Here is a 114,189-nt window from a genome sequence, read left to right as displayed (position 1 = left end):
TTTGATGCATTAATAACTGTGAAAATTGATTTTTAAGATGAAAAATCTTGATGATATCTCTATAATAATGTCTAATAGTATTTATTATGTATTTTTTAATGTAATTTACGCCAGGGATTATTTTTGTTAATCGTTCCACGTTTTCCAATCCACCTATTGGGAAAAACTTCGTTCAAATAAACGTACAAAATGCTGTTAAGCTCCATCTTGTTGGTATTAAATAGATCGATCTATCTCATTTGAATTATTAACACCAGGAAAAATTCTTTGTAATGTAGGCACTAAGAAGTTAATCAAAAAATCTGGATAAACCTAAACGTTCACTTTTTTAGTATATCGAGTGTGATTCTCACACATCCAGTGAGAATTTTTCCTGTTCAAATATCTACAGTTTTGTTTGTTAACCGTTTCGTTTAAATGAAACGTCGTTTTATCAGAAAAAACTGCAAATCTGCGTTCGTTATGTCCATCATTAATTCACAGAATTTTTATCAGAATCATCTTCACTTAACTCCTGAACCAGCTCTACTTTGTAAAGGTGGTATTTCTCTTAATGCAAGGGAGTTATATTTTTAATTTCTTCAGTTCTGTAGTAAAATATACTTTAGAAATAATCAGGCATTTTCGTATCTGCTAAACATCAGGAAGAGATCTTTGAAGATACTAAAATATTAGTCAAAAAGCCAAATAAACAATTGATGTGAATCTAGTAGGCTTCTGTCATTTAGGTACTTGAAGTTACCAAAAGATGTCAGTGTAATATTTTGACGCTTATTAAATTTAATCATGGCTCATTTGTTCGAGACTCAAAGAATAGCCATTTCAGATCGGTTGTGGTAATAAAACAAGAACTCAAAAGGTTTATGAAATGTCTAATAATAAATACCCCGGTCAACACGTTTCGCAGTCTGCAGTTATTAAAATTGAAAAAAAAGTTTCGTAAAACTGGATATGTAAAAAATATTACAAAACTGATGTAAACTTCTTTCTTGGATGGCTAGAATAAATTCAAAAAATGACTTTTTTGAAAATGATCTTTATTTTTATTGTGTTTACATCTGTCTGGCGTAAGTCTCGAACAGTGTTACCAACATAACTTTTCAAAATTCCCTTTCTAGAGCGCGAAATTTGATTTGAAATATAAAAATGCTTACACTAAATAGAAATATTTAATTTAATGAGGAATGAAGACAAATCGAGAATTTTGAGAGTTTTGTATAAAGAAAAATTTCTTTACAAAGTTCAGTTGGTTCAGGAGTTAAATGATTATGTTCCTGATAAGAATTCTGTGAATTGATGATGGACAGATGCAGTTTTTTTTATTGAAACGACGTTTCATTTAAATATTGGAGTAGAGAAAACCCTCACTGGATGTGTTAAGATCAAACTCAATATCCCAAAAAACTTGACGTTTGGGCTGCTATCATTAACAATAAAATTAAAGGCCCTTATTTTTTTAGTTAATGGTGAGGTTTACCTAGATTTTTTTATCAACTTCTTAGTGTCTACAATCGATCTATTTTCCACTTACAGTTAGAAATTATTTTAGAGTAGATATTTTAAAAGCTGCACAAAGAACGTAATGATCGATAAAATAAACTTCCATTGTGACTTCTATAAGGTAGAATCTCTTAGAATGCTCTTCCAAGTTCAAAAAAATAACCTCCGTAGACTCCAGAAGTGTTAGTGCCCACTTCGCACGTTTATTATAGATTTTATTTGATAAGTTGTAGACTAACCAACTAAATTTTTCTGCATATCAAATTTTTCCTTATGTAAGTAACATAAATTATCACAATTTATGATAATTTTCTTCAGAATGACTCTTTATGGCGAACGGATCTAGAAATGTGTATAAAATTGATTTTATATTAAACTTGAACATATAGACGAAAGTGTATACAATAATCAATTTTCGTCATATATTAGAGCTACAGCTACAGCCACATTGAGGCGAAAACCGTCGTCCTCTACAGGGAAGTTCATCGGCTGTTGGTGATGAATATCTGGTAAAAATTTGGAACCAAAGGGTGGGTTCCCGTTTGTTTAACTCCAACTATAAACAGAATTTTGAGCAGTGGAATTTTCCAAATGACATAAAAACTCCACAAGGAAAAGACAAACGATGTGGATTATGTTCAAAATCTAACCTCTACTTACTAAGTTATATAATCAAAATCTCAATGTTCATATTATTTTTTCAGTAATTCAAACTTTTCCTTCAATTTTTCATACTGATTTTCGTTCGTGCTCTCCGACTGTATATGCCGCAAATTGCTCGTAACGAATCCTATTCTGATATAATTTTTCCAATAACGTTCAATTTTCGTTCAATATGGGTTTTCCAGCTAGCTCGTATACTCACTTTAAAAACAGATAAGTTAATAACGGAAAAAAATCAATAGTAATGCTGAATGGGGTGATTCGGAACTGCCGGAAAATCAGCGAGCAGGTCACAACGATTTTTTATATTCCATTGAAAATTTTTCAGGTTTCTTTCTTTAGTCATTATGAAAAAGTGGATTCTATACTAAATACACATAAATTTTGTATAATTGGGCTTATTCTCAATTTTGAAAAAACGACCATAACAAAAATAAACATCAATATACTTTTAAATGCGCTTGAAGCGTTCATTCCAATTGAGGTATAGTTTTACCAAGGTCTCGACAAAGGGGGGATCATTATTATTAGGACGAGTCCTCCCCCAAAGACATGGTAAGTTAATTACTTTGTACTATACTACAGCATAATGACGAATTTTACACAATTTTTACTTTAAACCTCAATTCCTTTCGATTCCAATCGACTTTGAAACAAAAAAACAAGTTAAATCATGTTTAGGAGGGGGGGCATGACCCCCATGACTCTCCCCTGGATCCGCGCTTGAGTTTTACCAATATCAATTGCAGATTATAAAAACCCTTGCCGACAATTTCGTTTGATCTACCATAGGCGTAGATATCTCATTTTATAAATTTTTTATTTTTATAAATATAAATAGACGAGTAAAATGTACCTGCCTGTAAGGAGGTTTGGTTTAAACAGGGTACCAGACGTGAACTGACCCCTTTTTGTACCCCATTCGATTTTTTTTCTGGTAAACGAAAAAGGATGCGTTGTCCATAACGATAACTGACTGTGGTGGAATGTTAGGTAAAAGCTATTTTGCATTAAACCACTTTTCAAATAATTCTCCTATCATATCTTCATAATAATCAGCTGCACAGTTTTTTTAGCAGATATTAATAAAGCATCTTTGCTTCCAGCGTTTTCCTCTGGTCAACCCAACCGAAATTTACTACATCATGATTGTCGAACCATGTTTCATCTAGATAAATCTTGTGTTTATTAGTCTTTTACCTGACGCAAATAATGTTCAAAGGATTTCTTTCCTTTCAAAAAGACTAAAATGTGGGATGGCTTTAATTACCAGAAATCTTCATCTTCTATATCAACTGCTCTCAGGTGTTGTGCTCTGGAGTTCCTTAGTGTTCAAACCTGCACGCCGCATTATCTGCTAGGTCTAGCGTGTTCAGGTGTTAGTTGAGGCGACAGTGCCTTCATAGAACTCCTATTTGTATTCGTAGATCGTTCCTACTTAGGTTGATACGATCAGCAGATCTAGTCTGGTTATAGTTTGTGGTCATGGTTATGGATTTTATGATATTGGAGCTCACAGCTCCAATGGTAGTTTAACTATGGAACAAGATGATGATCTTTTATTTGTGATAGCTCCTATCTAGATCAAACTGAACACATTTTTTATTTGCATAGATTTTTGCCCGAAAAATTATTGATTCGCTGCCCAGGTTTTCAGAGTCTTCTTCAGAAAATGTGGTTTGTTCTAATGCGACTCAACAAGGTCTATTTTGAACATCGAAATTGTTTCATAATTATTCTGATACCAAGAACTAGTTTCCACATTTTAGTTTGATTATTACTAAAAGAGTTTTTTCAGCTTTTTTTTTAAACTTACTTATCCTTCTCGTTTCTATGTATGTGAACCATTTTAAAAAATTCATTTTGTCTTGTATTTGATTTTATTGCAAGAATTTATCAATTTTGTATGTTATTTTATTATTAATACACTTTATGTATAGTAGAATCATCAAAAAATATTGTAATGAAAATAAGTAGATGAATTACTATAAATTTCAGTTATAACCGAAATTACTGCTTGTATAAAATACTATTAACTGAGTGTTTGGGTTTCAATATCAATGATAATACGAGGTCTGGCTATTAAATAACGAGACTGCGAGCCTAGAGGGCGCCCTAAACAGTTAGTTTCCGTCACTATTATAGTATTTGTGTAGTAGCTCGTTAAATTAAAAAAAAACTCCGACTGAGTGCTATAAATTGTATCAAGAGTCCTATTGGGACAATTCTCTATCTGGTTCGAGTGTTTTTGAGTGGTGTAGTGAGGTCCGAGAGAGCTCTGAAGATGACCAGCGCCCATGTCGTCCTTCAACTCCGAAAACAGTGACCAAAATCAACAAAATTGTGCGTGCAGATCGTCGAATGAGGATCCGGATGATTCTTACGTCAAAGGGTCTGCTCAGATTTCTTTGAAAGATTAGAAAAAATATCTGCTTTGGAAGGGACCCGATTTGAGTCGATAGAAGCGGTAAAGCAAAAAAAGACATAACTTGTAAAGGCTTCAGAAAAGAAAACTTCCAGCACTGCTATCTATGGAAAAAACGTATGGAAAGTTGTGTTGCGAGGAGAAGGGAGTTTATTGAAGGAGAACATTCGAATGTATCGTGATTTAATAGCCAGACCTCGTATATAGTTACTACCTCTCTAACATGCGTTAAACAACATTAATTATTAATAAATTACGCAATAAAACACCCATTTGCGTTAATACTCAAATTGTTATTGAAATTATAGTATAGCAAACATTAAATTTTGAGAAATTGATATTCGATTCGATCATTATTTCCACGATGTTTAATCCAAACCGAACACAGATTATAATCCGTTTAAAAGATTATAATGCAATACCCTAAAAGAAAAATCTCAAATTACCATTATGCACTTATATTAAAGTTATGAGCTGGACTAACTGCGCTTATTATTAATAAACTTAAAGGTTAATAATTGTTCGATAGGCACCGCACGATTCAGCGTGAAATGTCACCAAATGTCAACCCTAAAAGCACTAAGAGAGCTGAAAAGCTGCCGCTACCAGCGTTCACGCTTCACGCTAACATGATATCAAATTTACTCTATAGTCGAGTAGCTAACAATGTTTTTCTGATTTTAGGGATACATATATATTGAAAAAAATGTAAGCTAAATTATATACAAGGGCTCCAACAAAACAATAATTCAAGACAAACTAATTTTTTATCAAATATCAGGATAAACTAATTTACCAATTCGTGTAATCTGGGGTAATATTTTTTTTTTGAAAGGTGATACCACAAATCGCTGTGCTTTTAACTCTTCATTTCTTGAATAAGTTTGAAACTAAACACACTTTTAACTAGTCACTGGTTCTTATTTCATTAATATTTTTGGTACTTTATTCACAAAAATCACAATCTGTTTTGTTTATTGTTTCAATTGATAAAAAGTTATATGGAAGGTTTTACACTGCGAAGTCTGACTATTAAATAACAAGACTGGTTACGAAAAAGGGTTTTATTATAAAAATTATTCTACATTCGAATGCTTCACTTCACCTTTCCATACGTTTTTCCATTCATCGAAGCAGTGCTGGAAGTCTTCTTTGGTGCTCTGTCGTTTTTTGCTTCGCCGCTTCCCAACCACTCAAATCAGGTCTCTTTCTAAGCAGATCTTTTTTTAACTTTTCAAGGAAATCTCAGTAGATCTGTTGACGCGAGAGCTTTTGGTCAAGAGTAGGATTTTTTGGCATCAACTTCGCACAGACTTTTGTCTGAAAATTTTTGTTAACCGTTTCTTTATCAGCGCTTACAGCCTCGGCAATCATCCGGATGCTCATTCGACGATCTGCACGCACACTTTGGTTAATTTTGGTCAACCTGGGCGCAGGTCATCTTCAGCCAGATCTCGTATTAGTCCATTTAAATTACTTTGCTACTGCACACCTACATCTCAGGTGCCATCCAACTTCTAATAGTGTGTTCTCCACTTTTTATAATACTAAACATCCCTTCACAGTACCTGACTGGAGACTTTTTTTAATATAGTAGTTTTCACCAAAAAATGACAATAAAATTTTTCCATTAGTTCTTAAACAAGCTAAGTTGCGGTGATTACGAGAGTTGCTACTTAAGTTTTGAGATAAACAAAAACAAATATTTACAATTGGATACTGCTTTATTTTTTTTTCAAAATATTCCCCATTAAGATCACTAACTGTCGAAGTATTTTTTCAATTTCGATTGAGGCACTTCCAAAAAACGTGATTGGAACGCATCCACCGCTTCTTTAGGTGTGAACGTTCACCTCGTAATTCATTTTCATTAAGAAGAAATCATTGGGTGCCAAATGAGGGCTCTATAGTGGATGTCCCTTCAATTCGATTATGTGACTGTTCAAAAGTACCATTCAGAATTGATCTTCTACGCTGCTCTAATGGACCTAACCTAAAAAGTTGACCATTTCCTTCGAAATGCTTCTTGCGCGAACAAATTTTGTTGGACTTGGTTCATCTTAAAAGATCCAAACAGGAGATTAGTTTCTAGTTCATATGCATAGATCCATAATTGAATTTTTTCAGTATTTCTTTGCACCAATCGACACTAGTTCTTTTTTGAGCGAACAAATATTTTTTGCAGCCAAATTTTGCGAGTGGAACTTATGCCCAAATATACCTCAATCTCACTGTATGTCATATGACGATCTTGCAATATCAGTTTACGTATAGCATCGATGTTTTCTGGCACAACAGTCGATTTTGAAAAACCAGCCAAACACGGTGGCTGTTGGTTTAATCAAGGGAATGTGTGATTTCTTCTTCTGCTAACCTAAATCTTCAACTACAATGTGTTGACCTATTTTTCATATTAATTTATGTTTTATGAGAATTATGCTAATTTATTTTCATTTATAGGAAAAATCTAGTTTCTTCTCCACCTTGACTGGTACAAATGTACGTTGTAGGGCTAGGAATATGCCATACTATAAACTAATCCTCAAATTTGTTATTAACGGTACATTTTATCAAATTCAATTTAATATTACTCAAAATAATCATATTTATTATATGCATAAGCGACATAATGTGGTGTTTGATCCTGCTTGAAATTTAATTTAATATAGTTGCACCTTCAAATTCGATTATACTACAAGGGGTGTCTCATACGTAATGTAGGTTTACATAAATGGAAATTTAAACAAGCCTAGCTTGTTAAGATTAGTCTTTAATTTCAATCCAAAGTAGCTTTTCCATGGGGCCAGATAACAAAAGTGTCATCAATGTATTATAGCCAACAACTCGGTTTAAATTGCTTATAAAATCCAATCACCTTTCAAATTTCTGATTAGAATGAGTATTATCAATGCGATATCCTTTTGACTGGAGGTTTCTCATTACACCAGTAGTATGCATTAAGTTAAACATAAAAGTAGCATCGTCCATAAAAAAAATACATTTTAAACAATTTGGATTGAGGACTATCCTTTCTTGTAATCCACTCTAACCGGTAAATCATCTGGCAAGGCTTGTCTGTAATGATAAGGGTGTAGCTGTTGCTCTTTAACTAAGCAATTGGACTGCTAGGAAAAATTGGCCTCCTCGATCTCCAGAGTTAAATCTTCGAGATTTCTGTTTATGGCGTAACCTTAAATCATCATTCTACACAACTTCCATAGTTTATACCAACGATTTGGAGAATCATATTTAAATAGCGTGTGATAACATAAAAATTACACCTCAAATCTTTGATGTACAATATATTAATACTAAAGATCAGTTAGCTGATATATTTACAAAACCTGTTAATAAATATGTACTCAAGACATTAATTTTAAAGTTAGGATTAGTAATACAAAAAGTTTCGATTGAGGGAGGCTGTTGAAATGTCAATCAGAGTCTTTTTATGTTCTATGATCGTTGTCATAATTTCTATGGTTAGAATGAGGTTAACTTCACTTTCTTCGTTTGTCTTTAAGCAGTATAACATGTATGTGAGTTGCTCTTCAAATTTTTGTAATTTCAAGGCAGTGGAAGTTTTTATTATATTATATTTCATTACTTAATTATACAAACTTTCAAGAGCAACTTACATACATGTTATACTGATCATAGACAAATGAACAAAGTGAAGTACACCTTAATCTAACCATAGAGATTATGACAACGATCATAGAAAATAAAAAAATAGAAAATAAAAAGATTCTGATTAACATTTCAGCAATTTCCAGCATTTATTATGAATCGTATTACATTTTGCATCTTTACTCAATTTATTAAAAAAAAATTATAAATTATAGTGTTTTTTTTTAATATGTAATAAAGTGAGAATTGCTAATTTGACCCCCGTATAATGTAACAGAAATATTGAAAAAATTCCCGTGGTTAGTCCTTTGTAAGTGGACGAAATTGACAGAATTTCAAGTTCCAAGCTCCACTGAAATTTGACAATCTCAATTTCAGTCATCACTTTTTAGGGTGCTATGTCGGAAAGGGGTGGTTAATAAAATTATGTCATACGATCAATCGCTTCCTGAATTTTGTCGCATCAATTTAAAAGTGCCTTGTATAATTATATACTGTATTATTTGCTTGAGAACAACAACCGTACGCTCTCTTAAAGGTGTTAATTTCTCATGAAAACCTCCATCCCTTATCATATCTGTCATTGAATCTCCCTACAATGCATCGACGCACATCGTAAGTCTTTACTAATGAGGTGCTTATATTCTCGTTCTCAGGGTTAGTTGTCCTAACCACGTACTGTCTTGCCCGGATTCAAACCCTTAGATTGAGATAAACCATGAACTGTGATGCGATTCGAATTTTGAAAAGCGCCACTGATTATACATTTTCTACGAGTGCCAATTATCTCCATTTAAGAACCAATTTTCGTGGTTTAGAGTTAAAACTTTTAATTTATTTAACCTCAACGTGCCCTTTGTTTTAAAACAAACAAAATAGATAAAAATAACTTGACAAAATTTGGATTGAGGTAAAAATTGGCAGAGACGTTGAAAACGTCATTATAAATGAAATGTCGAAAATTCCCTTTCGATCTTACTTCTGTAATAGCTATTTGTATGCAAAGGACTGAAAGTGCTATTTTACTGGACGAGTCTGAAAATTGCGAGACGAGCGAAGCGAGGCGAGCAACAGTCGCGTAGTATTTCAGCCGCGGCGTACACAACATTTTTTATACGACGCGTAAGATCCAAAACTTTTTCAAATACACTGAGGAAAGAAAATAAATAATAGAGAATAATAAACATTTTATTTATTGAACAATCTAATGTACTTAATGATATTTGCAATGTCAATATTGATTTTTCAATTATTTGCAAAAAGTAATAATGATTGTACCTCCAGGACAATTATTAATATTTATTAGTGACGCCACTTCATAAAGAGCTCGTACTGTTTTTCGTACCTTGCACGATATTTATCCGGCAACTCTTCATCACTGATATTTTCTTTTTCATCATCATTCATTGTTATTCATTAATTTAGTGAAAACTTCGGATAAAACAAATAATTTCAGAAAATTAAAAATTTGAGGTTATGCAAAATCATCGAAGTGAAACTGTCAACTGTCAACATTGAAGAGTTAAAGTTGTCTATTCCAGAGCGTCCCGAAAGTGTTTTGCAGTACGGAACTGTCACTTTCACTACATGGAACACTCAAAACGCAACTTTCGGTATGTAAATCAATACAAAACGAACAAATTCCAGCTGGCGTCGTCTAAAATTTTTATTCAAGGTTAAAAGTATAAAATTAAGGTTTTTTCCAATTTTCTCGAAAATGGTGAGTATTATCGTGAAAATAGGTTTGATAAAAGTTATAGATCATACAATTCTCTACAAAAATGGTCCAGTGATTTTTTTACGACTCACCATTCTTGAGATATCGCGGTTTTAATCATTAGAAAATTCATATTTTACATAATATGCACTAAAATGCAAGTCATCGGACGTTCAATATAAATTAAACTAAAAAAACTATTGGATTGTTTTACTTACATGGTTATATTAATCACACGAAAAATATTGAAGTTGCAGAACAACGTAATCGGAGTACAAAAACATCTTCATTTTTTGATATAGTTTTTAATCGATCTACGAAACTTCCAACAAACCAACAACAATTTCTTGCAAATACCCTCGTTTCATTTCAATGTTATGTGAAGAATATACAGCTGCTGGTACTCCAATAAAACAAGCTCATAATGATGCTAATGTCCTTGTAATTGAAACAGCAATAGAACAAAGGAAAATTTCAAATACAACTGTCGTTGTTGGGGAAGATGTTGATGTTACTGCTTATACTTCACGGCGAACCTTACGAAATGACCAAACGAGAAGAAATAATAATGTCCAAAGTTAAATGTGGCTTCTCCAGATGTCAATGGTATGACTACGAAACGAATTGCGTACCAACAGCAGATGAAAATCAGAAACAGCAACCCGTCGATAATCAACCACTGCCGATGAACTTTCCTGCAGAGGACGACCAAGTTTTAGGACGGTTTTCGCCCCAATGTAACTTCGCATCTGAGGCGAACTCGGTGTTTATCTGCCTATTAAGTAGGTCTACTCTAAGTAGGATTATGTTGGAAAATTCGTCTGCCGTGGTAGTATTGGTAAAACAAGTTTCTGGTCAACTCCGGATCGCCTATAAGTCGAATTGCTCTTTTCTGTATTTAGTATTGAGCAAATTTGCATCAATAGTAATATTTGATTAATATGATTATACAAAATGTGAATGCGAAATCATATTTTGATAATGTCCAACATTTTCACCTATTTTTTGAAATAATTTATATCAAAAGAGACGTCTGACGAGACGGGCAAGGTATCTTCTTGCAGTAATATAATAATTGATTAGTTAAATACATAAAAAACAAAACTAGGAGCAGTTTCAAAATAGCTATTTATTAAATAATAGTTATTTGTATGCCAAGGACTGAAAGTGCTACTTTGTTGGACGAGTCTGAAAACAGACTCATCGAGAATATTGACCATAAAATAGAATTTTTCCAGATTTAAAATTTTTTTGAAAAATAAGCGACCACTACGTTTTCCGTTGGGTTTTTCTCCTTTTTCTGGCGACACCACTTCATAAAGAGCTCGTACTTTCTTAAATTAAAAATTTAAGGTTATGCAAAATCATCGAAGTGAAACTGTCAACTGTCAACGTTGAAGTGGCAAGAGTCACATTTAAGGAAGTTAAAGTTGTCTACTCCCGAAAGTGTTTTGCAGTACGGAACTGTAGTACTCAAAACGCAACTTTCGGTATGTAAATGAATACAGAACGAACAACTTTCAGATGGCGTCGTCTAAAAACATATTTTGTTTATAACTTTATAAGTTAGTGCTACCAATAAAGGATGGTATATGGAATATTTACACGGGGATATCGGAAATTTTCACGTTGTTTCAAATTATCCATCCACTCCTAGACTCGTTAATTTGAAAAATCTTTTTGGTCCACTTATTTTTCTTTTTAGAACTAATAAACAACTTAACGATACGATTTGATTCGAATTGAAAGTTTTCGTTGTCAGAAGATAATTCAACCGATCTATATATATAAGCAACAATTGAAATCAAAACTTGTTTCCTTTAATACACCGCATATTGTCGCTAAATGGCCAATTTACCCTGAATATATGTCCCGATCAGTGTACAATACAACTAAGGGTGGAGTTTCCATCCAGAGGTTAATAAGCGCAGAGGAAAATCCCCGCTATTGGTCCGACGTTATTTGTCCCACCCTCGTATCCATGACTACGTAATCTCCAGGTTTAACGTACCTTAATAGGGTTGATTTCGGGGATGAAATGAATGTTAAGGGACTAAATTGAATAAGGGCGAGAAGGATGTTGATAGGAATTGGTTGATATTGGATTATAGATTTACAGAAAACGGAGACGTACTTAGATTTTGGATGTGGAGGTATTTCTTCGACAAGTACGTGATCTGATAATAAAAACAGCCTCATTTCAAACATAAATTAGAATAAAATAATCAGTAAAACGATCATTTTCCAACGTACACAGTGTAAAAACCAGGGATAAATATGAGAAAAACGATCTCAATTACAAAAATATTTCAGAGCACTCTGTATATTTACCACGGATCATTAAAGCTGACAACTTTTAACGCGCCATCTATAATTAGTAAGCTGCACATTTGGTGATGAAAGTAATTGTTGATGACATTGATCAAAACAAGCTTTCAAACAAGCATGATAACTTTTGAAACAGAAATCAATTAATAGATTTTTTACCTCAATTAAACGGTTTCGAGTTATAAAAAGAAAACGACTGATTGCTTATTGTTAACAAATCTCTGTTGAAAAGAGCTCTTTGAAGTCTAGATGAACTGGATAAGATTTGAGTTGAAGTTGATTGAATAGTATATTCAATGCTGATTTGAACTTTTATCAATTAAAACTCAATTACAAACTTATTTTAGTGTAAATTGTACAGTCCTAAAGCGTAACTCTCTTCATAGGAGATACTTAGAGATTTTTACTACTGGATCGAAAAATGCCATCACTTGAAGAAACAACAAAACAATAATTTTTTGGGAGCACACCAAAAGATGACTGGTTTCAAGCTTTTAAGGGTGGGTTGTAACACAATAAGTCAACTCCTGGTTTTCCGTGATGAATCGTCTTGATTTTGTGTCTCGTTTCATATGAAAACAGTTTAAAATAATAGTCTTCTTCGAGGCATATTGATTTTTATATTACATTTTTCTTAATAACATTAATACCATTTGTAAATTTTTTCTTCTTTCTTCCATAATAGTTCTAACGCCTAGTTCTTCTCCGATGTTTTTCCTCATCAAGGTTCCAGGCTGTCATTCCAGCTCTTTCGTTGTCGACCTCTACTCCGTGCTGGAGATTTATCCTTTGTCATTCGACTCATGTTTGTTCCATTGTGATACCCATTCGATAATAGTAGCTACGTCTACGTTTTTGCTTCTTTCTTAATCTAATAGTTTTTCTCAAGATCCACGTGTGAATTTTCATTTCTGTAGTTCCCAAAAGTCGTTCCGTTTATGATGTTTTTGGTCTTATTTCTGATGTATAGTTCATTATAGGTCTAATGTCTAAAGACATTCCACTCTGATTACTGATTATGTCAAGTTTGTAAACGATAAGTAAAGTCAAATTTTGATATATTTTTGTTAAAAATATCCCCTTTCTAAAGTTTTGCTTTGACTAAATGGATTAGGGGAGACCGGGGATGGTTGACTAACTGAAGTTCATATATCTCTGATGTTTAACTTGATTTAACAAAAAACAACTATTCAGATACTTAACATAATAGTTTATAAACTATAAATTTATCATTATAATACTTATTTAGTTGATTTTCTAAGCCCCTGACGCTCAACTTATCCTATATCTGGGGTAAATTGACTATAAGCATAGGGTATGTAGATCTAGGCAATGATTAGTATAAATATAGATAATTAGTATAAAATAAAACATTAAAATTTACTCAATGATAGAAACTTTTTATTAAATTATAAGGACCCTTAAATTTGAGATGCATTCTCCCTTAAGAAAGAACTTTAATGAAGTTAACAGCCTTTTTGTAAACTATTAAAAAAATTAACAATAAGTAAGAATAATTTTTCCACTTTCTGTTCCAATACTCACAATTACACTCCCTGACGCGCGTTTCGATAACCAAGTAATCGTCTTCAGAGACTGAAGGTAAACTGAGTCTCTGAAGACGATAACTTGGTTATCGAAACGCGCGTCAGACAGTGTAATTGTGAGTGTTGGTGTTGTATGAATATCACCAACGCTTCCAGAAATTCCAACTCAACCATAAATAAACTTTATATAGGAATAATAAATAGGATTCCGTGCATTCAATGCGAATTGCTTCATCGTCGTCGCTTATATCTGAAAGATCAACGTTGTTCATAGTTTTCTTCCCATTCCCCTTTCCTTCACCTTTGCCCTTGCCTGTTTCCTTGCTTTTTCCTTTTGTTTCGAATGCGTGAATCGAACGCGCTTGGTTCGAGCGCACAAATTATATAGGAGGGTCCATCGAGCGCACATTTGTATCTTCAACCCCTGTGTTTAGCTTGGAATGTTTATTATCATGAATAAAAGAAGAAAAATCATAAAAGAGTAACGATACTTTCTCATCAATGCAATTATAGTCATAGTCTCCTAACTTAACCTAACGTAACCTAACCTAACCTAATCTAACCTAACCTAACCTAACTTAACCTGGCCTAACCTAACCTAACTATTTTTAAATTAAAAGGTGTTTTTGTGGAAATTAATTATTTTGAACAAAAAATATATCTATTATTGGAAAAAATAATTTTTTCTATCTATTTTTGTTCAATATTTAATAATGGATCTAAATGCTCTTGATTTTAAGTCTTTTCTGTTTTAAAATTAGTTTTAGATTAGAAGATAAAAGACAAATCGAAATGTCAAATTTAATCTTTTAAAAATTATTGAAAAAACTAATTTTAAAACAGAAGAGACATAAAATCGAGAACATTTAGTTGCATTAAATGAAAATATAGCTATGTGTCTAAATGCTCTTGAATTTAGGTCCCAACCTAACTATTTTTTTGAAAATACGCATTTTTTTAATTAATTTGTGGAAAAAATGCATCCATTATTAGAAAAAATAATTTTTTCTATAAATTTTTATTCAATATTTATATAATGCATCTAAATACTCTTGATTTTAAGTCGGACAGACGAGAACAATATTTTTTTAGAAAAAGAAGAAGAGGAGAAAAAACGCGCGGTACTACGAGCGAAAAAAGAACGCAGCCGCCTCCGTTGCTCGATAATCGATCGTCAATCGATTTTATTTCCGATACGGAATCCGATTATTTGTTTAACCGGAATTTATGCAATCGGATGATTCGTTGGGGATGGAGATCGCTTCCGGTGATAGGAGAGCTCCTTCCGGTAGATTGGTAGGCAGCGACGACGATTTTTGATTTTTTTTTGATTGTTTTGAATTATTTCGAGGTAAATAATTAACAATATTTTGTATTTAATTTCTGTTCTGTTAATTTCCGGTTCCGTTTTTAAAATAATGACGTGATTGAATGAAAATAAATCGAAATTCTGTCAAAGTGACAGAATAATCAATGTAGACAAAATTTTATGGAAAAACTCGTGGAAAAATCGATTTTTTTTTCGATTTAAGAGTACAAGAGAACACAGAAAATCTGTTTTGAAATTTTTCAGATACAAGAAAGTACATTCGAAAAATCGTGATCTTTCTGTCGAAATTTGGTAAAAAAAGAAAAATAAATTGAAAAAGGAGAAGATTTAAAGAAAAACGAACATTCGAGTCAAATATAAGCGTTATTAGAAGCACATTGAATTGAATTTCGATAAATGTTTAAAAATATAAAAAGAAGAATTAAAAAAGAATAACAATGACATTTAAATGTGAAACTATTCTTGGAAAAAGAAGAAGTAGATTGGATTAACTTGAATAAAAAAGAAAAAGAACATCAAATCTGAAAATGTTAAATGTTAGTTTTTAAATGGACAATCTAGATTTGAAAATAATGACATTTAAATGTCAAAATATTGCTATAAAAAGAAGTAGACGGGAGTAAATTGAATAAAAAAGAAGAAAAATATCGAGCTTTAAATGGAAATTGTTTTTTCTATTATGAATAAAATAATAAATATTATCTTGTTGTAGATAATATTCATTATTATTAAAAATGTAGATACCTTTCGTTTTTGGAAATCATTAGTGGCCAAAAAAAGTCCTTTATAGACCAATGTGGCCAAAAAAGGTCCTTTATAGACCAATGTGTCCACAAATGGTACAAAAGAATATATTTAATGTATTAAAAAAATACTGCAACCCTTAGTTCTGTACAATTCTCACCGCTATTTATCTATTAAGCGTTTTGGTTTGATTTTCTAATTTTTAATCACTTAAACTGACCACAAATTGTACTGCTACCCTATTTCTACTTATTTATTATTGAATTGAAGTAACATTTTAAGAAAATTTGCGAATATAATTTTCGAGTTGCAAATACTCTTATTGGAGACAATGAACGAAACCGAACGTAATTAACTTAGAAACACAATTATCCGTTAATCAATCTCTGCTGATACCAAATCAACCCTTGTTAACTAACCTCGCCACTTCACAGACGTTATCAAAACTTACTTCCTCCGTTTAAGGGTTGAAATGACATAGTAGGCGGAACTTGGGTAAATCGAGCAAGCGTTGGCGGGTTTTAAACATCAGATAGTGATTGTTTGCTAACAATTGAACAACTTAATCTTCTGAACCACTAAATCTGATCCTGACCATAAAATAATGGCCGATTTGCATTTAAACGATACGAATTTAGGACAAAATCGAACTTCGTTTCTTATAGAAGATATCCTGTACAGACAAAAATCGGAACAGGAACAAAATATTGACGGTGTCGATCGGGAAAAAGTATTTCAGTATGCGAAAGCTCTGGATAAACGGGTGGTGTCGCCGGAAAAAAGTGGTTATAGTTATTTTCAATCGAATGTTGTGCCGGGTGGTATGATGCAAAGTTATACCCAACCAGAAACCGGATACATACAAGTTATGGGAGCGTTAGGAGCTTATCTCGGTCCTCCTTATAAAAATATGACGGATCCTTATTTTCTAACACAAGGTATGTAAAATATTTTCGTAGTTCTTGGATTTCCCGCGGTCGAAGGATTATTGTTTTATTGAGAAACGTATTTGATGCTCATGTTGCTAAATTGGACTATTTTTTATTAAACAACACCACCGTAAAATTGTTAGGGCTTGTTGTGGACAATTCCTTCAAATCGAAAAGTTACGAATTGTCGCCTTATATAAAAAATTTAGTTCCTCCTGCTTTGCGCCGAGATCAGTTTTCAAAGAACTGAACTTATCCACCTCCTTAACAGTCTATTATGCCCTTATTGAGTCGCATCTCCGATATGCCCTTCAATTCTGGGGTACTCAATTTGAACGAAACCTTCAAACTACAAAAAAGAACTGTTAGATAATTACTCGGACTAAACAGCAAGAACTTCTTTAAAAAAATTAAAAATTCTGACTTTGCCTAATTAGCAAGCACAGTTCTCCAATTTCAGAAACATCGTTGCACTTAGGAACGCGGAGCTACTTCACGTCCAGAATTAGTTAAGGGCTCGATATTTTACAATGCGAAAAATGCACAATCATTGCCAATTGAACAATTTAACGTTTGATCACAGAACACAGTTGATTTAAAAAACTTCTGGTCTCGCACAAATTAAAAGCGATTCGAAACATGGTGTTCGCTCCGAACTATTCCACTAGCGCTGCACAAGGGTTTCGTCCGCTGAACGCGTTCATTTTTTATGAAACACTGACTATATTAAAAATAGATTTTTATTTGAAATGATGCCAAATTATACTAAATGAGTATTAATATGATTACTCGGGACTAAACGGCAGGGCTCACTGCAGGGAGTTTATTAAAAGATTAAAAATTCTGATTCTTCGTTCCTTATTCAACTTTGAATCCATTTGTCTAATTCGTAATTTCAGAAAGATTGTTAAACTTAGGAACGCGGAGCATGACCTTTACCTACCAATTCCACGTTCAGTATTAGTTAAGGGCTCCATACTTTACAATGCAAAAATTGCACAATCATTTGCCAATTGAAATCAAATCGATATCATCTTTTCCCGCATTCCGCAATAATTTGAGGGCATATTTACTGGAAAATGCCTTCTACTCTGCATACGATTTCTATTTTAATAATAATATTTACTTATAATTTTGTTACTCATTGTGTTTTTCTTTTGTATATTGAAATTTGACTGTATTTGTATCTTTATTTAGTTATTTTTATGCTTCTTTTTTTAGTGTTTACAAGCTTTTGTCTACAAATTGTGACAATTTTTTGACAATAAATTATTTCTCTCTCTCTCTCTCTCTCTCTCTCTCTCTCTCTCTAGGGGCTCGATATTTTACAATACGAAAAAAATGCACAATCATTTGCCAACTGAAATCAAATCGATATAATCTTTTCCCGCATTTTACAATAATTAGAGGGCATTAATTGTGGATTTGTACCTTTATTTTGTTATTTGTATGTATGTTTTTAAGTTTTCACAAGCTTTTGTCTACAAATTGTGACAATTTTTTGACAATAAATTATTTCTCTCTGTCTCTCTTTCTCTAGGGGCTCAATATATTACAATGCGAAAAAAATGTACAATCATTTGCCAACTGAAATCAAATCGATATAATCTTTTCCCGCATTTTGCAATAATTTGAGGGCATTAATTGTGGATTTGTACCTTTATTTAATTATTTGTATGTATGTTTTTAAGTTTTCACAAGCTTTTGTCTACAAATTGTAACAATTTTTTGACAATAAATTATTTCTCTCTCTCTCTCTCTCTCTCTCTCTCTCTAGGGGCTCGATATTTTACAATACGAAAAAAATGCACAATCATTTGCCAACTGAAATCAAATCGATATAATCTTTTCCCGCATTTTACAATAATTAGAGGGCATTAATTGTGGATTTGTACCTTTATTTTGTTATTTGTATGTATGTTTTTAAGTTTTCACAAGCTTTTGTCTACAAATTGTGACAATTTTTTGACAATAAATTATTTCTCTCTGTCTCTCTTTCTCTAGGGGCTCAATATATTACAATGCGAAAAAAATGCACAATCATTTGCCAACTGAAATCAAATCGATATAATCTTTTCCCGCATTTTGCAATAATTTGAGGGCATTAATTGTGGATTTGTACCTTTATTTAATTATTTGTATGTATGTTTTTAAGTTTTCACAAGCTTTTGTCTACAAATTGTAACAATTTTTTGACAATAAATCATTTCTGTTTTTCTATAAGTATATTTGTTTCGAATAGGCCATTTTTTTCTTACAAAATGATGTTTTCTGTTTCTGCTATCCTCCAGGCAAGGAAAACAGAAGTTGTTGAAAAAAACACTTTTTTTCTAAATTATGTCTCAACATAGACAAACAAAAAACATATCTCGAACTAGAGAATCGAATCTTCATCTCAAGACAATATTTCTTATTCCCGTTATCTGATAAAATAGTTTTCAAAATGCATTTCGGAGAATAAACATTTTTTTTGTGGTTCCAGGAATATCAGTATAACAAAAGTAAACTTTGTTTTTTGTTAAGAAATCGTCTGTATCTGGTATTAACACCTTCCGAAGTTGTTAGCGAGATCTGATAAATTCTGTTTTAGATCTTCATCATTATAAATCTCTAATGGAATAATTTAATTCAGCTTGATTAATTAAACGCGGAGTATTTTCTTGAAAATATAATTTGTCCGAATCAATAGAAATAGATTTAACATTAACATCAATTCCATTATCATCTTATTTAATTTTTGACTGATATTACCAGAGCAAATTAGAAATGGAGGATCTTTCGATTATAAAATTGGTTTGGTAGGTTACAGATGGAATATTAAAAAAATTGTTATACAACTTTTCATTATAATTTCGTTTTACGCTTAGGATAATTCCAGTAACTTTAAGACTCTAATGGAAAGGAATTTTATTGAATAAAACATTGAAATTATATAGAAAATTAAGCCTGACTTAAACTCTCACAAAAAAAACAAGAATAAATAATTTTGATTAATTAAAAAATATAATTATAACTTTTTAAAAAAACTAAGACTTGCCATCTCTCCCAGGGTATTCGGGAATGTTCTGGGAGAGACAGCTTGTGCTTATTTTGCCTTTCCCTTTACCTTTCAAGTCTTTTAACTCCAGTCCATCTTCGAATTTACGTTTTTTCCTTTGAACTTTCATAATGTACGCGGAAGGCATGAAATTACCTTCAGCATTACAACAACCAATTACCGTCCTTGAGTGAACTATTTCTGTTGAAGTTAGGTTAGGTTAGAAGTTAGGTTAGGTGAGGTTAGGTTAGGTTGACATAGTTATAGCTTTGATAACTTTTTCGGCCACAACATGACCTGGTCGATTATTCAATTGCAACCAGGATTCGTCTATTTCCCCATTGAAATACCGGAATTTCTTTTCAAAAACACTCGCAACCAATCACAGCCCGCCGTCTCTGATATCATATTAAATATGTGTTTAATTCCTAATTACTCAGCATACTTGAATGTAACGATTGTTAAATCATTGATAGTCAAAGCAAAACCTCGTGACTGCATGTCTTTTATATGCTTGCTCAGTATTTTTTCGACGTCTGCACCAAAGGTTGGTGATGGTCCTTTTTAATCTTCTTTCTTTTCGTGAAATATTCTAAATTGAAGAGGCCCTATAAACTATCATCCAACCATTTCGTATTTCTTCCACGGCATTCTTCAAATCGTCTTCACTTCTGGCACCTCGACTAGCAGTCTAGAAGTTTAAAGTCAATCAAAATTACAAGATTTTATATCTATAAATAATCGCGATCTCTCCTTATTGTCCAAGTGAGATAGACATATTAAGAAATTAGAGTAATTTCTAAAATTTGTAGGTAATTTTGAGGTTAGAACACCGTGCAAATCTTCCACTTCACAAAGAAATCATATGAACAGACAAAACTTCGGAAATATTTATCTGATCAGTTAATATGTTAACTCTTTTACTGAAATCGAACGTTTGATTAAAAAACAAAGTCAAATTACTCACTTTTCCATTATTTTTACAAAAAAAAATTCACCAACTTATTTGATTGCAGGTATTCCTTTCCATCATGCTTTATTTGGAAGTTCGGCCAGCGAAATATCCTTAAACGCTCTCAAGCATTGTCGAAGAAGGAAAGCCCGCACGGTGTTTAGTGATCCTCAGCTAACAGGTGAGTTTCTTGACAACACATATACAGTGTGACTCATTTTAATTGAAAGTATTTATTTCAATATTGAAGAGATACTATAATCTTGAGATCTAGTTTCCCCGCCATCTAGCAATTCTGTTTGTTATATTACTGTTTTCTGTAGGTTTTTTAAATATCAAGGGAGGTTGTTGAGAAGTGATGACAGCAACCCCAACTCCATTTGGAGTTTTGGATGCATCAACGTTTATATGGAGAGTTTCGAGTAGAAGTTCTGATATATTATGAAGGCTGGCGTATATACAGAGCTACCGTCAGGTTTTGTAAACATCAAGAGAGGTTTAGGAGAAGTGATGACAGCAGCTGGGAATCAGATCTGGACTATACGGTGGATGAGGGAGCGATTCGAACTGTAATTCGTTCGATTTAACCATCGTTGCCATCGACTTGTGAATCGGTGCATTGTTTTGGTGAAACAGTCGATATATGAAGCCATTTCTCCTTGATTTTTGCATTCAAACGATCCAACAACTCTATGTAGTATTCGCTATTGATTGTCTTTCCTTTTTGGACATGAAGAATATTCCATACGCATCCCAAAATACTGAAGCCATAACCTTCCCAAGTGGCTGTTGTGCATTTGAACGCTTCCGATGTGATTCAACGGCTGCAGTTCCCTCAGATGATGATCGTTTGGATTCCTGAGTGAAGTGATGGATCCATTGCCACGTATCGACGCAAAAAGTTTTATTTATCACGTGTAAACATGACCAAACACTACACTGAATCATCGAAACGTTGTTAATTTTGATCGACTGTGAATAAACGCCGCACCCACTTTGAACAAAGCTTTCTCATGATCAATAATTGTAAACACACTAACTTCTGATATATTTACTGCATTAGCTATCTGCCACAATTTCAATTTACGATTAGATTAACCAATTTTTGAACTTTTTTTATGTTTTCTGGAGTAACCACCTCAATTAGATGACCAAAATTATAATGAATTTTTAGACAAAGTGAATGTAGTTATGAAATATGTGGAAAACAATCAAATCTATAGTGGAGGAATATCTTGGACAGAACTAACCTTAAAATGAATGATTTAAGCAAACTTTTGAATTCGAATAATACTTTCAAAGTCAACTGTCAAACTTGAATCAAAGCTACCAACTGACCACCCACGTTGTGGTGTAATTTTTCTAATGTATATAATGTGAATACAAGCCGAAACATAGAAAATAGTATAAAGAAAACCAAAAAACTTGTAACAGAAAGCCATTGCAGCATTCGTTTGGAATTTTCTCGAATGAAAAGCCTTCTGTCACTTGTATTTTAGTATAAATTCTTTGTTTAGGTATTCTCGAACGCATTTTAGCTCTTAGCATTCCATTCTTCAACGACTTTTGGTAATTTTCTGTAGAGGGTTGGTGCCCCTGAACAACATTTTTACTTTGAGAACTGATTGGACGATGCATTATTTGGGCATGTGTAAAGGTGATGTGATATAATAATTTATTTCAATTTTAAGATATTATTTACAATAAACTATAATGAGTTCTTCACACGACATTCTGAGTTTTTTCCTGATCTAAGCAAACTTTTAAATTCAAATTATATTGTCAAAGTCAACTGTCAAACTTGAATCAATACTACCAATCACTTACGCTATTGCTTAATTTCCCTAATGTATAATTTCAACAATTTTTCTATATATAAATAATGTAAATACAAGCCGAAATAGAGAAAATAGTATGAGTAACAGAAAACTTTTCATTCCAGCATTCGTTCCTTCGGCCAATGTTACTTATATTCTAATATAGTTTTCCTTCTTATTCCAATATTCTCGGAACATTTCACAGATAATTCCTTGACTTATTTCTCATTTTAAGGTTTAGAGAAGAGATTTTCGGCACAGAGGTACTTATCGACTCCAGAACGAGTTGAATTGGCTAGTGCGCTAAGTCTAAGCGAAACTCAAGTTAAAACATGGTTTCAAAATCGAAGAATGAAGCACAAAAAACAGTTGAGAAAAGTCCAAGAAGAAAAAGCCACGAATTCGGTGAAAATACCTTTAGAGTCGACAGAAAAATTGGGTAATACTTTAGTGAATTCATCTACAAAATCTACTAAAATCAATTTTAATATGGGGTGACGTCATATTTCAAGAAATGTGACATAAACAGAAAGTATGCGAACAATTTTTCAGAAAAGTCATAATTTTGCTGGACCCTATATACAGGTCACAGCATATTTTACGTCATGTACTCATTTCAGTCTCGAAACACCCTGTATATGTAGCTATAGCTCCGAAATTAAAACAATTCTATTTTATCTAGTTGAAATAAGTTCATTATATTTCCAGGAAAAAAAACAATTAACATGACAATAAAGTAAATACCACCATAATAAATATTACCAACCAAAATTTAGATAATGGAGGTTTAACATAGTTAAGTCACTCTGTATATTAATAGTCAACGACAAAATTGAAGGAGAACATCTTGCGAAAGGGAAACTGGGAATGAGAGAAGCAGCTTTGATAATTTTGTTTCCAAGTGGAAAAGATCTTAGATCTCAGCCGCCATCTTATATCATAATTTAGTTCATTAAGTTGTGAACTTGCCTTAATTGATGTTTAAGATTGGGTACGCTCCCTCAAGAAGCCGAGATTCGATTTTCAGGTTATGGTATCTTTAATAACGAAAAGGAAGTTTAGTATTTCGTTTATGTTCTCATCGATTCCAGAAGAAAAGTTGATAGGAATAAATAAAAACGATAAAATTGATAAAACTATCATGTTTTTAAATAAATTATATCTTTCCAAAGATAATCACTTCGGGTGGTAGTAAATTCGGCCAGATAGCAGGTAGATGACGCAATATTTGTACATGTAAACTCCACCAGATTATAGGGTGAACTAGATATTAAAAAAATATTTACATTAAAAACGAAAAATATGCCATTACCAAATATACCCATCAATTCGATATGTTTACTATTGAAAAACGTTTTTGTTTGACAGCTCGAGTTGTCGTGGTGGTGACTTTTGTTAAAATACGAGCTTTTTTATGAGCGATTGTCAAACTATGCGGTATCCAACGCGAACAAATCTATTTGACAGCTAAATCCTAATTAAATATTGATTGTATGCTAAAGGAATCAGTGCCCAATCTCACGGTATGTCCCTTGGCGATCTAACAATATCAGATTAACAGCATCGATGTTTTCTGCTATTTTGGAACGACCTTCACGAAATTCATTCAGTGCGACCTCGATTTAATAAAGAAAACCAGCGAAATACGTTGGTTCGAGATGTTGCTTCATCACCAAAAGTCGAAACGAGTTAATCGGCACACTATTGTTGGTTTAATCCACGTCGAAAGTCATAGTATTCACATCATTGTTGCCATATCTCAAAACTTAAGTAGCAACCCTGTGATTATTCCAAAAGGTATCGGAAAATAGATATATATCGTAAAAAATTATTTGTCTTAAATTCTACTTTAAACCTTCTATAAGAGAGTTTTTTCTAGAAGCATCGCAGCACATAATTTTTTTAACGACAAACCGCCATATATAGTAATTCAAAGTACATGGAACTGAAAAGAGGTTATTTTGAAAAACAATATATTTTTTTATATTATAACAAATAGTCGAGCATTTTTTAAGTCCGCCCTCGTATGTAACCATTGACCATTATCCATCGTTGACGAAGGTTATTGTGGAATATGGGAAAATCCTCTTCGATATGCTTGTGACAGTCGTTTATAAAACAACGGGAAAACCTTAACGCCAATCTCTGGTTCCTGATTATTCCTTGGGGACGTCATTAAAATTGTATTATAGCCGAGCTTCATCGTATTTCACTATAAAACGCCAATTATTTGGTAATTTGAAGCAAAATCCCGTGTATTTTGCAAAATAGTATATATACAATAACAAGACTTTCAGAAAACATCAAAATTTATAAGATTTTCTTCGAATTTTTTCATAGACGATAAATTTTCCTGGTATTAACGTTCTTCCAACTCAAGCTCCAAATCATTATCGCACCTTATCTCACTATACAAGCAAACAGACAAAGAGGCTTTTATTAGAAAACAACACTCATGCAAGTAAAAAAGAAATAGAAGACAAACCTCACGAAATTACAAAAGAAATAGATGACAGCTCTCACGAAACTATAAAAGAAATAGTGACAGCTCTCATGAAACTACAAAAGAAATAGATGACAGCTCTCATAAAACTACAAAAGAAATAGATGACAGCTCTCATAAAACTACAAAATAAATAGATGACAGCTCTCATAAAACTACAAAATAAATAGATGACAGATCTCATAAAACTACAAAAGAAATAGATGACAGCTCTCAAAAAATTACAAAAGAAATAGATGACAGCTCTCACGAAACTATAAAAGAAATAGTGACAGCTCTCATAAAACTACAAAAGAAATAGATGACAGCTCTCACGAAACTATAAAAGAAATAGTGACAATTTTCATGAAACTATAAAAGAAATAGATGACAGATCTCATAAAACTACAAAAGAAATAGATGATAGCTCTCATAAAACTACAAAAGAAATAGATGACAGCTCTCATAAAACTACAAAATAAATAGATGACAGCTCTCATAAAACTACAAAAGAAATAGATGACAGATCTCATAAAACTACAAAAGAAATAGATGGTAGCTATCAAAAAATTATAAAAGAAATAGATGACAGCTCTCACGAAACTATAAAAGAAATAGTGACAGCTCTCATAAAACTACAAAAGAAATAGATGATAGCTCTCATAAAACTACAAAAGAAATAGATGATAGCTCTCATAAAACTACAAAAGAAATAGATGACAGCTCTCAAAAAATTACAAAAGAAATAGATGACAGCTCTCACGAAACTATAAAAGAAATAGTGACAGCTCTCATAAAACTACAAAAGAAATAGATGATAGCTCTCATAAAACTACAAAAGAAATAGATGACAGCTCTCACGAAACTATAAAAGAAATAGTGACAATTCTCATGAAACTATAAAAGAAATAGATGACAGATCTCATAAAACTACAAAAGAAATAGATGACAGCTCTCATAAAACTACAAAAGAAATAGATGACAGCTCTCACGAAACTACAAAAGAAATAGATGACAGCTCTCACGAAACTACAAAAGAAATAACCTTACAACAATATGTTAGACAGTCGTTTGTAGTAAAGTTTGTAAAGAAATTGAAATTGCACTCATACAAAGTTCAACTTGTTTATGAACTCTCAGGAAATGATTCGGACAGACTCCATAAGGCAAAAACCAAATTTCATCAATAGTGTAGTATTCTCAACGTTTTATTTAAGATGTACAGTAAACCGAATTATTTTTTGCTACTGGACTCGGAAAAATTACCAATGGATTCAAACTAAGTACATCCAGCGACACCAAATAATCAATGTTTAGATAGGAATCGTCAGGAAAAAATTTGTTCCTCGGGAAACCTGAATCCCAGTTTGAAAGAAGGTGGATTGGAAGACGTAGATCAACGAAGTGGCCACCTAGGTCACCTGAACTTGGATTATTCGACTTTCGTTTCGACTAGTTTCGGTTACTTAGGCAGATGTTGGAAACAATTCGACAGTAAACAATAGCTGAAGAAAAAATGTCATTAGATAACGAAATAGCTATTAAATACTTTGGGAAGTTCGAAGTTATCATTTCTTATCTACATCCGAATGCTTCCCTTCAATATACTCCCCTCCCCTCGCCACACACCTTTCCATACGTTTTTCCATTCATCGAAGCTGTGCTGGAAGTCTTCTCCGGTGAGTGCCTTTAGGAGCTCTGCCGTTTTTTGCTTTACCGCTTCCATCGACTCAAATCGGGTCCCTTTCAAAGTAGATCTTTTTTCTAACCTTTAAAGGAAATCTGAAAAGACCCGTTGACGCCAGAGCTTTTGGTCAGGTGTCAGATTTTTTGGCATCAACTTCTCACAGACTTTTGTCATGTATAAAATTTTTCTAATCGTTTCTTTATCGGCGTTTACAGCCTCGGTAATCATCCGGATGCTCATTCGACGATCTGGGTGCTGGTCATCTTCAATTTAACGAGAAATTTGAGATTTCAAACTGATACCTAACGCCCATCTAGGACGCCCTCTAAGCGCGCAGTCTCGTTATTTAATAGCTAGACCTCGTATAATCAACTTTTTTAGAAATTTCAATTGAGATTACACTGATGTCAGTAGCTTCAATTTTCTTATTGTTTAAGCTTGAAATTTTATGTTTTTTAGGAACTAATCAAAACTTAAGGAGCACCTGTCAAGAAAAACAAATACCGATGGGAAGTTCCGGACTATCGTTAACGAATTCAGATTTGAGCGATTGCGAAAGTGACATTGATATAGTGGGAGACGCTAAGCAAATTAACTTTAAAAGAGTTTAATTTCTATTTTTGTTGTATTATTAATTTTTTTATAAATTTCCTTTTTTTTATTAATTTTTGTGATTGTTATATATATTTAGAACGTATTTATAGAGAGTAATTGTGACATGTACATATATTATATTCATGTAATGTTAGTTTTTAATTTGACGTGCAATGTAAAATTCGCATTTTTTAGTTTGAATTACTATTGAAAATATATTTAAAAAGCTCTCTTCGTCTTTCTCATTTCAGAGTATTAGGTTATATACTGACACATAGACGGCGCTACTAGTATTAAATCCATATCAATATCAGTTAGCCTTAACCTTAAAAAAAACTTGACAGTTATCATACTATTGCACCGGGAAAATTAACCGTGAAAAAGTAGATTGTTTAAAGGAGAAATAAATACCGAGGACGCCCCAAAGAGGGCGCCTCAATAAAAGCTATAATTGAAATGGCTGCCACGCAGGCTCACAATACGAGGTCTGGCTATTAAATAACGAGACGTGCGTTGGGTATCTAAATATCTTGTCTATGCACGTCCCAAAAACACGTTTCCGTCACTATTATTAGTATTTGTGCGCTTTAGTGAGGGCCGAGAGAGCACTGAAGATGGCCAGCGCCCAAGTCGCCCTGTGACTGTTTCAACTCCGGAAACAGTGACCAAAATCAACCAAATTGTGCGTACAGATCGTTGAATGAGCATCCGGATGATTACCGAGGCTGTAAACGCCGATAAAGAAACGGTTAGAAAAATTTTAGACAAAAGTTGATGCCAAAAAATCTGACTCCTGACCAAAAGCTCTTGCATCAACGGGACTGCTCAGATTTCCTTCAAAGGTTAGAAAAAAGATCTGCTTTGAAAGGTACCCGATTTGAGCCGATGGAAGCGGTAAAGCAAAATAATAAGGAATTGATGATTCTCAGCAATGTTTAAATCTGTCAATCGTAAAAACTCGCATTGTTTCGTCGATATGTGACAATAGATGAAACATGGCTTTATCCAATTCCGATCGTCAGTCGACCGAGTGGTCTCTACGTAATGAACAGACTCCAAAGCGTGGAAAGATGGAAAAGTCAGTTTTCTAGGTTATAGCTTCAGTATTTTTTTATGTTAATGGTATAATATTCATCGATTATGTTAAAAAGGTAAAAACAATAAACAGCGACTATTACGTATTGTTATTGGAGCGTGTAGAGAACGAAATCGCAGAAATAACGCCCCGATTGGATAAGAAAAAGCTAATTTATCAAAACACGGCATGAATTGGACTCGAACTGCATTTTTTTATAGCTGGAGAGAAATTTTGTGCCGAAACTAAACTTATTTTGAGGCTAAAGAGAAATCGTACTAATAGTATCGAACAGAAGGACTATAAAAGCTAAGTATAATCGATGCACGTTAAGATCTTGAGTTAGATATTGCGGAATATTCTTAAACATTCCATAGTGGCTTTCATCTTCTTCTAATTTCTAAAGTCAGTTTAGTCTTTGGACCAACAACATGCTTTTTGTTCTTTACGTACTCTTTTCTTTGACTCCTTCTTAACTTGTTTAACGCTTTTACAGAATCTTCTCCTAGTTTTCGTTTTGTTTTGATTATGGTTTCCATTTTGTATGTAAAATCAACCAAAGCATCCACTTGCGTTTAAAGTAACTTGAGTTGTACTGAGATTTTTCACGGTTTGGCACTCAACCCGGTTTTGTGCTGGACTTTTCACGTTTCAGTAGAAGTCGTGGAGCTGCCATTGAGAGCGCTGAGTATTCACATCCCAGTGGTGGTCGTTTTTAGGGTCTCCAGCTAACCAAGTAGGAAAACACTAATTTTTAACGAAATTGATATACGCGCATGCGGTAATTTTCTAACACAAGATTCGAGAACCGCAGCCCTTACCGTAGAGCTTTGGCTCTCCGAGAGCTTAGTTTTCACCAAGTGAAAGTGCATGGTTCCCACAGATAATGGTTGTCACAAAATCAGCTGAATCGTTAATTTCTCGCAGCTAACTTTTGGAAATTAATCTGAAAAACAACAGTAGAAGGGGATTTGATTAAATAAAAAATTGTACACAGTATACTGGAATCATTTATTAACAATAACTTAATTATGATATAATTTGGGCTTATCTAGTGGGGGCTGAAGCTTCTTTTCTTGCAGCGTCTTGTAAAAGTTGAGTATCTACTTCGTCTCCAGGTAACTGAACATATCTGACAACGGAACCTCTTATAAAACAATTTTTTACAGAGAGCTGGAATCATAAGTATCACATGAATATTTTAATATTAATTTCTTCAACTTCTTAGACTCCTTTATATTTTTTTTCTTGATAAATCGGGGTCTCTTCTCATTGAAAATTAACCTTTATAAATATTGAGGTTTCGATCTATTTTGTTCACTAAACCTATTCAAAAAAAAGGTTAAAAGATACTATAATCAATTAAAGAATCAAACAAAATAAACATTCCCTTACCATATATACAAGGACTTTCCTAACAACTATTGAATTATTATTACGAAAAAGGACATGATACATTATCCAAATATTTCACTAAACTAAAATCAAGTATTTACCTTCCAATAATTGTGAAGCTATCTACATAGGGCAGACATTTCAATATTTGGAAAATAGATTGAAAAGTCATCAATATGATAAAAACAATAAAACATTAACGAACAATCATGGAATGTCAAAAAACAAAAACAAACAAAAGACAAAAAAGATATTTTTAGAAATGATTCACATATATAGAAACAAGAAAACTGTCAAATATTAAAAAGGACTAAACAATTTTTAATTACTACTTATTTTTGATGAAATATGACAACTAAGGATAAAAAAAGATTTATAGGGATTGAAACAAATATTTATTTTGATATTCATGTAATATTCAAGTTATATTTGGGTAAAGACCAAAGTAGATCAAAACATCAAATTTTCTTCATAAAATCCTAGACGATTCGTCAAGAAAAATATTCTATTATATAATACGTCATTTGGAATTTTTTAATAAAAATGCATATCAAAAAAAATTGTAATTATGTCATTTTACTTAGTACTAACTACCTAATAGCCATACATTAAATTTGGGAGATATTCTTTCTTTTTTTTTATTATTTTTTAAAAGAAATATCCTCACTAAAGTGTCTGCCATTGATGCGCTTATCTTAAAATAAATATAGAATGTTTAGATAATTAGTAACTTGGCCAAAGTATTAGCAGATTTTGAACAGTGAAAGAAACTGCTGGCCTTTTCCAACAATGAATAAGATATGCAATAACAAGAACATAAAAAATAAACAAATAGTAGTACTTTTAACATTGGAGTTATGAAGTTAGAAATCATCAATTACATTTTTCATACAAAAGCGGAATCTGTTTAGAATTGAAAAGAAAAATAAAAAGTTATATTTTTTATGTGAAGATGTGGATAACGAATCTTACCATATGAGGATACTTTTCCGTATCAGTTACATTTATATCAGTTAATTTTATATTTAAATACTGATCCACAGAATGCAACGTCCCACAAATACTAAAACAGAAAAATATTTAAATTTCAACCAAGCATTATTCATAATTTAGTTACCTCAAATCATTTTTAAGTTCGACAACTACATCTTTACCAATTAGAGACTTGAAGAACGAATAAAACAACTGAAAAATAATAATTCGATTATCACGTTTGTTTATTTACCTTTATTTTAAAATATTACCATTTTGTTGGATAAATATACTATACACTAATAAGGTTATGTATGGTCTGTTTCTTAAATAAAAAAAATTCAAACGTTATAGAGGCTAGATCTATGGATTGTAGCTACTCTACCCTCCGGATTTTTTGGAATTGTGCTGTTAACTAAAGTGGTACACATCCATTAAGAAGAGAAAACTAAAGAAATATTATTTAATAAGTGACTTGATACAAAATTAAGCCACTTACAAAAATCAATCTATATATAGCTACATTGATAGTTTACTTTAAACCTCTATGTCTTTTATTCTCTATGGCGTATACTTCAAAAAGTTTTAGGGTATAGACACATGGGAATTATAGAGGCGTCGGAATAGACAGAGCGTAATAGAAACAGCCAATCATTACTTTCCCCTAAAACTATTCCCTATACATTCAGAGAATAAAAGCAGTATTTCCATCCATGATATAGGAAAAAACTATCCAAACATGTTTAATGTCTTTTACGGTTGGTCTATTCTGAAACTTCTATTCCCTCCATGTGATTGCACCCTTATATACACAAAATATTTCCTGTGATCACTGAAAAGCAGGATACATTGTTTGGTGATGTATGAAATTAAACGTTCTGTGGTAGTTCTATGTTGTCCGCCATGTTTACTAAAGGTGAATTATTATTGTCAGATAAATAAATTATATATTGTTATATAGTGCCAGAAAATGGAAGAAACGAAAGTTATATATCATATAGATGATGAAGAAACCCCATATTTAGTGAAAATACCGATTTCCCCGGATAAAGTTACATTAGTGGATTTTAAAAATGTTCTCAACAGGCCTAACTACAAATTTTTCTTTAAATCGATGGATGATGATTTTGGGTAATAAGTTTTTTTATTTATTAGAATATTTTTTATATAATGTTTGGAAAAGTTATATCATGTTTTAAATGGGCGTAAAATATTATAAATCATTACCATATTTATATTAACACCCTTACAAGTATATGTAAACAAATTAATTTGTTAATATATACTATTTATAAGAAGTTTGGTGTTCGAATTGGATACTTTTGAAGTGGTTTTAGAATGTAAACGTATTTATACAGTACCCGCAGATTTCGAAATTTGTATTAAAATAGTATAGAAATATGACAAATTCCACACAATCAGTTCATTGTGCTTCTTTCAAGTTAGTAGTTTTTGAACAGTGAAATGATTTAGATTTTACTATAGTGATTTTTTTATCTGATTTACAACTTTCTCAATGAACAACATGATTTTAAAGTACATACCAGTGCTGTAGTTTCTTTTGGTACCTGTTTTAAAGGACTATTACTCTTATAAAATTTCAATAGCAATTGGATTGATGGACTGCTTCGAACATTTTGGTGTTTCTACAAATTATAGTAGACAATTTCATTAAATCAAAAGTTCCACGTTGAAAAGTCAAATGGAATAAATGAATTATTTGTGTTATTGTACATATTAAGTAATAAAGAATCATGATATGTGAAATTCATATTATAAATTTACAAATACAACCCTCGATTTTTCAGTGGAGAGTATGCCAATAATAATGTAACTTCAAATTTGACTCATTTTGCCATGTGAAACATCAGAGCCCTGTTCTTTGCTTACATTTCACGAGAACCTCACCCTAAAAGTTTAATACCACCTGTATTGAATTTTATTCAAATTACAATGATTTGATTAGACAATATTGATTGATGAGACTTAATTCGTGTTTTTTTAATGCTTTCAGCTTATTGGATGATACTAAACTATTTATTTATCAAAATTAGGTCTCACAGATTCAAAATTATTCAGCTACTCTCACCACCTAAATGAAAAACTGGCTGTGATAGACATACTGATTTTCATCCCTTGCTCAAAGTAGGAGCTAGCTGCTTTAAAGTGGCACTAGGGTAAGAGAGTCGACTCTTAAGTTTAATGGATCGCCGAACCGAGCAGAAGAGGAATCATATGGGGGTTACTACACTCCCCACAAAAATCTGTGGCTTACAAACACCTGGATAGGGTGCTCTGTGTTCCAAATCGAGATTCTCCCATTTTAACCTTGTGAGCAAGGCAGTGCTGAAAGTGCACCTAGGGCTAGATTGAATTTGGGAGAGTAAACAGTTAAAAAATAGTTTTGATTCTGAGGGATGCAATTTTTTTAAAAATAAATGTATGAGGAAAAAAAGGGGAAGAATTAATGAGCTTCAAGTCTATCATATATTTCTTTTATTGAATTCGGTGCACCTTAATGCCTTAAGCTGGTAATATTATAAATTAATATATGGTAATAATTATTCTGTAACAACACCTGACAGGTTAATTCTGTGAGAGATGTACTTTTTTTGATAAATAAATGTCTGAGTTAGATTCAGGGAAAAAATCAATAAGCAGAGTATGTATTTTATTTTTTCATTCTATAAAATGTTTTTAAGTGCGATCATAAATATTTAGATTTTTATATTATTATATAATTAGAAATTTGTAAGTATTAAGTCTCATCAATCGATATTTTTCTATGAATATTATTTTCATTGTAAAATAAGATTTATACATTCGTAATTAAATTTTTAGGGTATTGTAGTAACAAAATTTGACCATGGCCTTGTTTCAACATTTGAATTATTTCTGTGGCCACCAATATCAGCACCATATTCCTTTGTACAACTTGAAGCATCAATTTTTCTTTGTACAATATTGTTAACCATTGTTCATTTTTTTAGTGTCGTTAAAGAAGAAATTATAGAAGATTCTGCAATTCTACCATGTTTTAACGGAAGAGTAGTTAGTTGGGTGAGTTTCAAAATCTATAGTCGTCAATTATTCTATTTCTGTCAAATATTAGGTGTATTTTATAACTTCATCTGTTTCAACTAGTATGCCTCATACCCTTATATTTTGAGACAAGTAGTGGCAAATTTGAGCCTGTTCTAGTTTGTCAATCTGCCACTATTATATCCGTTTAAGTAAAATCGCATTTGCAGTGCCTGTCGTGAAACATAATTTTCTGGTTGAAAAAAGTGTCTATGATCTAGTAACTTTCAAGAGTGTTTACAAGTGGTATCAGTGATTTCAAAAGTGTAGAAGTGTCAGATCAAGATGTCCTATGACCTCAAATATGTATATTGCTATGACTTTGTGAAAAATCTCAGAAGATTTAATATAAAACTGATGACTTAAATCAATCTATAAATGCCTGCTATGAAATATGATCAAGAGCTCAAGGATATTGTTTTCGGGGGCATAGTACAATCAAGTTTAATTCCAAGGGAATTAACTGTTTATAAGTCATTGAGAAGGCAATGACCGCAGATGGAAGGCTTTAAGAAATGCTTACAAAAGGATTTGGCATTGGTATCAATGGATTGCCAGTTAAGGAAAGAGATTAATGCAAGTTCTGTGTTACTTTTTATTTAATTTTCAACCAAATTGAATTATAAATTCAGCCAACTGATTCACCATTTTCCTTATAATACAAGGCATTATACAAGGTAACCAAAGTACAAGGAAAATGTACAAAATTTTTATCTTGTTAAAAGGGGGTGGTATTGCACATTTTTTTCCAAAGTAATTTCGATTCCTTTCATCTTGCTTCTTTATACAGGGTGCGGCAGCATAACTTCCTTTTTTCAAAAGTTAATAAAACTTATTGTATGAATCAGAAAATTTTTATTCGTTTTTTATAATACAGGCACATACATAAAGTTTTGTTTTACTGAGTTTTGAAGATCAAATCAGTTAGGTGACGTCCCCCATTCTCCATACACTGAGTAAACCGATTTCTGGCGTTTGTCATGACTCTTGCCAGCATAGCAGGCGTTATGTTGGCAATTTCTTCCTGGATGTTCGTCTTCAAATCTTGTAGGGTCCTTGGACGGTTCACATACACACGGGATTTCAAAAAACCCCATAGGAAATAATCACAAGGGGTCAAATCGGGAGAGCGGGCTGGCCACTCCAAATCGCCCCTAATTGAGATAAGGCGCTCTGGGAAGTGTTCCCTCAAAACAGCCATCGATGTTCTTGAAGTGTGTGCCGTTGCTCCGTCTTGTTGGAACCAAGTGTCCCCTAAGTCCAACTCATCTAGCCGTGGGAAAAAAAATTCCTGTAACATGTTTACATACCGGTGCGAATTCACTGTCACTGTGACTTCATTTTCCTCAAAGAACCAGGGACCAATAATTCCACGTGAGTAAATTGCACACCACACTGTGACTTTAGGTGAATGCAAAGGCCGTTGATGCAATTGTCGAGGATTGGTATCAGCCCAGTAGCGCATGTTTTGTTTGTTTACGGATCCACACAAATGAAAATGGGCTTCATCACTAAAAAAAACAATAGCGTCCTCAGGAACGACTTCCAGAAAAACCTCACACGCGTTCCTCCGAGAATTGAAGTCACGTTCAGAAAGTTCCTGCACAATTGCCATCTTGTATGGATGAAAATGAAGATCATCATGAAGTATTCTCCTCACAGAACGATCGGAAAGTCCAAGGGCAGACGCATGTTTGCGCGCAGAACGCCGTGGTGATCGCAACACTGAAGTTCTAACTAACTCAATGTTCTCCGGTGATCTAATGGGCCGAGGGACTCCAGTTCTTCGTCTTGTCACACTTGCAGTTTGTCTGAACGTAGTGACCCACGTAACAATTGATTTCCGGTCCGGGACAGGGGCCAAGGGGGCTAAATTAAAGCGATTCCGAAAGGCGCGCTGGGTTGCGATCACAGAACATCCGCTCGAAAAGTAAACCTCAACGGCAAACGCACGCTCCTCACTGTTCCAACGCATGATGGCGACTGAACTGTGCCGGGACAAAACTTTATAGTCCCCCCTCTCGAACGAGACCACTAGCACTCCGTTACGACATCTACCGACTAAATGGCGAACTTTTTAAAAAAGGAAGTTATGCTGCCGCACCCTGTATTTGAAATTCCTATATATAAATAATATGATGAAAATTAACTTTTTTCCTGTTTAGTTGGTATCAGCTGATGGTTCCAATCATTCTGATGGAGGTTCTCAATGTACAGACAGTGTAACACATCAATCAGAAACAAGATTGCCGCCGCCACCAGTAAGCGAATCTGTTTGTACTGACACGGAGAGTATTATAAGTTCAAGACAGGGTAGAAGACACCACAAATACTCTTCACGTATTAACGGACATCTTCCAAGGTAAAGATCTCAACGATTACGAAATTAAGTTTTGGGGCATTGAAACTTGACATTATTTATTCTATTTTCAAACATGGGGGTTTTATAGTTGATGGTAAATATTGTATCTAATTATTCCTCACATATCGACATCAAACATAGCAACAAAAAGGCACTGTGCATCTTGGAAATGACCTTAAGAGAGCCCTTTGGTACATCTATATGTGATTAGGACTGGACTGGCCTAGTAATAAATAGATTCGTTGCTGGGGGTGATTATAATGTAAATCATATCCATTGGGGCTCCAGATTGTGAAATAGCGATGGAAAACAAAAATCTTTCAACTAGCCAGCTGATACATAAACGATATTCCTGGTATAGTTGATTTATATATAACAAGGGGTACCAAAAGGCGACTTACAAATTGTATCATCACAGGAACTGTGGACATATTCTTCAACACAGTAGTCTCAATTATCAGATCTAAACCAGCTGGATAAGTGAAAAGGTTTCGGCAAAACAATATTGAAACTTTACTATGGCCGGCGAATAGTCCTGATATAAATCCCGTTGAAAATTTATGGGGGTGGTTGGTAAAAAAAATTAAAGGAATTTTCGTCCCAGAAATTAATTAGAGCTATGGTTAGCTATATGAAGGTAAGGTTTGGAGAAAAGTATATGGGTTACCTTATTTTTGACACCCTCTACATTGTCAATAAAATATCTAAGTATTTATATTAGAATTGAATTTTAAAAAATTTTTTAAAAATTTAATATTTTTCGAAAGTTGTTCATTAATACCTTTTTAGGGTATATGAAACTGCTTCGATAGTAAGTTCAGATTTAGAAACTACCAGTTTTCAATCGGAAACGACAGGAAGACATACCGCTTTATCAGAATGTTCGAGCGTTAGTAGATTGCAAGTTGCTGGTCGCAAACGACCCCAAAGACGACGTAAACAAAGACTACAGGTTTGTTGAGTTTCAGTAAACATCGTATTTGACACTTCGATATTCTAATCCATATATGTTTCAGGCAATGTCTCGGACAAGTTCTTATTCAAGCATCACAGATTCTACAATGTCTTTAAATATAATTACCGTTACTCTAAACATGGACACAGTCAACTTCTTGGGTATTTCAATTGTTGGTCAAAGTAATAAAGGTGGAGATGGAGGCATATATGTCGGATCCATAATGAAAGGGTATGTATTCATACAACATATTCATTTAAAAAGAAGTCAAGAAAACTGAGACCTAATAAAGTAGAAGCATTTGGAAGGAAAATAAAGCACCAGGAGAAGCATTTGAATGGAAATTGGCTGTCATATCGAAAGTTGCAGCACAATTAGAAATGGAATATCTTGAGGAAACTATTATAAGCAAACTTGACATAAATATTACATTCTTATGTTGTTATGGAGAGGACAGAGATATCTAGAACCCTAAGAAAAGCGAAAGAGATTTTTGTAAACGACAAGTCTATGGAATATTCAGTATGAAAGATGACCAAATGAGTAAAGAGCCCAATCAACCAGAATCCTCTAATCAAAAACCAAGATATTGGATGGGCTATAAATCGATACAATTAAGACAAAATTAATGGCTGTGACGGAAGAGCCCAGGGCTAGAAATGCGGGTCAAAATATTGCAATTGTAGAATATAACATTGAAGTTGTAGATGACCTCGTATATTTTGGAACCTCGATAAATCTGAATAAACGTTAATAAAGAGTTAAAAAGGCTTATAATGCTTACCAATTGATATTTTTGGACTGTCAAATTCTCGAGAAGTACAAAGATCAAACTCTGTAAGACATTAAGATTACCATTTTTATTCTATAGCTTAGAAACCTGAACCCTAATAAAAACGGATGCTATCGACACAAAATTTAAGGGGCTATCCAAAAAAATAACGTCTGAAGATGTAGGTGTTACTTGTACAGAAGATCAGGTAACAGACATAATAATGTTCAAGATGTGACAACAGTATGTCCACAAAAAAGAACTTAAAGGTCATAATAACAGATAGTCCAGGCAGAGGGAGAACAAGGATGACTTGGTCTCTAAAGATGCAACAAACTGGATGTTCATTGCAAGGGACCGGAAAGGATGGTGTTCAAGATTAGAGAAAGTCGAAGCCCTTCTGTATGGCTGTAGCGCTGGTGATGTTGATGTTTTTAGGCTTCAGAATATCAACAATAAGTATAAAAGTGAAATGTAAAATATTAATTTGTGTAGGAATTGATATCATCCTCAATATTAAAAATCTGCTATGTTATTTTCATTTGCGCACAGAAACTATACCAAATTTTAAGAGCACTGATAATATTTGATTTTGTATTTTCCAGGGGAGCAGTAGCTTTAGACGGCAGGATAGAACCTGGTGACATGATATTACAGGTGAATGATGTAAATTTTGAAAATATGTCAAACGATGAAGCTGTTAAAGTATTAAGAGAAGTTGTACAAAAACCCGGGTAAGTTTCTTAAATCAAAACATTTATTATACATCACTTGAATTGGTAACGATCATGTAAAATTATCATCAGTATTTTTTTTAATACTTCTACCACTGGCACTATGACCCTCAAAGAGCCTTGGCATCTTCCACCACATTCCTCCAGTCATCACGATACAAAACTCCACCCCCTCACACCTAGTTCCCATCCTGCCATTGTTTGCATGGTCGTCGGCCCTCGGGCTTCTTTCAGTACGCTTTGTGCACCCCCCGCTCCTCAGGCATACTCTCCAAGTAGCCTAGCCATCTGAGTCTGGCCCTTTTGACTTCAGTCACTAGGCTGAGGTCTTCATAAAGCCAGTAGAGCTTGGTGTTCAGTTTCTGAAGAGGATTTTTTAAAAATTATTATAGCCCTTTTACCCTTAGCCCTATTTGCAGAATGGATTAGACAGATAAAGAACATATTGAGGAGTAATACGTGCTTCGTACAGATTTATAAAAGACTTAACATTAACTGGGATACTGAACACACTATTTACACTTAAACTCACAATTACACTGTCTCTGAAGAAGATAACTTGGTTATCGAAACGCGCGTCAGACATTGTAACTGTGAGTGGTAGTGTAAACAGTGTGTTCAGTATAAATTTCACGGTTTCAAAAATTTAAACTTCATTACCTGGGTGTACATCTTCTTATAATTAGGTGATGATGTTAGTTCTTCTTCTATTTGAAGGTTAAAATCGAAATTTAAACATAAAAATTGTTCGATTATTTCCTCTAAAGATGAAGTTTATGGAACATATATTTCAATTAGTTCCACATTTTTTTTTTCTAGAACAACAATCTTTTAATTTAAGAAAATTTCGATTCTTTAGAATTTGATTTTAGAGACATTATATTAATTTATTTTCTTTTAACTTTATCTTCATTATATTTGAAAAGATGATTTTATTTCACAATATTTGAAAATATAGTGTTTTTTTTTATTTTAGACCGATTAAACTAGTCGTTGCCAAATGTTGGGATCCCAATCCTAAAGGTTACTTCACAATACCACGAACAGAACCTGTCAGACCTATTGATCCGGGTAAGTAACAATAAATAAAATACAATGATTATTCAAATTCCAATGAACTGGTTGAATTTCTGTAAAATAAATCATATACCAATTATATTTGCGTGGTTGTATGTCCTTCAGAACTTTTGGTGACTTGTTTGTCAGGATTCGTAGAATTATTTAGGTTTCCAAATAATTTTTATTAAAGAATTCAATATTTACAAGTCCGGTGCTGCTTTTTGTTTAAATCTAGAAGTGTCTAGAATGTTTTATCTGGTCTTTAAATGAATTTTTCCAATATAATTCCAGTTTACTAGTACGAACATTACAACCTTAAATTATTTACTCCTATAAATTGATTTATTTTCGTAGGTGCTTGGGTGGCGCATACAGCTGCAGTTCGAGGGGATCCGGTGGCGAGACCACCGAGTAGTTCAACTTTATCAAGCTCATCAATAGCTAGCACGATACCTGCCAATGAACGTGAGTGTCTTCTAGGTCCTGGTATGTATGCACTCAACCATGAGGCTTTTTTGACACACTTTTTTTTTCAATTTATTTATTTTATTATTGCTGCATTTTCCATTTCCAATTTGATCATTATTTACAATACTAAACACCACAATCTTGGAGAACGACAAGAAATTAACTTCTTAAACTCAAAGAATCGCCTGGAGGAAAGACTTGTATTTTTTTGTTAATAAATCATCTTGATTTCAGGTCTCTTAAAACTATTCACGTTTCGACTTATTTCAGTCTTCATCAAAATATGATTTGATATACAAGGTCTAATAAATAAGATGTCAAAGAAATAACTTTTACTCTACCAATTAAATCCAAATTTGACTATGATCAATGATCAATTCGGTTTCCGAGCAGTTCACAAAATTATGTGATCACTGACTATTATAAATTCTGATCAAAATAATTGAGTATGCAAAGAAAGAAAATTTTTAAATAAAAAAAAATAATTTAGAGGGTATCAAATAATATCAAAAATGGTGAAGAAAAGATAAAATACAGGTCAAAACTGTTTACAATTATAAAAATAATTTTAGTTCCTAATTAAATCCAAAATTTCTCTTGTAAATCTGTAGCATTCCAAATTTCAAAAGAATCAATTCATTGTGGAGCAAGTCCGAAAATTTCATTATATTTAGAATCTACATTTGAATTTTGCTACGAAAGGTTAATGATTAACTAACCATCCATTCAGGTTCTGAAAAGAACAATTCATGGTGGAGAACCTAAATAGTATAAATTCTGAGATAAAAGAGATAAAATTTTCAAATTAAAAAAAATCACCTAGAGTGTACCAAATAACCCTAAAAATGGCAAAGAAATGGGTAAAATACAGGTGACAACTCCTAAATAAGCTATTTAGTGAACTACAAAAACTCCAGTTTAATTTAATTACTAAAGGCTTCTGAAAGAAACTTTTCACAGTAAAGCTACTCAAAAAATTATCTTATTACTAATTCTGACCAAAACAATGAAGCATACCAAGAAATATAATTTTTAAATGCAAAAAATTTGCTTAGAGAGCGTTTAATAACCACAAAAATGGTAAAATACCGTTTTACAACTACTTACAAGTATCAAATTAATTCTATTTTCTAAATAAGCTAAAAATCTGTGCAACATCACTTGTTATTTTGTCAATTAAATTGAAAAACTTTGGTTGAATTTAACTACTAAAGGTGAATGATTAACTCCACCATCGATTCAGCTTCCGAAGAAACGTTTCACTGTAGAACAAGTCACATTATTATGATATTACTCACTAACCAAAATCATTAAGTACATAAAAAAATAATCCCAAAAATGTAAAGAAAAACTAAACTACTAGTCAAAATTGACAAGAACTACAAAGACGAACCGATTGCTCCATATTAGTTAAACTTCTGAAAGATTCTAGGTTATGTTTTGATTCAATTCAAGAAATTGAATTGAAGAAAGATTGTCGCTCATTGAGTGGAGTAATGAAAAATATTTAGACTTTATTAAAGATTATAAAAAAAGTAAAGTGTTCTGGGATTTGTTCAATACAAATTATAAAAAAAAAATGTTTTATGTGGCCTTGCAGTAAAAAAGAGATTGAACAAGAAAATTAAAAATCTGAGAAACGCATTCGACTGGGAACACAATCGTATCACCAATAAACAAAGCGTTCTGGATCTAATGAAATCAGTAAAAAATGGTTTACCTTGCAGTTTGCAGTTTTCTGATTCTTATTTTCTTTATAGTTTGTCTTTTGTTTTGGCTGCTTTTGTTATTATTTTCCACTCTCTTGGATTCGGGCATTTTACTCACCAGTTTTCTATATTGAGTGCTCTTATATCATTTCAATTAGTTTTCTTCTCATGCTGTGCCCGGATCAGTTGAGCCTTTGTGCTTTTATGTATCTCACTTTCTTACCTTCTTTCTCCTTTCTGTGTTATGTTTGGTCCTGTTATAGTTCGTATATATATATATATATATATATATATATATATATATATATATATATATATATATATATATCGTATATGTGATTACTGGTCTTATTAGGGTTAGTTAATTATTATTAGTAGTTACTGTCCTCTTTTGAATATAAAGTGTAATTAGTTGTAGTAAAATTTCAAAGTTCTCATTTGATATTCTGATAAAGTTTCTCAATAAGGTACCATTATCTGCTCTCAAATTTGTTAGTAAACTAGTCAGTAGGTTGTCCTGGAATAATGTTCTTTTCCATCAACGTTTCTTCCACCATTGTCTACGTGCAAGTCCTGGTACTAAATAAGCTACTGCTAAAGTTGCTTGATCAGCCATAATCTATGGTATCTATCCCCTTTATCGAACTAATAAGTAAACCAAAAGCATTCCAATAATAGCACAATGTTTTGAAAACTATCTAGACACAAAGTAAAATAGATTGAAGCATGCTACATCGGCCGCATGATGTTGGATTTTGTAGCATGTAACATCCTCAATTTGTGGTATGTTGCAATGCATAGTGTTGTCCCAGTGTAAAAGAGCCCTTAGAATCTAGAAGATTTAAATTTTAAAAAATAGTTTTCCCGGCTTAACATTATTTCGAACTTGATTTCATTAAAATATCTGAAAATAACCAGACATTTATATTATAATGTTACAGATATGGAGGAACCATTGTCTGTAAATTCCCCAATGTCTCAAGTGGTTCAAGCGATGCAAAGAGCGGACAGCGGATTAGAAATTCGGGACAGAATGTGGCTCAAAATAACAATTCCTAATGCTTTTATTGGTACTGACATGATAGATTGGTTACTGACACATATTGAAGGTTTTCAAGAAAGAAGAGACGCAAGAAAATACGCTTCGCATTTATTGAAAGCTGGATTTATCAGACATACGGTCAATAAAATTACGTTCTCCGAACAGGTAAGTGTCACGTCAACTTCGATAAAACCTGGAAAAACACTTGACTTACGGGATGATTTAAGATACCAAATATCAGCACATACCAATCTGATTTTAAGTTTTACGTACATGCTCTGTTCTGATGAAATTTTATTTGTTATTTTCATAAATAGATCATTTAAAAAATTACTTGTTATATGTATAACATGGGAGGGAAGTTCTATTATCTCCCTTGAATGAAGTAAACTTCATCCTCGGGAAGACATGTGGCATTTTCCTCCCTTGTTTTACAAATAGCCATTGTTGTCTATCGATGTTGTTAATGTACTCGTTTCTTGTTACAGTGCTATTACATATTTGGCGATCTTTGTTCTGCAATGACCAATCTCAAAATACAGGGTGATACAGATAGCGTGGGACCTTTACCGAACGTTCCTAATTACATGCCATATAGCGGTACATACAATCCATTGGAATATATGCCGATGCCATTTTACAGCGAAAATACAGTGTACGGTTACAATAAGGAGGAATCCGTTTTAAGTGGAAGCGGTAAGTTATTATTTGAATAATTTCTATTGATTTGCGTTGAAATAGATTAAATTATTTATCGATTAATTTTTTTTAATAGATTCTAGTGAAGATGTGGCTTTTCGTCATATTTTTTCTTATTTTCCAATAGTTTTTCGTATTCGAACCGTTTATTAATTAGATTTTATTTGTTGAACTTCGGAAACTTGGAAAATATACTAAACAACCAACCAATAATTATTCACCCATATATTATATATGGGTACTGACACGGAAAAATGGGTTATCTTTTAATTTTAATAGGATACTCCACATGAGAGTTTTTTATTTTTTTCTTGGTCAATTAGAAAATAATTTATACCTCATCATTAATTTCTCGTACAGAAATATGTTATTGACGAATTTTGTTGGAAATTTGATGCTATGCAAAAAAGGTATCTTATATTTTTTCTGTAAATCTCACCATTTGAATGATATTGAAGGCACAGCTCGGTTGAGGGTGATTATGATGTCCTGCCGTTCAGAACTTAAGGTGAAAGGTTAAGTTCTATAGGTTTTTATGTTCACATTTTTTTTTATTATATATTCACAATAATAATCAATTCCAAACCATTTGGACATCCTCAGAACCGGTTGCTGAATTTTACACACTTAGGTTCAATAACAATAATCATACTGGGATGGGTGGAAGTGAGTGGTGGATTTTTGACTAATTTCGTCATCCCCCTTTTTTCAAATTGACAGGTGGCGGCTGTTGATAATAAAATATAGTATATAACAATATAGTTATTTTTCAAGGATTTTTTTTGGCTTGAAAGGACGTTTCTATTATTCCTTCATAAAACAAATTTTCGTCGAACTTCCACTATTTCATATTAAATTCTGATTACCTAACCTAACTTAACCTAACCTAATCATTCGTGTCCAATTGCCACGGACTTCTGAGGTTATTCTTACAATCAAATTATCAATAAATTTTTTGTATAATTCATTCTGAATAAATGAAAATAATATATTGGAATTAAAAATAGTATATATGCCAGATTTAATCTGTGGGTGGTATTTATCCGGTGATAATATTCATCCGTGGAAAGTATTCATCAATGGACTGTATTCGTCCGTGAATTAAAGCCCATTATTGTAACATTGTCGGTTGAAATTAGAGACTTTAATAAAGCTTCATTCGACTCATTTCTTTATCTCGTGTCTTTATGGTAGAAATTAAAGTCACGAATTTTTTAGTGAATGGTGCCAATAGACATTTTGCGTATTGAAATAGATCTGTGAATTTCTCCAAATTGATTATTATGTACATTTATTTATTATTACCTTCTATACCCCTCCTCTATCGCTACATGCGAATCTTCAATCGTTCAAAACAGTGCAGGAAATTTTTTTCTGTTAGTTCTTTTAGATCACAGCTTCAACAGACAAAAATCTTGTTCCTTTTAATGCAGATTTGTCCTTAGAAAAGAGTTAGAAGTCGCATGGTGCAAGATCTGCCGAATAAGGTGGGTGGTCTAACATTGGGATTAATTAAGTTGGAATTACTGGAACCGTTGGTGATATTCATACTGAACACACTGTCTACACTAACACAATTACACTATCTGATACGCGATCAGACAGTGTAATTGTGGATGGTAGTGTGAACCTTGTGTTCAGTATAATATTGAAATGTTGTACTTGACTAGAAACCACTTAATGGAGAGTGTGGAATAAGGTACCAGTTTTCGCATGTTAAAATTAGTCGTACACATTCTTCGACAATTTATATAGATTCAACAATCGCACGAATACTTAGGCGACGATCAAATCAAACAATATTTTCGACTTTTTTTTATATTCTCATCCGTTTTTGACGTGGAAGGGTCACACGAACTTGAATCATCTTCAACATCTTCCCAACCATTTTGAAAACGCTTAAACCACTCAAAAACACGTCGAAACGACAAAAATTCATTGTCATATACTTGTTTGATTAAATTACAAGTTCCGGCCGCAGCTTTCTTAAGTTTCATGTGAAATTTCACTATAATCCTTTGCTGTATTTTTTCGCCGGCAAAACATAAAAGCAGTTTCTATACAAATCAGGGCTACGGCTACACAGGTTTGTCTATAGACAGCTTAGCAGCCTTAGTCTCGTTACTTAATAGCCACGCCTCGTACATAGAGATGGAAGTGTATGGGCGAAGGAAGATTATTGTTATAATGTGAATAAAATATATAAAAAAATAAAATTTTTCAAATCTATTTAGGTTATAGTTGAAATTATTTATGAACAGCTCAAAATTGTAGCATTTTGATTTTTTAGTTATATTATTTAATTCAAAAAAATTAGGATTTTCAGCGATTTTTAATTTTAAGAAATTCATAACAAATGATGGGTTGAAGGAGATACGATAATGAGCAGGGCCGGATTAAGATTTATAAGGCCCGGGGCTAAAATAATGACGGGGCCCCCTTAAGGAATTCGAAAACCCGGAAAAATTCACAAAATAATATCAATACGTTAGATTTGTGGTATCAACACATCAAAAAATACAGAATGATTTCCAAATGATGGGGCCCGGGGCTATAGCCCCCCCCCCCCAAGCCCCTAGCTTAATCCGGCCCTGATAATGATTGTAAGGACTTTTTTTATTCGAAATATTGTAAAGAATATAAACAAAATACTTGTTGGCAAAAAATGCATTTTTTCTGGTTTATTTAATTTTTCGTTGTTTAAACAATAACGTCAAAAGATATCAACACCTGCCGGACTTTTAAAAAAAAAATCGTACTAAAACAATTTTGCGAACTAATGCGCCACTATGCTCTGGTCTATAAGTGATTCAAGTGATTTTTTTTGGTGAATTGTAAAATAGTTGTAGTAGTAGAAAGTACTTGACATCTAGTATAGGTATGTACTTGATTCGTTTAACAAAATATCAGAATATAAAACCTTCTTTTTCAGATGTTCGCTTGATAGAATCTGAATCTTCGTGAGGGTTAAAATAGAGCAGTTAAAAAATCCGTTCGTGCTAAATTAGCTATTAAATAAAGATAGAAATTTACGTAAGTTATGGTTGGTGCTGTGATATTCTTTCGATTTCAGTACTGTACAAGTCGAAAATATGAATATTCGATGTTTGACTGATATTTTTAAGAAAACTTTAGGGTTAAATACTCTCACCGATACCATATATATGTACAGAAGATTTTTAGTTAAAACTTAAAACAAACCGATGGTTTATCATTTATCTAATATCCAAAATGTGATACGGTATTTTTTTTATTGACCATCCCTTTAATACGATCGTCGCCGTCGTCTATACTTAATAAAATATCGTTATGTTTGTGTTATTCGATTCAATTAACAATTTTTTTTTAATATTTTGTTTGAGTTATTCTTTGTTAATAAAATATTTGTATTTCGTTTATTTCTCTTTTATTTATTTATGTACCATCCTGTATTTTTATTTTTTAGCTCAAGAAAATATGTATGTAGGTCTTTTCAATGATCCTGACTGATAAATATTGATGGGTGTAGATTTTAAATTAAGTGAGGTACTCGAACGGTTATTTGAAACAGTTGACTTGTCCACAAAGGTTTCCAACGAATTTTCACAATTAAAAACATGTTTATTGGCATTGAACATGTTTTTTCAATTCAGGGAAGGTATAGTAATCACTGGGAGCCAAGTCTGGGGAGTGCTAGACAGTATTCCATCCGAATCTGTTGACGAGATCAGTCGGACAGTGTGTAGACGCGCGTTGTCTTGATAGAGTCGCACTCCATTTGTGAGCATGCTTTTCCAGGTTTTTTCAACGTTTAACAGTAGCGATTCGCATCAATTGTTGTACCAGTAGACAGGAATTCGCACCACAATAGCACTTTTCCCAAAAGACACTCGCCATCACTTTGCCAGTAGATAGTTTTTGATGTTTTCTCTGACGAGATTGTTCTTTTGTATTGGATCAATGATAACAGAGTCCAAAAATTTCTCAGGTCCCATCTGGCACATATCATATTATAAGCGATGAAAATGTTATGAATTCAGGATCATCTAGCTGAGGTCATTCAATTCTTCGGTCAGAAATCGAAGGCCGGCTATGACGTTATTAGTCATGCGCGTCTCTGCACTCATACACTTTTCTCTATACACCTCACACACTTGAGAAAGAATGTCCACCGCCACCACCATGTTTTTGCACACCTGGCGTAAGAATCAAATGGAAGTTTCATCTTTCACACCTATCAAGACAAGAATGAACGTTGTACACAGCTCGCCTGGTGTCCAAATCTTACCTAAGAGCGTTCCAATCGTTCGCAGTTCCTTGGGAACCGATGTGGACATCATCATCATTTATCTCATCTGCACGTCTTCTTCTACGGTGTGCGTCTTGTCTCCACTACTAAATCTTTTTTGCCCAACGCCCATCCAATTTGGATCAGTTCCATTTTATTTTTTCTCTGTGTAATTCGTATTTTAATCGCTTAGTATTTTGTGAACGTGAGAGGTATGCTTTCGTTTCTTATGTCAACCCAATTCTACGTTTTATCTCATGGGTCTGGTTGTTTTTTCTGATACAGATTTCGTGTCCTAAATATTTATAAGAACTGATTTGCTTTATGAAGGTAATACATTCTGTAGTGTTTGCTTAGCTGCATCAATATTATTGGATAGACAACTAGGTTTAATGATGCTGCTAAACATTAAACTCCTAAATACTAGGTCAATAATTCTTCTAACGAAATAAATAAAAGTTATAAAAGATTATGAAGGTTCATTTTACTACGACACGAAAGGCGTTATTCTGCAACACTACAATTCGAGTACAGTGTGTAAAACAAACCTTAGAAAAAAATTAATAAATTACCTCGACCACCGAACTCTCCCGATATCGCACCCTCGGATTTCCTTTTATCCCGACCGCAGGTCTCGATTTAATGTCATTACTTTCCGGTCTCCCTTATTTAATTTCTTTATTTTGATTATAAAAACTAAACTAACATATAATTTATTTTTTTTATACTTAGTTTGTTTCTCAAATTTGAAGAAACAAATCTCAAAGTGTTGACCGATATTTCTGGGGAATTGCTAGACTACCGATACTACATTATTTAGTGATAATCACCATTAAACGTTCCATAAATCCTATTACCACAAAAAATCGAGATAAGTTAGCTATAAATATCTTAAAATATAATCGTTTCGACGTTACGCGGACATTATTTAGGTAAAAAGTGAGAAAAACAGTCACTTTCTATGTTCTACGCAACTGGAGTTAAATAAAACACCCTGTAACTCAATGAGTAGACATCTAAGTGATTTAAATTTTAATACACCCTATATAAATACGAAAATTATGAAATAAATAAGGCACATTTCAATATAAGAATATATACTACGGGTCAAAAGTTTTTATCCACCCTATAAAAACAATTTTGATATCTACAGGGTGGTACAAAAAGTAGAGTGAGTAGATTGCGTGAAAATAATTCACAAAAAATGACCTCTCGTTTCCGAGTTATAAGATTTTAAAGTTGAAAAATCAAAACTTATATTTGAGTATATTTTCTAAATTATACATTCGAATATTATGAGTTTTTAATGGATGATTAAGTATGTTCTCATAGTGTGTTTGACGGAATAAATAATTCTACACTACTATCTAAAGGCCAGGGGAGGCTAATGCCCAATGGTTACCAATCCGTACAATATGTACAATCGATTTTTTTTTAACAAAAAGGTATTCTTGGTTTAACTCGATAAAATTTATGGTTTGGGAGATTTGTTGATATTTAGATCGCCAAGAAAATCGTTCGCCATAAAGAGACATTCTAAAAAAAATTATCATAAATTGTAATTTTTTATCGAAAATACTCACAGGAGGTATTAAAACACAATTAAACGTTTTTAATTGAACTGCATACTGTCGAACACGACGTTTACTGGTGAAGCTGGTTTCACACGAGACTGTTTTACTAATTCCCATAGAATCCCAAAGAAACAACATAGATTTTGTGTTAATGTGTAGGCAGGAATGATCAAAAATAATTTATTAAGGCCATATTTTTTTGATAATGACCTGAATGGTCAGCGATACTTAGAATTATTTATTATCCGTAATACCTCCTGTAAGTTTTTTCGATGAATAATCACAATTTATGATTATTTTCTTCAGAATGTCTCTTTATGGCGTTCGATTTACTTGGCATGTAAAAAAAATCTACATATCTCGTAAACCATAAATTTTATCGAGTTAAACAAAGAGTACCATTTTTTTTAAAAAATCGATTGAAAAATTCATCTTTAGATTGTACATGTAAAAGTTACGGATTGTTTACCATTGGGCATTAGCCGCCCCTGGCCTTTAGATAGTAGTGTAGTATATAAGTTTTAATTTCGTAACTTCGTTATAACTCAGAAATGAGTAATTTTTTTCATGTCACAGCATTATTTTCACGTCATCTACTCACTCCCGAATTTTTTGCTCTTTCTCATTGCCCATAAGTCCACAACGCGTTGACTTACTGACAACCGCACTCGCCTGTTTTATTATAAATTTTCCTACTAATAAACCTTCTCCCGCGAAAATTAATTCCGGCGAGAAAACTTCCTTGGCGGAAATCTTCATGCATTCCTTGACTATTGAACTATAGAGGGAGCTATAATGAATTGGAATGTATCCAACAATAAATTATTGGATGCATTTGAAAGCATTGAAATTGCTAAATGCTTTAATAGCGTCAAAAGGCCTATTCCTTACAGCCCCATCTATACTTTAGAATTTGAGGATGTTCACTGGAAAAGGTGGGAAATTTTAGTATAAAATAGGTTTCAGTTAACCTTGAGTCTCTGAAGATGATAACTTGGTTATTGAAACGCGCGTCAGGCAGTGTAATCGTGAGTGGTGGTATAAACAGTGTGTTCAGAATGAATATCGACAACGGTTCCAAAAATTCCAACTACAAAAATGAAAATTTCATAGGGAAATAATCGAATAAAGTTTCATCAACACAAGCTTTGGTTTCAATAGTAGTTTTTTTTTTGTCAAAAATCAATGCTCATTAACACCCGAAACTCCTTTTCAAACTACCAAAATCACATTTATACATTTGTCTTTTAAGGCACTGAAAATCATATGGATTTAATAATAGTAACGCCATCTATGTGTCAGCTTACGAACTTTTCATCCCGCCTGCTATATTCTGAGGGTAAGAGGATGATACAGTAATTTCATCAGGGTTAAGTTGCCTTCCAGATCACACATACATATTAACGTACCAGCCAGATCCAGATATGCGGATTTAAAACAGAATCAGTATAACAATGGATAAAACCAATTTAATGAAAATGAGGCAGGGAACGATGCTGTATGGACCGTGAAATTGTAAATTCCGAACGGCATTGAAGCATTAGAGATGTTAATGCATAGATTAATGCTCAAAATTCGCTAGACATTACCAAAAACAAACTAATAAAAGACAATAATGGATTATAGTTGAAACAAGTCAAAGGGGTGTAGGAACAAAGGAAGCTTTTGGCTTAAAAACATTCGAGAATGGATTTCATATCGAGTTTTGCGTATAAAAGTTGACCAGTCTCTATCTCCACCAGGATATAGAGAATATTCAAGACGACGTCTAAAAACCGCAACCGCTGAAGATGAATTTATTGTTTTGATAGTAAAAACATTCGAAGTCATTCGGCGTACAGCTCTTGATTGGCACCAAAAGTTTTCTTCTTATTCCCCGCAGATCAAAAATAATTTGCGACATGAACGTTTTTCTGTACCTGAAGAAGCGGTTGATGCGTTTTAATCACGTGTTTTGGAGGTACCTCAATCGGAATGGAAAAAATGCTTAGACAATTGGTTCGCACGCATGTAATAGTTATTTGTATGCCAAGGACTGAAAGTGCTACTTTTTATTTATTGAACAATATAATGAACTTCATCGCTGATGTTTTCTTTTTCATCGTCATTCATTAATTTAGACAAAACTTCGAATAAAACAAAATAATTTCAGAAAATTAAAAATTTAAGATTATGCAAAATCATCTGAAACTGTCAACATTGAAGTGGCTAGAGTCACGTTTAAGGAAGTTGAAGTTGTGTACTCCAGAACGTCCCGAAAGTGTTTTGCAGTACGCAACTGTCACTTTCACTACATGGAACACTAAAAACGCAACTTTCGGTATTTAAATGAATACAGAACGAACAACTTTCAGATGGCGTCGTCTAAAAAGTGTATTAATGTTAATAGAGAATGTTTTGAAAAATAATAAAGCCGAATTAAATCATGATTATTTGTTTTTATTTGTCTTATCTGAAAAGTTAAGTAGTAACCCTCGTAAGTTATCGAAATTTTACTATCTCGTCTTGTCTAAAATTTACTGCATTTACTAACTAACGATAACATCTTGTTGCTGTTGAAAATTAGTAAAGAAAAAAAAATGTTTGCAGGTGGTTCATCAGGAGGTTCAGAACACTTAAAAGATACTGCAGCTGGTCACAGCAGCGCTTCCGACAGCGACATCACTTCCTTAGGACCTCGTTCTTCGGCCGTACCAAAAACCAGCGGAAACGGAAATGGTAGTTCGAACGGTTCAGAACAGAGCAGCGGAACTCAAGTTTCGACAAATCCACAGTCAAAAGACATTGCCGGTAGTAGACAATCTTTTAAAATTGCCATGGGTAATCCATGTGAAATGTTTGTGGATGTTATGTAGAATGTGACTGATTATTATTTATCTTTTTATTGAGTCGACAGTTTGATTTTCAAAAAAATTACTTTCGAAAATGATTTTTCTTTTTAATCACGTTACTATATTAAAATATTTTATTTTTTTAACGTCTACTCAATAAAATTGATGTACAAAGTTTTTTGCAAATTGGTTATTTCTGATCGTTTTCCAATTTGACATATTTTTGAAATAATTTTCGATATAACTGTTGAAATATTCGAAAATCTAAGAACTCACAGTTTTACTGTCAAGAAGAAGCAAGTTCTAGGTTTAATCTATTCTCCATATATCCAAAAAAACTCTCTATACTTGAAATGAAAATTAGAAGTTAAGTACAGAGTTATTCCACTCGTCTATAGAATGAAATTAATTTGAAACATCTTATCAATAACCACATACAGGATATACAAAAATTCTCTTGTCAAGACCAAACTACAGATAGTTCATAGTAGAATTGTGCGTGGCCGTTGAGCACTTGATGTTTCCTTTGAGAAGCTTTAACCTTTTGATGTCATTAAGTTGCGAGGCTTGTACAAGCGTTTGAACCGCGCTGTAACCCCGATGTTAGTGCTGGGTACTCACAGTTGATGTGGTCTACAGTTTCATCCTCCTCCATGCACCAGCAGAAATCCGGATCGTCCGTGATGCTCATGGTGGTGAGTTGGCGTCTTAGATGTCCATGTCGGGTTAAAAAAACCGCTCCCAGGTCGCATTTCGCGCCTATTTAGTTGGTGTGAGACGCATAAGGTCTAACTATGTGTGCTTTCGCGATATCAACACTTTTAGCTACATCAATGATGAGTTCGCAGATCCCAATCTTACTGGTGAGTCCGTCTGACAAGCCATATTTTGTAGGACTAGCCTAGAGCACACCTTTTCATCTGTTAAGAGTCATATGTCAGCTCTGGTATCTGAGCAGATTGAGCAGAAGCCTGCTCCGGCTAAGCCTTTTCTCCTGGAGCCGTCTGTGTACCAGGCGATTCTATTATTCAGTATAGCAGGCTTGGAGTCACTGATTCACTGCTCCAGCTCAGTGATATGAGGGCCGAGGACGTTAAAACCTTATTTTTTTAGAAGTAGATTCGTTTCTCTCTGTCACACCTTCGTTTTTTTGGGGCTCAAATCGTCCCCTGTCTCAATTTCCTTTCTTATGTGTCGTATCTTAACTCTAACTCTACATAACTTTTAAAAACTTTAAGCAATCAGGAAAATCCTCGAAATCAAAATAATATACATAATTTGCAAAGGGAAAAGTGCAATTGCGATTTTTTTTGTTAGCCTAGACCCATGTGAATTGTACCAAAATGAAAATGCAATTTTTCAAACCGTTTACGTGACTACTACAATACCAACACTCACCATTACAACGTCTTCTAGTCTCCGAAGACGATAACTTGGTTATCGAAACGATTCTCAGACGGTGTGATTGTGAGTGTTAGTATCGATGGTGTTTTAATTGGTTCCAGGATAATGAAATTGTTCCCGAAAAATGGAAGACTTGCCTGGGATTTACGACACTACTACAACAATAAACACTCACCATTACAACGTCTTCTAGTCTCCGAAAACGATAACTTGGTTATCCAAACGATTCTCAGACGGTGTGATTGTGAGTGTTAGTATCGATGGTGTTTTAATTGGTTCCAGGATAGTGAAATTTTTCCCGAAAGATGGAAGACTCACCTGGGTTTTATGGCACGTAGAAATCCTTGCTGTACCTGCAGAATACTTTTAATGCTATTAACGTCATACCATATAAAAAAATTTTATTTTATCTTTTTCACTTTTGTTTATATTATAATTATGGTGGATGGTACAATCATGGATTAAGTGGTAAAACCACATCAAATAAATCTTTTCGTACCATCGAATTTATAATACATATTTAATGTTGCATATTTGTTTTGGTATAATTTATTATGCGTCTGGGGGGTTCGTTTATATTATTTTTTTTTTATTTGCAAAAAACTTGGTATATTGGAACACATTATGTGTTTGCATTTATTTAACACTAGTTAACTTAGGCACAAATTTACATGTCTGCTGCTTTTTATGTAGATTTTACATAACTTTTTTTTCAATTTTTCAATTTTTTTTGTATATTTTAAACATATATATATATATATATTTATAAATTTTATTAAAAAATATTTAAACTGTATATTAAATTTAGTAATTGTATTTTTTTTTGTAAAAAAATGTTTTAGTTAAATGATTTTATTTAAATATTAGGTATTTTTTTTTATAGACCTGTTTGTTCAAGCAAAAGCAATAAATTGCTCAGTCGGTTGTATATCAGGATTAGTTCCTTAAGTTTCTTCTAAATTCTCTTGTTTTTTATCTCACTTTCCATCGTTACTCTACTAGTTCGAATTTTTCAAAAATAACAATAATTATGAGAATATTAAAGACATTCAAATCAATACCGAAGATCAGCAACCAGAAACTTGGACAGTTTAGAGCATAGAAGAAATTTCACCGACCTGATTCTATTTTACCGTTACTACCAAGACAAATGTTTTTCCGAACTGTCCAACATAATCTTACCTGGAGTAGTATCTGCAGAACACTCACAATAACACTCCGACAAACGATTCGATAACTAGACCAAAGGTAAACAGTTTACCTTAAGTCTCTGAAGATTTAACTTGGTTATTGAAACGCTCATCAGACAGTGCTGGTGTAGTGGTAGTGTAAATAGTGTGTTCAGTATGAACATCACCAACGGTTCCAAAAATTCCAACCTAGAATCGTGGTTGTTGGACAGTATGGAGAGATCTTCTTAGCTGTGAGATTTTTGTCAGTTTGAGGTTATGTTAATATTCAGTTTGTGATTTTTATTTGCTTTTGTTATTCAATCAATTTTTTTTCATAAATAGAATGTTTTTTATGAAAAAAGAAAATGTAAATTCAATGAAGAGTTACATAATGAATATCTTTGTTTTAAAAAAACGACTAAAATTAATTATGAAAAAAATTGTATCTTCAAACCAATGCTTCATTACAATGGTGTCTCAGTATTTTGATGTACAGAATTTTTTCAATTCAAATTTTGTAAAAATAATTCTAGTTGAAATATATTAAGAATAAATATTGAAAATAAGAACCTTTTCAAAAATTTGGGACAAACATTGCTTCTAGAAAAATACGGACGATCCGAGACGTATGGTCACCCAAATAAACACCCCAAAAATCAATAATGAATTTAAGAGGATCCTTATAATCAATTTTCAAATGATTTGATGAACAATTTGGGTTTTTTCTAATTTAAATTTGTATTTATTCAAAATTCAATTATTTTATAATTTTATCCGCATGAAGCATGTTAATAATCTACTAAATTTGAATGTTTTTATTTATTTTTTGTTACATCTTGATATAATCAATTCGCATGATTTTTGTTCGCATGGTGAATACGCTTATTACATGTAAAATTTCAAAAAAAAATTAAACAGTTAAGCAGCTGAAATATTCCTGTTAAAAGTACATCAAATTCTTATTATCGTTTAATTCCTAGTTACTCTTATACAAAAAAATTGTAAAGGCTAGGTTAGGTTTATCATTTGTCCAACTTTATTACACTCCAGCACCTAGAACACACCATTGAATATATTCAGACTATGTGCTGTCTTCATATTATATCGTTATTTTGATTCTGTTTTGAAAATTTACTTACTGTGTTCGGTTAACAATTTTCTAATGATTTCTACCTGAAACCTATCATGTAAGTTTCTTAATTGAACAACTCAATTTTTTAATACGAAAAATGTATATCACATGGGGGATATAAGAATTTTAGAAAGACAAAAAAAGTTGGGAATCACTGGTGTAGAACCAGGTCTGTGGATTTGCTGATCCCTATCTTGTCAACGAATGAGCGTCGTCGTTCAGTTTCCTTCCGGTTACCCAACTGGACCTTGCAGCTATCACTCAACATTTCTTGAAGACTTTATTACACTAGAGCATACCATAGATCATCCAGAAAATCCAATAGAACTTCAGGAGCCCTAGATAGGTTTGTACTTCGGTTTTTACCGTTATCTGTACAATACCACCACCCGTTGAATTCGCCCGTAAGAAGGGGTTTGACCATTGAAGTGTATATCCAGTGGAGAATCTTCGGTGAAGAAGCCTATTGAGCATAGTACCACCTTTAAGTACTACCATTATAAATAACAATAGAAAAAATATAAATTTTAATCAAATATATTTTCCATGTAAGTCATAATTTTATCGAGTCATGTCTTTTTTCTTTCCCTTCCTGAATTCTCTGGTTCGGGATTTGTCATTGTAGCCTGTAGATCACTTTTACTAGTACCCCCAGTATTATGTTCTTCTTTAGGCAAACAAGTTGATCTTGACCTATATAGTCTTTCGTTAACTCCAAACATAATTTTTTTATAAAATGTCATCTTTTGTCCAATCCATCGATTTTATTTCCCTTATTAACAACGTGAGCATTAATACCTGCTAAGTTTAACAATATATTAAATAATGTCATGGGCCATGGTACACATGGGAAGTCAGTTACTAGTTCTTTATTGGTAAACCAGTTATCTCCGGTGACATTCCGTCCAGAACCAATAATTGGTGCGTCCAGTTTTTTCACCGTCGAGCTAACACTATTATCAACTTGGAAGGGCCATTAGACTGTTTCCAATGATAGGAGCAAGTTTGTCAATGACTCTTGTCTCATTTCTGGTGTCTTTGTCGTCAAAATGAGCGTGACAGTCATTTGAAAAAGTTCTTCAGTATTTATTCTACTATTTCTATGAGATCCTATGTACAAAAGCTTTCATTTCCTCCAAATTTGTATTTTTGCAATCTCTTTCTCTGCTAAACCATCCTCTTTTGCTACAAATATACTTATTAGTGAAAAACAAACTCCAACATGTCGAAGCGGACTATACAAGCTTCCCTATGCCCTTAACGTCAAGTAAATGACTAACAATGTTATCTGAACGTGTCCTTACGTTTTGAGCACAGATATCTAACCTCTTTCCGAATACAAACTTAGCGTGACATTCTAAATCATCTTGATTTTCTTCTTCTTCACCACTCGACCCTATATTTTCCTTATTCTATTCCTTTCATTATGATATTGCAAAAAATATTATAATCTTCTTCTTCTCTTTCTCATGCCTTCTTCTTTCTGTCGATGCCTTTCTCTCCTTCTACTCTGCCCCGCATTATCTTCTGTAGCAGTAGGCATTTGTCGTTGCGTCTTGGTACTTCGTCGTTGGTGATTTTGTTAGTCCAGGGTATCTTCAGAATGCGTCTATATAGCCTCAAGTTTTTTAATTATTTAAGCTTTCAAGGTCCAAGTTTCCACTTTCTACAGCAGTATTGACCACACATAACATTCCATGAATCCTATTCTGACGTTTAGATTTCATTGAGGAGTACTTGACAAACGCCTTTCGAGCTATTTCAATTCTGATCTTTAACGCATTTTTGCAATGATAGAGGCAAGCGCCGAGATTACCATCTTGCCTCGACGTTCCTCAAAGTTTCTTGGGGTACCATGAGCCATTACTAAATACTGAGCAACTTTATCAAGAAGAATAATTATTCCCAAAAGATTTTTAGAAAATTGATCAAAATCAATTGATAATCGGCGCAGTGAATGAATTAAAAAAAAAAATTAGAGTTGGCGGCGGCTCGCGTAGGTGGAAAATGAGTAAACGCTTTAAAATCACGCGAGCGATAAAAAACTATTATATTTCAGCGAATTTCCATTGTAACCTGATGAAGACATCAAAAATAATTTTCCATTAAGCCGAATACTAAAAATTTTCTTTTCAAATATACGCCTATTTTCTTCAATTTTTTCCAGAGGTTTTCCGGCCTGCAGAACTTCTTGCGCTATCACACCGCTCTTAATTGGAACTCCAAAAACCTAATAAAAAAGTTTCGCGCGGACACGTTATGAGTTTTCCGACGCTTTTGATCACTTCTTACGAGGGTTTTCCCAACGCGCCTGCAAAACTTCTCGCGCTATCACGCCGCTCTTATTTGAGCTTTAAACCGCACATTACAAAAGGTTTCGCTCCCGTGCGTTATGAGGTTTTTCAGATGAGTTTTCCGGCACTTTCGATCACTTGTTACGAGGGTTTTCCCAGCTGCAAAATTTCTCGCGCTATCACGCCGCTCTTATTTGAGCTTTAAACCGCACATTACAAAAAGTTATGAGGTTTTTCAGACAATTTTCCAGCCGACAGTTTACAAGCTGAAATGGCGGGCACCTTATCGACCCTATTTTTTGTATCAATCTCTGAGACTAGTCTAAAAATGACAGTTTTCAAATTATACCTCGTAACTTTTCAACGTGTGTACATGAACTGTGACCGATCGCTCTGAATATTCTTCAGTCTAAATGTAGAAGGTACAGTATGGGAGAAGTCGCTGTTCAATTGTTTTCAACCGATACTAGAACAAGAAGATTCCTGGGGGTCTTGTAAACGCCGCGCGAGCAACGAAGGAGTAAATTCAAACTCGATTCGTTCATATTAAAATCGAAATTTGCATGAAACTAATAATTTTTTTAACGTAAATAAATTAGCTGGATGTTGATAATATTAGTTAATAAAAATGTTTATTTTTAGATGAAACGGATTGGAAATGGTTTTTCCTAATTCAGAAAAACGTTTGAACCCAGCCACCAACAAAAACACTTGTAGATAATAATGTATTCAATTTTTCCTTATTTAATAAATCGGACACGTACGTTCTTCAAACGATAATAAAAATCATTTATCTTATTTCCTATATGGTCTTTCTCGTATATATTTTATCTAAATGTATTTAGACAATTTTGTATTAAATACTATGTTGCTAATTAGTGTTTCATTAATTGCTTCCTCCCCTTAACCTAAGATCTCAAATCGAAAATAAAAATTATGTTTGAGAATTACTGGGTAACGTTCACATTTTTTTTTTTTGGTTCAACAACTTCTCATGATTCAAGGGTATCTATAATATTATCTGCCTCGCATCCCTTTTAATTTTTCTGTTTTTGACCTGAGAATTCTTCTTATTCAACTCATTCCAATCTATTTTGTGATAAATTGTCTTGCGGTTTTTCTCATTTTAGGGGAAGTCCCGAAGAATTGAACTGCTTTTTATATAAAACATAATTTCTTGTTTATAGGTTATACATTTCTGCGATTTTTTTTGTATTTTTAATATAAAGCGCGGGTGAAATTTTCTTGAGATTTAAACCGAGGTGTGGGGAGGATTGATCTGACTATTTTTGGAAAAGGAAAAATCATTTTCAGCTTAATTAATAGTTTTTATAACTCATTTTATAATACAATAATTAATTGGTTGTTAGTACTTCCAGCAACGAAATTGCGAATGGATAAAATATTCCGAAATAAACAAAAATAAAAAAAAGAAAAAATGAGAGAGAGAAACACTTTATTGTCAAAAAATTGTTACAATTTTTAGACAAAAGCTTGTAAAAATTAAAAAAAGAAACATAAAAATAATTAAATAAAGATACAAATCAAATAAAATTTCAATATACAGAAGAAAACAACAACAACAATGAATAACAAAATTAGTCGTTTACAGAGTAGAAGGCACTTTCCAGTAAATATGCCCTTAAATTATTGCAGAATACGGTAAAAGATGATATCGATTTTAATCCAATTGGCAAGTGATTGTGCATTTTTTTCACATTGTAAAATATTGAGCCCTTAACTAATTCTGAACTTGAAGTAGGTTGGTAAAGGTCGTGCTTCGTGTTCCTAACTGCAAAGATCTTTCTGAAATCACGAATTAGACAAACGAAGGGGACTAAACCCTTGTGCAACCCTAGCGGAATAGTTCGTAGCGGACGCGATGTTTCGAAGTTTGTTAAATCAACTGTGTTCTGTGACAAACGTTCAATTGTAGACTTCTTAGATGATTGAATTCGACCAAGGGGATGAGAAAATGATATTCGCGAATTTAATTTTAAAATTATAATGTCCATTTGGCTGTGTGTTTAAAAAAAGGTGTTCCCATCTCTAGGATAAATAGATAGACAACTGAAAAATATTTTTCGGTAAAAAATTTTCGTAACACCATCCGTATTGAAGATAAAGGACGTTGAAGAAAAAAAAAATATTCACAATTTTTACGATTTTGCCGCAACTACTGGCAACATTGTATTTAAATTTTATACGAATATGTTTTGGAAGCTGATACATCCAATGGATTTGTTTTTATATCTGACTCTCATAGAGGGCGCTAGTTACACGATTCGTACCAACATAACTTTTTAAATATTAGATTTATTAAGCGAAATTTCTAGTAACATTTAATTTTACACCAGAAAAATTCCTTGTAACAGAACCTACTTTTGGTCAACTAAATCTGGATATAGATGAGAATATAGTACACTCTGTATCACAATAGTTCCTGGTTGGATGGGATGACAGAAGATGGCGGTTTAGTGGGTAGGCTACGGGAGTTCCACAAATCCATCAGCTCTCCTGGTGGAATCCGTTACTTGGATTCCGCATCTTCTTAAAGAAATATATAAAACAAATTTGAATTTTTTATTCTTTCGGTGTACAATTTTGGCATTCTCTGTAACAATTTTCGACAAATAATCGTCGTCTATTTGGTTCCATTCGTTTTACAAGATATTCCGAACGTGTGAAGTTGAAGTAGGACAGTAGGACAACTTTCCTGTCAAATTTGTTTCACAACTCAATCGGGTTGAGGTCGGGCGACTGTAATGGCCAAATGATCACTTTCAGTACATTATTTCTTGTACAGTCTCGCTAGCTAGCACGTATTACATTTTCCTGCAATAGTTTTTCTTCAAAGTTAACCAGGTCTCTAGTTGCCCTTTCTCGAAAACACCCTCAAACCATCACCAAGCCTCCGTCGTGTTCTTCACTGCCACCTTTCCACGGTCGAAGCAGATTTCTAGATTCAATCATTTAAGCTGCTTTTTCTGGGGACCCGCGAGTCGTCGATCACGTTCACTCATTAATACAATAAGTTTATCTTCAGTGGTTGTGATTTTTCGAGACCGCCTTGAACGTTTTTTATCACTTGAGTTCCTGAAGGATGCATATTTCAATTCGGCGATAAAGGTACGGTTACTTTTGCTTGAATTATGAAGACTTGCGATTAATGTACTTATTTCAACCATTAGTTTTTTAGTATTTTCCATTTTGAAAGTTGCAAGTTTGAAATTGAATGAAAACTTGACAAAATAATGTGTGGGTCGAAAATGTATAAATCTCAACCAGGATTAAACTACAATCATTAACACCGAAGAAATAATTGACAGTTAAAGAATAATAAACAACCGGTACTTGCAAGTATTAACTTGTCCCACTCATGTACAAAATACAATTATGCACTCCAAATATAACATAAATAAATAACGAAGATTATTATTATTTTTAGTTTGTTTCGACCTTGCAAGAAAAATTAGTTGAAGTGTATTATTTTAAAATTTAATAAACTGATGATGGGGTGGGTAACAATTGTTGACCGATAATGTATGTATTAATAGATAAAAATACTTCAACCTCGTTGCAGAACCTTAGCCAAGACATCAGTGACTAACTCTTCTTAGGTAATTTAATTTTTTGTTTTTATTAATTTATTTTTTTTAGTTTCAGTTTTAAGTTACGTCTGAAAGCAATTTTCTGAATCAAATTGCTTTTCATGAGAATAACACAGGTAAGATTCTTGAAACTTGACAATATTTTTCAAATTAGATCACAGGACATAGTTCGGAAACTTGTGTTTCATTCGAAAAGTTACTGATTTAATGTCCCGTCTCGTATGTTATAATTAAATTGTAATTTTTGTTGAATATACTTTACACAATTTTTACATTAACACTACACTCAACGTACTTCTGTTTAATAAACATCGGAAAATTAATTGAAATATATTTTTTTTCAGATAATGGACTGATATCCTTCAAATTTTCTCAAACCTAAGAAAACTTCGGTTAATGGATTATTTACCAATGTATACTGTATTTGTACCTTTTTATAACTGCTTTATATATAGTACTATATTTTAAAAATGTAATTAGTTTATAATTTATTATATTGTATTCAAAATACTTATTAAAATATCAAATTTACTTCAGTTACATCATTACTTAGTGGCAGCTCGTGTTAGGTAATTTGCAATGTTTTCAAAAAAAAACTCATCTGGAATTTTTTCTACCAAAATTGATTTTTTTTCCTATATTTGTACTTTTTGCGGAATATATTTCAAATAATACTGGTTTGGGTGGACCCCCTTCTAAAACAACAAAAATTGTAGATTCTTTGGGGAACCATATTGGTTTTCTAGTCAAATATATTTGGTCCTTGACTCTGCATCTCATTCTACTTCCTCCGAAATACTTAGTTTCCTCCCAAAGATAACCATTTTTCCTCCCATTTTCCAAATTATTTCCAAATTTCCAAAACTGCAGTGGACCTCTGCTATGTTTACCATCTTAAATTAGTATTGTGAAGATCAGTGACTTGTCAGAAGATCTACTTTCAGTTTAAGTCATTTCTGGACATCTAGAGGACCTGCTCAAACTTTTTGTAGTTATGAATATTTTGGATTGTCAAATGCCTGGAGGGTTTCTACATCTACTTAGAAAATTTGCAATGTTTCAAGTTGCAAAAACGCCATGAATAACTTAAAAAAATTTAACTCAAAAACCCGAATCCATTTGGCTAAAAATTGGTGGAGAGGTGGCTTCCCTTTTGTTATAAAAATGGTTTTTGGTATGAGGATTGGATTTTCACGAAAACCATTGCTCAAACTCAAAAACTTTCAGTTTCACCTTTAAGAAGAGGCAACCAATCATACACTATATGTTCTGGTTGTCGAATTTGGGATTGCAGCAAATTTTGAAATTATCCACTCTTTATTAAACTATAAATTCAATCAACTGAAGATGCTTCGCTGGGGTGTTTGAATACCCTGCGAGCTTACTGGAGCAATAAAAATTTATTACATTAGGTAATAGACTGTCTTTGTGCCAAATTTCGTTCAAATCTGTTCGGTAGCTTATTAGCAGGATTTCATTGAAAATTTTTCATTAATAATTTCAAGTATTAAAAAAATTAATAATACACATAAAAGCAAATTTATTCTCAATTAAAAAAAACAAATTCAAAATTTGTAAACGTCTTTTTTAATAATGTACATACCGCCAACATTAAATAATAAAAAAAATTGTGTTACATAAGCTCAGGGATATTTTTTTGCAAAAGAAACTTTGCTAGCTGCACTCCATTTCCTAAAAATAAATTTTTCCTCGCCAAGTCAGTTTCTTCGCGATATTTTATTTTTAAATTCATTTCAGTCGCCCTCATACAATGAAGCTTATTATGAAACTTCACGAACATTTCTAGAAGATTTCCTATATTTCTATGATCCTCATCAATAATTTTAGATATATCGTTATCGATACGTATCAAAGGTATCAGATGCTGGTGCTTCTTTCTAGCTAAAATATAAAAAAGTCATTAGTACATATACAAAACCTTATTTATAGAATATAGGTATTACGAAAAGACTTTTTATTAGATGGCAACACTGTGATATTTATTAACCCCAAAGGTCAAAAAGACCAATATGAACTAAGTTGAACTGACGTGAGGACAAGGTTTATAGAAACCATAAGAATCCATGACTAGATGGAATCTTATCAAACCAATACAGGGTAGTAGCCCACAATATTTGTAATTGCCGATTGCACTAAAAAACAATGTATTCTAACCAACTTACCAATAACGTAATCTTTTCCATAAAAAGATATATATTTGTACTCTTCTTTATCGAAATGTCCAGTATTTTTGTTAACATCCAGTGCAATAGTTTGAGATACTTTTGAATTATATTGTCGAAAAGGTATTGGACTAAAGATTTGGAAGCCTTGAATTGTATTCATTCGAACCTAATAATATGAGTAAAATAAAATAATTTAGTTTCCAATACAGAATAAGAGAAATAAAACAAAGAACTTTGACTGAAGTAACTCTTCCCTAAGGTTAATATTTCTATAAGTAATCTCTATTGAGCAAAAAGTTATGAAACAGGGTTGTTTGATAGTTAACTACCCTATGAATAGTCCCTAACGAGCTGAGTGGTAAGGAACAGGATTTTTTTATATTTAACCACTCTATTAGTCCCTAATGGGCTGCTTGTTTAAAAACAGAGTTTTTTGATAGCTAACTACTCTATAAGTAGTCCCTTATGAGCTGAGTGATGAGAAACAACTTTTTTTTATTAATTAACTACTTTATGAGTAATCCCTAACGAGCTGAAGGATAAAGAACAGAGTTGCTTGATAATTAACCACTCCGTAAGTAATCCCTAATGTGCTGAGTATTAAGAAACAGGGTTTTTGATAGCTAACTACTCTCTGAGCAGTTCCTCATGAGCTGGGTGATAAGGAACAGGCTTTTTTGATAGTTAATTACTTTATAAGTAATCCCTAATGAACTGAGTGATAAGGAACATGGTTTTTTGATATTTAACCACTCTATAAGTAGTCCCTAATAGGCTGAGTGTTAAGGAGCAAGGTTTTTGATAGTTAACTACTACATAAGAGGTCCCTAATGGGCAGAGTGTTAAGAAACGTTTTTTATTAACTACTTTATGAGTAATCCCTAACGAGCTGATTGATAAAGAAACTTGATAGTTTACCACTTTATAAGTATTCCCTAATGGGCTGAGTGTTGAGAAACATTAACTACTCTCTGAGCAGTTCCTTATGAGGCGAGTGATAAGGAACAGGATTTTTTGATAGTTAACTATTCTTCGTGATAATGTGAAAGTCTCCAAGTATAAAAAAATTCGTTTATTGAAAAAATAATCAATGCCGGTACCGAGGTTGACAGATTTAATTAGGAGGTAAAAAGATATTAACTCAAAATTGCTTTATCACATGCTGCTTTCTAAATGTCCTTACTGTTGAAGTTAAGATTATAAATTTCATTATATCAGCTTTAACGAAAAATGTATGATACTGCTAATGGATAAAAACAGATAAAAAATTAATTCTTGCTGTCAAAATAGACATTTTCAACTTAATTTCGATTGATTGATTAAAACTGATGAGTTTTTGTAGAAAAATCAACATTAGGCATGAAGAGGAAAACTATAGGAGGTAAGAACTTGTATCGAAAAGTGATTCTATAACATTGAGTCTTTCTTCGTAGCTAAATTCCATTTTGTCTCAAATTAAATTGGTAAATTAAACACTCCACGCCACAGCTAAACACTGAACAATATATTCTTGCATACAAGATATAAATAATAAAAAATGAATGATAAACTCACCCTATTCAAAAAGTCTATCGAAATATTACAGTAAACGTCCAGAATTAATGTCAGACTTTCCAGACCAATTTTTTTTAGAGCTAAATCTACAGTGGCGAACATAAGTGCTTTGTTTTCTTCAATATATAAAGGTGTGGATACCTCAGGTAACCGTATAGATAACCAAGCAATTTTAACATCATCGTTTTTGTATTTTACCGAATGGGTGGTTACAAATTTTTTTATATCCACATATTTATCGGCGTCTCCTTTGCTTTCATCATTGTATTGATACAATAAAACAAGCATAAGGAATGTCTTTTCTTTTCTGTCCATTATAGTTGAGGCGTACATCGATAAAAATTCCATTGCGAGATGTATTTGGTTATCTTCGATTGGAAGTATTATATTTACTCTTGAATTTTCAGTAACATATGGAACTGATATTAATTCTACATTATTGATGGGTTTGCAGATTTCGAATCTAAAAAAATATATATTTTGTACATATACAATAAGATTCTTATTATAGATATCACACAATCATCACTAATCATCATAAGGTAGGAAAACAATTCCCAGCATTCTCAATCCAATCCTCACTGAAATGAAAGTGCAAAAAAGTTCAGATGAAATATTTTTCAAACAATAAAATTGTGTTTTTTCATTGACAAAACTTATTAAATAACCATTTTTTCAATAAATATTACTATAGCAATGAAGCTAGATTTATTCTTTTTTGTCCTGAATTTTTGCCTATATAGTTGTGTATTAAAAAACAAAGTTTTAAACAGAAAATTATCTTGATTTATAATCCTCGAATTTAGATAATATGTAATATAAACCCCTGATGTGGTGTTGAGAAAACAACACCATAGAAATATATTGATTACAATCCAAAGAAGAATGAAAATTGGAGCCTCAAGGGCTATAGCCCTACTAGAATACTGAAAGACCCACAGATGAAATACAAAAAATTTGTTCATTCTGTATCAATAGAGAAATGAAAACCTGTTTTTTTAATTGTACAGTTAGAAAGAAACCTGTTCATTTTGTAAATGTAGAAATGGAAAAACCTGTTCATCTAAAAGAATAGAGATTTAAAAAATTGTTTATTCTGTAATCTGTTCATTTATAAGGGTCTAGATCAAAAACCTTGTCCATTCTGAAGCTAGAAATGAAAAAGTACAAGTTCTTGAAGTTTCTTTTTTAATTGTGGAAACTGTTCATTCGTAAAAATAAAAAAATGAAAATCCAAGATAGAACAAAAAATCTAAAGTGCAAACAAAGATATGAATAACTGAGGAAAATAGTAAAAAAAACATAAAAGTAGCCCCCCTTAACAACACCGAATCAAGCATCGTTTGTCTAACGGTTTTTCCTCAACAGTGAGGGTTGTTTTCAAAAGGAAACAAGAATGTTTAGCGAGGAATCAAATGGCGAAACTCATTCTTCTACTCATTAGAAATGAGAGTATAAGACATACCGATAATTGATAGATGCGCCTATTCAAAAAAAGCATATGGAAGAATGTGGCATGTCTAGGTCCCATGAAGGTAACACTGCCCTATAAAATTTTTGTAACGCAGTTCGAACAATTATTTTTGTAATTCTAACACCCCCAAATGTTATAAGGGATTATTAACATTGTTAATGAGTTATTTATTCCTTAATTTACTTTACATATAGATTTCAAAGTGAATTGTTCTGTGTAGTTAAAAAAAAATTTTATTTAATAAATTTGAGAAGAATTGATGGTAATGTTACAAGTCAGACTCTATTTTGAGAATGTGAAAAATGCTTATTGTATCTACTGTGATATTTTAATCAAGGTAAACAGAATGCTCCTCATGTATGGTGTGTATGTAACGGGAAGATAATAATTATGACTTGCGGTTCCAATGGTATGGCACCTTAATGATGATTGCTATTTATGATAATTCTAGACGTATAAGCACTGCAAGATATTGTTTTGGAAAATAATGGAGGTAATTACAGTTCTTTGGGAAGCAATATTTGGTTAAGAAAATATTTACCGTTTCACAATTTCCTTTTGATTATTGGTATTTTCAAATTTTGCATCAATAATATAATCCATCCCTTTACTTAAATCGAAAACTTTATATCCATTAACCAGATCAACATATTTTAAATCGTCTCCATAAATACTTTTTGCTTTTAATTTAACTTCTTCAATTATATTCTAAAAATAAATGTACATATATTATACCAAACGGGATTATTTATACCCCCAAGACACAAAAGCTGTAAATTAAAGTTGCGTGGTTGATAGGAAATTTTTGAAAATATACAAAATAAAAAAAATGAAATTAGCAATGTATTCCATTTAAAAAACTAGAATATTTATTAAATTCAATTATTTGTTGTGTTTGTTTGCTTGTTTGGACTTTTTTTTTCTATAGCAGTGTTGCCACAGGAAAATGAGAAGCAAATTTTTGTTTTTAGTAGTCCACAGTAATAAAATGATAGCCTAAAATAAAATAAAGTGGTCCTACTGTGGCATAAAAAGAAATGCAGAGAAATAACGTAAATTATAATTTTCTCTTACTGTATGTTCTAGATAATTTGCTCAATTACAATTAAAAGATGTATCATTTGTTAATTAGATTTGTATTCTCTTAATTCTATCATTCTAATGCTCTCCAAGTCATTATCCTTTATAATTTTTTTGCATCTTTCGTTTTCTTTTTTTGAAAGAAGCAAAACAAAATATATAAAAACCAAAACAATGAATGTTTATGAAACTGAAAATAATTTTGATTCATCTCAAGCGCTTAGAGATTTTGAAAATGTATTGAGTTGTAGTTGTGGGACCCTCAATTAACTATTAAAGACATTGAGTATATGCAAACTAGGTTTTTGTTAGACTTTCATTTGCAAAAAAAATAAAAAATATGCTTTAATCTAACCTAACCAAACTCAACTACTTTGGCATTTGTGGTACTAAAACATTTTCCGTAATCATTTTTATGTCCCTACATCTTCTAATAACTTATCAGTTATTTCCTTCATTATTTTGTGCCTCATATTCTAACTGGGCTTTGTTCCCAACATTGCAACTGATTCTTGCAGCAAATATTTTTTCCACATTATCTTTTCTATTTTTTGAATTTGCTTTTCATCCTTTTTAATTTTTTTCTGCTCTTCCAGATAATACTCCTCATTATGACTTTCGATCACCATATGCCAATTTCAAAAGTTCTTTATTTATTTTGAGCTATGCTATCTATACTTGGAAAAGGTTTCAACACATCCCTTATTAATAACCGGTTATTCAAAAACCGTTCTTTCATTAAGGTTTTATCTTACACTAACACTCTTTTGGATATGAAAAAGCTTCATTCTATATCGTTATTTCCGGGACTCAAATATGAATTAACACATTTTCTAAGCATGATATCCATATCTGTATCTTCTAAAAACACGTCTGTTGTTCACATACATCCGTATATCCAATTTTATTTTCGTTTCAAAATCTACTTATTTAGCTCTCCTGAGGTGATTTTTCTTTCTCCTTAGGGTGATGATAGGTAAAATGAATTGTGGTAAGATCTAAAGCTCAATAAAATCTTTAAAAAAATGATACGAACATAACCCTTACATTAATTGTTATTAGTTAATTAACTTAAGTTAAATTTCATCACACTTACCTCAATGTCCATTAATTCTGCTGCCGTATGTTCTTTCATGACTGAAAAATCGTCTGGAAAAAATATATGAGATCTATTGAAATAATACTGTCTTGGTAAATCGAAACGGGTAGCTGGTTTAGCCCCCGGTCTTTGTCCTGGTGGCCAATTATCTTCTATTATATTTTTACTAATTTCTTGAGTAATTGTTGATAATCTTTGCTAGAATTAACATTAACTACAGATATCGGTATCAGCACGACCATAAGCAACAATCAATGCTGATTCTTATCAAATTATGATCAAAATGACCAAAGCATGCTACGAATAACAAAAAGAGAGAATATAGTGGATAAGACAGAAGACCCATATTACGGTTGTTACCCACAGAATAAAAGCACTCAAGTGGTAATGGGGAAAACAAAACGATCAAGAAGAAGATCGAACTTAAGGTGAGATCATGATATAAAAATTATAGCTGGACCACAAAGACCCAAACAAGGGCTCAAATGAAGGATGAGGCCACTACCTGAAAAATCAAATGAATAAGGCTGAATGGTACCCACAAACACATAGAGACCCAGAAAAAGACCAGGGAACAGGATGTTGGAAAAAAATCTGGAACAAGAAGGGTCCAAAAAGGGCTCAAATGAAGGATGAATATATAAATTTGTAAGGGAGACGACTAACTGAAAAAACAAATGAATAAAGCTGCACGGTAACCACAAAATATAAAGAGACCCAGAAGAAGACCTAATCAAAGAGAATCATGATGAAAATATAATTTTGTAAGAGAGACCACTAGCTGCAAAATCGAATGAATAAGGCTGCACGGTAACCACAAAACACAAAGAGACCCAGAAGAAGACCTAATCAAAGGGAATCATTATGATAGAGAAATATCTGGAACGACAAGGACCCAAACAAGAGCTGAAATAAATATGTAAGTAAGGTTCACGCCAGCATGGCGACATAGCGACAATTGTCGCCAAATCATCAAGAAATGTCGCCAAAATCATACACATCGACGACAAATTTGTCGCCCAAAATATTTTTAAAAAAACCTAAGTTTTATATTTACTGTGCTGTTTTTGCATAAAAGAATTTATATATGCCGTAAAAATATGTATAAAAGTGTGTGTAGCATGCATATGTTAATTTTTTTACTTTTGTCTACCACGTTATATTTTTGGACCACTAAATCATAACTTAGGTGGTCCTTTTGGACCACTAAATTTTTATTGCTGGTGTGAGCCCTATATGTAAGAGAGACCACTTACTGAAAAATCAAAGGAATAAGGCTGCATGGTAACCACAAGCATATAGAGACTCTGAAAAAGACCAGATTAGAATAATAGCCGGAACAAGAAGGGCCCAAACCATCAACAACAGACAACAATGGGCTGAAACCAAGGATAAATATATGAATATGTAAAGGAGACCACTAACTGAAAAATCAAATGAATAAGGCTGCACGGTAACCACAAAATATATAAAGAGACCCAGAAGAAGATCTAATCAAAGAGAATCATGATGAAAGAAAAATACCTGGAATCACAAGGACCCAAACAAGGGCTCACATGAAGGATGAATATATAAATATGTAAGGCAGGACACTAACTGAAACATCAAATAAGTAAGGCTGCAGATGATGATATACAGCAATAATCCTGATATATCAGCATTTTTATATAAGGAATGAATGATAAATTGAAAATTATATAGATTTGTTGGACCCTTCAGAGGGGAGCGTACAAAAATGAATAAATGAAGCAATTTCAATACCTTGATTTTTCAGTATCTCCATCCATGAAATTATAATACATTTGCTAATAATAAAACACCAGAATATTTTTTATTTAATTAACCTTGGTACTCTTGGGGACTGTTTTCAACTATCAATTATTCAGTACTCTTCACAACATCTTCATGTAGTAACTTACCTTCAAAAAATAAGCATTCAATGAATAAAAATCATTTTTCTGTAATATAGGATAAACTGTAACAGCATTATTGAAATCATTCTTTTCAGATAGTTCCTTCAAATGTGGAATTAATTCGAAATGTTTTATCCTATAGGTAGACCACTGTTCCATATGAATATTTTCTTGGCAAGATATTCCATAACTGTGAAAGGCACATCTACCTATATTTTCACTCGGATCTTCAGAAACGGCATTCATTATACACCAATCTAGATGATTTCTCATAGCTTTCAAGACAGAATTGCTTAAAATTATACCTGAATCTAAAAAAAATTTCAATTACAAATAAAAGATCATAGAATCAAACTATTATAAAGATGAAAAACTGTTTACTATCACTGTCGATCAAAAGTAAATTATTAATATCTGAGTCTCTGACAAATATTAAATACAAAACCGGCAAAATAATATGAAGAAGAAAGTTAGGAAATGTCGAAAAGGTGAAAAAAGTAAGAAATACATTAAGAATACTAGAAGTCAGAGAAGTTAGAACAAGAAACAGAGGAAATCCTAAATGTACAAAAACAGTAAAACAACTGAGAACAGAGGGAAAAAACTATACAAACAAAATCCAAATGAAGTGGAAATAATCTTTAAAAAAGGATTTGATGAAAAAAGAAACTTGACCCCATGTTTTACACCCCTAATTACAATCTTTAAAGAAATATATGCCCTATTTCTAAGATAGTCAAAAATATATAAAATAATCGACTGTTTGAAACTAACAGATTAACAAACTGAAAAATTCATACTTAAATTGCAGTAACTGCCATCTTCAACAGTCGAGCCCATATAAACATCCATACTGACGCTTATTTTCTTCACAATATCCTTCAATTTATGAGCATTTATGTATGTAACATCATTTGCAAAAAAATAATAATCGTAGCTTTGTCCATATGTATCAGCTACATACTTAATAACTTGAAATGGTCTATACTTATATCTAGCGTCAGTGAATCCAACTAAACCAGTTAAATTATATTTAGTCTTGAGTTTGTACTGAGCTGTTATGAAAAACTTGATTCTATCAACTAAATGGCCAATGGTTTTGTTAATATGTAGAGCCTGAGTATTTATTTTCTCTTCAGATGTAAATATTCCGACGAATAATTTTTCTTTGATGCCTAGTTCTGTTGAGTAGTACCTAGGACGTACTAATTTTGGTTTATTTGGATTAGGGCTGGTTTTCTTGACTTGCTTTACCGACAATTTATTTACAGATGAATTTATTATTTCTTGTGCTGTTTCATTTCTCATTGGTAACTGTGCTAAGGTACATTTTGTTTCATCTGTATTGGAAATTACAGTTGAAAAATATAATCCGATTGTGATACCTAAAAATATGTATATATTTTCGAAACAAAATTTTTTAATACATCTATGCATCTTGACGATAGTTTTAAAACTTAATATGTATCTACATTTTCAAATAAGAAACTAAATAAATAATCTCTATTTTAATCCAAGCTGTAAACGCGTTCGAAAATGTGGACATGAAGACAATTAGGAACTGTCTCTAGTGGACATTGTATGGCCAAGACTTGCAGGCAAACAGATATCTTATATCTCTATGGTGATTCTCAAGGAATAGAATTCAACAGCATTAATATTTTCTCCCTCGATACTACATATCAATTGGAATTAATTTTTTTTTTCGAAGTTTACTTTTATAACTATCAGCTATACATTTCATATGCATATTTTGATAAGTTTTCAACTAAAGTACATAGATGTATTAAAGAAGTATTGGCGAACGCATCTCTACTAGTTTCATTATGTAGAACTTCTAGTGCGTTACATGACTTCAGTTGGGTATTAAAATTCTATTCCTTGTTTTTATATCGTAAAATTAGGTGTTATTCGTCCCTTTTTCTTAGATATTTCTACTTTTTAGTATCGACAAGCAAGTAAGAGGAGCGTTGGCTGCACAGTATTTCTATGATAAAATCGCAGCCCATCTTATGACATTGACATGTTTTTATTTGCATTAGTTGGAAATGTGTAAACAAAATATAAATAATTTCCATTTTTTACATCTATAATAAAAAATAATAAGTCTTATTTGAAATTTGATCAAATCAATTATTATGGTTGTCGAAGGAGAATATTATAACGGTCCTTGTAAACTGTTGGAATTGCCCCATGATGTTTTGAATATATTGTTCTCATACTTAGATGCTACGTCTTTATATCATTTAAGCAGGTATGTACAGAATACGAACTATGTACTGAGGAAAAAACGGCCACTTAAAGAATCTCATTTACAATCTGATAGCTTTGACAACAAAGCTATCAATGGATTTGAAAAATACTTATAATTTTTAGATTAATTTTCTTTCTACATGCTGTGAAATAATTGAATTGATTCAATATATCTTATAGAAAAAACATATGAACGAATTGATTATTAAAGCTTTTTACAAGAAAATGCTTTTATATAGGGGTACTTACAAAGCTATGATTGAAAAAATGCATAGTTCACTCTACTCACATACATAACAGTTGATTTGAAATTTGTGAGGGTAATCATCAAATAATTAAAGCTTGAGTGATAATTTCTACCAAATGAATACATGTTTTCCTTAACACGGACAATTGTTTGGAAACTAACTGTTTAGATTTAGGTATTTAGTTTTGGTTTGGACAATCTATGGTTTGAACTACTACAATCTATGTTTATTATTAGATTTCAATATTGATTAAATTAATCTTCAACGTATTTTGTTATTAGCAATTTGAATGACTTGTATTGAAGCTACTTTTACCTATTACTAGATTTATTAATAACTGTCTTGATAATCCTGATATTATAATTTTAGGACATGTAACTATCTGAAAGAATTTGTTCTTGATCCTTTATTTTGGAAATATATAGATGCTAGGGATGAACCAAATAGTTTGCATAAAATTGAATATTGTACACAACGACTACACAAAAAGACTGCGCATTTTTTTTTAAGAGGCAATTTAACTGTTTCTGATTTACCTGTAAATTTTTTCAAAATTACCAAGTCGTTTGAAAATATTAGGATCTTGGCATTGGAGAATGTTAAAATTAGAGGATCAAAGGTAAGCATAATGTATTATATACATTTATTTATTTTGAGATATTCTATTTTTTTGGAATGTGCTTTTTTAATGGTCGCAAAAGGATTTTATTTGAGACTTTCCTTGTAGTTGGACATCTATTCCTAACAACATCTACTTTTACTGACACTACTTGAACTACTCGAGTGTTGCCTCTTCTTGTTTTTTTTTTTTGAAAAAATCAATTACAAATTAATCCAATTATATTTAGATTTGTATTTATAGAAAATTTTATAAATACTGTTCAATTCCATTCAAACTTTTTTCTTAAAGTACCAATTTAATTCTTTCAGGTTGCTTTGAGAGATTTTCCATCGGGATTGGAAGAACTCAGTCTGAGAAGAACGTTCGTCACAAATTCCGAATATTTTTTTCAACATTCTGTTAAAAATATACCGAAATTGAGGGTATCTTTTTTAATTGTTTATTCTAATAATATTAAACTAATTGATTTCATTTTTAGGTATTAATTTTGGATGAATGTGTTTGGGTTACTTGTAGTTTTTTATTGTCCGTTTCTAAATATGAACATTTAGAAATTATTTCTATTGTTAAATGTTTGAGGGTACATCTGAATATGATACCTTATTTGAGCGTCGCCAAACTCGGTTGCAAGAACCTTAAAATTTTCGATTGCAGATTCACAGGTAATATTTGTTTCCATGTACAGTAAATCGACCTTTGTACCCTCAATGGATAATTAAATAAATCTCATTAGGTGTAGTTAACAGTGTACTTATCTTTATGCAGAAAATCTAATGGTAAAAACTAAGATTAGGCTGCAATCAGGAGTCTGGAAAGCAATGGAATATGGAATGTGACTATACTAAGGTACAAGGACCTCGAATAGCCTCTAACTCTAAGGTATTACTGTCACTCCAACTTGTACAACTTCAGTAGAAAATTTGAAGTCGTCTTCTTTGATAGACGAGACTGGGAAGATATATCCCTCAATTTCCTATTTCCAAAAGGGCCTGTTTGGTGTATAGATGGGTCAAAGACATAACTGGGAGCAGGAGCAGCTTTTTGTATCCAAGAGCGGTAACAGAAGGCACTATAAAGCTCGACTGTCTAGCCACAATCTTTTAAATATTTAATCGACCAAAAGTAGAGGAAAAACACATCTGAATTTGCTGTGATAACAGACACTACCGGTCTCCTCAATTCTCATATCCCATGGTATCATCATGGACAGAAGAGTTGGAGACAGTTTACTGGACAGGTAGCTGGTAACCACTACCATAAGACACCCTAAACCACCATAAAAAGTGGTTTCCAAGAAACTGGGGGAAAGTCTCAGTCAACTCGGAAATCAACAAAGGGGTTGATCACTGGTCAATGGTATACAGCAAAGCATCACAAGACAATGGGCATCACGCAAGATGCTAAAAGTTTAAAAAAATTGCATATTTAAAAAAAAATGGGAATAAAGTAAAAATTCTCATTCTTAAAACTGAATTTTTATAATAAAAAACGATTTAACTGTGAAGATTCAAACCTTTCCAAATTTAATTTTAATTTTTTTTGTAATTTGAAATGATAATGGTTAGAGTTAAACAAAAATTTTTAATGTACCAGGTGTCCCAAGAATAATTAGATTCCAAACATTTTCTTTTATTTTTGAGATATTGATTTTTTGTATAGCTATTCAAAAATATATCAAAATACAGTTGACACATGAATTTAATTTTTTTAATTATGAACTAAATCTTTTCTTTCACTTGATGACATTGTCACCTGAACGACAACAGTCTTTTAGTTTGTTTACCACAAGGAAACTAAATAAAAGGGAATGTAGTTTGAAATTTAAAAAATCTCAATGATATGTTTGTTTCAGCGATTGGTTGCGAGCTTTTACGTACGTTCTATTCAAAAGAAAATCTACAGCGACTATATTTTCAGAGTTTCAAATCGGCCGAATTTGATTACGACGAAAATATTTTCGATTATTCGGGTCGAAAAAATTCGGTACCAGAACCTAATTCTGATTTTAGTATTGCCGATATTCATTTATGCGAATACATGACAACTACAGCAAAGCCTAAAAACGAAGTAGCAAAAATACAAGACAGTGTTTTGTATCGAGATCCTTATCCAGAATGTGAATGCGGTGGAGAAGGATCAAAGGAGCCTTTAAGTAAGAATTATTCCTTCTTTCATCTTTAAAACTTTCAAAAAAACAACTAATTTACAAAAATCTAAGATTATTTTAAATAATTTTAGATTCGAGTGTTGTTTTTCCTGAAGTAGATATTATGCGTATGCCTTCCGGTACAGATGAACAAAAGTTTTTGTGTCGCAAACACATGAAAAACGTAACTAAACTACCAAGCAAAGTTAAAGCATTCTTTCTTTCGCAACAAAAGTTCGATCCAGGTAATTTACCATTAATTATGATTATTTTTCCATAATCTACTTCACATTCAGCTTCTTCACTAGTATATTTATTTATTTATCATTTTTTTTTATTCAAATTGGTATTTTTATTGTTAGATATCCATTCAGATCGAGAGTCCACTTCTGACGAAGAAGAAGATGATAATTGCTGCTATTTTGGAATGGGTAATAGTTTAATAGTGCCTACTGCTCATGACCGAACCCCTTCAGTCGGAGAAGAGATGACACTTCCAGAAGAGGGTGCAAGAAATCTACATAGTCCGCGTGGTGTTGTTGAACAAGTAGCAGACGATTTAGAAGATATCAGAGATTGGTACAGTATTTATTCTTATTTGTTAAAAGGTTCTTCAGGTGGTTTGTAATTATTTAAACTTAAGTTTTGAGTTGAATATTAACAAAAATTAAATTTTCTCATCAAGTAAATGTAATTATTGAAGAAAACAAAATTGTCAGAAGTTCCCCAAAGAGTCTAGAAGGTAAACAAATATAAACGTAATAAAATTGAAGATAAGAATGAAGACAAATTAATAATAGAAGAAATAAACAAGTATCAGATGAATTGGTATGGATATATTATAAGAAGACAGTTTGGAAGTCTAAGTCACCATTGAGAAACGAATGGTAAGACCAAAAAAAAAACTGGAAGGATCAAATAAAGGAGAGAAGACAAGAAGAGAAAAAACTTTAGATATAAGGCAAGAAATTGGTGCAATAGGGACTGAAACCCTCACAAGACACCTGAAAAGGTAAAAGAAATTCCTCAAAAATTGTTGACAAGTTGAAATTACTTGGTTTTCCAAAATTTCTTTAATATTCCAGAAAGTGGGTTTAAGAAGAATTGTTGGAATTTCCGATGAAGAATTAAAAATTTATTACAATATTTGGAAATGGCGTTCGTATTTGATTTAAAGTGTAATTGAATTTTTAAGAAATTGTTCGAATTTTCTAAACAGTTCAAAAACATCGAAATATTGGTTTAGTTTTCCTAGAATATCCAGAAATGGCTAGATTTTTACAGGAAAGTTATTTGCTTTTTGAAAAATTGAAATGAACTTAAAATTTTATCTGGTTGTTTAGGAATTGTTTTAATTTTAGATTTACGAAATTACTGAATGTATTTTCTGCTTTCTAAACTCTTAAAAATTATGTTCATTTTTTCCAAAGATGTTCCGGGCATAATATTTTAATGAGGTTATCAAAAAATTTCCATAATTCTAAATCTTCCAGAAAGATCCTAAATTTTTCTTAACTTCTAAGAAATCTTTTCAAATTTCCCAGAAATGTCTAGAACATCATCTAACTCCTAAGAAATTTTTGAATTCTCCAAAATTCTTGTCAAAAGGCCTGATTTTCCCAAAATGATCCAGTTTTGAGAAAAATTTTTTTCAAAAAAATCCAGAACAATACTGAATTCTTGAGTTGCACCAAAAATTGCTCAGATTTTCTAAAGTATTTAGAACTGTACCAAACTTTTGAGAAATTTTTATACTGAAAAATTCGGATATTTATTGTAGTGTTAGATATATAGCTTCAATTTTTCATTCAAAATATGATCGAAAAATTGTGTCAAATGACCTAAGACATTAAAGAAGTTTTCGAAAAGTTATCGCTACTCATTCAAACTATCATTTTTCAACCCCCTGTATCTTTAACCCGCTCATAACACACACACACACTCAATTGAAGAAGGTTAGATTTACTATAAAGTACAAACAATATTTGAATGTGATGTGTAGTGAATTTTTATTTTTCCAGCGCAAATAGTTCTCCTAGTACATCAAGATATGGTGTACGAGGAAGTTCCTTAGATTACAGAAATTTGAAACGACCACATAAAGATAACGATGAAGACATGCATGACATTGGACAAATAAAAAAGGCGAAGAAGAATAATAATACACCCTTCGATGGGTTAACCAACGAAGCGCGGGAAGCTTTAGTGAATGATTTAGTAAAAAGTATAGATGACGTTAATTCAAGAATACAGAGAATCGTAAGGGCTGGTTCTAGTAGCATACACACTAGAAATACACAAACAAGATCACAACCGTAAGTTCATAAATTAGATTTGGATTAATTTTTTTATTTCACATTTCATTACAACGGTACACATTTTTGTTAAGAGGATCTGCTAATCATCTGGTTGGGTGAAGACTGCGAAGAATCATAGATTTAGCTACTTAAATTGTATTCATTAAGATTTATGGTACATGATTCTAATGGGGACCCACATCATCGTTAGTTGACTCCAAGTGTTCTTTAGATACTTGAAGTTCCATTATTTTATATCACTGTCTCTCTAACGACCATACTTATAATTTTTTATAGCCCTTTGTACAATTTAGAAGCGGTCTGTAAACAGATACGAGGTATTTAATAGTTTAACTAATTTTTTTATTCTTCAATAAATAGTTTATTCCAAAGTAGTTTTAATGTTTTAATACAAGGAATATGGTCAACCATCGTTGATTAGCCCAGAGATACATTACAATTATTCTATGTGACTTTCCCACTCTTTTCAGTCACATTAATGTTCACCATTATTGGCAAAGTTTTTCCAATTTGTGATCTAGTTTTTCCTTTATTGCTCTCTTCTTTAGGATGTATCCAATTAATACCATTCACTATTCTTTCTAAATGTTTCTTTCAATGGTTTTTTTCGTGATTTGAATATATCTGAATTATTATTTATTCATTAAATAAATTCTAACATCACAGAATTTGTGTTGATCAGTTTTTATAATTTATTAAACTTCTTAATAAGTTTAAAATTTTTTTCGTTTTCTATAAATTACAAAAAGTGGAAAAATTTACATTTTCAATATTTATTGGTCAATAAAACACCCATTTTGTTCAGTTTTTCGGTGCAATCAAGATAAAAATTATACATAAGTTTGAAAACCAAAATTTCAACACTTTTATTGGTCAAAAAAAATCCAAAATTCAAAACATGTCGAATTATTTGTTAGAAAAAAACAATTGAATATCATAATTTGCACAGTTTTTACAAATTATTAAAATTCTTGAAAATTTAAAATTTTTGCAGTTTTCTCTAAATTCACAAAAAGTTAAAAAACTAACATTTTTTCCATTTTGCTCATTTTTTGACACACTTTTAAGAAAAAATGAGACCTAAGTTCAAAAACCATAATTAAAACCCCTTTTTTCGTTGATAAAATAATTATATATATAAAATATATAATTTATTACCAAAAAACACATTTTTATACACAAATTAAATCATGGTAGAATTCACTCAAAGTTACAAAGGAAGAACGACGAAAAAAATCCTAACCTAACCTAAAAAATATTAATTTTTTATAACCTAAAATTGAGTAGACCCCCCATTTCCAAATAATAACCTTATTAACAATGCATTGTTTGAGGCATGTTGATTTTTTTAAACTCTGTCATAAATATTTTGATTGAACAAGGAATTTTTTATCAAATTAGATAATTCAAATTTTTGTCTTTTTTCTATTAATTCAGATTTATATATTTAAATAATATGTTTTTAGAGAATGTCAGCCATCAACCTCCAGATCCGTAAATGGACATCCCAATAACGAAACGTCGCAACCATCTTCCAGCTCCACAATAACAATAAGTCACGATTTTATCAATCGACCTTCTTGTTCCACAATCAAAATTAATAGAAATGGAAATGATGCTTCCCCTAAAGCCGATGAATCAACAGGACGTAACAGGATCGTAAGGGAAATACGAGAAATACGGTAAATTTTTTATTATACAACTACTTTTCTGGTTATAGGTGTAAAAGACAAGGTTAATTATCTTCAACTAAAAGCCAAGGGTCTAACAATAGTTTCATTGGTCTTCTTCTTCCTCTTTTAATAGGACCAGGTCCTGTTCAATCCTGTACGTTTGGCCCTCTTTTTGGATCTTCCTGAGAAGCTGAACTCCTAGTTTAGGTAGGTGTGTTCGGTCTCTGAGTTTTAGCCCATCTGTCTTCTGGCATTCTTTCTGCGTGATCCCTACAGAATCTTTTTCGTGCCCTGACCCATCTCACAACATCCTGTACGCCCAATTCTTCTCTTATGTCATAATTTTTATTGGTGTTTGCTAGATTCAATAAGAACAGACTAGAAGGAGATAAACAGTGATATATTGATGTTCTTTTTATCTCTGTCAGAAATTGGGGCCCATTTCAATATCTATCTTTAAAATTAACTCTATGCTTCTTTTACACAACTCAACTATTATGCCCGTTTTTGCATGCAGTCTCTATTAAACGACCGCTGCCGTATAAATTTGATGATAATGAAAAAACTTTTTTGTCATAGTGAGAATTTCAAATTATTTCTTTTTTCAGAATATTTTCAAGGGATGATATTCCAAATAATCAAGATAGATGGAAAGTTAAATGGAAAATACCCTTAAGGCGCCTTTCCCTTCGAGGCTATAAAAACATCAGCGATAGTACATTGAGCCACCTCAAAAATTTAGATATAGAATTAATTGATCTCACTTATACCAGTGTAACTAAAGTCGGAATTGATAATTTCCTTGTGCACAATCCTAATTGTCGAGTGATACATCCCTTATATTGTGTTTGCAAACCTAAAATTACCTTATTTTAATCGATGCGTTTTAAAATAAACATTTTACATAATAAATGTATTTATGTAAGGAAATATTTATTTTATTCAATCAAAAATTTCTTCACATTTCTGTCTCGTATTACTTCCCTTTTTTCGTTACCCTAAATGTTTTCAGGTCGTCGCACCTGGTTTTTGGTCTATTTTGTATTGGTCTCCAAGTAACAGGGATTTTTTTATTTGCAATCTATAATAATTACTATAATAAACAAATTGTGTGATATTACAATTCTTTTGGCACGCCTGACAGGAATCCGTTGATCTCTTTTTTTATGTAAGACGCGCCTTGGTAGCTGATACCACAATCTTGTACTCCTCCAAAAAAAGGAAACCCAATAAATTGATATTCTGGTGTTTTTGAGACACGTCTGCCTGTCGAGTAGCTCTTGCAAATACTGCTCAAGGTAGGACAGCTCAGAAGAGCATCTGCCCTGGTAGTATTGGTAAAATTGAATCAGGTCAGCAACTTTTCTTCTATTCTCTAAACTGTCATAGTTTCTGATCAACTCGGGATCGTCTATAAGTCTTAGAACTAAAGTAATTAGGTTTATCTATTGGGAATACTCTAAAACTCGTTAAAACCTATTAATTAGTTCTTATGATAACCAAGTTCAGAAAGTGGAGATAAAGATTTTACTTTCAGTCTCTGAAGAGGATGGCTTGATTCAATAACCAAAAGCAGACTTCAGTTTCTAAAGCTGATGACTTGGTTCAATAACCAAGTGCAGTTTCTAAAGCCGATGTCTTGGTACAATAACTAAGTTCAGAGACTTCAGTCTCTGAAGACGATGACTTGGTTCAATAACCAAGTTCTGAGACTTCAGTGTCTGAAGACTATGACTTGGTTCAATAACCAAATTCAGAGAGTGAAGGTAAAGATTTTGCTTTCAGTCTCGGAATACAATAACTTGGTTTGATAACCAAGTTTGGAGAATGAAGATTAAGAGTTTACTTTAAATATCTGAAGAGAATGACTTGGTATGATAACAAGTTCAGTGTCTGAAGGCGAATATTGTGGTTTCAGTCTCCGAAGACGATAACTTGGTTTGATAATAAGGTTCAGAAATAGAAGGTGAAAGTTAACGATCAGTTTCTGACTATATTGAAACTTCTAATGTTACATGTTTTCTATGATATACCTCTTCCGATTTTCTTGTATTGCAACATTGCCATTATACCAATGAGGTATAATGCCATATAGAAAATATTAGAAAAGATGATAAATGGAAGACGGAAAGCTCGAAATCAGAAATATTAAATGCTTAAAAAAGCTTTAGACAGGGAAAATGAGCAGAGGACGCCATTCATATTAGTGATCAAAAGAAGCTATGAGCACTACATTGAAGTACAAATACTTTTCATTAACCTCTAATAAGCATATCTGAGATGGTTTTGGAAATATTGAATTTTTATACAATCATGTAAAATTTTTTTTTTAAATTTCTTGATTTTTTGACAATATTGAAAATATTCATTTATAGTCAAGGTATATCATGAAATATTAAGTATTTTTTTCCGAAAAATCCAAAAATAATGGTAGGTTCTGGAAAAATTGGATTTTCACGAGTTTTCCTCAACGATAATTTTTCCGGTGCAGTTGATATCTTTTTCAAATTTCCCTTATCAAAAAAACCCTTTGTACAGAAATTTACTAAAATCAGAAACACATTTTTCTTTCTATTTTCATACAAAGGGCTCATTACATTATTGATTAAAATGTTGCCAATACTTACAACAAAAATCGTGAAAAATGTGTATATAACGCTCCTTATCTCGAATACGGATGGTGCTACGAAAATTTTTTATCAAGCAGATCCCAATAATTTTCTAGTTTTCTACCTATCATGGAAACGGGGTGACTTTGCTTTTGGTTGCAATACCCAGTATATATAAACCGATTTCGTAATAGCAAAAAAAGAATTAGTAGAATTGCTGCATGGGAATAAATGAAAAGAAAACTCAAAAATAGATACATAATTTTTTGTATTAAAAATAATTAATTTCCTAAAAATTAACTCGATAATTCCACAGCTTACATAAGTCGATCTTCTAAAATATTTAACGTAAACGCTCGTGTTTTATCGTTATCAACAGCTAACGTTCCTTTTTAATAAGCCGATATATAATTATTCAGCAGTTATATCAAAATTAATTAACACAGAATAAAAATAAAAAAATACAGGGAAGTTAACCGAAAACTACGCTCCCTGTTTTTTGTATTTATATATATGTATATATGTAACAAGAAAGACAAATAAGAATAATAATCATTAGTAAACATTGTTCGTCAAAAATACTAATACAAAATATGAGCTGACAAAAATTGTAATATTAATATTAATAATAACTTTTTGTTTATCAAAAAGTAGTAGTACTAATACTCCTGTTCACTTTTTTACCTATCAATCTGGAATTTATTTTTGTTGAACTAGGCAATTTTACGGTTTCGCTGGCAATTGTTTTTATACATATTGCCGCTTCTTTAAGTTGCTTCACCAACATTTCATTTCTCAATTTTTCCGCATTTAATTCTCGTGTTAATTCTGCTTTCGATTTGGTACTGTCTGGAAATAACGCCCTGTTGTGTAATATCTGCGCAGATGACGGTCTAAAAAAAATTATTGTAATACAATTATTTTCTTGCCAAAAAGGGGAAGGATTTTATAAATTCACACTTTCACTGTTAGAACTTTACATTTTCTAATTATTAGCAACTTCACCCCATCCCCCGATTCATCTAAATCCCTTGCAAATTGTCAATAAGTTTTTTTTCTAATAAAAAATATTTTTGGACATTTTCTGAGTCAATGCTAATTAGAGCGAATTTTCTCCCACTTTAAATATTTGGACCTCAGAAAGGCAACTTAAATGACTAAAAATAATTTTCTCATTAGTTCCTTCCTGTAAAATTCAATGAGAACGTGTGGCCTGTTTTTCCGAAGATTTAGATAGTTTTCTTTCTCCTGAAACTTTTACAGAAATGTTCTATGCCAATAGGCATCCGCGTTCCATTTCTGAGTAGTGTATTCTATTTTTGTTTGATTCCTGTAGGACTAGGAACCCAAACTATTTCCTGTTTTGTCTCAGATAGTTTTTCCAGCAATTTTATGTCCCACTTGATGATATTTTAGGTGTGGCTTCAAGAAAATCAGATCTTTGTAATCTGAAACATTTTATGTACTAGCATGTCATTCTAGCACTTGATCATCTGTAGTTTCCTCCTCTTTCCCACAGAATCTACTCTCGACTGTTTGTGCTAGACACATTCTTCATTGGAATAGTTTTGAAGTGGTAATATCTTATTAGGAAAACACTGAGAAAGTGTAGCTTGTTATTTTGCTAAAATCCAATTAGTTACCTAATCTAGTTGTTTAGAAGAAATTTTTTGAAGATATTTAGCCCTGGTAGGCTCTTCCAGAGGCTTCTCTTGCTCCTAAAACTATTATAGAAAGCTTACAGGCTAATAAAAGGTATTTGTACCCCTTTTTTTGGCTAGTATTTAATTTTTGTCTTTCCTGTGTGACTAGGAACTAGGATTTTTATGTACCACTTAATGATATTTTGAGGATGGTGTTTTCCATTTTTCACACATAGGACAGTAAAAAGGAGATAAACTTACAATTATAATCGAATTTAAAAATTTTTTTAAAAGAATAATTGTAAAGAATTAAAAAAATGAATTCATACCTGTGTGCAGGATCAGGATGTATCATTTGTTTGATAAGGTCAATAAGATCACGACTTAATTTTTGAGGTAAAGTAGGCAGTTCTCCATTTCGTAATGAATGCCACTTGTCTCCATTTTTCGGTAAAGCGCCAGCCCCAGCAGCTTCTAAGGCTGTAAGTCCCAATGCAAAAATGTCAGCTTTCGTTAAATGTGTATAATCTTCATGAAGAATTTCGTTAGGCAGGTAACGACTATCACCTTCTTCGACCTAAAAAAAAATTATATTATTTACCAGTACATTTTAAAAAGTATTGTTGAATATTTAAATGAAATAGTTTTATAGAAATAAAAATACCTGTGGATTTTGTATGCTTGTTACATGACCCAAATCGCCAATTTTATAAGTCAGTTCTTCCTCCAATAATGAATTATCATCTAAGTCCTCAAATCCATCATCTGCTGAATCATAATTAGTACCATGCATCTTCTTTTCTCGAGAAATGAATATGTTTCCCGGTTTAATATCCAAGTGAACCAAACCTTCAGAATGGATGTATCTAAATAAACAAATAAAATAGACTCAGTAGCCCCCAAAAAAAATATATATTGCTGTCGAAGAATTATTAAAGTAGAATTCAAGAAGCATTCCACGGCCTCAGGAACCATTCAAATATTATGTAAGCAGATGCCTTACAATTATCTTTTCCCCCTTGTCAACAAAATTAATACCTTCTGCCCCCCTATAGGCTTACATAATACTTGAAGACTCCTCAGGTATATTCGAGAAAGATGAAGAATGTTAATAAGAATAGTATAATTGATTTTTAACAAAAAATTACATAACTCAATAGGTATTTACCTTAAACCCTCTGCGACATGCAGTAACATTGTCCGAAGTTCTTGTGCACTAAGTGGCTCTTGTGATATTTTATCTGCCAATGAACCTCCATTACAATATTCGTTTTGAATTATCATATGATTATCTTCAGCCCAGGCAGAATAATATCGAACTACATGTTGATGTTTCCCTAAAGGTTAAAAAAAAATGTATTTTGTAACCACCTCAAAAAAATTTAGAGAAGGCATAAACAAACCAAAAAAATTTTGATTCCATTTTGGATTTTAGGCTATGAAGAGGTTTGTAGGAAAAATGACTTTTTTCTTAAATTGATATTAAAAAAGACGTCAAGTTGTATATACGAATTACACTATTACATTGTCTGACATGTGTTTCAATAACCAAATTATTGTCTTCAGAGACTGTTATCGAAACGGGCGTCAGACAATGTAATTGTAATAGTAATGGTATTGTAAATAGTTTGTTCAGTAACATTACAGGCAAAGCGACTCGTTTAAAATTAGCATTACCTAAAACAGCATGTGCATAAACTTCATTAAGAGCAGTTTTTTCAAAAACACTCCCAGCTACAGGTTTTGTTGATTTTTTCACCGCATAAACACATCCATCCAATCTATTAACACATTTGTAGACACACCCAAAGTGTCCTTTACCTAAAAGAATTATATAAACATTGATAGAGCATAGTGAAATGAAAATAAAATATAATTTTGGTCACACAATTTTTTCAAATTTACACTAATCATATAAACGAGAGGATTGGAGAAACTGCAAGATTCAATGCCTTTAAGAGTCAAAAAGAAACACCAAAACAAATAACAATAGAAATATATACAAAAGTAGTCATACCCATATTGAAATTTAGATCAGAAACAAAATATAAAGTATATAAATAAAATTAATAAGAAAAAAAAGAGGATAAAACAAGATATGACAAAATGAGGAATAACATTATGAGAGAAAAATCCAGTTTAAAACTAATTCAAAACAAAATTGAGAAAGGAACTTACACAGAAACAATAACAAAATATGAAATAAATAAATGAGATTAATAAGAAAATAAATGATAAAACAACAAGATATGACACAATAAGGAATAAGATTATGAGAGAAAAATCAAATTTAAAACTAATTCACAAGAAAAATGAGGAAGATATGAGAAAATAAGGAATAACGTGATGAGAGAAAAATTTAATTCAAAACTAATTCAAAAATAAAATTCAGGAAGGAACTTAAGCAGAATCGATAACAAAATATGAAGTATATAAATAAGATTAATAAAAGGAAATTGAGGATAAAAGAAGACACAACAAAATAAGGAATAACATTATAAGACAGAAATTTAATTGAAAACAAAATTGAGGGAGGAAAACTAAGATGATTTTGGCCATGTCATTAAAAGAAAACCAAAGAGTAGCTGAACAATAGAAAGAAAGATGGCAGGTAAAAACTAGGAATAAGATGGCAGCAAATGTAACAAAAGACATAGGAGAGAATGGAAAGAGCTGTGAAAAAAGGACACTACTCCAACAAGTCTTACATCTGAAATGGAAGAAAGGCATCAGGATTAAAATAAACTAAAAAAATAACTTTCATCTTGGTTGCAGTTTAAAGATAGTATAGAAGAAAAACAAAGAAAACAGGTTTGAATACAAAATAATTATTGAAAATTAAGTATGATTATTAAATAAAACTTTGAAATATTAATAAATTAACAATTATGCATAGTTTTACACAGATATAACCATAAATCAATTCAATTTTTTATTCATACTTTATAATAAATGAACTGAAATTAACCAACTACTGAATCATTTGAAACTTAAAAGATAAATTATCAAGTTGAAATAATAATTACCTATCAATTCCAGTTCCAAAAATTCTTGATGATATCTAGAAATATTATTTTCCTGTAGAGCTACTCGTTTTGTTGGTTGTTCTATTTCCACGTCTGATGCATCACTTTCGTTCAAATCACATTTAGGTGGTTTCATGTCAGGCGATCCCAACAAAGATCTTATGGATCTACTCCTTTTCTTTGATAATAAAATACCTAAAAAATGTTTCTAGGTAAGTTGGAGTTCAACTGTATTGCGTTTTTAAATTATAACTAAACTTACAATAATTGCTTCCCAATTTATCAAGCATTTCATACACGAAACACATGGGCTTGACGCTCATAAGCTTAGCACACAAGAATCAATCAAAACTTCGGTGAGCTTTGTGTCAATTATCAAAGTTCGAAACAAACCTGCTGTATCCAAAATATAACTAATTCGAATGATTGAATACAAAATATGAATACTACAGAAGTACATCTTTGTAACTAAAATTTTTACTATAGATTACCTTCTGAGGCAATTTTATAGTCTTCTTTAGTCAGGAATTTGTTTCTGAATCCAATTGAGTATAAGAATTCTATTTTGAGACGCCCACAGGTGTGACTTCTTTTTAAAGACAGATTGACATTGACCACAATTCTATAGTTTGTGTTCCAACGCACAATTTTGAACCTCATGAAGTCCAAATAACTATCTGGTGGGGCAAAAGTAAAACACAACTGTGTTTGACGCACAGATTTTAAAATCGACAATTTGGAACATGCGTTCATATGTCTTCTTCATTGAATAATAATTCATATTCCAAATTTGTTTCTGAATCCAGTTGTGTCAGAGAATATTGCTTAGACCAGCTCTGTCATTTAAAAAATGACAAATGTAGATCTAAATAAATATCTACATAACTTCAATTCTACAGTTTGTGTTTAAAAAAATCATGAAACTCATGAAACCCAATCATTTTTCTAGTACTTAAGGGGCAAGGAAGAATCAGACATTATTTGACACACAGATCTCATAATGAGAATTTAGAACATGCGGTTGAAATTTACACACTCATGTGCTTGAATGGGTATTTGAATTGTACATTTGGAAAGCAAGTAAATGTAAATAATTTATTAAATAGATAATAAAACCAAATTGTTACAGACACCTGTAACATATTGTGATTTTTGTAATTTTAAGAGAATGAAATACAAATGGTTTGAAATCGAAACACTATGATTATCCCAAGTAACAAAAAATTTCATACAACTATTAACTTAGCTCAACTCATTGTTTATTCTCTCAATAGTTTATAAACCAAAATAATATTTAGATTTGTGATTATTAATTATATTATTGTTAACAATCTACAGTTCTGTTTTATTAAAATAAAATGCACAATTCATCGTGGAATACATAAAAAAAATGAATATGAAAGAATGAACAATTAATTAACTAAACGAATTACAAATTAAATCTATTTATTATGTTTTTAATTGCTAATATCCTAGTAAATGAAGTACTTTTCAATTGAAAAATTTCATCTGTATATTGACAAAGAAATTAACAGATATATACATTGAAAGAGGTCCATTGTTTTTTTACAGTAAAATTTTTAGATAATCTTAATTTTAACTACATACATTGATGTCTATCAAAAAGTTGAATAAAACATATTTTTAAAACCTAATAGAATAATTAGTTATAATTACCATTAGGTGTAAATGGATTCACATTAGCTGCTGGCCTTTCTTCTTTTCTCGGATATGCCGTTGCTACGGCCCTAGGTTTACCAAATAATCTGCTTCTCGGAACAGGTGTGTCTGCTGATGAATTGTGTATAATGGTCTTTGGTGTCAAAGGACTATCAAATAATCTTAAAGCCCTAACTCTCTTATAAGGAGGACTAAATGAAACAGTCTTTGGTCCAGGTGTTAAATTGTTATCACATCCAGAAAATTCTAATTTTCTTGGTCCATGTTCTTGCTTAGGGCTACAGAAAGCTACATGATCACTAGTATCAATATCACAAGACAATTCAAAAGACATATCGCAACCTGACGATGTATCTAACTCATCTGGTTCGTTCAACTCCTCTTGTAGACTTCTCGCGAAAGACATTTCGATAACTGAAATTCACCAAATTTAAAAAAATCACTTTTACTTATTTCTAAAAAATTTTTTCCGTAAACAAAACACGCCATTCATAGGAAACGGTTAATTTGATGTTTAATGCATCTGCAATTCAATTAGACCAATCGTAAAGCTTGAAATCCAAATTACATGTCAGATTACTTTTGATTGGTTGAAAACAATGTATATCAGCGACGTCTTACGGAGGGATAATAAACTAAGCAGATAAATAGGTTTTGTTTGATATTCTAAATTAAATTTAACGTTTAAAAATATGATTTACTCAGATGTATTTTGGATTCTCATTTATTAACGATCAACCATTCTTAAAAAGAATCTTTCTTCCCAAAATATATTTATAATTAACAAATTTTTACGGCGTTTATCTGTGTGGAACGAGTATGTTCGGTAGACACGTTTACATATAAATTTTAGCAACTATTTGGATATATTTGGATTTAAGTCTAAAATTATTATAGTAAAAAAATCAAAGTTTGGTTTGCCAATTAATAATTTAGGATAAATTTGACAATAATACGGCTTTTCAGAAATTATACTCATAGTTTCCGAAATGTTCTAATGAGAAATACCGTAATTAAATTGAAGTTTGGATCATAGACATTTAGTAATATTACTATGTCTATGGTTTGGATGTTATATATATATATATATATATATATATATATATATATATATATATATATATATATATATATATATATATATGGTAACACCATAGACATATAAATTCTAGACTGTTGTATAGATATGAATAAATTAAAAATGTGTGCCAATTTTAGAAAGAAACAGCCTTTTGTCTAAGGTAGACCTAAAAAGATAAGGGAATAAAGAAATATAACGGTGGAAGAAGCACGCTACAACAAATTAAAAGGAACCACTTGTCAGATATAGCTTTACTGTAACTTTCTTCGGATATCATATTAATATTGGAATATGAATTTCATCGAACGCGCAGTTTACAATTACTAGGTCTATGGATATTTTCTTTGATTCATATTTATAATCATCGAACTCGATAAATAAATTTATAGAGTTCGATGTTTATAATATACCTCACAGTGACATTGTTTTTTATACAATACGTATATGAGTTGGTAGCATTGTTTGATTACACTCTTTTAAACTTAAAATTCCAAATAAACGTATTTAACTTAAGTAGAACTGATTGTTTGGGAATGTTTCCGTCTTAATTTTTTAATTCATATAATTTAAATTATAATAAATAAATTAACCTGTTTATGAAGCTAATGCAAAAAATTTTGTTATGGACTCTGCTATTACTATTGGTGGCTATATAGTTCCAAACGAAGTGAACAGTGAATTTTATAGTACGACGCCTGCGACAATGGAACAAGATTCTGAAATAAATAGGATTTGTAAAGAAATATCATATTCTACAGAAACCATTAAACCAAATGATATATATAGTGTTTTGATAGATAATGTATACGACCCTTCTAAGTTTTGGTTAATCTTGCATGTAAAGGAAAGACAACTATTTGAACAATATATAACTAATTATTATAAAGAGAAGAAAATTCTAATGACGGAGAATCATATAAAAATGTATGCAACCTGCATAGTGTGTATAGATTCTGTATATTATCGTGCAATTGTTTTACCTACACTTCTACAAAATAAAGCAAAATTACGTGTCTTTTTAATAGATTATGGCCAGTGTGTGAATATTGCATTAGATAATATATTTTATATTTTTAAGAAACATAGAACTGTACCTAGATTTGCTATAAGAGGAGCATTAGCAGATGTAGTACCAATAAGTAAGTAAACGGTTCTATTTACTTCTTTTAGATAATTAATTTAAAGTTTGGCCTCAACTTACAAGTAGTTTACTGTATTTAAATGTAGTAGTACCACAAATACTGGAATGAAAATTTTCTTTATAAAGTAAACTTTGAACTATTTACTTATGTAATCTATGATATTGTGATCAAAGATGCATTACTATACATAGGATTTACGTAAAACACTGGAAAAGCCAGTGACTCTGTTCTTAAAAACCAAATGTTTAACAATTAACAAAAAAACTTATTTATGTACATTGTTTATTCAATGATTGGATGGAAACTACTATATGTAAAGCACTTTTATAATAAGCAAATACAGCTAAATGAATAAAAACATTTTATTTCATCATTTTTTTTGTATAAATAAAATTGATTTATGTTTTGTAGATTTGGAAATGGTTATCATAAAAAAATCCCAAATAACTCAGTTTACTTTTTCCATTTTGCTAGTTCTTCCCTTTCACTATTCTCAAATTTCTTCTAATCTCTTTGAACCATTTTTTCCTTGTATGTATGTATGTAGATATTGGGTTGTCATATACACTGTAACCCAAAGGATTTATAGTGTCCCCCTTTAAAGCTGTGATAATGATAGTGTTCTGGTATAATAGTAAAATTTTTTTTCCAGATCGTCATGAACCATGGACTCGAGCAGATCTATACGAATTTTCATTGTTAATATCAGAAAAACGACTCTTAGCGAAAATAATAGAAATAGATTCCCAAGAAAAAGTGTTGCACATAGCTTTGTTCAGCGTTAACGAATCTGCAGTTGTTTCCATAAACGAAAAGTTGATTGAAAATGGTATAGCTACGCACGGAACGTGGATTTACAATTCTAACTATAAAATAAGCAAATATAGAAGGAAAATCAAATACATGCATTTGATTCCTACTTTTCACGCTATCGAAACCGGTATGGTGCCATCATCTTTATGGGAACAAAGTTTAATCAAAGAAGTACCATTGGATTTATTACAGAGACCTTATTATGAATACCAAAATATTAATTGCAGTATTTTTGATAGTTAGCAATAAAAGGGTTCCAAGTAACTTACTGAAGAGAGATTTTAATATACTGTGAAAAAAACTCCACTTATGAAATCGAAGTTTTTATGAAATTATTAATTGCACAATAATATTTCAAACACATCTTCAACGAGCTTACTACCTCAGGTTTTATTTTCTGAAGCCTGTCTGGTAAAGATGAAATTAAAAGGACCTATTCGATAGTGAGATGAGCCTACTATAGACTTGGTGTTTGGCTCTACTCAAGCTCGTTGAAGATGCGTTTAGGATGTCTTCAGGTCAGAGACATTTGAATGATCTGATCAGTAATGAGCTGAGGCTACATCACACTGTTCAGAAGGGAGTTGAGGCTACTTCTTTAATTTTCTGTAGCCTGTCAAGTCACAATATATCCTTTAGGTAGCAGTCTATACGCTAAAAACCACAATAACCATATACATGTAGGGATATCTTGGTTGTCTAGGGTTTTCTTCGTAAACAGCTGGGTAATGGAAAACACTTTATTATTATGGAATTCAAACAATGACAACACTTTACTTATATACAATTTAAATAATAGAACTAAGGTTGATAGTAAAAATATTCGTATATGTGGTTGCTACGTTAAATGAGTGGGAAATCGTATTTATCGCTCAGGAATTTGTCTTAATTGCGCGGGAAATCGTCACAAGCGCATGGAAAATCGAGTTCATAATACGTAAATTTCGCGGAAATTCGTCTTAATTGCGCTGAAATTGCTTTAATTAAACGGGGGTTTTACTCAAGAGTAAATTTCGTTTGATTACGCGCAAATTCGTCTTAATTGCTCGGAAAATTGTCTTGACTACGCGGGAATTTGCCTTAATTACACGGGAAACTGTCTTAATTATACTGGACTTCGTCATGTCCACGCAGGAATTTGGCATAATTGTGCGGGAATTTGTCTTAATTAAGCGGGAATTTATCTTAATTATACAGGAAATCGCTTTAAATACACGGAAATTTGGCAATTGCGCTTGACTTTGTCTTGATTTTGTGAGGAATAGTTTTAATTAAGCAGTAAATTGGCTCAATTTCGAGATGATTTGGCTTAATTACGCGGAAAATCGCCTTAATTAAGCGAAAATTTGCCTCAATTACACGGAAAATCGTCTTAATCAAGCGAAAATTTGCCTTAATTACACGGAAAATCGCCTTAATTAGAATTAATTATTCGGGTGTTCGTCTTAATTCCGTAACCTTCTGTGTCTTATTCCCGACTGACTCGAATGCTATTATGGCTATATGGCATTAGACTGCTTGAATAGAGCTAGTGTTTCATGCGTGACTGTGGTAGATGGAGTAGAGAAATAATCTTAATCCTACATACATATATAGTAAACGATGTAAGAAAAAATGGTAAAGAATAACTTATTTACGTAAAAATTGTGGCTTCGGATGACAATCTATGATGTGTATCAGATGATATCTCCGCTACTTTCCAAGTTATATTTTTGTAAAATATGAAAAAATACTCATCAATATACATATGTTGTAAATAACTTGATAGTTTCAATAAATAAAATTCGTTTCTTTACACCTGGAAAAAATTAAAGAAAATCAGCATGAAACCATCCTTTTGCATGTATTTCCCCCAATTAATGACTGTTTTTGTGGTAGAAACGAGACATGAATACTTTTAATTAAATACAATCCAGAAATTGTAGTAAAATAACTTTTAGTTTCGTCTCTACAATCTTGATAAAACTTTACTTTGTTTTTTTCGAAACATCTGGATTGTACTGATTGTAGTTACATAGTTGTAGTATTGACCCCACAAAATAAACAAATTCAATTTTTTTTTATAGATTCAATTCAATATTTTTTTATATATTTAACATTCATCGAACGATATACCTTGAAGTAAAGTAACAAAAATATTATTATTTTCCTCTATTAATGGTTATTGTTTAAATGAGATTCACATACGGGAAAAATTTGTAACATAAAAAAAATTATAATATTCTTTATTCTATAAATTCACCTTTACTTCAATAGTAATAATAATAATAGTAGTAATAATAATAATAATAAAGGGACTAGTATCTCAATCTATTATAACATAAGGCAAAATTCTTATATTTTCACCTTGGTAGGAAGTCGTATCGACGACTTCGTGCCATTCTCTAAAACATTTATTATCACTAACAACAGAGGACACTTCACCTTCTGTCCGTCCACTATCTACATCCTCTTGAACAACCTGCGTTTCTGAAAATCTGTATCTACTATAATTTTCTGTTGCAAAGTTTTTAACATTTTTCGGTATACTTTCTATATTTACAATAGGCACTACATTCACGTAAAGTCCGTTTTCTTGTATGGCGTCGTTACTTTTCGAAGGGTTCATACTATAATTTCCGTTAACGTTAGGTATAAAGGTGTTGTGTAAACGTTCGACCATTTCATCATCGACGCTATCGAAACGGTAAGTTTCCCTTAATTTTAATTTGGCTTGGCAGTCATGATCTTCTGAGAATTCATATTTGGGTATTAAATTTAACGATTCGCTATCATCTTCTAACGAATGGTCGGGTTTTTCTTCTTTTAGTATACACGTACAAGGATTACTTTCGACTTCGTCTTCTATATTTACTGATCTATCGATTGGCGGAAGTTGGGCTAAAGCTTCTTCCACGCTTAAGGAGGATACGAAATGTTGATTATCAGTCTCTTGACTCTCTGCTTTTACCTTTTTATCCAGCTCTTCGTTCACTACAAAAATAAATAAATTACTACACTGATATACGAAATTATACTGTCTGAAATTCGTTTCGATAACCAAACTATCATCTTCAGAGACCAACAACGAAAGTTTGGTTATCGAAACGAATTTTAGACAGTGATATTGGTTCGATACGAAAATTTAAGCTTGATACAAATATTTAAAATAAAATTAATTCATTTTTGGATTATCTTCAGGTTTCTTTCACTGATCTACCTCTTTAAATCATATTATCTATGTAGTGTAGGCGACCTAACATAACTTAATCTAACTCTCAAAGAGTGTTGTAGATGTTGCATTGATTGGACGAGGCAAGTACAAATTGATTTTCTGACATAAAAAATGTCCACGAGATGGAAAGAAATTAAAGAACACCAGGTCTAGGTATAACCTCAATTTTCTGGCACATAAAATATTGCAAGAAATCGGTAGAGATCAGGTCTGGATACAATCATTATATTCTAGCTTAAAAAAAGGTCCAGGAGAAGAGGAGAAATTAAAAAAGACCAGATCTGGATATGATCGTCACTTTTAGCATAAAAAATTACACAGAATGGGAGGAAATCAAATAATACCAGGTCTAGGAACAACCATCATCTTCTAGCATTTAAAAGATTGCAAGAAAGATATCAAGATATAAAAAGAAATAGAAAAAGACCAAGTCTGGATACAAACATATTTTTCTAGCAAAAAGAAGTTCTCTTGGATAGAAAATATTGAAGAAAACCAGGCCTCGACAAAATCGTCATTTTCTAGCCTACAAAAAGTTCCAGGAAATGAATAGAAATGACAAAAAATGACCAGACTTGAACACAATCGTAATTTTTCACCATAAAAAAGGTTCCAAGTGATGGGAAGAGATAAAAAGAGAATAGGTCTGGATACAATCGTCATTTTGTAGCATAAAAACGTCAGAAAAAACGGGAAGGAATCAAAGAAGACCAAGCTTAGGTACAAGCGTAATTTTCTGGTGTAAAAAACGTTTCCTTACGTGAAAAAAATCAAAGACCAAGTCTAGGTACAGTCTAACATAAAAACGATTTCACGAAATGGGTAGAAATCAAAGAAGCATAGATAAAGGTTCCAATATATGGAAAAAAATTATATCATATTGTAACGAAGATAGATAAGTTATTCGATTTGATTATCTTATTGTCACTGTATAGGCCTGTACCTATCCGATTACCCAGTTACTGAATATCCTAGAGTTTTTCCAGGTATTCTAGACTATTCTGGTGTTTGAAGGTCCTACGATAATTAATAATTGAATTGGCAACAAAACATGCCACAACACATCAACACATTTTAGATAATTATCAAAATTTTAAGTAGAGTCATTCATTTCTATAAAATCTTTGTTCTTTGTTAATAAATAATTTAAAACTCCCGGTGTTTCTTCAGAACACTGGCGATTCGGAACTAGAATAAGAAGCTGGATATTTGTTGATCAAAATAGAAGCTCTCCACACTACTAGGAACATCAGTCACTATTTTTTAGGTTGAGTATCTAGCAATAAACAAATGTGCTCAAAAGTGTTTGGATAGAAATCGCTATAAAAATCAAATTTACATTCTCTCAGATAACCAAACAGCCAGAAAACTATTGAGTGCACGTCCAAGTTAGTATAGGAGTAGAACCAAACTAATGTGGCTACCAGGCAATGAGGAAGTTAAAAAAATTGGCAACAGCTCCATATCTTGAACCAGACCCAAAGGAATCAAATGAAAAAATACTCCAGGCCTAAGACAATCCAAAAGATTCATAACCATATCAGATATGAAGTCTTGTGATGACCAAAAATGAAATCAAACTTGTGCTAGGTCTTCTGAGAGGTCACTACCCTGTCAAATACCACCTTGAGATGATGAGCATGGTAAAGGACGAAAGCTGCAGATTCTTTATACAAGTTATTTCCATATTTTGGACCAAAGCCCTACTGTGGTCTAATGAGATGCGTCATCAACAACGAACTGAATGGATTGTTAAGGGATCAAATGGAGAAACACTCCAGGCCTAAGACATTCCAAAAGATTCATAACCATATCAGCTAAGAAGTCTTCTGAGAGATGACTGCCCCGTCAAATACCACCTTGAGATGATCAGCATGGTAGAGAACGACGACTGCATTCGGGCCACGGAAACTACTCTGGGAATGTCCTCCTCATTGCAACAAAAGTCTATTTTGAAGGAGTAGTGTTAACACCTTGGAAAGTTGGGACTGAAAAATAGCCTTCTTTGGGAGGAGTCTACACATTTTGGAAGCAGAATAATGAGATGTAGAGTCTTGATATAAAGTATAGATTTAGAGTGGTTGTAAAGCCAAAACGATTCCCCAAACAATCTCCAAATTATTTATAATAGAATGAAAACTAGAAGTGGAAGTGGGAGGTTCCAATAAATAGAGCATTTCAGATTGGTATGCCCAGCTAAAGTGGAATATATACCACCTAAAAACCACATACTTTTGGCTCCAAAAAATGTAAATAAAATGGGAAAATAATCAACGTTGTGTATGATAATAATTTACCTTTTTTCTTGGATTCATCATCTTCGAATTCATTATCCACTACAATGACATCTTCTTCATCCTCTTCTTCCTTTTTGATAGACGAATCCTGGACAAGTATGCTCTTATCATTGATGACAGATCCGGATTCTATCACCCTTTCGTTTTTCTCTAATTTAAATTTGTGTCGTTGAGAATTTTTATTTCTGTGTGCATTCGTATTGAGTTGTTGGTCAATGATGGAAACGCGTTCGGTGAGTTTCGCAGCTTTTTCATTCAGATCTTCTTTAGGTTTCGCGAACGAATTTAATACGGTGGAACTAGAATTTTTGTTCTGTAAACTTGCCACCAATTCCTGGGTCGTTTTGACTTTGGAATTTCCCCTAGAAACCGCCAATTTTATGGTAAAAGAACTTTCCGCTTCGTCGATTAGATTTTTGTGATTTTTAGATCCTTTTTTTCTACCCCTCTTCTTAGGCATCTGTTGATCTAAGGGTGGATCGTGTTTTTCCGGAATACTCGAATTCGAATCCGAATTAATAATAATCACATCTCGTTTTGGTTCTGTTTTTACTGTAGATATCACATCTTTGAAACTCGAATTCGAGTTATCGGAAAAATCTAATTCAGAAATTCCTCCGTTTATTTTTATTCGTTTAATATTTGTATTATCGACTACATCCTTCGGCGACCGTTTCTTCCCTTTTATTTTATTAAACTGCGCATCTTCTTGATTTACTATTGAAGGCAAAGCCGGCGTTTGCGACAGTGGTGGGCTCTGTTTCAGTTGTCCGTTTGATTCAGGTAATACGGCATTTCTCCATTTCTTCACGAGCTCTTTCGCCCTCTTTGATAAAGCCTCATTTGTTGTTTTCCTCCTTAGCTCGTTTATGTATTTCCCCAATCTGGTGGTCTAATAAAACAGAAAAAAAAAGATGTATATAGCTATGATTTTAAATATTGTCATACGTGCATAGACATCGTCCCACTGTAAACTTGACTTTAACTAAGAAGGGCCAGAGACAGAAATGATTTTGCTGCGGTTATCGTCAACCTTCGTTAGAAGAGAGCAGATGAAAACTTGCGTTGTGGTATCAGTTACAACAAAGTATCAACAGTTTTTAAAAAAAAAATGTTACTATTTCAGTATACCTAAAGTTCCTGTTGTAGATGTACATGGAAATAGTAAGCACTAAAGCACCACAAGAATCAATCCCTTCAAGATGCAAAGACTGGCCTTAATATGTACAATGAACATGCCCAAAGCATGCACTAAAAGTGATTCTAAATCTCCCACTTCTCCATATACTACTTTTAGGTATATAGGCTAAGTAAACCTTACTCAGAATGATAACAGAAGGAATCTCAAGGTATAAACCGAAACCTCTCTCAAAATGTGATAAAATTTGTGACATGCCTTAGTATGAAATAGAAAATCATGAAAAAATTTATAACTAAGCTGTGAAAATAATTGGAATCAAAATACCATACTAGAAATGAAAATGGCTCTAAAACAAAGGTTAGAACTGAACAGAAATATATGCAATGTAAAATCTAATATAAATTTAATTCGTGAAGGGATTATTGCAAACAGGAAATTAACATTTTTTATGATAGCAAGCAGCTTCAATTACATAAGTTTCAAGCTGGTTCAAGAAAGTCTGAACAAGTTTTAAAGAGCTAAGCAAAAAAGATAAAATTATCCTTCAATGGGTTCCTGGACACACTAAAGTGATAGTTCATAAAAAAGCACACAGACTTTCTAAAGTAGGAACTTTACGTATGAAGAAAAAAATCAGTTATTGGAACAATCCGCAAGGTAAAGATACTCCTTGGAACCTATAACTGAAGATCCATTGAATTTATCAACTTGAGAAGATGTTGGGACATTGCCACCTCAATGGGCGCCTGAAAATGCTAGGTTTTGCAGTAGTAATGTAAAATACCCAGTTATTTATAAATTGGGGCATATGTCCTGCAAAAATGCACAGGCATTTATGTATTTCCGAGAAAATATTGAGTTATTGTTAAATAAGAACTTATTAACGAATCTGCCTTTTGAAAATGAAAAAACTCCAGAATAGCTCCATTTTGAAAAAATACTAATGGAATTCAAACACTGGTATACCAAACCACTATTATATCACGAGCTATTAATAAATTTTGGACTAAAATTTCCTTTCCAGACTATAATTTCTCTCAAGGGCCAGTTTCTCCTTACATGATGCTCTTGTTTAGCTCTACAGTCCCAACTTCATATAAAATCGGAAAACTTAGTGCAACCACTTTGTTAACCGAGAAGGAGGTTCACCATTTTTAAATCGACACAAATTTGCGACTTATGGTCATTGTATTTTATTTTGTTCAAAGCTAGTAGAATATTCTTCCTCTTACTTTGTGGGCAATAGATACCCCAGCATATTTATTTCCAATATTTAATAGAATATTTTAGATACTTTTTGAACTATCAATGAATAAAGGCCAGTCCACTTTATTTTAAGCCAATTTTTGTAACATTTTGACTCATTCGACATACTTTCAATATCAGCTTGAAGAGTCAGGTGAGAGCTGTATTTGACGGAACACAACTAGTATTTGGACACTGAAATTTAGTTCGATTTTGTGGTCAGTATGAATTTCATCAACAGTTACAAAAATTCAAACAAAATTCAATTCACGTTACAAAAGTAACAGTTTTCAGCACTTCCTTTATCCTATTCTAATAAACTTAAATATTCTACGCACGATTTCCAAACAAAATTGAGATCCCAAAGCTTCTCATTTTTATCAAAGACCATCCCAAAATATTCAATATACTTATTTTCCACAAACTCTGATATAACTTTCCTACAATCTTTAAACATATATTTTCCACAAATATAGAAAAAAAATATTTGGATTGTTTGAAAATTGTCAATTTGAACTACTTATATCAGAAAAACTAATCTTAATAAAGTAGTTAAATTTTTAAAAATCCAAAACAAAGTAACTTAAGCTGTTTAAAAAATGTTGAGAGTAGATTCGATAAAAACAAATCAGAAGTAAACATCATCAACCAAAGAATTCGCAGCAACAGAAAAGGGTTAAATTTTGTAAACTGGTGCTATACTTTTAGTAGATAAAGGCTGTGGTTTTCATAACGAGATGATGTGAGGACAATCACTAGCTGGGTTTGATTGTAAATGATGTAGCACACTATATGTGATGGAATCAATTAGTAAAAACACTCAGTTATTTAAAAAAATCAGTTGAAAACACTTTTCATAGTAGTTAATGTATTAAATAAGTCAAAAATATGAACAAGGCAAGTTTTCCCAAGAAGTTAAAGGAAAATGAAGTTAATTCTGAAAATATGTTGCTATATCTACATTTGGACGAAAGCAAAATGTGAAGAAATCAGTCAAAAATCTATGGAGTGGTTAAAGAAGACTCGAATCATTTTAAAGTGCATTGATTATTAATATATTTAAAAGATAATAAAATAAAGGCATTAAGATATTATTGAGGTTAAATAAAATTATAAGACAAATTCTAATAAAGGAATCTTTTCTATTTGTCACATAAAAGTATACTAAAATGAGTATGAAAGTAAATAGAAAGAAAATATTTAAATACAATGTTTGAAAAATCAGAAAATGAAATGTTGATAAAATAATGAATTTCTCAACTCTTTGTGTATTACATTAAATACTTTGATATTATAGACTAATGAAGAGCCTAATTAAAAACAGTATATCACTTAATGTTGTACAGCAAATCATTATTTCACCATAAACAGTAGGTTATGTTAGCACTAGTTTAAATGGTTAGAAAAGGTAGAACAAAAAATAGAAATTAAGACACTTCTTACCTCCAATAATTCTTTGGTAATCGAAACTTTCTCCAATAAGGAAATGATCTCAGTAACTGTGGGCATATCGATGACCTTAAAATAAATAAGTCAACAATTAAACTGTTGCATCTACCGTAATTTCGGAGCACCCTGTATATTCGATTATACTGATGGCACCAAATTTTTCCTATGTAATTGAAAGTCTCAGTTATTGTGCGAAATATATATAAAATATATTTCATTATATATTTGAGAATAAAAAAATTATTTACATCAGCAACGTATCAACACGAAGTAATTAATTCTTTAATGTCTTATGTAAAACAGACAGTGACGTTAAATCAGTCATTTAATAAATCAAAATTTTGAAAACTTTAATTAAATAGTCCATACATTAAAAATATTTCCACCAGAATTAGCATTTGAATATTTATTAACCACTCTTTAAATAAATTTTTAAGGTAGTGTAATCCACCTGATCTACGAATACCTCTCAATGGTGTTCACTAATTTTATTAAAAATCCTTATTTATCTTGTATTTTCTTACATTATAATTACTGTCCAGTGAACGAAGCAATCTCTGAGTTAATTCTGTTACGTTATTCTGCATTTAAAGTCGGTTTGTAACGTGAAAACCGAATATACTTCGAGAGTACTTTTCGCAGCTCTTCTCCACAGCAATGGCGCACATACATTGCGCTTTGTGCAATTCTCGGGTTCGCACTGTGAAACGAGAAACATGGAGCACCCGAAAAGACTGAGTGGGGATCGGACGAACGAATTCAGACGAGATCTGCGCGTGTCTCAACGTTTTTAAATGTCGACGAACGTAACAAAACGAAATATCCCCAAAAAGATCATAGATCTTCATTTTGTTTGCGTTCTATGTTTGGTAGTGGTTTCACTATTTGTGGATGTTGTGTAGGTACCATACCTTATGGTACCATCACTTATGGTGTGTAAATTAAAAGTTGAACGCAAAAAATTCAAGATTAAGTTAAATCTTTTATTTGTCGGTCAGGTTTACCAATATACATAGAAATCGAGTTGGCAAAAATGATTTTATTTTGGTATGAATTGGGGTTTTTGATTCTTCGTTTATAAATATATTGAATAAAATACGTACAGAAATAATTTAAAAATCGAATAACTGTATTATCTTTTTTTTTTATTTTTGAGTTACTTTTACAAAAAATATGTGCATCAATCCCGCTCAGTTCATTTCGTTAAATTTTACCATCTCCCTACTCCATATTTTTACACCAGTCTGTCCAATCTTCCACTCGATAACTACACTGTCAATTAGCTACAAAAACATCCAACTCTTCTATAAAATAACCTAGAAGAAGAATTCTGGCGGGTAAACAATTTTTAATGCTATAAAACAAAGCATCAGACAATTTTTTGTTGGCCTTTTAAGTTTATTGAGAAACAATATTGGGTGGGAATATATTTAACAATATAAGAATCTATAAATTTTCAATTATTTACAAGTCGCGATGGCAAAAGTTCAGTTGTGTAATATAACAGTTATGGATAATCCCAGTCCATTTTTGAACCCTTTTCAGTTCGAGATAACATTTGAATGTATAGAAGAATTAAAAGAAGGTAACTATATGTCTTATAATATAAACTTTTTATAGTTTGATACACAATGCTTTATATTGTTCATATTTTGATAATTTTTCAAGTTTTCATTATAATGTTCCATTTTTAGATCTAGAATGGAAAATGATTTACGTAGGTTCAGCTGAAAGTGAAGAACATGATCAAGTCTTAGATTCAGTGTTTGTGGGGCCAATCCCAGAAGGCAAACACATGTTTGTTTTTCAAGTGAGTTAATTTTTTTTTTGTAAATCATTCTTACTAATTAATCAATCATTTGTAATTATAGGCTGATCCTCCAAATGTTTCCCGTATACCAGAAAATGATGCTATAGGGGTTACAGTTGTGCTTTTGACGTGTTCATATAAAAGTCAAGAGTTTATACGTGTTGGATATTTCATTAATAACGAATATAGCGATCCGGAAATGAGAGAGAATTTACCTAGTCCTCCTCAGTTTGATAAGGTTAGTTGAAATGTTCAATAATAATATGAGTTTATCTAATAATTAACGTTTCTTAATTCTAAATTTAATCTTTTCACAATAATGTATTGATATTATACATAAACATTTCTAGAGTATCATTTAATAGCTTATTGTAAATTTTTTATTTGATCATTATGAAGAAAATAAATTTGTAACGATTGTTCCATTTGCTCCCATTTTATATACAGCTGACGACTCTTATAAAGAAACATTTCATTAATTTTGAATTTAATTTCATTATTTTTAATTCTTATTCTTCTAGTCAAATCAAAGTAGGATCCATATTGATTGTTTGAATCTTCATTTTATTGGTTGCTTGAATGCAAATCCTTTTTCTCATTTATATACAGGAATTTAGGTGCTCAACTTCTGCTGAAAGGTTACTTACTGTAACTAATCTCAAACCAATATCAAAGTGTTCACCTATCACTAGGGTTCACACCAGCAATGGAAATTTAGTGGTCCAAAAGGACCACCTAAGTTATGATTTAGTGGTCCAAAAGGACCACCTAAGTTATGATTTAGTGGTCCAAAAATATAACATGGTAGACAAAAGTAAAAAAATTAACATATGCATGCTACACACACTTTTATACATATTTTTATGGCATATATAAATTCTTTTATGCAAAAACAGCACAGTAAATATAAAACATAGGTTTTTTTAAAAATATTTTGGGCGACAAATTTGTCGTCAATGTGTATGATTTTGGCGACATTTCTTGATGATTTTGCGACAATTGTCGCTATGTCGCCATGCTGGCGTGAACCCTACCTATCACCCAGTACCTACTTGATGTTGTCCTCCCACATGGTTTAGGGTTATCCCAGGTCTTCAGCCATCAGATCTGGTTGATGTATGAAATTTGTGTGTATTTAGTCTGGTATTCTTTGGCTAGAAGATTTATTAAAAACTTTATTTTACTTCATCAGATCTAGCTTAATAAAAAAGTTTGGTTATTCTCTGACTACTCCCTCACAATCTCCATGATGTTGTTTTTATCTGTATTTATAGGGTCTTCTAATATTAGATCCAGCTTGATATATGAATTCAGTTTGTTTTTGGCCTAGTATTCTTTGGCTAGAAGATTCATTTACCCAAATTATTTTACTAGGGTGTTGGCAGAGAGCTTCTATCGAGATGCTTATCTTGGAGACACTTCTCACTATGGCTGCTACCACAAAGTTGTCCATCTGTGTTTCCAGGTCTTCTCCATGACCCTTTGTCATCAGATCCAGCTTGATAAAAAAGGTTTGTTATTCTCTGTCTAGGAGTTTTGGTGATATTTATTTCTCCTGAAGACTCCTACCTCACAACCTCTATGATGTTGTTTTTCTATGTGTTTGTATGGTATTCTGACATTAGGTTTACTTTTATATATGAATTTAGAGTGTTTTTGATCTGGAAGATTTATTTGCCCTATATATTTTACTAGGGTGTTGGCAGATAGCTTCTATCAAGATACTTTTGAAGCCATTGCTAAGCTTGTACAATATTTTTTTTTTCATCAAGAAGCTATGATAAATTAACACACAAAATTGTTTTCAAAACAACAAAAGTAGCTTCACTTAAATAGCTGTCCCCTTTTTCTAACTAATTGAAATGTCAAAAATGTTTACACATAGTCTTTTGAAAGCCGGTATTCCATAACCTCCACATGGATTTGACAATGGCAGCGCCATCTGTGTGTTAGTCACACGACTTATTGAGTGATGTTATATTAGTTTATGTTAGATAAAATTTCGTTATTTTAGGTGATTCGAAATATTCTTGCGTCAGAACCAAGAGTAACAAGATTTAAAATTAATTGGGAAGAAACAACTACTCAAGAAAACGGAACAAATATAGATCCGAATATGGCATTACCGTCTACATCGACCGAAGTAGAAAATACAACTCCTGCTGATGTTCCAACGTTTAATGAAAACTCGAACTCTTGGGCTACTATGGAATGCTCATAAAAATAATTACAGTTGTATATATTTGTGTTGAATTTTTCAAAAAAAAAATTTCTTTTATATAGTTAAATTATTAAATAATTAAAACATATCGAACAATCTCAAATCTCCTTCAAACCTGCATCCAACCATTTTTTATTTGGTCTCCTACTTCCCTTTCTTCAACTGCCCTTTAAGCAAATCTTTTTCTAAGGCATCAATCTTGTAATGTAACCCATCAATCAATCAATCATCGTATCATCGATGACTTACTTTATGAGTTTTTTCTTAGAATTATTCTAGAAATTGAGGACATGCGAGGTTACACAACCTCAGGCAAGTCGTTTAAACAAAACTTAAGCCAATTAAAAATTTAATATATGTAATAAGAAAAATGAGTTGGAAATTAAAATTTTAATTAACTAGCATTAATTTTAGGATAGAAAAAGTTATTGCTCACAAATTTGCCTTGAAGATAAAAGATAATTGATAGTTAAAGTGTTCCAAAAAACGTGTAGGCCAAAAGGTAACAGAAGAAGAAGAAGAAAAGAATGTTAATGAAACTTCAAGTGTCTAAGGGACACTTGGAATCACTTAACTATGAAGCTGGTTCCCATTAGGAGTGGTCAGTATACAACTTGCCTTAAGTAATAAATCTTAACTTGATAATAAATAGAAATATTCGGTAGACAAAGTTACATTAATAAAAGACAAAAATTAAGTAATATGATACGATACGTTAATGGAGGTTAAAATAAGGGACACTTTGTATCACTTAACTATATGATTAACAGATCCTAATGGTTCCCATAGTGAGATAATTCCTGTTTTGTTCTTCTCTTTTATCAAACCATTTCATTCTTCCCATGTTTTTTTTATTTTCTTCGTCATAAGTCTTTGTATTTTTGCATATTTTCTTTATTAATAATTGTTCTGCAATTTTTACTATATACGGACTAATAAATCTTGCCCTGATGAATCCTATCTTAAAATTAAGTTTTTGGGGACGCGAAAAGAAAAATACTTTATTGTTTAAAATATCCATATTTTCCCAATTATTTTATGATCATTTGGTATGGTACCACTTCTAATGGGAACCAACTTAAGTTAAGTGATTCCAAGTGTCCCTTAGTCCCTTGAAGTTTAATTAACGTATCAAATTACTTTTATTTTATATTGATGAGATTCTAACGACCATAAATATCCATTTCCTTCATTATTTATAACTTTTGTAGACAGTAGGATTTAGCATTTAACACTGCTTGTACACGGATATTGGGTTCTTAATAGTTTGGTATTCGTCGAGTACGCTAGTAGAATTATTAAATTGAATTATTGAAACCAAGTTTTTTTGCTTAATAAATAATGTCTACAAAGTTGTGATTTGCGTTATTTAACTCCAGAGAGATTATGAGAGCGAAGAAACATACCAAATATAACATATAAAAGAAGAAAGAACGAATGGCTGGGTAACAAATTAGAAAAGATATTATTGTAAACAATTTTTTGACAATGAAGTATTTTTCTTTTCGAGCCTCCAAAAACTTAATTTTAAGATACGTCAGGGCAAGATTTATTGTTCCGTATATAGTGAAAAATGCAGAACAGTTATTAACAAAGAAAATATGCAAAAATACAAATACTTATGACGAAGATGGCGAAGAAAACAGAAAAAAAATGGCAAGAATGAAATGGGTCGATAAAAGAGAAGAACAAAACAGGAATTATCTCACCATTACTTATGGGAAACTCCGCCTGGTGTGTTTCGGTGTGGTGGATTGAGTAGCCCACTGGACACAACTGCCGGTCCCAAGCCCGGGTAAAGGAGGAGGGTCAAGTCGATAGGCCAGCCCCCTATCACTTGGAAAAAACTTCTTTTGGCTAAAAATCCGAAAACTAGGCCTCGGAATATGGATGATCAAAATGGAAAACGACAATGGCAACGAAAACGGACTATGATTTGTGGAACATGGAATATACAGGGAATTAGAACGAAGGTAGATGACATTTTACAAGAAATTAAAAAACATAAACTGGACTTTATTGCTCTCTCTGAAACAAAGAAAAAAGGACAAGGTACACAAACACTCGGGGAATATATCCACATATACAGAGGCGTTAACAAAGAAGAACATGCAAAAAGGGGTATATCGCTCCTTATACATGAGAAGTATAAGAAGAACGTCTCCAGCTGGGAAGCAATAAGCGATAGAACAATAAAAGTTAATGTCAATTTAAAAGGCTGCAAAATAACAATAATTGCTACTTATGGACCTAATGAAGACGCACGGGTAGATGAAAAAGAAAAGTATTATGAAACGTTAAATGAGCTAATATCTCAGACAGGTAACGATCGAGAAATCATAATACTGGGAGACCTAAATGCTAGAACTGGCAAAGAAACGAAGCATGAGATAATAGGGCCCTACGGTGAAAATACCAGGAATGATAATGGCTCCAGGTTGATAGATGTCTGTCAACATAACTTACTAAGAATAATGAATGGGTATTTTAAACATAAGGAAATACACACATATACATGGACGCAAATAACTAGAAATTTAAGATCAATAATCGACTATCTTATAATGAAACAAAAAACGAAGATAAAAGTGCACAATGTCAGAGTATATCGATCCGCAGAATGTGGAAGTGACCATCATCTGATAAAAGCTAAGTTAATAATGCCAATAATCAAAGACAACAAACAAAAGAATCAACTGCAAAACAGTAAAGATTTAACAGATATAGATATACCAAACTATAATATAGAAAGCCTTATGAACGAGAGCACAAAATTATTATACCAACAAAGACTGGACCAAAACCTCCCACAGGAGTACGAACAAGAACCAACAGACAATCTTACCAAAGTAGTAATTGACAGCATACACAAAGCAGCCAAAGAAGCCTTAGGATATAAAGAAATGAGAAAGAGAACACGAAATTATTGGTGGACTGAACAACTGCAAAATTTAAAAGAACAAAAACAACGATTGTATCATACCTGGCTAAGCACTAAAAAAGCAGAACATAGGGAACAATATAGTGAAGCTGTATCAAAATTTAAAACCGCTGCGATAGAGGCCAAAAACCTCAGCTGGGAAAATAAATGCAAGGAATTGGATACCTATTTAGGAGGACGCCAATCCAGGGAATCGTGGAGATTAATAGATAATGTTAGATCTGGCAGAAAAGAAAATATCCCAATAGGCACCATATCACCAAATAAATGGCAAGACTATTACCGCTCATTACTCAGAGAACAGAGATCTGAATATAGTAACATGCCGGCTGAAGACATACGGATTACAGGTGAACCAATAAAAATCAACGTAGAAAAAACAAAGAAAGCTATAACACTACTTAAAAATGGGCGCGCTCTTGGTCCAGAGGGAATACCTGCAGAATTAATAAAAGCAGGAACAAATAGGCTGTATAATATCCTAACAGAAATTATCAATAGACATCTAAATGGAGAACCAATACCGCAAACGTGGAAAGAAGGATGGATCACGTCCATATACAAGAAAGGAAATAAGGAAGACTGCAATAATTATAGGGGCATTACAGTGACTAGTACGCTCAGTAGGTTATACGGAAAAATAATAAAGGAGATCATTTGTGAAGAATATCACCCATACGAATCCGAGGAACAAAACGGCTTCAGAGCAGGTCGATCGACGATAGATAGTATTTTCTGTCTATCACAAACAATCGAAAAGAGAACCGTAAGATCACAAGAAGTGCACTACTATTGGTAGACTTGAAGAAAGCGTATGACACAGTACCTGTCTCAAAATTATGGGAGGTTCTGGAAAGAACGAGCATAAATACCACTCTAATAAAGGCTATAAAAGAACTATACAGAGACACAACAGCAAAAATAAAAATAGGTAACAAGGTGACAGACGGCTTCAAAACAACCAAAGGCTTGCGACAAGGGTGTTGTTTATCCCCAACTCTGTTCAACATATACATAGATGAAGCCCTAAGAGTTTGGAAGAAAAAATGTAAAGGAATGGGACTAACTATTGGGGAGAGCACCTTGTATACACTGCACTATGCTGATGACCAGGTAGTGGTAGCACAGGAAAAAGAAGATCTGGAGTACATGTCTAGAAAACTTATAGAAGAATACCAAAAATGGGGTCTACAGGTTAGCACGGAGAAGACACAATACATATGTATAGGATCAGAAGATTCACCTGGGGATTTAGATCTAGAGGGAAAAATAATTAAAAACTGTAAGGAATGCATATACCTAGGTGTAAAACTAACAACAACAGGACGAAACGAGGAAACAATTAGGGACAGAATAACCAAAGGAAGAAAAGTAATAAGAGCCCTGAACTCAGTGCTGTGGCAAAAGAATATTAGACCAGAAACAAAAAAGAGAATATACAACGCCATTTTACAACCAATAATTACATATAGCTCCGAGGTTTGGCAACTTACAGAAAAGCAAAAAAATAACTTAAATGCAGTGGAAATGGATTTCTGGAGGAGAGCAGCAAGAATATCTAGAACGGAACATATAAGAAACGAGGAAATAAGAAGACAATTGAAAGTAGAAAGAACTTTAGTAGAAGATATAGAAAAGAAACAGTTGATTTGGTACGGACACGTTAAGAGAATGGGAAGAGAACGACTACCAAGAATAATATTAGAATGGACCCCCACAGAAAAAAGAAAGAGGGGAAGACCACCTAGAACATGGCTACAAGGAATCACTAGAGCAATGTCCGAAAGGAACCTAGCAGTCGACGACTGGCAAGATAGACAGGCCTGGAGATTAGGAACCCAAAGGCGTATAACGCTATAAAAGGGGATATATATACTTATGGGAACCATTAGGATCTGTTAATCATATAGTTAAGTGATACAAAGTCCATTATTTTACCCACCATTAACGTATCGTCTCGTATTACCTAATTTTTGTTTCTTTTATTAATGACTTGGTCTACCAAATATTTCTAGTTATTCTATATATATTTCTATACGTTAAGATTTATTACTTGAGGCAAGTTGTACACTGACTACTCCTAATAGGAACCAACTTCATAGTTAAGTGATTCAAAGTGTTCCCTTAGACACTTTAGGTTTCAAATTACTAACTTTTATTTTATATTGATGTGATTCTAACGACCATAAATATCCATTTATTTAATTAGTTATAACTTTTTGTAGACAGTGGACAGCGTTTTTTTAGTTAGTGGTTGAACAGTAATAATTTTATTGTTAATTTTTGCGCAGCACTGTAGCCAATTTGGTTTAGAATGCATTCTAATAATCCATTCGATTATTTTGATCGCACAATATTCATAATTAGTAGTTTATTGAAACTAATAGTACACTTGGTAGAATTTTCTTCTATTCATTAAATAATTTAGAAAACAAGTAACTTCTAATGAACATCTCTCGTAGGGGTTGTGTTATTACCACCATCCAATTTTCGAATATTATGGTTAATAAATGAAGAGTAAGAATAAGAGTTGTTATACTAATATGTTTTTCTAAAAATAGACAATCAATTAATAGTGTGACGCCAACCAGTTTTGCACTCCTATTGGCTTTTTTCACGTTTTTCAAATGTGAGGAAACTTTACTTAAAAAAATTAAGTTTAGAAATCGAATGCTACAATTTTGAGCTCGTGTAGAGGTGATGAAAAATGTAAATCCTCGATTACCAAGTGATTTTCTCAAGTCTGGGAATAGAAAATAATCCGAGGTGTCTAAATCTGGCGAATAGGGTGTATGGGGTAGTAATTAAATCTTTAATTCATTAATTTTGGTCATTGCAATAACGGATGTGTGACCTGGTGTATTTCCTTGATGAAACAACTCTTCTTAGCCAAATTTGGCCGTTTTTGCTTGATTTCTTCGCTCAAACGTTACAATAGCAGTTAATAGTTTTTCCTTTTTCCAGGCAGTCAATGAAAATTATCCCATGATCATCCCAAAGAACCTGCGATTAGATGGGACGGTTTTGCCTTTTTTGGAGCCGGTTCTTCCCATCCAGTTCATTGTTTAGATTGTTCTTTTGCTTAGTTTGAGATGTAATGGAGCCACGTTTCATCCATGGTTATGAAATGGCGACTGAAACATTGCCAAACACTCGATAGAAACATCTCCACGACACTGTTTTTGTTACATCGTGACAAGCAACTACCGCCATCTCTAGGTCAGGGCAGGTACTTCTGGGACCATCTTGGTAAGTAGGAAAGATGAACTGTGTTTGTTAACTAGTCCTTGGCCATCTAACGAACTACTAAAGGAAGTAGAAAATTCAGATACGGATTTGAATGATTCTCAAATTCTTCCAGAAGGTATATACATAACCTCCCTGAATGTGATGGCGAAAATAAGGACTGGATAGAAGTTAAGGCCATGGATAATATGTTGTGCTCAAGTATAGGGCTAGACAATTTCCATTTTAGATATCTCCCAAAGAAACATGGAATTGAACTAAAAATTCCTGAACCTAAAAGGGTTTTTGTGTAATGTACCACTTCGAAAGAATTTTACTGGATCATTTGTCAATAGACACGAAGAAGATGCTTATAAACGATAAATTGGCTTGTTTCGCACGCCGCCATTTTCCGAGTGGCTTTAGATGACGTCCAGGTGATTTTTGGTGACGCCACAACCCGTTTGCCATTTTCCGCGTTGTGCAAACACAATGTCAGCTTTTTGTGCAGTCGTGGATGAGTCTAAAAGGGCTAAGAGGGACCAAGTTTTATTTTTTTAGGAGAAAAAATCATGGTATTACCCAAAGAACGACGTGAATTTGGATACGAGCGTTGAAGAGGAGTGAAATTTTACGATGTGTCCAGTATAGATCCAGAATTGGGTCAAGTATGTACGACTCTGGACCTAGCTTGGAAGCTATCATTGGCCCAAACTTGGTGGGACTCTAGGATGTCCCTCGCTTGGTTTACAAGCCTGGATCAGGTTTGGTTGCCTAGATAAACCCAAGACTGGTCCTCAACCCTGTGCCAGGCTGGTTTAAGACTGCAGAGAAGACTATTTTCAAGTATATGTTTTATATAATTGTATATTTTGTAGCTTAAAGGCACTTAAGGGCAGATTTGGGGTTCTATATATCTGTAATCTAAGCAAAATTTAGTCCATTATGACTATTATCCTTATTTTTTTTGTTATACCGCGATTAACGACTCCTTTAAGCTTAAAGCCATAACGTGGTAATAATTTCCAAAATAAAACGTACTTAACACTATATATCAGTCTTAGATTATTAATTTTTCTTTTTGAAATCACAACACAACAATTAGAACTTTATGGTAAAATGATATTTATTTGCCTCACGCACAAAATGGCCGAGACGTAAAAATCACGTGATTTGAAATAACCTATTTGTTTACTTAAAGTGTTACAGCTACTTTATAGGTTATGACATCGATAAAAGTCATGGAAAAAAGCTAAAAAATCGTTCTCTATAGGTTTTATATTGTACCTGAGTGTGGAAATTCTATTAGAAGAAAACCCGATAGAGTTCAAAGACTAGCTTTTACTCATTTAATCTTATCCGATGAAAAATCTTGATTAGATGCAATTAATTATAATCTAAAACCGGTTTAGGAACACAAAAATAGAAAGGATTTTGTTCCAAATACAAGGAACTGTCCTGTTTGGACTCCATTAAATCCAGGATGTCATTTGTCATTTGACGTCACGATGATAAGGCGCTTATTAAATTTGAATTTCGGTAGCTTATTTTGAGATTTTAATCATTTTATACAATGGAGAAGAAATTTAATGGGGAAATAATGATTTTATGATAATATTGGGATTATAAAAAAATTATCAAGTTAATTTAAATTACCTGCATATTCCTTATTGTACTTTTTATAGAATTGGAGACGAATCTTAACAAATGAAACCCTCTGTTCAATAATGGTATGAAAATTTCATAACCTAACAGGTTTATACCCGTCCAGTAATCAGGGCTGGATTAAGATTTATAAGGCCCGGGGCTAAAATAATGACGGGGCCCCCTTAAGGAATTCGAAAACCCGGAAAAATTCACAAAATAATATCAATACGTTAGATTTGTGGTATCAACACATCAAAAAATACAGAATGATTTCCAATTGATGGGGTCCTCTTGGACCTGGGGCCCGGGGCTATAGCCCCCCCAAGCCCCTAGCTTAATCCGGATCTGCCAGTAATAGAAAAAATATTTATTAAGCCTTAACACGTACCACTTTTCAATAACTCAATTATCCCTGTTTACATTAGGTAATTTTGTGTCATTGGTGCAGTGGA

The 114,189-nt window shown here is 32.3% G+C and overlaps 10 protein-coding genes across 17 annotated transcripts; 6 read left to right on the top strand and 4 right to left on the bottom strand.

Moving 5' to 3' along the window:
- Positions 1-16,411: 16,411 nt before the first annotated feature.
- Positions 16,412-27,609, top strand: LOC130892619 (brain-specific homeobox protein homolog). The gene is made up of 4 exons (XM_057798119.1): positions 16,412-16,819; positions 20,864-20,980; positions 22,852-23,055; positions 27,245-27,609. Exons 1-4 carry the CDS (start codon positions 16,486-16,488, stop codon positions 27,394-27,396), a joined length of 807 nt encoding a protein of 268 aa, XP_057654102.1. The 5' UTR covers positions 16,412-16,485; the 3' UTR covers positions 27,397-27,609.
- Positions 27,610-29,451: 1,842 nt separating this feature from the next.
- Positions 29,452-31,322, bottom strand: LOC130892529 (U6 snRNA-associated Sm-like protein LSm2). The gene is made up of 4 exons (XM_057797983.1): positions 31,094-31,322; positions 30,967-31,034; positions 30,822-30,912; positions 29,452-29,627 (listed from the first exon to the last, which is right to left on the bottom strand). Exons 1-4 carry the CDS (start codon positions 31,094-31,096, stop codon positions 29,502-29,504), a joined length of 288 nt encoding a protein of 95 aa, XP_057653966.1. The 5' UTR covers positions 31,097-31,322; the 3' UTR covers positions 29,452-29,501.
- Positions 31,323-31,690: 368 nt separating this feature from the next.
- Positions 31,691-62,438, top strand: LOC130892756 (segment polarity protein dishevelled homolog DVL-3). 8 transcript variants are annotated; one of them, XM_057798340.1, is made up of 13 exons: positions 31,691-31,952; positions 33,812-33,881; positions 36,068-36,264; positions 37,054-37,216; positions 37,281-37,450; positions 38,597-38,725; positions 39,702-39,796; positions 40,139-40,270; positions 42,903-43,168; positions 43,492-43,699; positions 52,133-52,333; positions 62,037-62,103; positions 62,332-62,438. In XM_057798340.1, exons 1-12 carry the CDS (start codon positions 31,792-31,794, stop codon positions 62,057-62,059), a joined length of 1,815 nt encoding a protein of 604 aa, XP_057654323.1. In that variant the 5' UTR covers positions 31,691-31,791; the 3' UTR covers positions 62,060-62,103; positions 62,332-62,438. The 8 variants fall into 8 exon arrangements, with proteins under 8 accessions (XP_057654323.1, XP_057654321.1, XP_057654322.1 ...); XM_057798338.1 differs by lacking the exon at positions 62,037-62,103 and having other exon boundaries at positions 62,332-62,431; XM_057798339.1 differs by lacking the exons at positions 62,037-62,103; positions 62,332-62,438 and adding an exon at positions 59,019-59,162 and having other exon boundaries at positions 40,139-40,249.
- Positions 62,439-63,510: 1,072 nt separating this feature from the next.
- LOC130892349 (chondroitin sulfate synthase 2) lies at positions 63,511-73,063 on the bottom strand. Its single transcript, XM_057797736.1, has 7 exons — positions 72,094-73,063; positions 71,300-71,604; positions 69,378-69,578; positions 67,743-67,909; positions 65,728-66,190; positions 64,171-64,339; positions 63,511-63,889 (listed from the first exon to the last, which is right to left on the bottom strand). The coding sequence occupies exons 1-7, from the start codon at positions 72,728-72,730 to the stop codon at positions 63,621-63,623; spliced, it is 2,211 nt and encodes a 736-aa protein (XP_057653719.1). The 5' UTR covers positions 72,731-73,063; the 3' UTR covers positions 63,511-63,620.
- Positions 73,064-73,241: 178 nt separating this feature from the next.
- On the top strand, positions 73,242-81,483 carry LOC130892240 (uncharacterized). Its single transcript, XM_057797499.1, has 10 exons — positions 73,242-73,547; positions 74,164-74,413; positions 74,725-74,838; positions 74,895-75,078; positions 76,269-76,568; positions 76,655-76,807; positions 76,925-77,141; positions 78,584-78,877; positions 80,347-80,562; positions 81,162-81,483. Exons 1-10 carry the CDS (start codon positions 73,432-73,434, stop codon positions 81,427-81,429), a joined length of 2,112 nt encoding a protein of 703 aa, XP_057653482.1. The 5' UTR covers positions 73,242-73,431; the 3' UTR covers positions 81,430-81,483.
- Positions 81,484-83,413: 1,930 nt separating this feature from the next.
- On the bottom strand, positions 83,414-90,084 carry LOC130892239 (wee1-like protein kinase). The gene is made up of 7 exons (XM_057797498.1): positions 89,509-90,084; positions 87,832-88,026; positions 86,483-86,626; positions 85,974-86,142; positions 85,470-85,671; positions 85,135-85,382; positions 83,414-84,055 (listed from the first exon to the last, which is right to left on the bottom strand). Exons 1-7 carry the CDS (start codon positions 89,915-89,917, stop codon positions 83,806-83,808), a joined length of 1,617 nt encoding a protein of 538 aa, XP_057653481.1. The 5' UTR covers positions 89,918-90,084; the 3' UTR covers positions 83,414-83,805.
- Positions 90,085-91,034: 950 nt separating this feature from the next.
- Positions 91,035-94,340, top strand: LOC130892237 (tudor domain-containing 6-like). Its single transcript, XM_057797497.1, has 2 exons — positions 91,035-91,731; positions 92,387-94,340. The coding sequence occupies exons 1-2, from the start codon at positions 91,215-91,217 to the stop codon at positions 92,788-92,790; spliced, it is 921 nt and encodes a 306-aa protein (XP_057653480.1). The 5' UTR covers positions 91,035-91,214; the 3' UTR covers positions 92,791-94,340.
- On the bottom strand, positions 93,274-102,629 carry LOC130892236 (mediator of RNA polymerase II transcription subunit 26). The gene is made up of 4 exons (XM_057797496.1): positions 102,418-102,629; positions 101,888-101,962; positions 98,059-98,950; positions 93,274-95,520 (listed from the first exon to the last, which is right to left on the bottom strand). Exons 1-4 carry the CDS (start codon positions 102,478-102,480, stop codon positions 94,853-94,855), a joined length of 1,698 nt encoding a protein of 565 aa, XP_057653479.1. The 5' UTR covers positions 102,481-102,629; the 3' UTR covers positions 93,274-94,852.
- Positions 102,630-103,165: 536 nt separating this feature from the next.
- LOC130892530 (histone chaperone asf1) lies at positions 103,166-106,014 on the top strand. Its single transcript, XM_057797984.1, has 4 exons — positions 103,166-103,478; positions 103,588-103,703; positions 103,765-103,941; positions 105,718-106,014. Exons 1-4 carry the CDS (start codon positions 103,370-103,372, stop codon positions 105,922-105,924), a joined length of 609 nt encoding a protein of 202 aa, XP_057653967.1. The 5' UTR covers positions 103,166-103,369; the 3' UTR covers positions 105,925-106,014.
- A 1,796-nt stretch (positions 106,015-107,810) lies between these two features.
- LOC130893033 (uncharacterized) lies at positions 107,811-109,664 on the top strand. The gene has a single exon (XM_057798798.1). It carries the CDS (start codon positions 107,811-107,813, stop codon positions 109,662-109,664), a length of 1,854 nt encoding a protein of 617 aa, XP_057654781.1.
- The last annotated feature ends 4,525 nt before the right edge of the window (positions 109,665-114,189 follow it).

This window comes from Diorhabda carinulata, chromosome 4 (assembly GCF_026250575.1).
Source record: "Diorhabda carinulata isolate Delta chromosome 4, icDioCari1.1, whole genome shotgun sequence".
Taxonomy (NCBI): Eukaryota; Metazoa; Arthropoda; class Insecta; order Coleoptera; family Chrysomelidae; genus Diorhabda; species Diorhabda carinulata.
The sequence above is the reverse complement of the archived record's forward strand: the minus strand, read 5'-3'. Positions and strand labels throughout refer to the sequence as shown.

Excerpts from the sequence above, each read along its gene's own strand:
- LOC130892530 (XM_057797984.1), top strand. The coding sequence starts at position 103,370 with ATGGCAAAAGTTCAGTTGTGTAATATAACAGTTATGGATAATCCCAGT. Across the intron at positions 103,479-103,587 it reads TATAGAAGAATTAAAAGAAG|ATCTAGAATGGAAAATGATT; the intron begins GTAACTATATGT and ends TTCCATTTTTAG. Across the intron at positions 103,942-105,717 it reads GTCCTCCTCAGTTTGATAAG|GTGATTCGAAATATTCTTGC; the intron begins GTTAGTTGAAAT and ends TCGTTATTTTAG.
- LOC130892619 (XM_057798119.1), top strand. The coding sequence starts at position 16,486 with ATGGCCGATTTGCATTTAAACGATACGAATTTAGGACAAAATCGAACT. Across the intron at positions 16,820-20,863 it reads TCCTTATTTTCTAACACAAG|GTATTCCTTTCCATCATGCT; the intron begins GTATGTAAAATA and ends ATTTGATTGCAG. Across the intron at positions 23,056-27,244 it reads AGAGTCGACAGAAAAATTGG|GAACTAATCAAAACTTAAGG; the intron begins GTAATACTTTAG and ends TATGTTTTTTAG.
- LOC130892349 (XM_057797736.1), bottom strand. The coding sequence starts at position 72,730 with ATGCATAGATGTATTAAAAAATTTTGTTTCGAAAATATATACATATTT. Across the intron at positions 71,605-72,093 it reads TGGCAGTTACTGCAATTTAA|ATTCAGGTATAATTTTAAGC; the intron begins GTATGAATTTTT and ends AATTTTTTTTAG. Across the intron at positions 64,340-65,727 it reads CGATAGACTTTTTGAATAGG|GTTCGAATGAATACAATTCA; the intron begins GTGAGTTTATCA and ends TCATATTATTAG.
- LOC130892756 (XM_057798333.1), top strand. The coding sequence starts at position 31,792 with ATGGAAGAAACGAAAGTTATATATCATATAGATGATGAAGAAACCCCA. Across the intron at positions 33,882-36,067 it reads ACGGAAGAGTAGTTAGTTGG|TTGGTATCAGCTGATGGTTC; the intron begins GTGAGTTTCAAA and ends TTTCCTGTTTAG. Across the intron at positions 37,217-37,280 it reads GACGTAAACAAAGACTACAG|GCAATGTCTCGGACAAGTTC; the intron begins GTTTGTTGAGTT and ends TATATGTTTCAG.
- LOC130892239 (XM_057797498.1), bottom strand. The coding sequence starts at position 89,917 with ATGTCTTTCGCGAGAAGTCTACAAGAGGAGTTGAACGAACCAGATGAG. Across the intron at positions 88,027-89,508 it reads GAATCCATTTACACCTAATG|GTATTTTATTATCAAAGAAA; the intron begins GTAATTATAACT and ends AACATTTTTTAG. Across the intron at positions 84,056-85,134 it reads CATCCTGATCCTGCACACAG|ACCGTCATCTGCGCAGATAT; the intron begins GTATGAATTCAT and ends AATTTTTTTTAG.
- LOC130892236 (XM_057797496.1), bottom strand. The coding sequence starts at position 102,480 with ATGCAGAATAACGTAACAGAATTAACTCAGAGATTGCTTCGTTCACTG. Across the intron at positions 101,963-102,417 it reads CACTGGACAGTAATTATAAT|GTCATCGATATGCCCACAGT; the intron begins GTAAGAAAATAC and ends ATTTATTTTAAG. Across the intron at positions 95,521-98,058 it reads TGATGAATCCAAGAAAAAAG|TGAACGAAGAGCTGGATAAA; the intron begins GTAAATTATTAT and ends TTATTTTTGTAG.
- LOC130892529 (XM_057797983.1), bottom strand. Across the intron at positions 30,913-30,966 it reads GAACTTAAAAATGATTTGAG|TATTTGTGGGACGTTGCATT; the intron begins GTAACTAAATTA and ends TTTCTGTTTTAG. Across the intron at positions 29,628-30,821 it reads CGGAAAAGTATCCTCATATG|CTCTCTGTAAAAAATTGTTT; the intron begins GTAAGATTCGTT and ends TTATGATTCCAG.
- LOC130893033 (XM_057798798.1), top strand. The coding sequence starts at position 107,811 with ATGGATGATCAAAATGGAAAACGACAATGGCAACGAAAACGGACTATG.
- LOC130892237 (XM_057797497.1), top strand. The coding sequence starts at position 91,215 with ATGGACTCTGCTATTACTATTGGTGGCTATATAGTTCCAAACGAAGTG. Across the intron at positions 91,732-92,386 it reads AGCAGATGTAGTACCAATAA|ATCGTCATGAACCATGGACT; the intron begins GTAAGTAAACGG and ends TTTTTTTTCCAG.
- LOC130892240 (XM_057797499.1), top strand. The coding sequence starts at position 73,432 with ATGGTTGTCGAAGGAGAATATTATAACGGTCCTTGTAAACTGTTGGAA. Across the intron at positions 76,808-76,924 it reads GCAACAAAAGTTCGATCCAG|ATATCCATTCAGATCGAGAG; the intron begins GTAATTTACCAT and ends TTTTATTGTTAG. Across the intron at positions 77,142-78,583 it reads TTAGAAGATATCAGAGATTG|CGCAAATAGTTCTCCTAGTA; the intron begins GTACAGTATTTA and ends TTATTTTTCCAG.